The sequence below is a fragment of the Sceloporus occidentalis genome, unplaced genomic scaffold (assembly GCF_023333645.1).
Source record: "Sceloporus occidentalis isolate IW3139 unplaced genomic scaffold, rSceOcc1.0.p SCAF_52, whole genome shotgun sequence".
NCBI classification, from domain to species: Eukaryota; Metazoa; Chordata; class Lepidosauria; order Squamata; family Phrynosomatidae; genus Sceloporus; species Sceloporus occidentalis.
This window is the reverse complement of record NW_028317032.1, coordinates 2,801,844-2,946,022: the sequence shown is the minus strand read 5'-3', so window position 1 is coordinate 2,946,022 and position 144,179 is coordinate 2,801,844. Positions and strand designations below refer to the sequence as shown.

The window sequence follows — 144,179 nt, the reverse complement described above, 5'->3', positions numbered from 1 at the left end:
TTATATATATATATATATATATATATATATATATATATATATATGTGTATGTATAAGACACAGCAACAGCAAAAACTGGTTCTCCACATCAATGCTTCTAATTCAAGTCCTCGAGGGACACTAAAATTTAGAATTTTCCTGTTATGCAATTATTTCCCAAACCCAATTTGTCTATAGCTAAACCCAGTATCATTGATGCTTCTTTAGGAATGACCTGTAAGCCACTGATTTGTGTTCTGTGTAAACTCCAGGTCTATCTTTCTTCAGATGATACAGATCCCATGTGTAGACAATGTATTCATGAAAGTTAGAGTTGTGTTTTCCATAACATCATCATTATTTTACATGTCAAGAAGAACCCATTTAACTAAATTAAAACTCACCATAGGATCCTTTGGTTCACCCTTGAAATAAATTGATGGAAAGTCTACAAGGAGAGCAAAAAAAAAATCAAAGTAAGTCAAATCAGATAGAATTTTGACTGACACCAAGCAGATCTTTTAAAATACATTGTAGATTTCTCACAGAAATAGAGCAAATGATAACACCAGATGTAAGAAGAACTGATAAACCAACATAAATTATCACAGAGCAATACATTATTATTATTAAGTGCAATCTAGTGTTTGGGAGTGTTCATCATATTATGTGAGACAGCAGCCAATTCTGTGGCCAAATAAATCAATAATGAATGCTAGGCCTTTGATAATGGTGCCTCTAAGCCTACCGCCAAACCCAAGGTGGAGTGTAGTCACCCAGCATCTGGGCCTAATGCTGGTACTGGACTCCAGTCTGACCTGAAAACCTTGGGGGACAACACCTCACAGAGATAATTATACTTATTAACCCCCATCCCATGTTATAGGGGATGGATTGGGAATATTTCCCCCTATAGTGTTCATTTTATTTATTAAATCTAATTTCCACTGCATGGGGGGGGGGCAAGGGTGGTCACCATCTCCCCATAATGTAAATTATTAACCCCAATCCACACTGGACTCACCATTCCCCCAATCCCATGTCTGCATACAACACAGAAAAGCAACAAAGAAACAAAAAATAACTAAATCAGTGAGGAAGAACAGTTTTGACAGCTCACGTATGCACAAAATAAATATATCCCCTTCTTATCACTTGTGGCCCAGTATGTGAACGCAGCCAAAGAAAAAACAAAAGTAGAGAATGAGACTTGGGAATAACAAAAAACCACAAAGAAGCAAAAAAGAAAACGAATAAGTAAATGAGAGGTACATTGTTATTATGCATTTGGAGAACAAAACAAGCATGATAATTACAAACTGAATGGCTGCTTATTGGGGAAACCCACTATGGAGAAAGATATAGGAGTAATTGTTTATATTAGACTTTCCAGCTGTCTCAGGCAATTGCCAGAAAAGAAAGTTGTTATCCTGTATTAAAAAGGGAATGGGTGGAACGAAGCATAATATCAACTCTTTATATCAGAAGAGACTTCTAAGGTCACAACAGCTTAGTTAACTTTACATCTTTATCTATGCTGACCCAATAAATGGCATAAACTTTGACTAGACTGTATTATGGTCATACAAGATCCATTTTTTCACTAAGGTCAGGAAAAAGGACATTTCTTGCCCATACCAGGGCATCCAGCCTTTTTATCGTGCAGGAGATCAGGGTGTCTGAAAAGATAAACCGTATAAGGAGCTGTGACATCAAAACTATCCACTGAAAACAGTGCAAAACAATAATAATAAAAAATACAACAAATCGTTTTGAAAAGTGCCCTGAAATGTCATTGCTCTAGTACTACAAATAAAACCTTATATAAAACAATAATACTTAGAAAAAAGTATTCTCTACCACCTTAAACCGGTGGTATTAAAAATAGTACACCATAGGGTAATATGTAAGGATGGATGGGGCCCCTAGAACATAAAAAATGAATTGTGTTATAGTTAGTGTCACCTACTGTGTAGAAGAAATCCAAAGCAAAACAAAAAAATTATTTTAATATATGGTTTTTGCATATTAGCACTGATAATTATTATGTTTTCTGTGTTCCTATGGATTTAAAAATAGGATATGTAATTTGTGTGTCTACATCAGACACAGAAAATGTGACTCTTCATTAAACCAACACATGGTAGAAATGGCAAAAAAAGTCTGGTAATTAGGGCACTAAAAACCCTTTGTAATGAAGGGATACTATGTGAGTACTTTAACTCTTACAGGACCAGAGCATTTTTTGTGTATTTGCTTCAATAGTAATAATTTCCCTCTTTCCTAATTAAAAAAAACCCACACAAATATATTGTTTTGTTTTTTTTACGGAACAAGTAAGTCTTTCTTATGAACCCATATTGATATATTTAGTATATTATTTTTTGTGACTAAAATTTTAAAAAGTAGAAACATGTTTAAAGTATTAGATGTATATAAACTGTTAACAGCTATGTCCTGAGGATTTTCATTTAAATGTAGTTTTTTTCTTTTTTAAGCCCCACTAACTAACCAGCCACTAAACATAAATATCTAAATATATATAAAAAATAACCTCTTAGTTACAAAAGTTCTAAATTTAAAAAATACATTGTTACAGTTCTCTGTCTATCTCTAACTCATTAGCAATGAGTGAAGAAGAGAGAAGCAGAGAATAGAGACAAAATCAATGCTTATCATCAATCATGAGATACTTAATCATCAGTCAGCTCCAGGGCTGGCACGCCAAGCGCTGTGCATGTGTGGAAAGCGCTCCCAATGTCCCAAATTCCTGCTAATGATTGGTTGCTTCAAGCAGCCAATCCATGACACAACTCCTCAATGAAAAAGAATGGTGGCCCATAATCAGCAAAAGTCAACCAGAAAACATGGATTTTTATATTTGATATATATATATATATATATATATATATATATATATATATATATATATATTTATATATTATACAGATCTGCTGGTAAGATCACTGTAGGCATCTGATCGATGAAAACTGATAAATACAGGGATTTTTCCCGCTATGTGATAAAGAGGAAGTCATATATATTTCTGGCCAGTCTGCTCCTTTCAAACTCCATATACCCCAACAGTATTGCTTTTGCAGAAATAGTCCCATAAGTTTGATCGCCCCACTGGAAGGATGTTCTAATTTTGTGGTACTGATTATGCCTCCTCAAACCCACTTTACAGTCACAGTTCTCCACTTTACTCTTATTCTAAGTATTGTGAGTTCACTGTCCGTATTCTCATCGCCTGCGATCTGTACTCCCCTCACACTCACTCTGTACTTATGCTTAGTATTTTCTCTCACATTCACTCTGCGCTGTGTCAGTATTCCTCTCACACTCCACTCTGTGTCAATATTCCCCTCATACTCACTCAGTATTTAGTATTACTATTCTCCTCATACTCTGCACTCACTGTCAGTATTCCCCTCACACTCTGCACTCACTGTCAGTATTCCCCTCACACTCTGCACTCACTGTCAGTATTGCCCTCACACTCACTCAATACTCAGTATCAGTATCCCATTCAAACTGACTCTGTACTCATTGTCAGTCTTTTCCTCACGCTCACTCAGTACGCATGGATCACTATTCAGACTCACTCAGTGCTCAGTGTTCAGAATTTCCCTCACACTCACTCTGTATTAGCTGCCAGTATCACTATTAGACTCGCTCTATACTGATTGTCAGTCTTTCTCATACACTCATTCAGTACTCAGTGTTCAATATTCCCCTCAGACTCACTCTGCACTCACTATCAGTATTCCCCTCACACTCACGCCGTATTCGATGCCAGTATCCCCCTCACACTCACTCCGTGCTCTGTGTTAATATTCTATGATCCCACTAGAACGCCACTGTCACCTCATTCACTGTCACCTCATTTACTGTCAATCATTTTTATCAAACTTTATTGACAAACGCACAGTGCCATCAAATGTGCATTATTATACTGTATGACTTTTCTGTGACATATATTTTAAATTGTGCCTTATTTAGGTAAATGGCTGTTCTCACATGTTTTACTTCATCTGTGTTCTGCCTCTGGCTCCAAAAGAGATATATGCTGAGCATAATGGGAATTGTAGTCCACAAAACTTGTCAGATATATAAAAATGAGCCTAAAAACTAAAATAGCCACCAGCAAATATCAATAATAATCAATGATTTTACAAATTTACTGAGGCTGTGTGACATCATGCTATGTGTCTCTCATCTTATCCTATAACAGTAGATGAGCAATTATTTTCATCAAAGTATACTTTTTTTTCAAAAAGTTTTTCAAAAATCACTTTGCATAAAGGACAGGCAGAAGAAATCCCTAGCAGTAACTGAGAAATATCTTTGGCTTCTTTCAGAGAAAGCAAGTCATTTAAAAACTTTAATTACCGTCGTGAGAAAGTTTCTAAAGCAGGTTAAGATCTTTTAATGAGTGGTTAGTAGATACATTTCCTCAACCTATCTACACGTCCGTGGAGTGAAATAACTGAAGCAATTTGTAAAAAAAAAAAATTGGACCAATTATCGTGAAAAACAGAAACATAGAATTTGATGACAGATAAGAACCATTAGGTCCATCTAGGCTAGCATTTCTCCTGATGTAAAGACTTTAGTCTCATCTCAGAGGGTATGTTTAAATACCCTCACTGTATTAGCCTCTGATGGGTTTAATGGATCTACGACCCTCTAAGTAAAGGAAATCTTCCTTACATTACATCTGAACCTCTGACCCTCTCGTTTTAGATCACGATCTTATCTTATAACATTCCTCCTTTGTAATAAACGTCCCTCGTGTTCCATGTTAAATCCTGTTAAGAATAACTTCAAATGGCTAAACCCATACTGGTATATTAATGCATTTCTAGAACTAGGTCTATAGTCCTTTGTATGGCAGGTATTTGTGTAATGTGTCTTTAACTTTTTTCCCTTAATGGGTTAAAAGGATATATATTTCTGCATTAAAGAATCTGTTCTTTCAAGGTCATTTGGGGAACTGTGAAATACTCCTTTTTATGTGTTTTCCAATCTCATTCCTATGGCTGAAAATCATTTTGGTTAATTGCAATAATAACTTATTGAGAAGGTCACGTTACATATTCATTAAGATTTGGGGTGACCTGGTTGATGTTCTCATTTTAGAATTCGGTCCAATTATTTAGGTCTCTGGTTCCTGTATGCCTCTGGAAATAACCTGTAAACCTTAAGTTACAAGGCAAAGTACTTTGAGCTTAATTGCACATATATTGTCATGGTTAATGTCATTATAAATGTATTTATTGCTTGCCATGAGGGTTGATGGTGAATTTGGAAAATTACACTCTCCACCATCTTCCCTTGCGACCTGGAACACTTCTGTACCACAGGATACTGTCGAAATGACGCGTAGAGGCTGCAAATGGCTTCCAAGGTCCCATACAAAAGCCGCATGTTGCACAAAAGGCAACAAATTTCAATACACAGCTTCTCACATTGGACATCTGACGTCATGAGAAGATCTGACCACCCCGTTTGGTCAGTGGTCTGGCTGGGAGAACTGGCGCTGGAGCCCTGGGAGGCTTGAAGGAATGGAAGCAAGAACCAAGAAGCAAAGACTTCTTTGGAAAACTTCAAGTAAGTTTTTTAACCCATTGCTTCACCCAACACCTACCTACTTACCACACAACACTGAGTAACTACTGATTACACAACTCTACCACCAAAAAAAACTCATGGGAGTGGACTCTTAAACATTCTGTGCGCCAACTGTGTCCTGATAGCTGGTACCCATGGCCAATGTCCAGGTCAGGCCAATCTTTTATTGAGATAGTGATGTGAGATCACAACGTAATTGCATAAGCAGGGAATAACATGATGTCCCAATGAACCAGAACACTACACATTCAACTATCTTAATGTATATGTCTGCATAAAGGATGTTCCATGATTTATTTTAAAAATATGCTCATCAAAAGTGCTACCTTTCTCAAGCATAGATTTTTAAATGTATTTAAAAAACTGACTTTAGACAAACACAATGCTGTGAACTAGCTGAGTTCTGAGAAACCCATATCTGGTAAAGTTGAGGTATCGGGCTATGGTTCATTTGTAAGAAGGCTTAAACAGTGGGTTACACGAACACAAGATCAAAGACTAAGTACGTATTGATTGATACCATGTCTGTCCAACTGATGACCTACAAAATGTCTGCTGGAAAAACTCACATGTTTAAGAGAACAAATGAAGACTTTAAGAGGGCCATCTAATGACAATGCTTACCGCAGGGCAGCATAAACATCTATGGGAATCTAATCCTAACTTCCTAGTCTTGTGACTGACATGATTATTCCTCCCCATAAAGTTGTTTGTTGTTTTTCATTTGTTTGGGGGCCCTCTGTAAAGATTGGTGAAAAGAAGATGAAGTAACTTCAGTACAGGGTATATTTCAGATAATGCTGGCTTTGACCAGAGCCGGCCTTAGGTGTTCTGGCGCCCTGTGCGGACTACTCCTCTGACGCCCCCCCATCCCCCCCCAAAAAAGGAAAAAAATATTGTCACAAAACTCCCCTTTCTCACTATCTATCCCCTCTCCCCCTTTATCACTATCTACCACCTCTGCCCCTTCTCACTGCCTTCCCCCCTCTGCCCCTCCTCACTATCTACCACCTCTGCCCCTTCTCACTATCTACCACCTCTGCCCCTTCTCACTGCCTTCCCCTCCCCCCTCTCCCTATCCTTACTTACCTTGTTGAGTCATGCGGTAGGAGCAGGAGGCGTCCGTCTTCCCGCTCTGCCGCGGTGCACGCTTCACAGCTGAGCGCCGGAATATGACATCATATTTCGGTGCTCAGCATGAAACGCCGGCACCGCGTCTGAGTCACGGAGAGTGAGGGGCGCTAAGCGGTTGCTGAAAACTTTACGAGCGACCGCTCGGCGTCCCGGCCCGTGACTTAAATTAAAACATTGTTTTTTTATGTTGTTTTAACTTTATTTAACATCCTCCATGTTAAATAAAGTTAAAAAAAACTTTATTTAACATGGAGGATGTTAAATAAAGTAAAAAACAAAACAAAACAAAAAAACCCCGATGTTTTTATTTAAGTCCCGGGAAGGCGCCCCTGTTGCCATGGCGCCCTGTGCGGCCGCACAGGTCGCACACCCCTAAGGCCGGCGCTGGCTTTGACACAGGCTGCCTCCAATCTCTATGAGGCAGACTTTTAAAAACAATTTTAAAAAATTAAATAAAAGTTTTTATTTTTACGTATTTAAACTTAAAGTTAAGTACCGAGAAAGTTTGAATAATCACAGTGACCACAGTGCATACATAATGTGTTTTGATATATTAAAAGCACCTTAGAAAACACAATTGGGAATAAGTTTACTATAGTATTCAAAGGCGTTTAAAATGTGGGGGTTACATTTACCAGCGTGAATAAATGAGGTCACGGAAAATATACTTTGTAACAAACACCAAAACGTAATAACATACTATACAATAACAAACTATAAATGCAGACTCCCTGGTGCATTACAAAGCACAGAGATGTTTGCCAATCTGTCTGCTGCTGCCCAGTAAACCCATACCAGCCCAGTGGAGTGTTATTAATTCTAACATTGTACCTGGAATTTAGCACGTAGAGAATGTGAAATTCAATTCTTGGTTCACATGTCCTCGTCCACAAAACATCAATTAGCCCGAAATCAACGACAAGGGTGTAAACCTACCCTGATGCCTTTATAAAAGAAAGATTAAAATATATTATTTATTCAGTGACGCTTAGGGGCTGTGAGATATACCTGAACTGTAGCTGGGTGCTGTATGTCCTTTAACGAAGACCCATAGAGGTTATATTTAAATGTGTTAACTCTTTAGTGGTCAAAGAGTAAAGAGAAGAGCAATTAGAAAAATTCCATTGGCCACTTTGTAGCAGAACTTTTCTTTTACTTGATACAATAATCTTTTTTATATGATATAACATTATAACAAAATTATACTTTCATATATATAAAAAGTATAGAGGGTTGGATTTGCATATGTCCATGTCATTCTATCCATTAGAGGTTACAGCTCCAGTGATCTTGTGCTACAGAAAGAGATTGACTGGCCCTGTATAATGCATAATTAAGTTGGTGAGATTTCTTCAAACCCATTGAATTATGCAATATACAGGGCCTGCACAGACCCTTTTGCTTCAGAAACCTGCTAGTGTTGGCTCTTCATAATGAATAGTGAAATGAAAGAGTTAAAACCAGAACGTCTTTAAACCCGTAATAAACCTTAATTTCCAGTCCTGAATGCATCTCCATTCTTCCCTCCTTCTCTTACAAAGGCTGTGTGGGGACTCTCGTATGGGAGTGCTGGTTAGAACAGACAAGGGTGAGGCAGAAAACGAAGTCAGGACAGTACACAGGGACTGGCTAGGCAGCAAACAAGCAAAACAAGCAACGGGTAAAGAGACATAGGTCAGGGCTGGCAGAGTTCATGCGATAAATGAGTAAACAGCCCATGATCCGGGCAAGGCAGCAGGCAGAAGAGAATTAGGAGCAAGCCGAGGTCAGGGCAAACAGATAATCAGGAATAGTCAGGGAGGCAAGCCAGAGGTCAGAACTGGGGAATCCACACAGCAGAGCTTAACCCCTTGGCTGCTAAGCCATTTCCCACCCTGGTGCTAAACTGGTTTTCGGCATTTTGGTGCATCTCACGTTTAAACACGTTTAGAAGTAAATTTCTTTGGAATAAACTATACAAACCATATATTGTTTTTTTCAGCACACCCAGCAGATTCCAAATATACCATTTTTATATGTGTATGTCTCATTAGGTTTGCAAAATAAAGCCAAAAATGGGGAAAAAGTGTATTTTTTCACTTCCGACTCAATAAAAACTAGTTCGTAATGTTATTTTTCTAAACTCTAATATCAAAACCTGTGTTGCTAAATATTTGTAGTAGGTAACCGGTCTAAAATAAACAGAAATTGAGAACAGTAGACTGTGTTTTTCTAATATTTTATAGCTAAAAGTTAAATTTATTAGACTATCACAAAAGACATCTTTAAATTTAATGCATGGCTGCCGTCAATTAAACAGCTCTAGCTGCCCGGGATGTTAAAATATGCCAACAAAATATATATATATTTTTAGAAACTACACCCCCAGCTGCAGCAAATGAGGTCTTCGTTGTATTTGTATCACAAATCTGACGTGCACGACTAAAAAAAAAAAAAAAATTACATTAAAAGCGACAAGTTCATTTATGTCTTGCACACTCCAGTCTTGTGCTACGAATACATGCAGCCCCTCATTTGATGCGCCAAGGGGTGTAGTTTCTGAAAATATATACTTTATGTCCCATAATTTAACTTTCCAGCTGTCTAGAGCTGTCTAAACGCAGGCATCACCCCTAAATGTTTTAAGACAATTTTTTAACAAGATTCTCCAATCTGCCATATCTGAAGTTAAAGTGGTCTAGACATCTGGGAAGTTAAATTAGGGTACATAAAGTACACGTTTCAAGAAACTACACCCCTTGGAGCTTCAAATGAGGGGTTACATGTATTTCTAGGACAAAAGTTGAGTGCACAAATAATGATGGAATATGTTGTTTTGCGCACTCCAGGTTTGTACTAGAAACACATGCAGCCCCTCATTTGATGCGCCAAGGGGTGTAGTTTTTGCAAATATGTACTTTTTGTGCCATAATTTAACTTCTTACGTGAGCATTCAAACGCCTTTCATATCTCCATTCACTCGCAGAAGCACACACCATACTTTCCCCTTACAATCCAAAAGAAATGATGGTAAAGGGAGAAAAAAAAAATCACTTTTACAGCAAAAATAAGTTTTGCAGTAAAAATGCAAGGCGCTCCAGCGATGAGATGGTTACTCACGTACCACACAGGCTAAATGGCTGATTTTAATAATATTTGCAGTTCATCAGGATTTCAAAAATTGCCTTCCTCTACCATTGGCTAAATTTAACCCCATGATCAAAGGGATCATGGGGTTAAAATTTAGTATCGGCCATTTTTAAAAAGGGAATGTGACTTTTTACAGCTATATGATCACTGTGGTAACATTGGCTACCACAGTGATCATTTAGCGAGAATACTTAAACTTTTTTTTTAAACGAGTTTATGTTTAGATAATTTAATTTGGGGGTCTCTAGGCATATTTGATCTTTATTTATCTGCCTTTAGAGACCCCCCCAATCATTTTTTTTACTTTTTTTGTATATTTTAATTTTTTTTAACGTAATTTTTTTTATTCCCTTTTCACAAGCATTATACCTGAATACCTTTCCAATGGTATATGTTGGGGGTCTGTAGCTGCTTAGATGCCTGAGACATTTTACTCCTACATTATATATTTTTTTCTCTGTTTTATTTTAAATTTTTCATTGAATGGAACATACGAGCGCCCCCTAGTGGACTTTTAGATGCCTGAGACGTCAGGTGCCGTCGTTAGCACCTGACTGGGACTGCTAGTGATGGCACCATGCCGTAGTTAGCAGTCAAGGGGTTAAGCAAGGGAATGGGAACAGAGGAACACACTGGGTGAGAACAATCAAGCACTGAGAGAGGAGGGTTTATATAGTGAGTGCTGACTGGGAGTTACTGAACAACCCCTTAGCCCAACCCCCCTCCTCTCTTGTGATTAGTTGGTGCAGAGGGAACCTCCCTCCTCTTCAGGTGCTTGGGGTACCTTGGCACGCCCTCCTGGCTGTGTTTACATACCACCACGATGGAACTGCCTCGGAAACGGGCTGCACGAATCACACAAGGGATGCAGCCTACTGTGGTCTTAGGCGATGTTCTGGTGGCGAACCGAGGTTCTGGAGGACCGGGTACAAGGCAAGGGACCCCTGTGGTGGTGGCATAGATGGCTAGGGGCCTGACAGGCTGCCTTAACCAATCAGCATTAATCAGCAACTTAACAATAAGGGAGAGACAACTTTATGGGGATGATTCTGTTTTCTTGATAGTAGTGACACTTATATATTCCTCTCGAGGAAGTATACATAAAATAACAATCCAAGATTTAGTATAATTACCATAGTGGGCAAGATAAGGGGGTAATATGGATTAGGGCATTACTACGGCAGGAAAATGAACAGTTACTTGAGTGATTTTTTTAAAACACTATTTTTTTCCCTGTAGTCCGGCAGTCTCTTTTTATAGTCATGCCTCTGGTGCATATAAATATAGAGGGCAGACAGATAATATAGCTGTAAACGTGTTCTGTCCTTCCTAATTATGGAGAAGTGTCTATGGCATCCATCACATTTCAAATGAACACATTTAATGTGAATATGTAAACATCTTTGTTCTTGGGGATAACCACATGTGCATACTAAACATGTTCCAAAGAGTGGATTTTCTACCTATTCAGTCATCCTTCCATTGAATCCTAAGTCCAAATGTTCAATCACTCAGCCTGGCCAGAAAGAAGACCAGAAAGAAGACCTAGAATTATGCCTACCAAGGCTCAGGTTCATATAGCCATGGTTCAATGTCACATTTAACCCAAAAAGCCTCATTATGTGAATTACATTCTCAATTATCAGTGAATTTCCACAGATGTAGAAGGTCGTGTCTGATTAAATCATGTATGCACTAGAATGATGAAAGTATCACAGCGATGAGTTAAAATTTTATGGAAAGCTGAGTTACAGGAGTCTTTATATTACAGGCTGGCGTCAGGGTAGAGGACTGATTTATTGTTCACCTTGCACAAAAACATAAAGTCACTTTCGGTGAGATAGCTCAGTAAATGCGCTGACTGCGGAGCTTGTTCAAAACCTCAGGGGCGCAGGTTCACATCCCGGCAGGGTCAACTCAGTCCTTCATCCTTCCAAGGTTGACAAATGAGTACTTTCTGTGTAATAATAACATCTATTATTCAGCTGCCGCTTTGGCTAGTTCTAGGAGCGTGTGCGAAGGGGATACATAAATACCAGTTGTTGTGTTATTTCTGTCATCTTAGGCATGTACGCCAAGATATACGAAGGTGCAAATTAATATTCAAGACGTTTATAGTGAATTCATTTGCTTTCCTAATTCGATACCAAAATATTTCAATGTCAGACTCTGGCATCTGTAGCTTTTAGCAACTAAGTTCACTTATTTATTCTACCAATAGTTAATGCATTTGGGTTCACATTAGGGAAGCTATGATTTATGGCAAAATGTGGCATGCCTAATAATTTTCTTATCTAGATTTGATCTCCTTTCTCCATGGTCCACAACAGTATCTTCGCATATCAATTAATCTATATTCAGATACCAATCTAACAAGCAATTCTGCGAAGGCAGAGTCACATAAACGCCGTTTGCTTCAACGATACTTAGGTGTTAAACAATTGGTGTCACTTTAACATAGTACCTAACTGAGCAGTTTTTGTGGATTACTCTGAAAATATGGAGTATCTGCGGCCGTTGAAGAAGAAGTTTGGCAAACAGGACTAAAATCATTTTCATGTGTACTAAATTATTTTCATTGACACATACAAAATGAACACTTTGGAGAGCACCGCCTCAGTTGATCCTTAAAAGTACCTTTAATTATATTTAAAACCCCATAAAGAGTCATTACCATGACAAACGGCGGTCGATTCTTCAAAGTGTTTGACTACATTCCAAAGCTTTGTTCAGTTCTTACTTTTTAATATAAGGTTTGAAGCTGAGACCTCTGCAAGGTAGTTCATCATCTCTGGCAGGAAACGCACATTTTTGTGTCTGTGCAGCAGTTTTGACTAAATTCAGCCCCACTTCATAAATCTGTCATAAATCAATACCTACACATACAGTATATCGACAAGGCTTCCTTCTAATAATAATGAAAGCCAATGATTTATGATTAGGACCTGTAATACTATAGAACATTTGGTAGACAAGTGCATTTATGCAATGTCTGGGTTTGTAACCTATAAAGTGTGCATATAAATTATATATATATATATATATATATATATATATATATTTATATATATATATATATATATATATATTATATGTGCTAAGTACATAATCTGCTGATAGATATAGTGTATATACCGTATTTGCTCGGATATAGGCCGCCCCCGTATATAGGCCGCACCCTAAAAGTTTGGTGCTTTGCTGCCACTCTGTCCCCTCCCCGAGATATGCTGCCACTGTCCTCCCCCGCGAGATATGCTGCCACTGTCCTCCCCCCCGAGATATGCTGCCACTGTCCTCCTCCTTCTCCCCCCCGAGATATGCTGCCTCGACTTACCAGAGCAGACTCCCGGGTGTCTTGCGGGGCCAGCGGGGGACATCTACGCAATACGCGTATACAAGTTGTATACGTGTATTGCGTAGATGTCCCCCGCTGGCCCCGCAAGACACCCGGGAGTCTGCTCTAGTAAGTCTTGGGGGCAGAGGTAAAACGCATCGTGCAGACGCTGCCCGGCTGCGGCGATGCACGTAAACAACCTCCGCTGCCGGCACGTCTGCACGATGTGCTTTAACAATCTCAACAATATTGTTAAAGCACATCGTGCAGACGTGCCGGCAGCGGAGGCTGTTTACGCGCATCGCTGCTGCCGGTGAACGTCTGCACGATGCGCTTAGACAATTTCCCGTGCCGGCAGGGGAGGCTGTCTCAGCGTATCAGAGAGTAGGATGCAGGTCCCCTGCACCGCTGCGGGGGATCTGTATCCTAACCCCGCTGCCTGCCCGGCGCCCGGAACTGCATGTCCCGGGCGTCGGGCGCTAGACCCCGAATATAGGCCGCACTTTTTTCCCCCACTTTAAGTCTTTAAAGTGGGGGAAAAAAGTGCGGCCTATATTCGAGCCAATCCGGTATATTATATATAAGCAAAGTCCTTCAACGATATATGTATAAGGTGGTATTCTTAAAGAAAACATTTTATGAAGATGAAATTCAGAGGACACGCACCTTGGGTTCAAGATGAGCCGCTGTATTTCTGAAAAGATACATAACAAGATTGGGCACAGGAAATAAGACAATTAATGAAATGTAATCACACTCCTAGTCCAACAAAGTCTAATTAAAGTCAACATAGAATTAATTCCCCTTGAGAAAAAATGGTTCACATGGAATTTTCAGATACTGTGATAATCTTCTCATTTGCCTAATCTGCCCAGAAATATATGTTAACAATGCAATGAAGATGAACTGCAGAAAAAAAGAAAAAGGCAACTTTATAATATAGGAATAGAAAAACTCATATTTTCTTTTTTTTATTATATAAAGATAGCAAATACAGACATATACATATAACATATATCTTTCAATCTTAGATCATAAAAATAACATTACCAGTGTAACTATAGAACACTCATATAAAAGACAGTAAGTTAATATAAGTATAATTAAAAAAGTACTTAGAATATGGAAGGGGGAAGAGAAGAGAAAGATAATGATAATATTACTGAACATATAAAGATAAAGATATGTTGTTAATAATCCAAGGTTGTATAAGGATTCTGTTATACTAAACCAGTTAAGGAGATCATCTTTTGCCATGGAGACCATATTGCATCATATTTTTTAATATTGTTATGAATTCGATAGAAATTCTTCTCCATATTATATTGGTGATTTATCTGGGAAAGAACCTGGGACCATAATGGAGGTTGTTCCATTTTCCAATTCCGTGCAATACAGATTTTAGTTGCGGCCAGAATATTAATGGCCAAATACCGTTTCGTTTTATTTTCCCAGGGTAAATCAATATGAAAAAGAAAAGTTTGTGGATACAGTATAAGATCAATCTCAAATAAGCTCTTAAATATATTAATAATTTCAGATCTCAAGGTAAGAAGTTTATCACAGTCCCACCAAATATGTATCATAGATTCCAGTTCTGATTTGCATCTCCAGCACTTATTGGAGGTGGAATTATACATTTTATGCATAGATGTTGGAACATAGTACCATCTGTGAAGGAGTTTAAAGTACTGCTCATGTACGTTTATACAGTGTATCGCTTCCCTTAAATTACTCCAGGATTCAGACCATGAGTCAAAAGAATATGAAACTCCCAAATCTCTTTCCCATTTCAATATAGTATCTGGTTTATCTTGGGTAGACTCTTGTTCTAATAAATGTCCTAACCGCATGATTAGATTTTTCTTATAATGTGTATTTATAAAACTGTCTAAATAAGTCAGTAGTTTCAACGAATTGCTTTTAATAAAGTTTCTAATCCTTAAATAAGAAAATAGTTCTTTGCTTGGGAGATTATGTTTAACTTGGAGTTCACTAAATGAAGCCATGTCTGAGGAGGACCAGATATCCGATATTGTGATAATGCCCTGTAAAAAAACAAGATTTTAACTCAATATCTTTTATCATACTTTGTAAGGCTACCAATGGAGTAGATAACGAGCAGGGTTCTATTGCGCCAAATTTTTTCTTAAAGATAATCATATTAATCAGAATATTTGCAATAATAGGATTAGAGATCTCTAGACTATTTATATCTTTTATACTGATCCAATATAGAAAAAATGGATCTAGATTATGACATTTCCACCTCTCGTAATTATACCACGGTAGGTCTAATTCTCGTTTAATGTCCTAAACTAAGAAATGATTAAAAAGACAAATTTGATGGAGATTGCGCAGATTAGGAAAATTCGGCCCAGCTCGCAAAAGGCTTCTAGTAAGTATTGAACGTGAGATTCTAGATTTTTTGCCCAACCATACATATGAGAAGAATAATTTTTCAAATTGATTTCAAATTTTCAATGGAACTGATAAAGGTATAGTTCTAAATAAATAAATCAATTTTGGGAGAATGTATGACTTTAATGTATTCAGTCTGCCCATCCAAGAGATTTCCAAATTCTTCCATTGTGTAAATTGGGTTTTAAAAGAGTCTAAAAGGATCATGTAATTATTAGTTATGGTGTCTGTAAGATTCTGATATATCTTAATACTAGACTTGGGCACCAGGAGGCTCTTCGTCTTCGTCTTCGTCTTCGTGCTTGTCTTCGTCAAAAAAAAATATTCGTATTCCGCGAATATTCGCCCGTTCCTGTCTTCTCTTCGGGCGAATATTCGGTTTTTTTTTCCCGGTTAAGGGGTTAATACGGGGTTAACGCGTACCGCAGCAGCTCTGGCACCAGTAGTTTAAATGTGCATATCAGCAACTCTATTGGTCGCCAGCAGGGGGGCTCCTGCTGACGACCAATGAGCTCACTACCATATATATAGCTAATATATTCTCGAGCAGAATATTATGCTACTCAGTGTAAAACCAACAGAGGGCAGCATTCTGTCCGAAGATATATTAGCCATATGTGGCAGTGTGTTCATTTTCATTTATTAATTATTTAAATAAAATATAGTCCCATGATCTGCTGGTCTCCCCGCTGCAACATCGCGGACATTAATTCTGTCGCGCTTGCAAACTCTTTTTTTCTATTTATTTGGGGGTTTTTTTTGTATTAAACCATTACACGAAAGGATCATGGGAAAATATTTTATTTGAATAAATGCAAATGAGCACACTGCCACATATGGCTAATATATGTTCGGACAGAATGCTGCCCTCTGTTGGTTTTACATTAAGTAGCATTGTTCCATATGCTTGAAAGAAATCCAAAGTTATTATGCAACTTAATGTAAAACCAACAGAGGGCAGCATTCTGTCCGAACATATATTAGCCATATGTGGCAGTGTGCTCATTTGCATTTATTCAAATAAAATACATTCCCATGATGCTTTCGTCTAACAGTTTACTACAAAAAAAACCCCAAAATAAATAGAAAAAAAGAGTTTGCAAGTTCGACAGAATTAATGTCCGCGAGTGCCCTCTGTTGGTTTTACACTGAGTAGCATAATAACTTTGGATTTCAAGCATATGCTACTTAATGTAAAACCAACAGAGGGCAGCATTGTGTCCGAAGTTATAGTAAGTTATTTATGCTAAGTTAAATGTCCGTACTGGCGACTTTGTTGGTCGCTGGCACTAACATTTAACTGACACAGCAGGGAGACCACTGGTGTCCCTGCTGTGTCAGTTAAATGTCCGTACCAGCGACTTTGTTGGTCGCTGGCACGGACTTTTAACTGTTGCAGCAGGGTCCCAGGTTGCTTTATTTTTTTTTCTGCCTAGCAACTAGTGGTAAGGGGCCGTGCGAGTGAGCCTATCGGTCGCTTGCACAGCCCTTTACCCTACGGATTTCTGCTCCCGTTATCCAACGCAGCATCGCAGGGGTTAACGGGAGCGGAAATCAGGAGTTAAAAAGGCCGTGCGAGTGAGCCCTATTGGACCCTGCAGGTGACCAATAGGCTCACTCACACTGCCCTGTAACCCCTGACGACGAACCTGCGGATTTCCACTTCAGTCAACTCCCGCGATGCTGTGAAGATAAGGTAAGTTAGATGGGGAAGGGACCGGGGAGAATAGTAGACGAAGGCAAAGATTCTTCGTGTGTGAGTCTTCGTCTTCGCCTACGTTTTACCAGCACTGTCTTCTCTTCTTCATGTCTTCGGAACGAACACGAAAACGCACTCTTCGTGTTCATTTTCATGTTCGCCCGAAGACGAATGCACAAGTCTACTTAATACCCAAATATTCAATATATTTTTGCCCCCAATATATTGCAGACTTGGTTTTAATATCTTCAAACCGGAAATGTTCCATATTAAAGTGAATAATTTGTGATTTGTCTAAATTTAATTTATAATTAGAATATGATGCATATTTGTTGATACAATCCAAAGTCTCCGGAAGTGAATTTTCAGGAAAAGCTAAAGTAAGGAGAATATCATCAGCATATAAGGAAATTTTATGCTCATATGGGCCAGTTCTTATTCCACTAATTTTATCAGAGCGGCGTATTAACGTCGCAAGAGGTTCGATTGAAAGAACATATAACAAAGGTGCTAAAGGGCATCCTTGTCTTGTTACATTATTAATAAAGAAACTGGCTGAATTTAGATTTAATCCTGAAATCTTCGCTTGCTGATTCTTATATAGCACCATAGTATACATTAAGATTTGTCCTGTCAGACCAAAGGCGGTTAAAGTTTGTTCTAGAAAAGGCCAACTCACACGGTCAAACGCCTTTTCAGCGTCTAAAACTAGAAAGACAGCTGGCGTTCTATTAACATGTAATTCATGAATTAAATTTAGGATCCTACGTGTATTGTCTTCACCACTTCTGCCCAGAAGAAAGCCTGTTTGGTCTGAATGAATTAAATCACAGATAACACAGCTAAATCTATCGGCTAAAATTTTAGAAAATATTTTAATATCTAAGTTTATCAACGATATAGGATGATAGTTTGTGACTTTACTTGGATCTTTTCCACTCTTTGGAATAGGAGTTATTGTAGTCTGTAACATCTCTACTGGAAAGTTATTCCCTAAAGGTATCTCGCTAAACACCCTTAATAATAGGGGAGAAACAATAGGTCCCAAAAGTTGATAAAAAGGAGATGAAAATCCATCTGGACCAGGAGCTTTGTGCGAAGGTAAATTCTTTATGGTAGTATTTATCTCAGAGAGTTGAATCGGTAAGTTTAAACCCTCTAGTTTTATATCGGAGAGTTTAGGTAGATTTAAGGTGTTAAGAAAAGATCTTATCTGTATTTTGTCTTTCCTGACTGCTGGTAAGTTATATAATGTGCTATAATACTCTCTAAAGGCTTCACTAATTAATTTTGGGGTTAAATGAGTTTTGCCCTTAATTCTTAAGAATCTTATTTATTCTGTTTTTAACTTTTTTATTTTTTATTTTATTTGTTAAATTTTTACTAGCTCTATTACTACTGTAATACCAGTCCTGTTTCAAAAATAATAGATTTCTGTTAGTTTTCTCCATTAATCTTTCTTTGATCTTGTGTTGGATTTCTTTTATATCTTCATAAGTCCCGCTTGAGGGTCTTAATTTATTGCCAGCTTCTAGTTGAGCTAGTTTAATATAAAGGTCAGTAAGAGTCGCCCCTTTCAATTTCTTTATATATGCACCTTGTTTAATAAGATATCCCCGCATAGTACATTTGAAGGCGCACCATAAGGTTGCATCTGAGACCAATCCGTTATCGTTTATTTTCATAAAGTTTATAGCTGAGTTTCGAAGCTCTTCTTTAAAGTCCCGAGAAAGCAAAAGAGACTCATTTAACCTCCAATTAGATCTTAGATTAAATTCCTCATTGTTTTTAATTTTTATAAAAATAGGTGCATAGTCAGACCATGTCAGATTACCTATGCTGGGTGACTCACAGGTTTCTATAGATTTGTTATCGGACAAAAACATGTCGATTCTAGAATAGGATTGGTGTACAGCAGAATAGTACGTAAACTCCTTCACAGATGGATTATGCACCCTCCAAATATCAAATAAATTATTACGAGCAAGACAAAGAGAAAAAGATCTAGCTAAAGATTTCAGTTTTAAATTTGGATGTGAACCATAGGGAAAACTCTTATCTAGTTTAACCTCTGAAATACAATTCATATCTCCTCCAATCCAAAAAAAAAACTTTTAAAATAGCTTGAACCCTATCAAAGTTTTTTTCTAAGAATCTTACTGTAGATACATTTGGTGCATAGAGATTAACAATCGTATATGTCACATCGTTCAATTTACAGAGAAGAATAATATATCTACCCTCATGGTCCCATTCCAAATATAGCTGTTCAAATGTAATCTTTTCATTTATCAAGATCGCAACTCCTCTTTTTTTTTTCCCACTTAGGCTAGATTGAATAATAATTGGAAATTTCCTATATTTCCAACAATGGGGAGCTCCCTTCTTCCAATGGGTTTCCTGCACAAAACATATATCTACTTAACATATCATATAAGAAGCCCCTTTTATATGGAGAATTTAATCCTTGGCAATTAATAGACGCAATTTTAAGTATCATATATATTAAATAAAATCCCTTTCTCTTCCTCCCCCCTCGAATCTAATCTACTGTCAAGACATATACAAACAACAAAAAACACTCCATTCATACAAAAACCGCATGAAAACTTTTCATGCGCTCGTTGCCCCATCTAATGAGTCGGGCTACATCGTGCGTAAGTGCCGGCATATGGGAGACGTCACAAATATATATTTATCAAGTATATTCGAAAAGTAAATAAATAAATAAATTGAATGAATGAATAATAAATAATGATAATTAATAATATAATAATAATTTTAGTATGGAAATATGCAAATAAGATGTACTAATATTATATAATTAAGATAATTAATAAGCTGTTCCTCTAAGCTTATCAAAGCTTACGCTTTAATTTTAGGTACTAATAATTTAATAATGTACTACTACTTCTCTAGACTATTAAAAATATTGTTAAATTGTAAGTATTAATACATACAAGAATAAATATAATAAGTTGACAATAATAGTGTGCAAATCGACAAATAAAGAAATACCTATGTGCAAATATTTATGCAATATATGCAAATATATATTAAATCTACTCTAGTTCTGTGTGTCCTCATTAAATATTTTAAAGGGTAAATGTACTTACATAATTAAATATTTATTAAATACACGTCTAAACTAAAATTAAAACTATTAATAAAGTGCAATTTCTATCACCTATAAAGATACAAATGGGCCAATAATAGTATACAAATCTGCAAATATTAATGTACAAGTTCGTGATAAAAAAAAAAATAGCGTAATAGTGATTATGTGCAAATCTGCAAACATTAATGTGCAAATTCGCAAGGATAAAGTGCAAGTGTAGTGGTCTATTTTATGAGACTTTTTAAAAAAAATAAAAAATAAAAAAAAATAAAAAACTCATATTTTCATAGCCCAAGAGAAGTTCTTTAGTTTAAATGTATACCTTTTATTGGGCTAAGATAGAAAAACACGCAAAGCTGCACAAGCCTTCGGGATCTTAGATCTCTTCTTCAGATGGAATCAATATAAAGTTAAGTAACCATTGGGACCACAAAGCTTATATAACTACATATTTTCCTATCTTGGCCCAATAAAAGGTATCTAAACTTCATAAAGGCTTCATAATAGAAAAGCAAAAATGATTGTCAGAATGTGTCACTTACGTTCTACAATAAGATCATTTCCATGCCACTTAACGTCTTTTCCCATATCATGTCTTCCTAGTCACTATGGAGTTACTTGTACATCTATACATCCAAAGAATCCCTCAGTACCAATGTCACCATTGCTCCTGGAAGTGACAGGGGTAGCTTCGACTCTCGGGCCATGTCATCCTAGTTAACCCCCCAATAAAAACACAGACACCAGATGTGGGATGAATAAAGGCCACAGCCGATTTATTAACGTCATTGCCACGCAACCTGTAAACATAAAAAATGTGCATTAACATGGCAATACCCAAATACAATAAAACACCCGTAAGCTTGCCAGGACCAACTGGGGCCGAACCGTAAGCATCACCTTATGGGAGGGCATACCATGATGCCCCTCCCCCACCTGAGGTTCCAGCAACCGCCCAGCCAGGAACCTTGAACACCAGTAGCAATAACCACATAACACCCCCTGGCAACCTGGCAAGCTACCGCCCCCCCGGCTGTGACAAAATCCTGAAACGAAACAAAGAAAATTAGTAAACAAGGTCACACAACCACATGAAACATCACAAAATAAAGGGAGGGAGGGTGGGACAAACACACCGGGTATGCTGGCACAACAAAAAAGCCCAGAACTCTCTTATGTACCCCCCTCACTTCCTCCCCCTCCCCGCTGAACTTTCTTTGACCCCCTGACCTAGCCCTGCTCTGCATCCCTGTCAAGGCCCCCTCCGTTCCATTCAGACTACGTGGGCATCAGTATGGATTAAAATACTGGTACCAAGCTAAGGAGTATCCTTACCCATCTGCTACAGGTGAGAGATCAATGGAGGTTGTATATAAAATGTGACTACTTGATGACCATTACAATCAACAAAATGTTATTGCTGTTTGGGCCATGCTTTTGGTTTCTTTTTTATTAAAATATATATTCTATAAATATTCTACAAAGTGTCAAAAGTCAAACCTTGAGTGGGGCAGCAGGCCATCTCCCTACCTTTTACTCCTCCAGAGGCTCTTGGGCTCACTTATTTTTCAGGGGCAGGGGGAGTTAAGCATCATTAAGCACTGCTTTTTTTTGTATGTTGGCTTAGCCAGGACAACAGATATATCACAAAACAATTGGATACAAAGAATTAAATTGCATAATATTACATTTTATTCATAGAGCCACAGCAGACCTCGTTGCGCTACTACAACAGCAGTGAAATTAAATTAAAATTAATAATAACATTAAATATTAATTTATACAAAATTGGCAATAATATTAAATACAGCATGTTAAGACTTAATAGTACAGAAGGAGAAGAGGATCCCGCTCTTGGGACTTTACACCTCTGACGTCTTCCCTGTTCTTCACCTGTGTAGTCCCTCATTGATGCTTAATCATTAAATATTATTTTAAATGCTCCTGTCTTGTTTGTACCCACCAGCTTTTTAAAATTTGTAATTATTGCACTTAATTTCACTTTTAACACAATGATTAAGCAAACCTTAGTTATGTGAAAAGAAACGCTTGCAAAATTGTTAAAACCACCTTCACTTCATTATCTGCAGCCTCTCGTGGACAGTACCGGAGCCAGTGGTGTCCATAATGGACTGGTTCAACCTTTGTAAGTGCGGAATTAACTGTGCATTTAGACACGGTTCCTATACTGTGGCAGAAAGCACACAGTAGGAAGTAACCTACGATATTGTTGAAGAAGACTTTGGACATAGGGGATATGTTCCAAATACGGTTCTTGAAGTCGAAGGACAAATCCTTTACATCATGGCCTTTTTGAACTGGTCTGGCCTCCCCTCTGATCAAACTGAATGTGACAGCGCTCTAACTGAGCGCATGTACATTCAACTGGAAGTTAAATGCCTGAACAGAAGTTAGGGCATTCAGGCCGTAACATTAACATCGACATCACCAGGGAATCCCCTTCATGTGGTAAGGACTCATGGGTTCTGTAGATGCCTTGGTCTAGTCTTTTGCCACAAAATCTCCCTGCCTGATCATGCAATTAACTACGTTTTAGGGAAAAAAGTTGGTTATTTGAATTGAGGGGCATTTAACACTGCTAAATATTTTTTTTTTCATTTTTCTACAGTCACTTATTTTCTGGGCAAGAAATTAAAAGGCAACATGTCATTGTATGTGTGAAAAAAAAAAATCACATACTTATGGAAGAGATTTACAATGAAATCGCTGCCTAAAAAGTGTCAAAATGATCCCAAAGACATACCCTGGGTCAACATCTTCTAATTTTATGGAATGGTTTTGAGACCTATAACCCCTGAAGTAAAGGTCCCACCGTGCTAAATTTGAAAAAAAAAATGGCTGTACAGTGTATACAAAAACAAAAAAACTTTCTGCACTTCTCACCCTAATAAAGTTGGCAACAAATAAATAAAATGTATATAAATTAGAGGTTTTGGTCATATGAATTGGCCAAATCATAATTAACTTCACCCACCACGTCAAGGTCAGCTTGCTGTCCAGGGGTTGATTGGGAGGAGGTTTAATCGCACCTCCCAACAAATTAATAAGGTTTTGGTAGCCGTATAAACTGCTTTGTGTGCCCACTATGTAGGAGGCTAGAGTAGGTTCTCACCCTACTGAGAGTGTGCGGGTGAGCTTGATATATTTATGATGGCTTTAAAAGAAAGCCCTGCTTATGCTGAAAAAAACAATATATCATTTGTGTAGGTACATTAATGAAGGAAATTACTGTTGGACAGAGACAGTGTCCTGTAGTGTAAACAATCCCTTCTCCTTAAGGGGTTAAAATATATGGGGGGGTTGTAGCTATGATAGAAACTTCCTTAAATATTTAGAAATAAAAGGCGGTATTAACAACTGATGTAACAATTTGTGTTTCAGTTTATAAAGAATCTCCTCTGATATTAACAGATTGTCCCTTGACTCCCTAACCAGATAATGAAATATTAATTCCATTGATGTTGCCGTGATTTCCTTGGTTATTCATTAAAGGATGGATTATTTGATCTTTAACAGATAATCCAAGGAGCCTAATGAACCATTCGAAAATCCCTTAATATAATGGGAGAGGTAATGCTCAACTGAATAAGCTTGAAATATGTTCTACCCAGGAAACAAATGTTCTCGAAAGAATGTTTACACTGTAATCAAATTATTGCACCTAGAAACCAAAGTATCTCTCACACTAGAGATCTCCTGAACCTCTTGTCTATATCCTGAAATGTTCAAATGTTAATTAATTAGAATTGTTACTTTTTGATCAAGGAGTAAAAGATATATATATATATATATATATATATATATATATATATAATTAATATATATATATATTAATATAATCTATTAATATATTAATGTGTGTATATATATATATAATAATTTTATATATTATATATATATATATTAATATAATCTATTAATATATTAATGTGTGTATATATATATATATATAATAATTATAATATTAATATAATATTACTGATGAAAGTCAGTAATGACTGAAACGTTGACTTTGAATAAAATGAAATTGTCTATTTAAAGACCTGGAGTGCTGACCATCTTTTTGAAAGTGTTTTACATGGAAACTGCTGGTTACTAGCACCGGGCTTGGAATATTTGGAATGGTGTGCAATGGACTCTGTGAGTAAGTAAATATATATATATATATATATATATATATATATATATATATATATAATGTAAACATGCATGAGATAGACATAAGGCTATCCGGAACAAAATACAAAGGCAAGGGTTAAATAACATTTGAGGTTGGATCCTGAAAATCTCAAATTTGCAGACAAATTAACCCTCAAATCAAACCAGAGGAAGTTGAGCCAATGATGTAAGGCCATAAAAAGTTAAAAACATTTCAGGAGAATGTAAACATTTGTTTAAACACTTTTAAATACAAATAGCTGCCGCCAGTAATATTTTGAATTTGAAATGTTATCTTTATTGAACATTCATTTCAATTTGAAATTTAAGCCTTCACGAGGTCCATCTGGTTCTTATCTGAGTCAAAATCTATGCTTCTAGGCTTCTGTCATATTAGAGATATTAAGATAAGAGTTAAGGGCCTCCTTAATAAAATAAAATTCTGTGGTAGCTGTGGCAAAAACATTCATAAGAAATTTATTTCCTAGTCCTGAATACTGTCACCTTTTGTCTTTAGCGCACAGTTGTCTGCTGCTACTTCCATTGATATAAGTGGGATCTCAGAAGTGCTCCTGAGTATGTACAGGAAGTGTACTTAAGTATGCTTCCTGCTTACACTTCCTGGTTTCTTGGATCATTATGCAGTAAATTGCAGTAGAATCCATGCAAAATAGACAAATTTTCAAAGCAAATTTGTTAGGGACAATAGAGGCAAAATATTAGACTTGAGAAGCTAACGGTTCTCTGTTTCTTGGTTGTTGTGTCAGCTAATTATGTTTAAAATATATATATATAAAGTGCAGTAAGATGTTGTCTCATTTCTCTTTGTAGCTCTGTAGTCCATCATGGGAAATCTAAAATATTGTACAGCCTGCTCTCATCAAAGTTGACTCGTACAATAAGAGGTAAATGACCTGATATGTTAACTGTATTTAAATGTAGGAATTCATTTTCTGAACACAGAACAAGGTTCTAATTAAACACTTCATAATTAGAGTGAAGTAACTATTTGGATATAAAACTAACAAGTGGCAGAAATTAAGGATAAAGAATGTTTCCCATCGATTTCACACAAATCAAAACAAGGTACTGAGAACAAAATATCCGTTTATTGCAAAGTGCTATCTCTGATCAGTGCCAATAAACTAAGTTACTCGAGAGAAATAATAAATCTAGATTCTAAGATTACAGTTAGTTTCCGTCTGTGGATTTGTTTCTGTCGGTCATAACCTATATATTATATATTGCACAATGGAAACTGTTTGCGAGCTATAAATGCATAATAATAATACTGTTATTTGTAGGGTCATCATTACATTACAGTCATAATTGTTTGGGTACTGATATCTCCTTCAATTTCATTTAGCTTATTATGTGCCAAATATCTTTCAGGCAAAACTAAATAAATTCAATCCGTCTGACTTTGGATACCAGTCACGGTGCCCATGCTGACCCCTGTCCACAGCCGAAAGTGCCTACAATTGGCACGTGAACATAAGAACTGGACCACTGCACAACGGAAGAAGCCTGGTCTGATGAATTTCTTTTACATCACATGGATGGCCAGGTGCGAGTGCATCGCTTACCTGGAGAACATATGGCACTAAGGGAAGAAGTCAAGCCGGCAGAAGTAGTGAGATGCTTTGAGCAATGTTGGGCAAGGGAAACCTTGGGTCCTGCCATTCATGTTGTTGTTACTTTGACACGTACACCTTTGAACACGGTATTCCCTGATGGCATTGGCCTCTTTCAGCAGGATAATGTGCCCTTCCACAAAGCAAAAATGGTTGAGAAATGGTTTAAGGAACACAACAATGAGTTTAAGGGGTTGACTTGGTCTCCAAATTCCCCAGAACTCAATCCAATCAAGTATCTGTGGGATGTGCTGGATCCATAGAGGGCCCACCTCGGAACAGGACTTACACAATATATGGCAGGTGGTCATACTGTTATGGATATATATATATATATATATATATATATATATATATATTAAAGCTATCTTTGAATAGACTACTTTTACTTATTCCATAAAAATCATAAAAAATGAACTAAAAATCATGTACAATCATTAATGTATAGGCAATATAGGGGCAGTGTTTAGTAAGTGACAAGTGGCATCTCCTACGCTCAATGCAATGTGTCATATGACAATACTTCTCACACTGTGTCATTTAAGCTACTTATCAGGCATAGTGCTTTCTATCTTTACATCAGATTGTTATAATTACCATATCTTCCATTTATGTTTTACAACCCTCAGAGTCCTTTGAATATCTTTAATTGCAGCCAGATGTTATGCACTTAATCGGTTCATTTACATTGTCATTTGCATTGGTGTGTATTTAACCTCTCTAGTGCCAATTCTAATTTAACACATTCCTTGGGTTGAATTGGAGCATGTATTATACTGGTGCTCTCAACATTCATCTTCTTTAATTTTGATTGATGTAATAGTTTTAGAATTAAAAGAAAAAAATCTTACCTGCCTGAAGCGTACTTCTTCACACAACTAACCAAATGTAAGGGTGCACTGAACTCATTTTACCTGTGCCCCTATATAGTTCCTTAGGCTGTGGCCACATAAGGCAACTTTGACTACTGCCAATGGTTCTTGGCCAACCATGGCCCTGTGAGTGAACACAGCAGGCATTATAAGGATCAGCATGCAGACTCTGGACCCAATTCTTGGAATTCAATTTGACGGTGCCTTACCTCGCAACATTTTAAGTAGACAAACTGACTTTTTTGTAGCTTGTTTGGAATGGTTGCCAGCAAAAAGCCTCTTATCTCTAAAAAGAACATGGCAGCACAGCAAAGTTGAATCTGAAGAAACCACAAGACTTCTAGAACAAGGTCCTTTGGACAGACGAGACCAAAGTGGAGATGGTTGGCCATAAGGCACAAAGCCACACAGCATATCAGCAAAAACACCTCATACCAACTGTCAAGCACAGTGCTGGAGGGGTGATGATTTGGGCTTCCTTTGCAGCCACAAGACCTGGAAACCTTGCAGTCAACCATGAACTCCTCTGCATACCAAAATATTCTAGAGTCAAATGTGAGGCCATCTGACAGCTGTATATTGGTAGAGCTGACCTTTCTTCTCTAACACATACCAATAAGATAAATACTAGGCAGCCAAATCCAGCAAGAGTTTAGCTAGAACAGGGAAAGAGTCAAAAAGTTGCACAATAACTTGTTGGACTGCAATACTCATAGTTACATAGCTATATAAGCTGAAAAAGACATGCATCTGTTCATTGCTGTTGATCCAAAAGAAGGCAAAAACCCCAGTTTGTGGCTTTTTTCCATATTTGCAACATAGGGGGGAAAAATCCTTCTTGACCCCAGAATGGCAGTCAGATCTCTCCTTGGATCAAGAAGCTGTTTCCCCATAATTTAAAAATTATATCCCTGAATATTATGTTTTTGCGAGTATCCATCCAGTTGCAGTTTAAACGTCTGTACAGACTCCGATAAAACTACCTTTTTGTCCTTACTGTAAAAAACCCTTTCCTCTGCCTTAGACTAAATCTCCTTCCTTCCAGTCTGAACGCATGACCACGCGTCCTGTGCATAGTCCTGTTTATGAACAGATTTCCACACAGTGGTTTGTATTGGCCCCGAAAATATTGATATAATGTTATCATATCCCCTCTGAGGCACCTTTTTTTTAACCTAAGCAGATTTAAACTAGTTAACCTTTCTTCATAACTAAAGTGTTCCGTTCCTTTTGTTGCAAATATGATGTGGGTGATGGGAGTTGCACAAGACCATGAAAACTAGTCGTCTAATCCTACTTCATTGTGCAACATAAACAACTTTACGAATGAAAGCTAAAGTATGTTTAACAAGACCCACAAATTATCTTTCAATTTTGGAATGGATTTTGTGACAATTTTCCCACTTCTACTTCCCATTTCAGCAGTATTGCTCGGTAAAACGATTTAGCAATACCATGGATAATGCAGTATGTGATTGTTAATGTGGAGAATAAATTACACATAATGAACCACTTCAGTGCGTTCCACAGTCTCTATTATGTGTCGATCAGGTTTCATTAAGAGACAAATTCTTGCAAAGTTACAGAACAAGGGCAATGTTAATTGCTTTTGATGTGTGACTCTCTTTAATTGTAGGTTATTGGAGAGCAAAACTATTGGTTCTGGATGGAAATTGGCGCAAAGAGTGAAAACGTAAAAGGCAAATTATTCTACAAACTTTAAAATGAAAAAGATCACGAGTGGATTACCATTAAGTTTTGTCCTAGTGCTCATGGCTAAGTAACATAATGATAGGGTTATTCACACTCACTGGGGCCATGTCTGGGACCAGGGGAGGGCTGGCAGCCTAAGGCCTGGGGGGCAAGTCTAGTCAACTGGCCCATTGCACCATCAAAGCGGCTGCGAGCGACATTGAAAGCGGCCGTCGTGCGGCAGTCACATCACCAGCGCCTAATGAAATTAAAGTGGCCGGCGTGCACGCACCGCATGCCTCAGCTCTTCATCACACCCCTTTTAAGACGTGGGAAGAGGAGCTGAGGCATGGCCGTTGGGTCTGACTGCCGCATGATGCAGGGGCGTACCTAGAGTATTTGGCACCTGTGGCAGACCCTGTATGTGGCACCCCCCCCACACACACACACTTTAAAACTGCATAGTTTCTATGGTTAGGCAAACATTGACAGGGGTACAGCATATTTGTTATCATTATATGCTTAGGGATTATGCAGTACCACCGTCAATGTGTGCCTATACATTGAGCCAGACACTGACAACCCCTATCACTATATACTAAGCCAAACATTGATGTGGTGTAGGCTTACCACTTTAGTGACTGGCATAGTATATAGTAGGGATGCACCGAAATGAAAATTCTGGACTGAAACTAAAAATTCAGCATTCACTTGGCCAAAACTGAAAAAAAAACAAAAAAAACTTTAAAATACTTTATTAAAAGTAACACCAAAATTAGACAAAAAAATCAACAACAATATTAACATATATATATATATATATATATATATATATTAACATATATATATATATATATACACACACACATATATATAACAACAATCACGATCCTATCATGCCCAGGTTATAGCATGTGCTGGCTGACTTAGTATGATAGGAGTGTGATTGCTGTATATTAATACTGTCATTGAATTATTCTGTCCAATAAAAGTGTTAACACACCGAAGTTGGACCAAAAAATAATTTATAACAGCAATCACACTCCTATCATGCCTAGGCAGCTACTACATGCTGGAATCTGGGCATGAAAGGAATGTGATTACGGACTCCCTATGCCAAGCTATCCCCCAACACGTACACATCCATGCTATCTGGAACCCTCATTCACAAACATTCAGCATAACACCCATCACTCTCACACACTTACATTCAGCATAACACCCATCACTCTCACACACTTACTAATCCACTCTCTCCTACCTTTTCTTCTTTCACTCTCACTTTTCCTCCTCCTCCTCTTCTTCTTCTTCTACTTCTTCTTTTTCCTGTCCTTCCGGTGTACTGAGTGCGGCAGACGGTGGGCGTGGCTTCAGTGTTGTGCGCCGGGATTTGACATCAAGTCCCGGCGCACAGCCACAGTTGCCGCGCGCATCGTTTCTGGAGGCGTGCCGGCATGGTGGCACCCCTCAGATGAGCGGCAGCCGGGGCGGACCGCCCACCTCCCCCCCCCCCCGCCAGGTACGCATGACGGCCGCATTCAATCCTGCTCGCGGCCGCTTAGTTTTTAACTTTGCGGCCGCAGCCGCATTGAATGCTAGTCTGCCGGTCGTCCGTCCGGCCCACCGGCCCGGATTTAGGGCGGCCTGGGGGGCAATTGCCCCCCTGCCCCCCGGCCCAGCCCGCCCCTGTCTGGGACTCATGTCAATATGGTAATCCCCAAAATGTCATCCATGTTGAAAAAAGCAGTGATTCCCCAGGGCCCCGTAAATTACAGAAGTACAGCTCTCCCAGGCATCAGAATCCAAAGCAGAGATTTGGGGGAGATACACCAATGTGGCATGGTGGGGCCCCAGGACGCTACAAAAAACTGGGCATACACGGCTGTGCTGGCTGTATCTCCTTGACTGTGTTCCCGGCTCTACTTAGCTTAAGCAACCGTCAATAAATTGGTGCCCTGCAAATCCCCCCCTTTCCTCAAAAAACCTTTGCATGTAGGGTATTTCCATAATCTGGAGATGCAGCGGATAAAGTTTGGGTGGACTTCCCTGACATACTTTTGTTTTGTTAAAACTAAAAACCCAGTAAAACAACAACTTTTTTGAAACTGCAATTATTATATTATTATTGGGGGTATTTTTTTGTTTTTTAATAAATTACTCATGCTAAATTTTAAACTAAACATGTAGATAGAGAATCCAATGAAAGCTCAGTTCCTTAGTTCTAGTAAAGGGTAATGTTAATGCTACGGCATACAAACATTTTTGCGTAGACAATGCTACACTGCCAACATTGGGCGACCAATTTGGAGAAGGCCCTTCTCTCTTCCAACATGACTGCGCCCCAGTGCACAAAGCAAGGCCCATAAAGACATGGTTGGATGAGTTTGGTGTGGAGAAACTCGAGGAAACTCGAGTGGCCGCACAGAGCCCTGACCAGACCAGTGAACTTAACCCCAATGAAGAAATTTGGGATGAACTGGAATTTCAATGGGCACAAATCCAGAGAGAAATTCTCCAAAATCTTGTGGAAAGCCTTCCCAGAAGAGTGGAAGCTGTTATAGGAATGAATGGGGGGGGGTACTCCATATTAATGCCCATAATTTTGGAATGAGATGTCCAACAAGCTCATACAAGCTACAGTAAATGCGAGGTGTTGGGTACTCGCAAATGGGCATTTACACATATATATTGTGATGTTTAAGCCATGAAAGTAAGCTCATTAGCATTGCAGATAAATAGGTAAAAATAACAGGCAGTGTATGTATCCCAATTCATTTACATTATAATGTCATGGAAACTGTTGCAGATCTGATAACCTACACATTTAATTTAGTCCCCACTTCATTATGCCAATTACAAGAATAAAAATAAGGGAAAAAAGTAAAGAATATTTATTATTTTTATTCATTTTATTATCTTTTATTTATATACCGCCAGCATTTACGGAGCGCTTCTTATTATATACTGTAGATAAGGATTCTCTATAAGGAAAACGGATTGCAGTTGTTTGCCGTACACCTCCCACATCACACATACTCAACGTGGGAATATTGCTAACCAGAAACTAAAAAGAGTAGATTCACACATTATGATCTATTATTAATCACAGGTACTGTAACACAGCCGCTAAACTGGCAAATTAAACACCCTTAAATGGAGTCTCATGGAAAAAATATTTTACTCCTTGACCATAAAACCCAGTGCCGTATACAGTAATGTAGGTCGGCATTAACAAAAACCTGGTTTTATCTCATTTTTTTCATATTATGGCAGACCTGGAAGCTGCCATTGTGGTCAATAAAGTGATATACTTGCGTTTTAGAAAAAAAGGCTTGTTTTATATACTAATTTTATTGTAGACTGGTCAACCTGGTGTTCCTCTAAAGTCCAACACCTGGAGGGGTGCTAAAATAGTGGCTGAAATATTTAGGGTGTATTGTGAATAAGACATTTATATTCATATTAATCATTGTAAGGGTTATGAAGACAGGCAATAAAATGCATGGAAGATCAATTGGAGGGGCCAGCATAAACATGGATAATAAATCAGATAAAGCATATTAATACGTAATAGTAAACAATTACAGGGTGCATATGACGGGGATGATCATCACTGTTTGATAATAAGAAGACTTCAAGATTGAAACCATCATGGTCACAGAATTCAAAACCACTTCAAATAAGTTATATATATATATATATATATTTTTAAACTTAATAACCCAATGTATTTACCATTTAGTGGTATTTTGTTTACAAACATGTTGCATTATTGTACTTGGAATTACCAACACCCCTATGGACAGTAATCCCCTACATGCATAGGCATGCCATTTCTTATGGGGTCAAAACAGGAACGTGCAGATTTGACTTTGTTTTCCAAAATGGCTTTACTGCGTCCATGTCTTAACTTAAGATATGTTTTTGGAATTTAGACAAAACAGCATATATGGTTAGGATTATATTGGTATGTTTCATGTAGCTCTTCCTACAGCAATATTTCCTTATGTTGGTTAAACAAAAAGTTAATTCACTTAATGAGTACGGAAAAAACAAAATCTCAATTTGCATTCAGCAACATCTTCTGAACAGGTCTGGGCCATCTGGCACAATCGCCAAGGAGCGCCACGTTCAACCGATCTGCTGCTTCAGTGTGCGGCCAGCGGCATTGAGCCTGAAAATATAGCATGCAGCTGTGCGTATCCATCCGCCATATATTGTACTGATTTATGTGATGCACCAACCACCCCGTTACGTGCTTATAACCCTCAGCCACCCCTTGTTGTATTATTTAATTGTTGCCCCAAGGCAGCCCTTTGAATGTGGGTCCCTTTCCCTCTATCACCCTAAGTAATTTTTTTAAATACTTACTTTTTTGCTGGCTTCCTTCCCCTGCAGACTGCTCTCCTCCGACATGCTCTTCTCCCTATCACGAGGAACTCTTCTGTGTGAGCCCGCCCCCTTGAGCATCACGTCGCATCTTCAAAGGGCACTGGGGGGCATTAAGCGCTCGGCGGAGGCGGCCATACAACTGGCGCAATGGCATCTCTGTGTGCCATCCCACGGACTGGCCGACGGCACCTCGAAGTCAGATGGGCCGCATTTGGCCCGCGGGCCGCACGTTGGACACCCCTGGACTAGAGTGACGTAGAGAAAGCTAATGAATACAGTGTCAGTAAACATCGAGTCTCTAGCACAAGACTGTTTCTGTCTCTGGGCAGCCAGCAAGACCCATCCCCACGTGATCAGCACCCCATACTGACACTGGAGCGGCAGGTCATGTGCTCCAGTGTGCCTCCACCGGCAGGTCATGTGCCCAGCCACACACCATGGGAGCACATATCCAGCCATCGGCAGCGCTTATGTCATCAAGCAGCAACTGGCCTTAAAGTGGCAGGGTCGCCCTGTCGCCGCCTGCATGGCCCTGGAGATCTGAAATGTATACATCACCTGGCATTAAGTTAAAGACAATTATGTTTATGTAATTATGTTTTTTAATAATGTCACTTAGCAAAACCTAGATATGACCTGTGACATAATAGCTATTACAACTGAAGGACAAATAATGTACGGTGTTAGCGCCTCATTAAGTATTTGGAATCGCAATCTGATGCTTTTTCCACTAGGGCCAGGGTTCAGGATTCAATGCTGGCTGCGTCCATCCGGCACATTTATAGGCAACCCTAAGCAGGCCAACTGGCCATCAAGAAGGACCATTATCCATCACATACAGTCATAGACGTAAAAACAAAAATGGCCTAACTATTTGTTTAAACTTCTGTTGGTGACGCAAATTAACTTTGTGTCTAGGGTTAGAACAAATGCATCTGATAGATGTTAAACTAAGCCATTGCATGGCTGATAAAACTAAAAGCCCATCCATTCAGAGCGATGATTCTAATGGACACCCATTCATTAAATATTAACAAATGCATCGTCAGTTATAACTATGATCCATGACTATTTAGGAATTCAGTTAATGGGCTGTTACTAATATATCTTGGATCAGTTACTTTAAGTGTCTGAGCCATAATGAAAAAGGAAACTAGATGTGTATACATAGTTATCAGCTTATGCTTAATGCTATTTAACACTTACACTGCCAGGGTCAAAGTAAGAGTTAGTCACCTTCACATCAACTAATGTATTAAAACTACTGGTACTTGTTTGTTTTATCACCGCCACCACATAGGTTGCCACAGGGGTAGGGTAAATTGGGTACTGCGTGACACCGCAGTAATAGAGAAGCAGCAGCATGTAGCATATGGTGTTTAAATGTGTGTGTATGCTAGTGTTTGATGTTTTGTTTGTGTTAGTATATGGTGTCAGCACGTGTTTGTGGATGTTAGTCTGCGGTGCTAACAATAGTGTGTACCGGCATATAATGTTATAATGTGTGTTAGTGTATAGTATTAGCATATGTGTATATATTAGTATTTGGTATCAGCATGTGTGGGTGTGTTAGTGTATAGTGTTAGTGTGAGTATGTGTCAGTGTATGGTGTTAAAATGTCAGGGGTGAGCCTAGTAGTGCAAAGGAGAAGATGCAGAGTGTGTTGGTGTGTATGATGCTAGAGTGATGTTACAAAGGCTTCCTAAATCAACAAGCAATAAAATTATGAGGGAGATAATTTAGTAGGTTAAATAATCATACACATCCTGAGCCTGCCCCCATGGTATGCGCATACAGAGGGTTTCTAATATATATCTTGCTACATAGGTTTATTAATGATATAGTTCTATCACAAAAAGGGTTAGAGAAAGGTGACAGCTGTATACAGATTATAGCTAGAGGCATGGCAGTTGGTATCTAATTAGTTCTTACTTAATATGTTAAATGGTGTTCAAATAAAATAACCACCGTAAAATTGCAGGTATAATACACATCTGTGTATAATTACCGTATTTGCTCGATTATAAGACGACCACCCAAATTCTAAATATTAATTTTGGAAAAAAACAAAACGCCTGAATATAAGACTACCCTATAGGAAAAAAGTTTTACTAGTAAATATTAATTCATGTAAACTATTTTTTCATATTTAATAAAAGCTATGATTGAGAAAAATATATATTTTTTTATTTCCTTTTATTTGCCAACCTGCCCCCCAGTTATGCACATCTGCCCCCAGGCTTGCCACTCTGCCCCCAGAAATGCCTTATACCCCCCTATTTGCCACTCTGCCCCATGATGTGCCTTTTAACCCTCTATATGCCACTCTGCCTCCAGAAATGTCTTATACCCTCCTATATGCCACTGTGCCCCATGATATGCCTTAGTAGCATATAGGGGGTTAAAAGGCATGTCATGGGGCTGAGTGGCATATAGGGGGTTAAAATTAATTTCTTGAGGTATATATATATATATATATATATAACTGCTAACAGCAATCACACTCCTATCAAGCCAAGGCAGCCAGTACATGCTGAAACCTGGGGATCATAGTAGTGTGATTACAGCCTCCCTATGCCATGCTACCACCACCACCCCCCTTACACATTCATGCTATCACACACTCATTCACAAACATTTAAATACTCATTCATTCACACATACTTGCTCAAAAACCCTCCCCCACCCCCTTACCTGAACTGCAGATCTCTCACTCGCAGACTTCTGCAGGGGCCCGGCTGTGCGAGCAACTTCTCTGGCCCCGCCCCCCAGAGGAAGGAGGGGGAGGTAGAGTTATGTGAGGACTCTACTAGCTTCCTGTTCTCCTGGTGCTTGTAGCAGAGACGCTGCTCGTGACCAAAGCCCGGTAAGCAGCATGGCCCCAGTAGACATTTTTTTGAGGTCTGATTATAAGACGACAAAAAGATTATAAGACGAGGGGTATTTTTCAGAGCATTTGCTCTGGAAAAAACCTTGTCTTATAATCGAGCGAATACGGTACTCCAAATATTTAGGAACAAATACATACATGTGTATATTATGCAACACTTATACATATACACACTTACCGTATTTGCTCGAATATAAGTCAAGGTTTTTTTGAGCGCAACTGCTCTGAAAAATATCCCTCGTCTTATATTCAAGACCTTTTATAATCTGGCCTCAAATAGAGGTCTGAGTATAAAACTAAGATCCAGATCCCCCGCAGCGCTGCAGGGGACCTTGATCTTCCTCTCTGGCAGCTGGTGAACGTCTGCCAGACAACTTCCGCTGCTATCCTGCACTTCTGCTGGGGCTTCTATGACGAAGCGCCGGCGTGACATGAGCTTCCAGAGCTCAGTCATAGAAGCCCCACGGAAGTGCCGGGTAGCAGCAGAGGTTGTCTACGTGCATCGCGCAGATGTTTACCGGCTGCCCCCACTAGACACCAGGGAGTCTGAAGCATGGCCGACAAGTCTGGGGATGCATTGGTAAGTCTAGGGGGGCAGAGTGGCAAATAGGGGGATATAAGGCATATCAGGGGGAAGAGTGGCATATGAGAGGGTATGATTGAACAATAGAAAGAGCAAGCTATAATTTTGATAGATTCTTTAATTGAAGGTGATACCTTTCTTTGGTATACAGTATATAAAAAAAAAAGGAAATGGATATTCACATAGCGTTACCTCCTTATGTCGAATGTAAGTCCAGTATTCGCAGTTTATTTCCTCGTACTAGAAACTAAGCACATTAAAGCACAAATCACATTGAAATTAGAGCCTTCCAAGGCACTTATTGTAGATATCAGGTACGACGCTCCATATAATATATGTTAAAAGATTTTTATTAAATAAATAAATAATGTATGGTCTGCAAGCTGACAGGAACAATGTTTGAGTCTGTCACCGGTCACTCACAAACAGGATATTTTTCGCTTCTAAGTGGCCTTGAGGCAAACGACTCCTCAAAGTTCCAGGTTAGGAGACGTCACCACGCAGCGTCGCACATGACATTGTACTCAACCAATAGCACAACGCGTTTCACCTGACAACGGCTTCCTCAAGGGGCATATATTCGCAGGGGGTCTTCCTCCCTCTTATATACATACTGTCCAAGCCGTGAGGCCACTTAGAAGAGACAAGCTCTTGGAGAGTACTCATGCGTGCTCCCAGCGCCTGTACATGTGCAGCCATCCAGTGCTCCTCAGAGACAAGTTGTCGGCTGGCAGCAACAGAGTGAATAATAGACTTGTGCATGTGGAACAATATTGTTTCAGTCAAATTTTTCATTTACTTGTTGCTACATTTGTTTTAATTTCCTGCCCCTTTGGTTTGGAAGAAATTTAGAGAGTTTCTTTATTTGGAAACAATATTATGAGCAATATTTTCAATGAGGAGGTCCCCATTACCTTCTGGACTCACATTTCAGCACCATCTTAGGGCTTAGGAAGAGACCCAGACTAGATTTGCATTGCAGGACCACTACCAACAACAACACTACACCAATGGATAGACACATCCAGCCATATGCGACTCAGTTTCTCCAAAGATTAGACAGTTCCTATGGATAGATCCTTCGGAGTAAGGAATATGATTGAGCTGCAGCAATGGGCAGGCCCCGGTAGACAGACACAGTCAACATGGTATGGGACTGAATGCCTCAAAAAATTGAGAGAAACTGACCCCTCAAAGTAGAAAAGGTGATCCTCGTCTTCCTCACTTTCTTCTGGATCAAAAATATACCCTCTGTTGTTATCTGACAGGGCCTGTCCATCTTTGTTCTGGGGAGTTGTGGTGGCACTGCTAAATAGTTTTATTCTGTGCTTCATCATAGAACAGTTTACGGGCAATCTTCACCTGGAATCCCACCAAGTCACCAGCACAATCCCACCGAGGCTCGGTGATACTTTAGTAACTAAAATCGTGCATTACTTTAGTAGGTGGGGTGGAGAAGAATTTACCACCACTTGGGCCAGGAACTGCTGCTGCGTGAGGCTGGTTGTATTTCTGACTCAAAGCAGGAACAATATTTCAAGAAATGACATCCTGTATCTGCTCAGTCAAGTGTCCCGGCCTACCTGATTATCCTGGCTGAGGGTGATTAGAATAACAGCTCATTAACAGTCATATAAAAAATATTGATTAAAGTCTATGTGACTGCATGTATTTTTTATCAGAAGAGGTTTATTACAGGTAGGGAGCATCTGTGACATTTACTGATACCTACATATTAGCAGGGATCAAACATCACTATGGTAGCAAGTAGCCATATTTATTTTTATCTGTCACGTAGTGAAGCTGCTTTTAATTGACTTTCTCACGTGTACATTTACAGATAGCAAGTCTTTAATCGGTGGAGGTCAGGAAGGCTGCGCCACTAAACTGAAATACAACCTTTTTTTTTTTATAATAAACTATTTATTGAAAACTTTACATGAGTACGTATATGGGAATGAGTCGGACCTTATGTTACATAACAGAGGTGTGCAGCGTACATTTCACCCAACGCACACTGGACGATTAAAAATATTTATAACAATAACTTAACCCAATAAACATTTAATAAACAATAAACCTGTCTCTGTCTCTTTCCATCCTACGAAAAATACACCTGTTATAGAGATCACCATGTACACCCCACAGTGTATGTAGTTGGTATCATAAGCCCAGCTATGTACACTCATTCTTATTTTAACCCTTTGAACTTTTTTCCTTATAACTCCACTAGGGGCAGATCCGAAGCCTGACCTCACACTAACATACTCAGACGCCCGCTCTACCACACACCCAGATATTCTCACTACCACAACCAGACACTCAGAATAACACACATGAACACATACACTCACACTAACACAGATACCTAGAAACTCACACTAACAAACCCAGACACTCACACTCACACACACAGACACACAATAACATACCCAAACACACACTAACATACCCCACACACACTAAAATACCCTCTTCCTCCTTGAAATTAGGGAGATAAAGAGGGAAGTTAAGGACTCAGGACTGATTTACCTGTTTATCCCTACTCCCAGAGCGTACTGGAATCTTTCTGTGTTTGTGTGTGGGGGGGGGGGTGTTGCCCCCACGGATCTGCCCATCCTGTGCCTCCTTTTGAACCTATTCAACGTGTTTATCCTATGCTGCCCTCAACCATACTTGCCAACTGTCCCATTTTTTCCCAGGACAGTCTCGGGATTTGGGAGCTTGTCCCCGTACTTTCAGTGTCCTGTGAAATCGGAAGCTGCGGATGTTGGCAGGGGCGGCATTAAGTGTGAGTATGAGCTAGTATGTTTGTGTAAGTAAGAAGGTGTATGTGTTGGCATTTGTAAGTGCAGCATACATGTATATGTGTGTATTTTGACAATCAATCCATACTATTACTGTTACGTAATGGCAAATGCATTGTTTTCAATGGGTTTGGGGACCGCCCATTGTCCTTAAGGGGTTAATATTTTTAAATAAAAATAAATCAAGTAATTGATAGCTGTGCTGCAAAGTGTCTCTGGAAATTTTTAGGAATCTTGGCAACTATGCCTTAACCCTTTTTGCCCAGTACAAAGCTGTCATCAGGTTCCTATAAGTATCTTTAACCTTATGTGCCAGAAAGATCTTTGCATCATTGCACATGCTTCTGATACAAAAGTGATTATAGGTGGATCACCAGGAAAGGGAAAACAAACATTGCTTTTTAAGTTGTATAATTACAGACTTTCTTCCTGCAGAAAGAACGCTGGCCATCTAACACATGTTCAATTAATTAATTAAAAAATAGAACAATCACAAATGGTAATCTATTAAGAAAAAGCTAGTAAAATCTAAAACATTTAGGGTGGGATGGAAGCAAAAAAAAAATATTATGCAACAAATTCGATAGAAATGCAAACATTATGCAAAAACAAATACATACATAAAGAAATGCAACAAACAAAGTGGAAGTAACATATATATATGTATAGATAGATAGATAGATAGATAGATAGATAGATAGATAGATAGATAGATAGATAGATAGATAATGAGTGTTATATACCCTGCAGTATGCACAGATAAATGGCACTTTGGGGAGACTATAGAGGGGTAGATGAAGGAGGGAAGAGGTGTGCAAGCAGAGGGGGGGGGCATTTCAGAGACCAACTAGATGTGGAGAGCTGAGGGCAGAGGATGAGGGGTAGATGGAGACAGACAGAGAGGGAGAGGAGGAGTGAGGAGGCAGAGGAGAGGCTGCTGCCACTGCACTCCGCGCCTGCGCCCTGCGGCTCCAGGGAGCCTTGATTTGCTTCGGGATTCCCAATTCCGCAGCACAGAGCAGAGTACTGGCGCCGATCAGGAGGGATTTAAAGCGAAGCAGCACGCCCGCGATCACCCCGAGTCTAACAGATCTACTCCCCGAAACACCGCTCGCACCGTGCCCGGGACAGCCGAGGGTACTCCGCTGTGTTTGCATCAGGTGAAGCCGCATCGCGTTCCATGTAAGTGATGGACATCTCTGCCAGTCATTCTATATGGTGCTGGATGTAATGTATAGAGCAAATTACTGATAGTAAGCTGGGGGAGGGTCAGGGGTGCGGGCATCATTAAGGGTAGTGTCACGTAACAGCCAGGATATGTATATGTATATCTATCTACTATATATATATATATATAATGTCAATCACTTTATTACTTATGCTCTTATGATGACACTTCTATCAGCCTTATTAGTTACTCACATCAAATTTCCTGATGTGCAGAATCTGAAAATGTGGATCGATCCCCCATAAACTATAGAGAAAAGAGCCTAGATAACCCCCACCCCGCAGGCTGGATCAGCAGGAGTATTATTTGAACCAACAGAGCTTGCACTTTATCTGCCAACACATAGTAAAAACATGCAGTGACAGCATGGGTGCATCTCACATATCATATACATGTATCTATATATCTTTATATCTATATATATATACATATATATATATATATATATATATATATATGTATCTTTATATATCCTATCTATCTATATCTATATATATATATCTATATATATATCTATCTATATATATATATATATATATATATATATATATATATATGTGTGTGTGTGTGTATCTATATATATAAATATAAATATTTATATATATCTATATATATATATGTAATTATATGTATCTATATATATGTAAATATATGTATCTATATATATGTAAATATATGTATCATTATATACCGTATATATGTAATTATATGTATCTATATATACGGTATATATATTTTTTTATTTTTCTTGCCTTCTGCTCTGTAATGAGTGATTACACAGGGCTATTGATTGCATTGTAAATACCATCACAGTGTAAAGGACAAGCACCTCAATGCATGTTTGTAATTACCAGTCCTAGGAGTAATAATATGTATCTTAGCGGTAGTCTATGCTCTTGTTCAATTCTGCTCTGTCTGGTAGGTTTAGGAACACATGTGCTGCTAGCCAAGGTCATATGAATGTTAACCCTTCATTTCCAGAAGTGCAGAAATGGGCATACATACACATTGACTTTTTCCTTTACGCGTGCATCTGACATAATACATAATAAATGTGTTTTTTTTGGTTTTTTTTGGTGCTTCCGAAATGAATATTGTTTCTTGCTAATGTGGATTTAGATGTTCACCTCAGTCTCTGGATGATTGTCAGATCTCTGGGAATTTCCAGTCCGGAAAGGTCAGCGGTCAAAGTGTTAAAAGCACCATTTGCGTTCCAGACTGTATACATATAAATAAGCAAATCTCGGCACAGGTCTAACTGCTTAGCTTTAACCGACTTTTATGGACAAACGCCAGTAAGGTCTTCGTATGGAAATATGCCAGTTTTTTTCTTTGGCTCCAATAATGGGTATTCCCCTGGTTCTGCGTTTGTCCTTTTGGATGGATCTTGGCTTCATCCGACACAATCCATAACGTAAAGCACCTTTATGGGCTTAAATAATAAGATTAACCTCTTCTGTGTCCTAATCTAACACGATAGTGCTTCTCTTCTGCTTTGGGGCAAAATCATGGCAAGGAGATGACCTCTGGCCATTCTTGAGGTTATTTGCTCGAAAAACCTTGGTATTTATCAGCGCAGATTGAACTGGAATAAGGAAAGCTGATTGTTCCGACTCAGCGATGCCCTCTTTTTTTATTCTGCATGATGGCTATAGCTGCAGTGTCCCCCACGTTGCAGGCTTTTGTGCCAGCAAGTTGCAGATAGGAAAGGTGCATACGGTAGATAAGACCCCAGTCTCCAGCATTTATGAGTAATCTGTTGTCGCTATCTTGGGTAAGCACAGCTGAGCCCCCCACTAAGTCTTTTACTCTAATGTTTTTTTATTATCTCGCGCTCGCCAATGCATTACGCGTTTGATTCTAAATCAAAAGAGCATTCGGTGGGCTATAGAACCAAGGATTACCCAGAGAAGCGCATTATGCGGACCCCCGGGTGACAAACCGTAACCACGAATCCCGGCAGAATTTCCACGCTGTTATCTTGACTGCGGCTGCCTTTCCAGCAACAATGGAGTTAATTCAGGAATCGTGACACTGAAGCCAAGAAATAGAGTGCAGTATTTGCATTCATGACAAAGGACAATAAACTATGTTAGTGTTTGGCGGCATATAGTATATCGAGAAAGAAGGCGATGAGAAAGAATACCATCGGAAGAGAGAATACATCTGCATGCAATAACCATAATACAAATATAATATCATTTAAAATTAAATATAATAAATATATATATATATATAAATATTAGTAAAGGAATAATATATATTATGTGAAGGTTTAGATATTTAACAAAAAATTTCTTTTTTTGCAATCCAATCTGAACCCTATATTGCAGTAAACAATAGTCAGTTACAGGGGCTTTAAAGAGGATTTTCACAATATATTTTTTCCCGCTGATAAATCACAAAGAGGATCAGCGTTGAAAATGCGGCATTTAGCAGCCGTTTGGCATACGTGACACTATAGTGACCGGATCTCTGCTGTACCGTACCAGACTTATCTCTTAATTCAGATCTGCATTGGGAATCGTGCATTATTGCAACTACAGTTACACTGCGTTACAGCAAAAGCACCGATTCCAAAGCAAAAATACATTTCTGCCAAAACACACATTTTTCTAGGGTTAAAAACATTGTTTCCTTTATGTTATTCATTCTGTCCTAATGTTATTATTAAGTTTTCCTAAAGCTTTGTGATTTAAGCCACGGAATTGATGAAGAATAAATCGGGGTGACTTGGGGTCCCAAGAGTTTTAAAAACCACATACATTAAGCGAATTATTGCTATATTCCATGCCAAGCTCATGCCAGTATTTCGTCTACACATTTGTTCCTTATAACTATGCCATTGTGACATAAGTGCTCTGTATACTATGCTTGGCCACTCGCCTTAAAAGACTGGGCTTGGACTAACATTCCCATCATCCACGGGTGGCCCGACACTAATGTAGAAGAATGAAATACATGGTGACCTATTTGGCGTGTGTCTAAAGGGTGGTTGTGAACGGACTTGCAGGTTCCTCTGATGGTTTGGAGGAAGTCGGTATGAGGAGGACTTGGCCATAAAATGAGTTACTAGTATTACCTGGTTAAAAGATGGCTGCTTGTCGGGGGTAAAGACTCTGGTAGTCTGTCCAGAACTACTAACTAGAAGTCAGCATGTGCACCCTCGATAATATATTCACACATAGAGGGAGCGTCTGAGTATACGTTAGGTACTGTCTGCCCTGTATATATGTATATATATATATATATACAGCATTTTACAATACGGGCCATGTCTGTAAAAGAGCAGTTCTGCTGCAGTATTCTAAATGTGAGCAGTCGCCATGGAAACCAGTGACCCGTTCCCACTGATTACTATACATTTAGCGCAGGCTCCAGGATTGTCCTTTCACAAAAATGCCTTCTCTTATTTTATTTAGCTGATTTAGCAGATGAATGATGTCTTGTAAGTTGTCACACTTTGAATGTGTCTTAGTTCGTATTTTGCTAGCCGCTGATGACACGGTTTAGATCGTCGGTGGGTTTTTTTAGTTATGTAACTGATAGTTTTTTGTAAATCCGGGCTGCGATGTACCTTGATACCATCCTTTTGCGGGATGTGTATTCCTCATATAAAATGTGACAGCTGTGTATTGCAGGCACTGACAGACAGGACAGAAGTGTGTAGCACTGTGTGAAAAAGGTGATTTTTTTCTTAGATTAGTAGCATCGTTGTAATTGTTTTTTGATTATTCATAAGAAGCTAACGTATACTGCAGTTCTAGCTGTTTCTGTACATCCCAATTTGTTATGCAATTTACTACTGGTTATGTCCCGTTTTCCCAGTGTACAGGGCTGCATAATATGACGGCGCTATATAAATCAATAAATATCATTTTTTTTAAATCTGTAACACGCATGCTGATACTTTAAGCCTATCAGCCTATAACTCTGCTTAGTTCTAAGCTTGTTTAACCATACAATTTTACATTTTAACATAGTGATTTAATCCCCTTTGTACAGCGCTGCAGAATCTGATGGTGCTATATAAAACCATAAATAACAGTGATAGTAATAATTTAGGTTGAAGTAAACACATAAATTCATCAAGTTCAACAACAAGCTATAACCAATCCTCCAGCCTATATTTAAAGGCATCCTTTTGAATCTGATAGCACAACATGGGTAGTGAATTCCACATCTTTAGTGTTCTTACTGTGAGGATCCGTTTTCGCTGCTGCTCCCAAAGTGAGAATTCATTTTGTTCAAGTGTGAATGGATGACCTCTTGCTCTTTAAAGAAGTCCTCATGATGAACAGGTCACCAGAAAGCGGCTAGTATTGTCCCCGTATTATTAAATGTATTTATTAAACCTTATCCGGTGGAGATCTGCGGATCAGTCCGATCAGTCTTTAGTTCAGTGACTGTTTTTTTAGTTAGTTATAGGGATTGTTTTCATTGAAGAACTGAACTCAGAAACAAATACTTCCTGTTCAGAACTTACCTCCCTTCAACTCACTTCCCCTTTGAAGAATATCCTTACAGAAGAACAATGTAAGAACAATGTACCGATAGATCTACGCCGGAGGGGAGGAGTAACGGATTGGAGAGAAAGAGTCAAAGGCGCCATGTGACCAGGAGACAAGATGGCTGCTCTTCATAGCACACAAAAAACTTTTCAAAAACATATTCATTGGCTCTTTTACCCTCAAAACCCTATAACAGATTTATAAATGACACTTAAGGTTGCCTGAAAAAAACTAATGTTTGTGTTATTGATTCCATGGGTTTATAATTGGAGATAACCTCCATTTTTACGATCCTACTGATTAAATATCAGATAGATGGAAGACTTAAACACTATATCGGACTTTTATGAAGGTCATCGTCCCTATAGTTAGCTTCCCCCACAATGTAATGGTCCATAGTTGCCGGCTAAGGAAGGAGCGATTAACTTGACTCACATTTTTTTTTCTTGAACAATACGTTGCTGAAAGTTATAGAGTCTTGGCGTTCATTAGAGGTCACGGTTGTTCTCGGATAGTACCAAGTTGTTGGCCTCCACAAGTGTGACCTGGACCCACGAAAACCGGTGTCCTTTCCGTCTTAAAATTCCGCCGTCCAAGGAACAACAACGATGTTTCATCACTTATTCATTTCAAGAATATCTACCGTGAACAAGATTTAACTCTTTCATACTGGTGAAGGAAGTATCAGAATGCCGGACATGAAACAGAGATTATGAAAGTAGATTATGAAACATTTGGCTCATCTTGTTTGTCTATTTTTTGGTTGTCTTGTCTTATTTTAAGAGTAACCTTATAACTATTGCATGTATGTTTAATTTCCCTGGCTGTGTTGACCTCTACCACTTCTGCTTGAAGACTGTCGTATGTATCTACCATGTTGTCACTGAAGTAGCCTCAGTTAGCTGTTGGTTCCTGAAAACTGCATTGCAGCATCTGTCTGCTTACATACTAGTCATGATATTGAGTTCTTTGTGCGTGAGAGGTGACATTCCTAGAGACAAAATGGCTTTATATGTACAAGGATTTAAAAATTAAAGCAATCTGAACTTATCTTCTATTAGACACCCAAGATGCCAAGATGTTATGTCATGTTTCACCCACAGAGTGCCCTATCTATTTTCCATGCATGCATTTGCAATGTCCTGCTTAGGAACTGTTCTAGTTACCAGACCAAAACATAGTTGCCATCAATCCAGTTAAAGTATAAATCTTGAGTATATTTTAACCCTAGAGAGGTGATGACCACAAGGTTCAGGAGGCTAGAGAATGTGCTTTGTAACTTTCTAGGTTATACTTAATGTTCTACATATGTAACCTGTCGTGACATATTTCCTTCTGACCTGATGAGGACATCTATAGGGTATTGTTATGGGCTGTTATGCAGGACATTCTTAATCCTTTGGTATATAGTCTACGTGACTCAGATGCTGGTTAGGACAATGTAACCCTATTAGCTTACGTGTGACTGAAGCCATTGATATACCTTTCCAAGCTGTTTGAATCTATTAATTGGATCAATGTTAGAGGACCAATTTATGGTCATGGTTTACATTCAATGCTGGATATACCACTGGAATAAAATGGATTAACCTTCATTTGTTAAAGTTTGTTTCCTTAGATACTCTCTGGCAACCACAGGACTAGCCCATACTGAAGAATAGAGTCTTACCTGTTTAAGCTTGTATTTAACTAACACCTGGCTTTGTGACACACCTTAGCGTTCTAAACCACATAGCTGCCGCCTGTAATACGTTACATTTCAGCTATTTCAAGAGTAGACAAGATGCACACACGGAGAAACTACCTCCGAATAGCCATGTTTATTATGATTGCAGTGGATCAAACCAAACCAAACATACTTACTTAACATTCATTATTACAGCACCAAGGAACACCTTTTAAATGGTTCAGAACAATAACACAGCTCATTTGTTTTGTGCCTCTAGCTCGGAGAGTGATAATTTCCAGGCATGTAAATGCCCACTTTGATTATTTTCTTGTTTATTTATTTATTTGTCTTCGCATTGTATTGGGAGTGGTGATTTTTGCTATTTGGACTCTTAGAGAGGAATCAGAATCAAGATTTTCAATTGCCTTTGAAGTAGAAATCACCTACTGGAGTCTGTGTGTACATTATTGTATAAAAAAGTGACATTTTAACCTATTTATCACAAAATGGTTTTGGTGTATGTAAATTAAAGGTATGCTTCAGCCATCATATGCACTTTAATGCACATGATAGATGAGTTCTTTGAGTGCATTCATGATCGGTAAGGCTGTTTTTAGCAGTAATTATGCCCCTTTAATTCAGGTTGTAAAGGCATTTGTGGTAACTTTGTTGAAAACCCACCAAAATATCATAATATGAATGTTACATAAAATGCTGAGTAGCAAAATAAATCATGTAGGGTTGTGATTATTTCCTTTAGATCCCTATTCCCCTTGTGTCTCTGATGAAAAAGGCATAGATATGACCCTTTAACCCCCATAACACATTTTGGAAATGTATGACAACTCACTAAATGTAACTGTCAAGAATTAGCCAGACACATCAGAATTGAAATGAATCGCAGGCCCTCCAAGATGCAGGCATTAGAAGAATGTAAAAAGTTTTACATCCAAAAAGATAGCAGGAAGAATTATGTTTTATGTCGTAAACAAGAACAACGAGAATAAACTCACAAATAAATAACATTTGACAACCCAGCAAACATATTATTATGCCTGGTTGCACAAAGCCTTACAAATTCCACCGTCAACTTCAGTTTAGTAGGACCACTGTAGAAGTGAGTTCCAGTCATGTTTATCTGAGCTCTGCAGATGTAACATTGAACTTTACGTAGTCTGATCTTTTAGATTCACTTAATGCATTTATGTGTCAACCAGTGAAATTTGTTGTCACGATATCAAAATTAAAATTTAAGGACTTAGGTCTAATGTGACAGCGTCTGCCTGAAATCAAAGCTGCCATTGACAATCAACTTCACATTGACACCAAGAAAAAACCTTCACGTGATTAAGATTAAAACTCATGATATGTATAAAGCCTAGTCTATATTATCCCGAAAAACAAGTGTGAAGAGCATACCCAATTGTTGGAATACACTATTACAATTTGTGTCTCCAAGAGTAATCAATAGCTATGTATGGCTTGGCCACCCTTAATCCCGCAATTCTTTTTTTGGATCTTGGCTCGGTGGAATCATGGTCAGATACATTGTAATTGCCATTGAGATGTTTCCCATTCCTACTCCAAAATTACTACAAAAAATAACACTGGTAGTTATACTGGATTTTTACAAGACCAATGGTACTAAAGTGTATATTTTTGCAGTACCTTACAAAAGGTTTCCACCTCTAGCAATGACGTTGTTCAGGAGATACTCCTGGTTATGGTTAGTCCTGTCTCTAAAAGGAATTCCAGATACTTTACACAAGAATATCTTAAAATGGTAATAATGCCTTGGCTGTGTTGAGTTCTGTCATTTGATCTTATTTCCATCATTGCAGAAAAGAAGGGTTATTTTCTGTCTTTTAATTATGTGATGCATTACACATTAATGTAAAATAATAATAATAATAATAATAATAATAATATATTGTAAAATGTTAGTATTTGCCTTTATAAAGTTAATTAAAATAGTAATTGTCAAGTACAATGTTTATAAATGAAGATGATGCAACTGAAATAGCCCAAATAAATACAGATCTCATCAATATGATCGAATAAGCTCTGTCCATTCCAATACAGTATTAGTTAATTTAGTTTTCCTAACAACATAAGTATACATATTCCATAGTTTTCAACTTTTGGGCCTTCTTCATTGAGATGCTCGTGACCTCATGGTGTTACCTCACAGAAGTATCTGCAAACTTTTAACCGCTGGTCACCCAGAGGTGTCTCTCTCCTTTGGGGCAGATCTGAGCTAGGGAGACTGGGTAATGTGCATCGGGTAGAGCTAGCCCACAATGGACATGAAAGTTGGACTGGGGTGGACCTGGGTGGAGCAGTAGGGAGAGCCAAGCGCTCTGCTCTGCACCAAATACAGAGTTTTAAGGTATGGTCACAGGACAATGCATCACATAATGCTGCATCCATGCACGGCTCTACATCTCTGCCCCTTTTGTGGGTGCTATTAGGTCTTTGAGAACCCAAAGACTGATCTGGTCACCTGCAACACATGTCTAGTTGTTGTCACTGTCCTGCAGCTGTTGGCGGCTAAATTAATCTAATTCCGTGGCCATGGTTGCCTTTTTTCATGCAGGAAGGAACTAAGCATGGGGTCAGGTGGTGATATTGGGAAAGTGCTTCCTGACCTGCCAACTCTGCCTTTGGATTGTCTTTGATGACATACTTGATGTGAGGCCATTACCTTGTCTGTAAATGATCTAGGCTTGGAGAACAGCAGTAAAAAAGATGTTAAGCCAGTAGTGCAAGCATATCCAGAAGGTATATCTACAGTTCTTCCGCTTTCAATATAGCAAAGGTACACGGGCTGAAAAGTGATGTCATAGAAATAAAACCACAGAAATCTCTCTCGACCTCTTTTATGAGGGCTTGATTCAGGCAGTCAGGATAATGAGAATGGTTGGGGCAATCAACAGCCAGGACTGCTGGTACCTATGTTCTTCAAAGTAAGTTATACAAGAATGGGGATAAGTTGAACCATGAGCAGCCACAGGGCTTTTTATCGGATATTTACCTACATCTTAACTACGAGGAGAATTGGCAGTTGTAAGGTACAAACAATGTCTTTCCAGTGTAAACAAAAATGTGTAAACACACTGACTATTGTTCCAAACTACTAAATCAGTACATGGACAGTAACGGTTATTAGTGGTTACATGACAACAAGAAGCTAAATATTTGCAGTTGGCGCTGGCTGCATGCACAAAAAGCTGGATTCTGGCTCAACAAGAAACTGGATGTGGTAAAGTTGGCTGTAATCTATGGCCACCATTAAAGCTCGTTTGCAGAAGTGTACATAATCTGACCATGGAGATCATAGACAGCTAGTACTCCTTTGGGACTTCCAAATTCTGATCCAGGAAGCCTTTCAGGGCAGCCTTAATATTGCTAGTCTTACATTGGAGCCCAAAGCAACTGCAGTGAGACGTCTACAGTGTAAAGGCCTATAGAGACCCGGCCCAGACGGGCCATTGAGCACGCCAGGCAAAAGCCAGGGGGGCTAGTGCACACAAGTGCCTCCCACTCATTATTATCTCTACTTGGCCGGCCAATCGGATCCTTTAATTTGCAAAAGTATATATATAAGGCTCATATGGAGTATAGTGCCTGGTCACATGTGTTCAGCCCGTGGCCGCACGATTTATTGGCTGCTGGCCATAACGTGCCAGTTTGTGTTCTTATGTTTCTTAAAATTTTAAAATTATCAATTTATTGTTTAACCCAATATCAAATACTGTAATTGTATATATTATATGTTGGGTGTAATATATATATATATATATATATATATATAATATATATATATATTGTTGTTTGTGTATTTTTCGCACTGCTCCAAAACTACAAAACAAATATTTGTTTGAGAAAATTACCAGAAGGTCGCATCTTTATTAAAGAAAAATTCTGTGTGGCCATGGCTGTTGTTATAAGTGCAATTTAAAAATAATTTCTGCAGGACACTTTCTTTGTTGCTAAGCAACAAGGCCTTTGCATTCGAAACAAAAGGCTGGGGTATTTTAGTGTGCTATACGCAGCTTGCTGGATGGAGAAGCCAAGATATTTTCAGCCCATGGGAAGATTTAACCCTTTATTCGTCAGGTGGCCCCAGAGAAAAAAAATTGTTTCTATCAAATGTATTATATATATATATATATATAAATATTGACTGCTGGTCTTGGTCATTCTTGGATTTTTATATATGTGTATATATTAATATGAAAGCACAAGGATAATATGTATCTACGAATTTCGTGCTCTCTCACACTCACGCACTCACTCTCTCATTCACACTTTTTGTCCGCTTTTCGGCATATTATTTTTCTTTGTCCGCTTCTCCGTGAACTAGGTCTCTTGGTGCACTTCTGCAAAAAGGACGGTGCCTCCAAGCACATCCTCTCCCCCGGTTGGGGAGGGAATAATGCAAATAGATTTGCAGAGAAAGAGAGGTGCAGAAATACCTCTCAGTGCACTTCAACAAAAGGGGCGGAGCCATTGGGACAGTCTCTCCTTGTTCCTCCAATCAGACAGAGAGGGTGTGTCCGCCTTCTGTGTAAGTGCACCGGGAGGCCAGGTTCACCGAGAAGTGGATGAAGAAAGAAGACACGGGGAGAAGCGGACGAAGAAAGAAGACAAAATAACAAGATGAATATTCCTACAGCTAAACGTGTAAATAAACATGTAAATGTAAATAAAACTGTGCTAGTTGATGAATATACATGTGACGGGAAGCCACTGGAGACTAAATTTAAGAGACTTGCACAAAATACACCAGAAGCTATACATTTCAGGTTGTTTTGGAGAAATAAAAACATATAAAAGCATTCCTTATTTAGCTCTAAGAAAATGTTTGGGCTGATCGTGAAGGTCTTAACGGCAGGGTTAATAAGAAAGTGACCTAGGAAATAGGAAATTTGACAACAGAGGCTATTAAAGCAGAACAAGCGTTTGAGAATTGATGGGCAACTCAACAAACATTGGCAGAGGTTGATAAGGGAATGACCTTTGGACACATGATCGTATTTCTGTAATTGACTAGTTCCTTCATGCAGTAAGAGAGACTGAAATGTTGGCAATTTTCCTTTCAATACCGGACATGAATTACCGTATAAAAAAAATAAATAGATTTCCTTGTTCATTTTATTTAGGACTGCACTGGATAGATTCTTTAAAGAATATGGAAATGAATCAATAGACCATTATGACTGTAAGTTTGGTTATCATTTTGAACATGTCTTGCAACAGTGCAGTGTCATAGATTTCAGTCCAAATGCTCTTTTAGGCACACAAATTCACACCTCTTATTTCTCTTCCATTCCGTTCTGTATCATTGTGACATACGCAGACAGTCGTCAGTAGGTTGTGTGTTGGGATCGTCTTGAAAAAAGATTTTCTGGCATTTTCTCAAATTTTATATTTTACAGCTCATTACACTTAATAAACCCATATAATGACGTGGAACGGCTTTGATGTCATCTAGTTCTAGTAGTCTTAATGCCTCAGCTGAGGTCCCACGGTACCTCATTTGCAAACAATGTGCTGTTACACAAAACCCCTGCCTTTTACTTATGTCGGCCCCATCCACTTTTCATGGGATAAGAGGAAGATGGATAATTTAAGGTGATTGATCCACCTTGGTCCACCCTTCCAATGCAAGTGGATGGGTTTGACGAACTATGCATATAATGACGTGCCATAATCCAAATCATACCCGCTAGTGCACTGGGCACAGACCCTGGAGCAGAAAAGTTAACACATGGAGAGCTGTGGCAATACGTATTGTCTTTTAAACAAACAACAACAAAAGAAACACCAACTTCAGTCCAATTTTAGCATGGGATGAGTATTCTGAAGTCATATTTATTCTAAAATTAAATGAAGACTAAACAGTGTACATTAGGATGCTAGGTCTGGGGAAGTCCGTGGCCATGGTTCCATGGCTGTAAGTAATGTCAACATACCTCTTATAAAAATCCCCCTCTTTTCCATCCAAATAGTATTGCTTAAAAATATTATTCATAGCAGATGGGTTGCTGTCATCATTATAGATTAGTTGTTCAGTGTGTTCAAGCCCGAGAATGTGTAACACCATGTGTGCTGGTGTCACGATGTCAAATCATGCTCCATCCACATTACATGAATATAGTGATGAAGCCCTAGGAGTCCCTGTAACCTTACTTTTTCCTGCAAGGATGGTGCCTGATTTGGGAACTGTCTGCGCTAAACTGCAGGTAGTCCCAGTCAATGAAACTGGGACAGCCAAAAGCCAGAACATAAATCCAGTTGTCTGCAAATTCAGGACAGTTGGCAGCTATCCAACTCTTATTTTCTCCTCTTGGCAATATAGCAAGATCAAGTTCTTCACTCAATTTCTCTGCCACATCCATCTAAAAACTTGCACTCTTGGAGGGCGCATTGCAAACAGAAATCTGGAGGCCCAGACAAAAAAAATTATCCTAATTGAAATAAAATGCTTTTATTTTTTTATCCTTCCAGCGTAAGCACTCTGCCTTCCTGTTTATCTTAAACTGTGATTCCAAAGACCTCTCTCTGTCTTTTGTGCTATTGTAATAAAACAGAAAATTGTTTTTATAAGCTGTTCCTCTCTTTGTCACCCCCGCTGATATCGGCTACACGCCGACCGTCCTGCCATCGCTTACCAACCGTACGCGGTGATTGCTCATGACAAGCGGTTTGTGTTTTGAGCTTTCAAACTGTGATACATTTTTCCGCTTCTGTCTGTAAGGGTACATTTTGCAAATGATGGATCTGCTGTGCAATGAATGTCAAATCCACTCTTTACAGTCTGCGTGAAAGACTAAAATGTGGCTTCTATTTATAGCAACACAATAATACCCAATGCAGAGAGCCATTATCGATCAGATCCGGTAAATCTATAATTTCTCTTGGCGAGGCCAAGACACTCGCCCACTTCCCATAATTTTCTGAGTCAATAGAAGAGTAGCTCAAGGATTGCTATTAAGATCCCGAACAAAAGAAATAGCCTTAAAACGCAGCTTTTAACCTTCTTTTATTCTAGAAGATTGTAGACCTTGGGACGCGTCCCATTGACGTCACTTAGTGAAAGCTTTGTGACTGTTGTCCTTCTTAATCCTGCCCTCAGGAATCATAACATAAAGTATAATAACATCAGTGTTGCGCTGCATTGTTTTTCCAAGGCGTACGTACGCTTATTCACGTGGTTCAGAGTCTCTTGATGCTTTCTCCGTGTGTACAGTAATTATAAAAGACATAATCTGCTGTCAGGTAGCGCTTGCCTTGGTATTTTTAGTATAGCCCCCGTTTAATTGCTGGGTAAAAAGAAATTGGGACATCTCCTATCTCCTATGCCTGCCGACAAAGGCTTTTTTGTGTCTATTCTGAAAAGATTTTCAGAAGTACATCCCCACTTAAAAACGTAAAAGACAAAGAGATAAACTTGGTTATAGGCAGTATTGGCCCACATGCATATCCCAACTTAAAGGTGCTGTTCCACGAGCATGTTTTTTACTAACTTTCCTAGATTCTTAAATGATTATATACTACTATGGTATACATCCTAAATTACCATATTCCCTTTTTTTAAATAAAAAACAGTTTTGCTTTATTTCCTTCTTGAAATCCTTTATCCTGTCTGTCTGCTCTGACATCACAAAAGGGGCATTACCTTTACAAGTTTAAAGGAACGTCATTCCCTAACACGTATCACACAAAAAACCTCACTCCCTCACACCTATCATACATCACTCCTTTACACCTATCACACAAACACCTCACACCTATCATACATCACTCCTTTACACCTATCACACAAAACACCTTACTCCCTCACACCTATCATACATCACTCCTTTACACCTATCACACAAAACACCTTACTCCCTCACACCTATCATACATCACTCCTTTACACCTATCACACAAAACACCTCACTCCCTCACACCTATCATACATCACTCCTTTACACCTATCACACAAACACCTCACACCTATCATACATCACTCCTTTACACCTATCACACAAAACACCTCACTCCCTCACACCTATCATACATCACTCCTTTACACCTATCACACCTCACACCTCACACCTATCATACATCACTCCTTTACACCTATCACACAAAACACCTCACTCCCTCACACCTATCATACATCACTCTACACCTATCATACAAAACACCTCACCCCCTCACACCTATCATTCCCATCACACCTATCGCACATCATTACTCACTCCCCATCGATAGCCATCACTGTGTATTAGGTTCTGCTTTCTATTTCACATGCATGAGCATGAAATGGCAGGTGAGAGTGGCAGTAAGCGGTAAGATTGCTGTAATGTTATACATAGGGAGGGCTTTGGAGGAATGACAGGTCTCTGTTTCTAGGCAACTACAGTATTTCAATAAACTTGACAGGGGCATTAAGGAGAAAGACAAAGTTATATTTTCTCTTACATCTCTCTATATGGTGCAGCACTTATCTGGAGATATTTTAAGAGGCCCCTAGGTGGAACAGTGTCTTGCCGTTAATATATCAAGGCAAATGACTTAGTTTTTTAGGTTTTTACACATGGTAGATTATATATTCATTATATATAATTAACCAATTAGTGTCAGGAAACACACTTGGGTATATAGAATGGACTAAAATTTTATATGGTTTACAGGATAAGAGTTTTCAAGGAAGACTCGGAGATGTTAAAATGTATAGCTTGGAGAAAAGATGAGAGGGGAGATGTGATAGAAACATTTACATTTAAAGGGAAACTCCGGCCATTCATATGATATGTGCGTGGTCTCTTTTATGGCACTTTTATGCCACTGATTGGCCACTTAAGCTGTCAATCAGAATAGATGGTTAAATTGGCCATCATGGGCAGCTTCTCATGAATTGGAACTGACACCCTAATATTCTATTGTGATTTATTGGTATCTGGGCTTCCCATTTGGTGCTTTGATCACTTGTGGTTTGAAGCTTAAATAGTATTTTATAAAATAATAAAATGGTAAAAAAATGTTTTACTTGAATATAGGTTACTTAATATGATTACTATTTGGTATGTACTTACCACATTTAGTGAATCATTGCAATAAAATGTTCACGCTGGGTTGTTGAAGGGTTATTATTCTTATTAGTTATTATTATTATTATTAGTCTTTTTTATTATTATTATTATTATTATTATTATTATTTTTAGCCTTTACGGTCAGCTCATTTATAGAGAACGTAGGTATGTTCATCACCTACAATATGGCTAGTGTAATAATAAGGGGTAGACACTTAGTACCTGGTTAACCTATTAATTGCTGAAAGAGTTAAATACAAGTGATACTCATCTTGTAGCTTTTTGTTTGACTAAATGGGCCAAAATGTGCATACACAAAAAAAAATTAGGTTTTTATGATCATGCAATGAATGTTTGTTTATAGGAATGTGTTCATGTGAAAATACTTTCTACGTTACAAAGAATGTGAACATATTGTATCAGCCACTATAGATAGACAGAGCCATTATTAGATTTGCACAAGAAACGGGGATTACATGTCATGGAATTGCCATTATGGAGTTGTTTTGTTAATTGAGAGGTGCCGATAAATGGGTTAAGTTGCATTCCACGTCACTTGTGTCGGATCTGACCTTGTGCAGTCCCAGCGCCTCGGGGAGGCAGCTTTGGAAGACGCAGCTCAAAAATTGTTCCATTGTAATTCTGTCGACTTCTACATGCGGTAGATCTAGCTACACGGCTAGATCTACCGCATGTGCACAGTTGGTGCTGCCCACCCAAAGCATTACCCCCCCAGCCGCAGGTTTCAGGATTGACCCCTCTGCAGTCTGTCAGTGCCAATGGTGATTGGAAGAGGAACGAAAAGGCATATAGTAATTGTGATTGAATGCCATTGTCATTTCTCACAAACATTTGGCAGCCAACGATTCAATCAGGTGTCCTTCACCTGCTCCCTGGTAGGAATTCTCCCGCTAAATGTCAGGCTGGCAGCTAGATCAACATTCATCACTTGGTTACTCGACACCTAATTATTCACCAAATTAACAGCACTTCATATAAATAAATCATGCCTAGGTGATGAAAACGCACTCTAGATATTTGTACTGAGAACAGCACAGGTAACGCGGGGTGAAACAGAGAGGAAACGGTATTGTGCAGACGCATATTTGATTCCAAATCATTGGTATGACCAAAACAGATAGAAATAGTAATATTAAGTCATAAAAAAACATTGGCAATTAAATCAATACATGTAAAAAGGTACTTTGTGAATACTTTCATAGGCATTGCTCAAAGAATAAAAATTACTCATTGATGGGTGAAGCTGCAGCTTGCCTTCCTCCTCTTCACCTTGAAGCAGCCAATCAGTGGCAGGAAACGATTCTTTAAAAACAAAGGGATCACTTCCTACACATGTGTACTGGGGGTCTCATTAGACCCCCGCTCTGAGTGTTCACCAATCCAGCGTCAGGGCTGACTGGCAGTAGGTATGCCAGGAGATGTGGGTGATTGAACCCATCTCCTGGACCAAAAAAATAGATGGGGGATGGGCAAAGGAGCAAATGCAGAATCCTCACCTCTATTTGCAAGGAGGACAACACTTACATTAAAAGGGATCTCTCAACTACCATATGCATTAAATGGTTATGATGGATAGAGTGTCTAAAACCTTTTAGGCTCATCTCTTGACACGTTTCACAATCAGTGAAAGAAGGAGAAAATTATTCCAGTAGGTTTATTTTTTCCTTCCATTATACAGTATTCTTACCCTATCTCTTTATCCTGGAATACTTTCCCATGATCCATCTGAATGATTATTTATAGCATACTCCAAAGAGTTATGTTAAATTGGCACATTAATTAAATGGGAGTGATCAATGCGTTTTTTGTTGTTTTTTTCATTTTAATCGGCTGGTGTGAAGAAAAAAAAATAAAAAATAATAATATCTGCTTAGTTATTTTTATTCAAACCACTTTGCAATATGCTACATGTTACAATTATTACACCCTTACAAATGTTTCAGATAAATGAAGTTGCCAGCAGATTACATTTGGATGGAAGGATTTAGAAGCCAGCCTGTGGGGGAAGAACAAAAAAAAGGCAATTTTAGGCTATTCAGAAGCAGTCACGGCTCAATATGCAACAATCACAATAACCTAACCTTCAATTTGCAATCTTAGCTGAGAATTTATTAAACATGCCTCTATTTAAACTGACAGTGTCATACGAGTGAGTTCTTTCCTTTTATCCGTTGCTTTTACAGCTCTAGTCGTGTTTACTTTTATTTTTTTATTTAAAAAAAAAAAAGAGGAAAATGACTAGTAGGAACGGTTATAGAGATAGCTAAATATACATCGAAAATATTACGTTCCTACTGATGAAATGTCCCAAAATTCGGCACGTTGCTCAATATTTAAAACAGCAGTTAGTATTTTCATCAAAAGTGGCCCGATTTGGATATCACTACATTTAACACCAAAAAGGAACCCAAGAGGTCTGTGTATAAGAATGTCTTATTGTAATAGCACAGCATTCAGGGGCAACCCTGCTATATAGGTGACTTCGCTGATTGATTATGGAGCCAATATTGTAGAGAAGGCATATATGCCAATGAGCAAGTGCATGGTGGAGACCAAATGTTGGAACTGCATATCCTTAAATCCTTAATAACAACCAAACCCAGATAATATTAATAGTCATTAGAAGAAAAAAAAAATATTGTGACGCCGAAAGCAGATACATTTTCAGATTTTTAAAAACATTTATTTCTAATAATAATTGAATTTGCCGCTCCAGCCTCACCGTGTCCTGCTCCTTAGCTCCATAGCTTTTCATGATCTAAGATGTTGGCTTGTCTTGACGCAGTCTGATTTACTGTTCCCTGAAAAATATAGCTTCCCCTTTAAAAAAGTGCCTTGTTTTAGTTAAATATTGAATATAAAGACTTTATTGGAGATGAGTAATTAAACTTTTAACAAACAACTAGGTAATACCTTGTATTCTACATAAGCAGAACAGACAAAACTAGATTTTGGGGTCATTTTGTCAGACACGGGGTCAAAATAGGTAAGCTGATAATTGAACACAATTGACAGCTAGGAAAGAGCAAACAGTTACTTCTAATCAGCTAAATGATTGGGATAATTATGATGATTTCTTCTTTGGATGTCTGTCAAGGTGTCATAAATCTTGCTACCGAAGAAGCAGTTGACAATTCAAGCTTTGACAATTAAAGGGAATATACCGTCTCGTTTACAAATGGCTCTTGTTATAACAGTGTCATGTAGTTCAAAGTTTTGAACCCTCTTTTAAAAGAGGGCAAGGAACTAGACCTTCCATCTTGTAAACGCTTTGATTTGCTTGATAGTGTACTTCGAGGCAGTAGTAAAGTGGGTCCTGTTTAGAAAAGAGGAGGTTGAGAGGAATGAGGCAGAAGGTGAGGGACTTCTTGGGCAAGGATGATGTCAGGGCTGGGGGAGAATATATGTTTTTTTTCAGAATGCAGGTTTTTAGATTGTATACTGCTGACCAGGTGACTTTTTAGTGAATGTGTAGGGTTAGAATAGGTAGGGAATGCCAGAGAATAGGTACAGCATGGATAAAATCTTTATGATGCAAGTGAAAAGAAGCGCCGATGATTGAAGAGCAATACAAGTCTTGGACAGAAGAAAGAAGTTGGTCAGCAGAGCTTATGGAGATAAAGGCAGGAGTGTGACGTAGTGTTCAGTGTTTGCTAAATTAGACTCAGAAGTTTAAATGTTATTCTGCAGGGCATAGAGAGAGAATTGAAGGATTGACACAGTGAGGCAGCCGATGAAGAGCAATGGGATGAATATTAGTATGGAAAGGTGTTCAGAATGGATGGGTGAAAAGTGGTAGAAGGGCAGGCCAGTCAGTACAGAGTTTCAATAGATCAGACACAATATCACAAGGGTTTTAATTGGTATTTCGTAGTGTATTCACTACTAAAGCGTTTCAAAATGTTGTTAGTGACTAGATGTGAGGCATGTGTGAGCTTGTAGAGTCTAGTGTAACACCAAGTGTATAAACTTGGGTTGTTATGTAGATGGGAATTTTCAATAGTGATGGAACCAGGGACTGAGGAGACAGGGGAATAATCTCAGTCATAGAGATGTTGAGCATCAGATAGCGAGATTGCATCCATGATGTAATTTCAGAACGAGGGGAGGAGAAAATCATCATGGTCGGCACTTGATGATGAATAATTAAGTTGAGGCCAATTGTTTTTCCAAACAATTAGAAAAAATACACCAATACATTTACGTTGGTGGTGCCATTGGACAACGGCAACAGTTTGGGCCTGCTGAAGCTATCCTTGTTTCCTGGTTTCCATGGTTGCCATGGAAACATCACAGCAGTTCCAAGCAGATGCCTAATAATGATACCTAGGTCAATGGGATTCACAATGCGATTCAAATAGCAAGACCTCCAGAAATGTGTCTGCTTAATGGAAACTCTTTGATGAGGCATGTAATCTGATTGTAACGGCGCTATAGAATCTGATGGTGCTATATAACTAAATGTAATCCCTTAATTGCCACATAGATTCTTCACGTCTCTAACATGCATTTTTTTTTTATTTAATTAAACTCACTAACCATTTAATCGTGTAACGTTTGGGTGATATACTTCCATTAAGTAGCTCAAGCCTTTTGAGAACATTTAAAAAGCCACTAATGAAATAACGCAATTAGGTAAATGTCTTTTTTTCACAGGAATTTTGCGGTTTTTCGGTGGCTGAGTACATTAGAACTGAAAATCCCTCGGTGACAGAGCTATAAAGATCTTTTGATTTATTTGCTTTTAGTCCTGTCTTTGAAAGTATGGGATTTATCCTGCTTAACAAGATGCCTTCTTACACGTGTGAACCTGATTTGACATAAATGTGTCTTTACCAATATGGAGTTTACTGGAACAGAACCAAGGTTTTCCAAACAAATATGTTGTAAACTCCAGGATAAATCTAAGCGAAAGTGATCACCTTCTGTTTGTGGCCGCCTGCCATACATAATGGATAACTCTGCCAATGAAAAACCAAACCATTAACTATACAGAGAGACTAATTACGGAGGTGTTATCATCAGAGTGTTTTATCTGTAAATTGATGACTTTTTCCCATGTTCTGCGTGTAGTAAAGGCATCTACGCTGTTTGGTTGGTGGGATTTGGAGTGACCTTTCATGCGCCTGATGATCCCGTAGATTCTATAAGTGAAATAGCCACATATTATATAAATTCATACGTTTCAAATGATGATACATTAAGTTATATGCAACCCAACTAATAGTATGTGATTGTACAAGTAAAAAAAAAACACAACATATTATTATTTAGATTTTGTCTACATTGGAAGTCTAATTTAAAAACATATATTCATAGCATTTGACGGCAGGTAAGAACCATTCGGCCCATCTAGTCTGCCCATTTTTCCTGATGTAGACTCAGGCCTTAATCAGTCCTTGGTCAAAGGCTGATACGTTGTTGAAATCTAACAGTAAACAGTAAACCACTTGGGGATAAACATAAAAAAAATACATATGAACAGATCATCTGATATCACAGTTAATATACCAACCCTATAATAATGTGCTACAATAATCAACCCACCGTAACATATTACACTCCCACTTTTCATGAACGCCAATGCGTTTGTAGACCTGGTTCAAATCTGGAGCCTCATAGCAAATTGCTGTGTTGGAACCGAATATTGGATCATATTCTTTAAAAACTTGAATTATTTGGGATACAACCCTACTTTATTTGTTTCATCAATAGGATATGTGTAAGGATATCCTGAATGTAAGACAAGACCAAGGGCTGATTAAGGTTTGAGTCTTTACATCAGGAAAAACGGGCAGACTAGATGGGCCAAATGTTTCTTATTTGTCACGAAATTCTATGTTTCTGTTAAAAGAGTGAAATTTTCAGAATTAAAAATTGCTGTAACAATTAAGATGCGCATAAGTTAACCAATTTTACCAAAGGATCAGAAAGCAGTTGCAATAAATCACGTTGTAAAACTCTTCAGTACTCACATTTTGTTCTGGGCGCTCCCACGTTCGCGCTTATCATTTCTGCTGGAGCTCCAACCCAGGAGAGTAAATATATTAAGATGTCTTAGCCTTTAACCCCTTCGCGACCTTTGCCGGTTCAGGACCGTCATAACAAGAAGGTCACTAAATGACCTTTGACGGTCCTGAACCGTCAAAAAATTAAATAAGCTTAGAAAGTGATCAAGGATCACTTTCTTCGCTTAAACAGCCTTGCTGCAATGCCTCGATGTCGAGGCATTCAGCAAGGCCGAGATCGGCATCGGGGGCCATGTCTGGCCCCTCCCCGGGGCGTCAACAGCCGCCATACATTGTATGGCGGCGGACGCCCGTTTTAAAAGCGTTTAGGAGGCGATCAACGATCGCCTCCTAAACTTAAATGGTGTCGCTGGAATGCCTCGATCAGGAGGCATCCAGCGACACCAAACACTTACCTCTGGGTGGGCTGTGGCCGCTCCGGAGAGCGGTCACAGCCGCCGCTGCCGGTGATCTTCGCCATCAAGCAAGATGGCGGCGGCCCGGGAAATAAAACAATAAAGACGAAAAAGTTCGCTAGAGGGTCTCCAGACCCTCTAGAGAACTGGCTCCACTTGCTGGTTGAATACAGGTACTGCATTCAACCATGCAAGTCAATGGAGCCCAGCTTTCTAATCACTATGTGATTAGTAAAATATTAAAAAAAAATAAAAAAAAATAAAAAATGGAAAAAAAAATTAAAAAAAATGTGCTAACATTTAAAAATAATTATGCAGTGATGTCACTAGATGAACCATCCAGTACCAGCAAAATGTGTAAAAAAAAATATAAAAAAAGTATTAAAAAAATAAAATTAAAAAATAAAGTTTATTATTTTGAGCAAGTGCTAAAATTTCTCAAAAATCTCAACAAAGAGTTAAAATAAAAGCACTTCAAATACCCAAGGGGTGTCTAATATATAAAAAAAATGGCTGATGGGGTAAATTGGAGTGGCCTAGCTCAAAGATAGGGCATAGGTACAGACTGACCAAAATGGAGAAAAAAAGCGCACTTCCCAAATGTGGCATTTTAAATCTGAAACAACCCGACAAACCCATGCATGTCGGGTATCACTGCACTCAGGAGATGTTCCTGAACACACATTGGGGTGTTGTTTGACAGTGGCATATACCAGGACCTGTATATCTATAACTAAAGTACAATTTGTGTGAAAAAAAATAAAAAAAATTACTATTACAAAGTTTGACAAAGTGTAGTTCTATAATTGGTGCATGGAAAGGGTTAAAATAACAGCATTTGGAATACCCTGGGGTGTCTAGTTTTCAAAAATATATGGTTTGAATGGGTTAAATTGAGTTAACCGGCTTCAAAGATATTCCAAAGAGGAGAGGGAGGCACAATGACCAAATGACCACCTGAATTATGCATGCCCCAAAAGTAGCCTTTTACCAGCCAAACAATCTGACAAACCCATGCATGTGGGGTATCGCTGTACTCAGGAGATGTTGCTGAACACATATTGGGGTGTTGTTTGACAGTGACATATACCAGCACCTGTATATCTATAACTAAAGTACAATTTGTGTGGAAAAAAAAATAAAAACAATTACTATTACAAAGTTTGACAAAGTGTAGTTGTATAATTGGTGCATGGAAAGGGTTAAAATAACAGCATTTGGAATACCCTGGGGTGTCTAGTTTTCAAAAATATATGGTTTGAATGGGTTAAATTGAGTTAACCGGCTTCAAAGATGTTCCAAAGAGGAGATGGAGGCAGACTGACCAGATTTGTTAAAAAAGATTTGGAAATCATAAAACGCTGCTTGTACTTATTGCCCTATAACTTACAAAAAACAGCAAAAAAACATAAAAACATTGGGTATTTCTAAACTCAGGACAAGTAGTAGAATCTATTTAGCTAGTTTTTTTACTTGCTTTTTTAGGTGAGTAAAAGATTTTTCAAATAAAAGTCATAAAATGTGTTTTTTATTCAATTTTTCACCATGTTTTTTTATTTTTTTTTATAGTAAATAAGATGATACGATCAAAATAATGGTATCTGAAGAAAGCCCATCTTGTCCTGAAAAAAACAATATATAACTTATGTGGGTACACTAAATGGGTGAGGAGAAAATTACAGCTGAACACAAGCACCACAAAAGTGTCAAAACAGCCTCGGTCCCACAGGGTACAAAACGAAAAATGAGCCCGGTCCTTAAGGGGTTAATAGGATATGTGCTAATGTAATATGGCGGAGGTTGCTAGGCTAGTATAGGGACACTGCCTTTGGGCGTATAGATAATAAATTACATACATACAAAAAAACACTATTCTATCTGAATATAAGGAAACCATAGTCCTGATTTAATGTATTTTTACTCTGTTGCCTATAAGGTAGCTTTTATAAAATTAGGAGTACCTGTGACAATACCTTTTGGTGCTAGTTGGTTCTTATTGCTGTTCTTCCACAAGAAAGTAACTACTTTCCCATGTTGCAATTTAGATGACGTCTGGTTAGAGGATCTTCTCAGGGTCAATTTTGGGACATAAAGTTTGGGTTCTGATTCTTCTCACAGTGTTATTGGAAGTTGCTGTGTTTGGCATTTCCCGAAATCCTCCCCAATGGTGTTGTTTTTACCAGTATAAAAAAGCATAGTAATATATCGGACGGTAAATATAACCCTCTCATTGTTTAATTGTTTTTTTTTGGATGTGAGCCCAGAGCCAGAAGTGCAGTGATAATACTGAATATGGAAGAATAACATCGTAGACGCTGTAAGGTTCGTTAGAAGTAAGTCTGGTGAGATAGAGATCTTTATGGGCTACATGAAGTAGTGTGACCTGAATGAAGGATCCTGTTTCAAAAAAATCCTTGAAAGCAGACATGTCCAGATTGGCAACGCTAATAATAGACTATAAAAGGGTAGAAATCAATTGCGGCACAGCTTATGTGTTTTATCTGGGCATCTTGACTGAGAACAGAGAAGAGGTATCTAAACAGAGGCAGATTACAAGCAAGTCTGATCCAGAAGCAGTTATTAAAACTTACTTGCGAAAAAGGTGAAGGACACAGAAAAAATATATTCCAGCCGTTCCGCTTGTTTCAGGTTTAGCATGCAGCGCACATCAAGAAGGTGTATTATGGGGCCATTTAAGCCTTCAGAATAGCTACTACTATTCAAAATTTTATACAGCTTTTGAAGAACACTTATTATATTAGCAACCCCCTTTTGGACTAACTTGGATATCGGGATAATCTTCGGCTTTGCTACCTCCATATTACAGGTAGTCCTGAGGCCCTGGAGATTCTTGAGAGATTGGAGGTCTAATGACGCAGTACCTCCAGTTATCTAAGGCTTACAGATATATTCTCTGCTAAGAACTAATTTTATAAGCAATAATGCAAACACAATATGACCTTTTTAAAGAGGGAATGCTAGAAAACAAATACAATTCTTACTGTAAGGTTGCTCACAAACTGCAATAGCGCCATTAAGATTATAATGTCCACTCCCATTAACCCCATTTAGACAATAATGCCCACTCCACATATACCCTCCCAAAGTGAATTAATTCTGTTTCGGCCAGGGACACCTAATTCTTATGTGAAACATCTTCTCCAGATGTTCCTCTTGTCTATAAGCTCAGCGGCCTACAGCCATAAAACTCCACATATTTTGTTCATAAACAAAGGAAAATGTACAATGTAAAAAGTTGTAATAATATCTCACTTACACCTCACCCCAACATCCCTAAAACAAAAATGTCCCTCATTGTGGGTTTGAAATGTTAGGAGGCTTGGAATGAGGGCTGTACAACACTATCAATTGGAGAGCCTCTCATCAGATCTGCGATATCCAAAAATCATATCCCATAACCGGCCCTTGAGGACTGGAGTTGTACATCCCCAAATGATTTATTCTGCCCCAAACACCTATATTTCCCTTTAATCTAGCACATTATTTTTTCATAGAAAACCAGCTATTTGTCAATGATTTATGTACCCTCTGGCCCACAAAGAGTTTATTATTATACCCCTCTACAGACTCTTGAATTATTTCATCCTAATATTCAGAATACCAGGGAAGATGACCCGAGAAAAATATCCATTATCGTTTTTAGAGGATTCTGTATTCCCACTTTCCCCAATACACGAGAAGTGAGACTGCTCAGCGCTTAGAGAATAACTTCAACTGAATGCAATGACAAGGTCGGGGCAGACAAAAACAAATCACCGGCAGGCAAAGGTCAAAGCAGGACCAAAGTCACAATCTGGAAACTCTAATGAATGATACAGCTTGATTGGTTGCAGAAAGTGGATCTGAAATTTTTCACGATTTGTATGATTATTAATGCCTATTAAGTTATTTCTCTCCTTTTGTTTCATTACCGTCTCTCTTTGGTGTCGGGTAAGAGTGACAGAGAAGAAAGAGAGTAGAGAGAACATATGCTATCTTGGCCACCTCTAATACCAGATTTTGACTTCGGTGAGGTAGTAGGGACACTCCAATGTCCCGGGTAGCCAGGAATGCACAATAATATAATATATTTTCTTTAATATCCACAGAATAAATACCAGTAAATAAAACACTTAACTTTAGGGGAAGCTGCAGCAGAACGTCTCCTCTGTGGTCTACATGGAATCTGTGAATCTGACTTTAAATGCCAAAAGGATCATCCTGTAATAGGGCGTTAGATGTCGCCCAACAACTATAGGACATCAGACTACGCAGTAAATTTCTACGCAGAGTAATTATATTTATTTTTAGATGCAATTGGAAGCAATTCATTCACAACAAGAGCTCTACCAGATATCTGAGAATTGGGTTTTCGAGGCAGTCTCTGGAATTCACTTCCAGGTCAATTCTATGGCAAACATGCAGGGGAAGAAATTACACTGTGATAGCTGAAATTTTATGTTTGCAAAATATATCATTAGGCAACCTTTACAAAGAACACTAATTTTTTTTATGGACAAATGGCTACATTGATCAAAAGACACATTCTTGATAAAGATACTTAAATCTTTGATGACTATAGTAATTTTCAAATTTTTGTGTCCTATAGCTTAACGCATAGATCTTTCTTAAGTGATCACACCTTAATCTAGACTTAGAAGTAATTATTGTCCATTTAGTTTAATTATCTTTCATTTAATTTTAGTGAATTGAACGATAAGCAGACCATCAGACAACTTATCAAACATGTCGGGAGCCTCTAATGCTTTTTTGCTTACAACCCAAGTTCTACCAGGTTTTGATTACTAAAAGTGAATAATACAAGTAAATATGTAATTATTATGGATCCACATTTATTCAGCATTAAGAATTACAAGGCTGAAAGGACCCAGCCGTGTACCATGTTAAATCCGTAGCTTTCCTGTGCCTTTAATTTCAAATGATGCATAATTATTCATGTGCCGGTCTTGAGTTTACCTCGTACCTTCTCACTGAACTTTCTAAGTTGCCAAAACATTCCAGCTTCCATCATCGAGGTGGAGTCATTAAAACAAAAGCAGATCCAGGAGGATGCCCCAAAGATGAGGACCTCGGCTCAGGGGTGACCTGTACACTTCTTGCATGTCCATATATTTTTCCATCTTGTTCCTTATTTCTTGAACCCTTTCTAATCCTTAAAGCTTTTATTTTCTATTCCAATCTATGTTTGTATCAGTTATAAAAAAAAAAACATGTTGTAGCTAAACCATCAATTAAAAGTATGAAGTCTTGATGACTTTGGCACAGTCATCTGTGCCAAAGTTAGTAGTATCAGAAACCAGTGTTTGCTAGAATCCAAACATAACATTTTATTGCAGTTAGGAAATCAGGTGTTTTGAATTCCAGATTTCTCGGGTAATATAAACTAAAAGTGTGGGGTTTTTTTCTCTTTAGAATCAAAATGGGCAAACAAAACAGCAAGCTGGCTCCAGAGGTGATGGAAGATCTGGTCAAGAGCACGGAGTTTAATGAGCATGAGTTGAAACAGTGGTACAAAGGCTTCCTGAAGGACTGCCCAAGTGGACGGTTGAACCTTGACGAGTTCCAACAGCTGTATGTAAAGGTAGGTCAGGTAGTCAATGCATAACGAGACATAGAATTTCCTCCTCAATGCTACAAACCTGTTATTTAATAGTCACGAACCGAAGGGTTTCTGTTTGTTTTTCATGGAAAGTGATACTAATTGGTTTTGGTTCTATTTATGGAACGCTGCAAAAAAATTCAACAAAAGCTGCCTGAAAGATCTAGAGCTTCTCTCCCTTATGTAATCGTGAACATTCGTTTATTCTCATTTGTTAAAAAGCTAATTTTTGTATGCCTATTAAGTTTTCGTTTTGTTTCATGCTGCTTTAACAATTCCAAGATTTCAAATTGTTTGATTTTCCATCCAATTTTCAGTTGTTTCCTTATATTTAGTCAATAAGGCAAATGTGTAACTATAGTTCAGCTGCTAATTAATGCGGTAAAGGTGGGAAAAAAATCATGAATGGTCCATTTACAAAACGAAATCCACAGTTTCTGTCCTGCTGAGAGTCAAATGAACAAAAGCTGGAATGCATGGGGCTTAATTATTCCATGTTAACTCTTACCGTCCATATAACATGAAATATACAAAATTAATTCCTTCTTTGCTAAAGGTACATATGGACACCCCGGCTTCTTTATGACATCATTTCCCAGTGTTCTGCTTCAATAAATTGCGAGATGGTTGGATGGATAAGATATGGGTTCTGGCCCCACTTATAACCACAATCCCCCCATTGAAGGAGTCTTACTTTGGGTACCTGAATTGTTAGGGGGTATTTACTTGCGTTAGGCATGGCTCTATAGGAGTTTGCAACATACTATTCTCTATAGGCCCTTATGGCTCTATTAGCCTACTTTGGCATAATTATTCTGAATGGAGCCAGTGAAAATCTGGAGTAGATGGGGATTACAGAAGATAGATGGGCCAAAGGATGGGTTGGATAAAATAGAAAGAGTGATTTTGGAATGACGGGTGTGATTAAGTGGGGATAAAGGTGTGAGGTAAACTATAATTAATGGTTGGGAAGATATGGGATAGGTGAAAGTGGAGAGAATGATTGGTGAAGATGTAGGATGATATGGTATAAAAAGAGTAAATAAAAGGAAGGAATTGGGTGTACAGTAGAGAATGGATAAAATGCTGGGAGAGGTCAGGAAGGAAATTGAGAGAGAGGAGGTGAAATAAAATCTAAGATATATATATATATATATATATATATATATATATATATATATATATATATATATATATATTGTATTTGGAATGTAGGTGAAGTAGTTTCTCTCCTTATTCTTCAAACACACATTAAGGGCCAACCCTAATTAACTTGAGTACAAGGACCATGTTTTGTCTTCATTTTAAATAACGTTATGGGATTTAGATTACAGATTATACAGAACTTTCTCTTGCCTATTACAGAAATGCTGAGCTCAGCTCTTTTTAAATTGGACATAATACGATGGCATTAAGAAAACCCGCTGGAAATCTGCAGATTTGAAAATGTTTTTAAAAATACAAAACACATGTTAAAAACACATCTGTCAATAGGCACCAATTTCCAAGAAATAACTAATGGTAGATGATCAAAACGATTAATGATTATTCTACATTGAATCACTATCAATTATTTTTACTTTCTTGTAACGATGGGGTTATTTCACTGTATTTACTGTATTTTTTGTCGAAATCCTTTCAGTGATGTATATTTTCCATATGTTTATATACTGTGTATTTCATGGAAGACGTCATGTCAGGGTCATGTCGAATTTCTGCTGGCATAACTTCAATAGTCTGGTTCCTAACTGGCCACCACTGAGTAAGATAAAGCTTAAAGTTGAAGGACAATATCTGTTGCAGAGTGATACATCGTTATGAGACATTTAAATTAGCTAGACCGCACTCCGAATGTCATTTTAAGGCGGTCTACGCTCCCCTTATCCAACAAAAAACATACCTAGTTTAATATAAACAGAAGTTACAATGTACTTTGACTCATCACAAGATCTGGAGCCCATCTTGGCCAAGTTCATGTCGGCTATAAACTTATTCTGGATGAATTTTAAGAGATCTTGAGTACACACAGTAAATTCCGCTTGGTAAACTTTGTTCAACATCCCGTTTTATATATAAATTAAGATTTACGTTAGTGACACCAGTGGCTAAATTAGGACAGTCTAAGCCACCAACTGCTCATTTTGTCTTTTACAGTCTTAAGCTGCGGACAACGAAATTTACGTTGTTAAGGAATATAAAAAATCTACAGAGTTCACCAAACTGTTCTCGGTATATTTCTGTATCATTCTCTAAGGGAACAATTAAAGCTTTGCAATCAGTTTGGGAAATGTTCAAGAGTTTCCATGAGCATTTCATTAGTGCGGAGACGTTCAAAGCCCAAATCACATTTGGATATGGTTTACTGCAATGAAGAAGAAAATGAGCAGAATTAAATTCTTCTCACAGTGCATATGTCTGCGGGAAAAAAAGAAAAGTCTGTGTTTGACACTGCGCATTACAGAGATTATGCTGAAGAATGTGCAGCTGGATCTGATATACATACCTGTCAGTTTAATAGCAACAAGATCTGTTTTTACCACTTAGAACTGACCCCACAAGAGATACAAAGATTAGCGTTTGATGGGGAGCGGTTTTGCCAGCCTGTCAAACAGTTACAAACAATAAACAGTAATACCAGGGATTTACTTTAAAAACTAATAATAATAATCCTCTGGGCGACCGAGATTGGGTAGCACGAAGTGTTGGTCTCATAGGAGATGGATTGACGTGTGGACTTCTGGTGGGTGGCCGCACATTGGCGTACTAAACTTGCCTCTACTGTAAACAGAGTAATTTATGTTTGATATGTAATATTTAATTCTTGTGATGCAATATATTCTCTTTCCATGTAACAAGCACAAAAACTTTTGCAAGCTAGTTGAGTATATTCGCAACTATGGAGTTATGTCTGTCTACCAACTATATATCATCTCTCCAAGATTTGTAAAATAGTAAATGAATGATGGCCTTTTCCTTTAATTCTACTCCTCTATCCGTACCTGTTTTTGATCTCATCTGCTGACTCAAAGTTTGTGCCTCAATTTGTACCACCTCCATGTGAATATTGAGATTGAGTTTAATAAAATTCCATTTGGAAAAAAAATTAATACCTTTTTTAAAATCCTTTTTAAGGGTATTTATAGGGTTAAAGTATTGTTGCCAGCTTATTGATTTAGAAAGGTTATTACTAAGTAGTCTCCTATTACACTTGAGTTATTAAATACTTAATTGTATTCCAAAGAATAGTCTTGAAAAACCATAGCCGGCCCTGCTTTCTAGATTTTGGCTCGAGGAAAAACCCTTTACTCAAGTGAAGAGTTCTAGCTATGGAACTCTAGGTATTGCAAGTATAATATTATGTGATGGTGGGTTCTGGATTGTTTATGTTGCAGTGGAGAGGTTTAAATGTTACAAAACCATCTCATCATTCTATCACAACCCTAGGATATTTCTATGAGATACACTGGAGTTGCCTATGCTTAAGAAGTGACCCTAATGCTCAATGGTCTTTTACTATACTTACCGGTTTAATAGTAAAATCAGCACAAACATTCCCTTGGTTCAGGCATGTCCAAACGAAGAGTGCCAGATTTGATGAAGTGAATGTGTGCGAGGACCGACCATTTTGCCTGACATTCTTTGAACCATTACAATTAAATGCAAATTAACTATTTTATGCAGAGTTTATTGAAAACGGCATACTTTTCATTTTGTGACTTGGATGACAAATCTAAACAGGTGTTAAATCACTCTGCCTTTAATATCAAAAAAACAGATCTATATTTGGGCAACTTATCTGTGGGGCCTTATCAGTCCAGAACGCGGGCCACAATTGGCCCTCGGGCCAGACTTTGGACATGCCTGCCTTAGTTGCTCTGTCCATGTTTTAAAATCACTTTTTTATACATAACCCTCTCTGTGCTTTGAGCCTAAGCCCCATATTGGTCCTGATGTCCTAGCCTGACCAACAGTAACTAATCCCCGAGTTAGTCCTACAATGGCAGGGAGTAGGAGGGTAAGTGGGCGGGGAGTGGGTGTAGTCAAGTACAACCCCCCCGCCTAGAAAAATGATAAACAGACCATGAGATGCGAGGAAGCAGCACTTCATCCAGAGACTCCGAGTCGACCTGGAATGTGGAAAGATGACACAGATCCACACAGTCCTGAGTTATAGAGAAGTTAAGCCTGGTATCCTTTTCTCAGTGGGGTAGGTTGTGTTTAAAAAGCCACCACTGTCTCCAACCTTACATTTAGAGAAACAGTCGAGACATCATATGCACTTTAAAGCCCGTTGGACACCCATGTGGCACACTAGCTTACTTTCTGAAGTTATGTACTTTTCATATACATGCCATGAATGCAGCTCTTAGAAGATTCCTAATAATTTACTCTTAACATGTATACAGTACAGACTTTGATGACGCTCATTTTGTATTTCTGTATAATGAAATTCATCACACGAACAAGTCAATAAGTGTTCGAGTTCAGACTATGAACCGCAATAGGTTCCGTAACGCATGTTGTCGTCTTTTACATATTGCACACCTTCTCATTTCTCATGAGGCATCGTCATGCTGCGTGGTGCCTCAGCAGGTGTGAATGTCAAGCGCTAAAAATGAAAGCGTTACGTCTTGGCTATGGCTCATGCAATGAAAATCGCAGAAATTGTACCTAAACCATTTTTCCTATCGTTTTTTTCACCACCGAAATTTGGTTTGGGCAATTTTACTGGTTTAGGAATAAATGTCATCAGCAATTAAACAAACCTAAATGTAATTTCTGTGCTACTGATACATATACTGATACATATACTTCTCATGCAGTTTAAAGCTATAGTAATGTTTTTTATAGTTAATGAAGGTTTTTGACACGTAGAACCTATATTGTGCTTCTATTTCCAGCATTGTTGTGGCTACATTAGGCGAAGCTCGTTTCTGGCAGAAAACACCATATAAAGATGCATTATGCCTCATTGGCGCTGAAAGGTCATGTCTGTGTGTTTTCGGTGGTTTATTTCCTACCTGAAGTTACAAAATAGAACAAGTTAAACTTTCTGGACTCCATGAAACAAGATATAGAACCACAAAAGTTCTTAAAGATGCTAATCTACACTGGTAAAAAAAAAGTATAATTGCCTTATTAAAGAACTATTCATGTTTCATATTTTAGAGGCTTGTTTTTTTTTAGTTTAAACTAAATACCATAAACATTTAAAAGAGCCAAAGCTGCTATTTATTTTACCTTGAAAATGTACTACTATTTCTTAATAAATTGGAACATTTTGTTTAATGCACAGGACAAAAATGGCCCATTGTGGCTATTACATGAAGAGTATAAATACTCTTTAGTAAGTGTAGTAGAAGCCTAAAGGGTTAATGGGGATACCTGTATGGCTGATCTTCATCCGTACTGTGTTATCATGTGTCATGACGTGTGTTGACTTCTTTTAAATGTCTTCAGAGTTTGGCCTGTACATGAGTGACTTGTATGACGGTGTTATGATACTCTGAACTTGAATATGGGCTAAAATTAAAGTCATGTTTTATTATCACTTATGGTTAATCAGTCTATTTACAAGTCATTCTGACCCCTTTATGATATAAGATCGTATCTACAGGTTTATGTACACCTCCATTCGTAGAAATCTCCACAAATGAGCACAGCTGAGAGCTTTGTGGGTTTCTCTCGGTTTGTGATGATGTCCACTTCTTGCTCACTTCTTACCCTTTGGCAGTCTAGCTCTGCCACACACCTGAGGAGATGGAAAGCTTTGGGCAGCCAACCCTGGTAGTTTCTCAGGTTCATGTAAATTAATATTTACCCCCACAAAAAAAGACTATCCCAGAGATTGTTACCAGGAAATTGCACATACCAGATCTTGCAGCTAAAAAGCCTTCGGTTCCCTCAAATCAGAAAGGCGGCATGGCGAAGACAGCCTGCTCTGAACACGATATTGATGATATCAAAGAATTGGTTCTCTCTGTAAAACACAACCTAATAGACCACATTAACAGTCGACTAAGAGAACTAAAACGGGACATAGCCAATGGTAACATATACCGACATCTTGGAATGAGCACAATCGGCCTCCCAAAAAGAAGAATGCAAGATGGCAGCCAACATACAGGCCCTACAAAGAGAAAACTGATCACACTTCAAGATGCCCAGGAGGACCTGGAGAACAGATAACGTCGAGCCAACTTAATATTCCGAGGAATCCCAGTATCCTACAACAATGTACTGGGTCTCATCATCACTATATATTCTGGCTCATACCTTAACTTCCAGCTAATTTGCCTAGGGCACTTGACATGGTATCTCAATTACCCTAGGCCCCATTTTTCCTACTTAAGCTGTGAGCTCTTCTGGTATGAATTCAATGCATGTACAGCGTACTTTGGTATTCTGTACTAAGGAATATTAGTCTGACGCATAGTACATTCTTCATACAATGTTTTCTAGATGCTAAATCTTTTTTTTATTGAGATGTTATCTAACATCTATTATCCACTGCATCTTGAGAAACAAATACAATATGAGTGACGTGCACTTTCCTCATTATATACAGCGGCTTTAATAAGAAATCCGGCATTTCTTACAGAATCTAACTCTGATTAATTCAAGCTTGGCTGGCAGCAAGCATTCACTGCTCTGCCTCCATCAACACATAACTCCATCATAAAAATTCAATGACGTCTTTTATAGCATGCCTCAACTCCTACGTACCTTAATTTAATTTTGGAATTGTAATGAGGGGCTGAGCCTGTCGTGTGGCTATATTTTTCTTAATATTTATTCTTTATTACTTACCCTAATATTTTGAGTTTAAACATTCAGATATGATGACTCACAGAAATTTGGGCAAAGAAATATTTTATTCCCTGATGGTATCATAATGCCATTGGATACTGATTTTTTTTTTTTTTTTTTATAGTTTTTCGAAATAACCAGGTGAGGATTTTAGGATCAAAGTATTTTTGTGTGTTTATGTATATACATATAGTTTATATTATTTAGAGGGCTTACATGAGATGTTTACAGGAAACGACCAAGTAGGGAGCTTGTCTGAGAAAGTGCACCTGTTTTAAGTAGTTTTGCAGGTATCTTCAAATTGGAAATGAATAAAATGTCTCTAGTCAATTCAAGACTAAAAACAACATTTCTAACTTCCTAGGGTAGGTTACCCGGAGCTCTGCTTCTTCTGGCCAGAGACCATTGTCGGGATGTCCACCTGTCAGCCATGAGCCAGATGAGGCTCCCCTGCTCTTTGCTCTGCTTTATTATATCTTCATAAACGCAAAGTAACAGACAACACTTTTGTTTAAGATCGTGGGTGTTCTGTGTATACATAGACCAGTTATGCAATGTTCCCTTTCTGTGACCCTTATGATTAAGTCTTCTTTTGGATATATAAAAGGGTTGGCAGGATTAGTGGCCTTGGGGAAAAACCAGACAGGAAACTGCTGGTAATTTGCAAGGATGGATAATAATAATAATAATAATAATAATAATATACTACCCTATCTTTAAAGAATTTCAGAGGTTCTAAGCTGTCTTCATCTTGGCAATTATTGTCGGTCAATAACCACCAATTTTAATTAATTCATATCAAGAACTCTTGTTCTTATCAACAAAAAGCTCACTGACGATGCTCACTGTAAGATAACACCATTCCTTTCGTGGGACTGGCAATTCTGGTTAACACTGCTAAATCTGGAAATATTCCAAAAAATCCAATGTGTTGTTTCTGTCATTTGTGTAAGAACATATGCAGAATTACATGCCTTGTGGTCATCAAACATAGCCCCGAGTTTAGTGTGCTGTAACTAAGACATAACTCCTACAAGCTTGTACCAATTGGTTTTGAATGGCTGAATTTATAATAGGCATCATTAACTTTTTGGTGTAACTTGAAGTAGTCAAGAAAAGTTCTTATGTGTTGAACTATAACCTGAATATAATCACAGACTCAGCTCAGGAAAGACTATTCTTATTATACTTGGCATATTTACCTAATATCATGAAAGATGTTTGGAATTGTTTCCACCTACTGTCCCTACACAAGTTAATTCTCCTGTAAAATATTCCATACCCAGTCATCTGCAACAGATTATTGACTAATTGATGCAGCTATACTATACGTCTGAAACATCTGGTTATTCTAGACCCTTGCATTATTCCCCTATGCATGTCTTTGCGACTGTGATGCTCATAAATATATACAGTATATGAGATGCTCAGGTCATCTACAATTTTACAAATTTTTGGTAAATTAAATAAATATTTTTGTGTAGGTTTTACAGAGGAATCCTGCTTAAGAACCATTCCATTCTGGAACCATTGAGTGGTGGACATAGTAGGAAATATGTGTTGACAAGCTGACAGTGTTCCTTATCTTATATATTACATAAGCACATGATATTCCTACTATGATGTTTACACCACTGATTAAGATGATCCATCAGGTATGTTCACAGGTAATCAGTCTGTTTGCTGGTCCTGGATTATTACTTCTCTATGGATCATTTCTGCATTACAGCTTTCAACGTACCTGTGCAGTATCAAACGTTCGTGTATACTGAGCTGCTGAAATATAGTGAATTACGCAGTCTGTGTTTCTTGGGCTCTTTTGTTTAGCTAACACTTAAACAAACAAGGCCTAATTGACAAGTAACGACATTGTATTGTGCGGTCATCATCACGGCAGTAAAGTTATGTTTGTCCACATGACTAACCAACCACTATGGCGGAGCTTTTGGCCTCTCGTTTTCAGTTGGAATTTATTGACACAGCTGTGCCACAAGCCAAAGTGTCGGAACATGCCTTGGCTCTCATGGCAACTAGAAAAAATACTTGCAAAGCATAGACAAAGTGTAGCCACCAGGAAGCTTACCAGGAGTTGTTGAACTTCAAGTCCTAGACATAGGATGGAGCTTTTGGTTCAGGTGTATTAGTAATAAGATATTTTTGGCATTCACTAAACATCCACACTGTCCCTATAGTGAATAAACCCATTTAAGATGTTGGAGACCCCAATAGTAAATATCATCATGTGCTGGTCGATCTACATTGGCTAAGATGTCTTATGACATATACTTATGTACCATCCGGGCAAATATGGACAAAAAGTTTAACTTTTGGGACTGCTCCAGACTTTTGATTAGTAACGGTATTTTCTCTCTTTAAAAATGTGAAAATAATAATCTAATCCTATAATGGTAATTCTGAATTTTATAAAAAAGGGCAGGAACATTCATCTTCTCTCATTGTAACAATTAGATGAATCTAGAATTGCAGATTTAATTGAACACGCTCCTGTTAAATATGCAAGTCTGTCTAGTGGTTATTGAATTAAAAGATGACCGTGACTCTTTTGCCTGTTTGAGTTAAAGTCCATTAGTAGAGTGTCTTTTGGGCTTTACCTTATTTTTCTCCATTATTTTATTTATAGAATGCTAGCTTTCAGAACTTCTTTGTTGTCCTTATGCTTTATACCTAATATAAAAACTCAAATTTCTCTATTGGATATACTAAAAAATACATATTATAATTTCTTAAAAAAAAACTTTTTTCTGTTCATGTTTTAATAATAGAAATAAAGCTAGCTGAGAGTGCTTTATGTTTCGCTTTATGTTAACTCGTTTTTTTAACAATAGAAGTAACAAAGCACGACATCCATCGACTTTACTTTTTCAATATGTTTTTGAGTATGTTTTCTGCTTTTATATAGGCAAATCAGGCATTGTTGCCCGGAGGCCCCTCATTCTCAATTGAAGAGCTGGAAAAGAAGCTATAGGGCAAGTCTATCCTTAAGTAGTCACGGAAGAGACATGTGGAGAGAACTAAGGGTCTGCAGGGTCAAAGGTTTAAGGACGCCTTGGGGATGAGTTATTCTGTGATTTTTGGAGCCTCCAGGACACATAATTCGAAGTTATAACGCATTGTTACTGGAAATTGTTGGGAAAATATATATATTTTCATTAAATAAAAAAAAAATATATATTTTTGTCTGTATGCAAATCTGAACCAATTGGCGTAGGTCTGTATGTCAGGACCTTCCCTCAAACATTGGATTTATGGCAGCTATTACTGGGGCCTCATTATAATCTGGTAGAGCAGCATTCACACATGTGAACAAATGGCCAAATATTGCCATACCTAGCAGGAATTCTGATGGCCAAAGAGGGACAATGGGACATGGTTAGATACTAAGGGGTTACGAAGAGGGATGCTAGAGAGTCATTCGGTACATTAATGCTAGGATAACACATATGGTTCAGCGTATATTGATGCTTGACAGCTAGCTTTACAATTGTTTTAAGAATGGCTCAAGTAATCCCAATAATTATACCTCTGAGTCACAGGACTGGCCCGGAATAAAGTGGATACGTGGCCGCACTATGATGAATAATGTAATTATGTCTAGCGGATGTTATGTGCGCACACGCTTGTCATTGTTGCCTTGTACACTGCATTACGGTAGCACGGCTCTCACGTAGCTCGTTCGCTATTTGAATGACATGGCCTTTTATATCATAATATAAGCAATATTATTTAATGGTATGAGTAAAACTGCCTCAGCTCTAATCGAGTTCCACTTACTTTGTCAATTGGGAGCACTTTCCTGCCGCTACTTGGAAGGTTTCTTCTTCCCTTTCTTCCTTCTCAGGGTCCCTTAGTACCAGTTGTACTTTAACCCCCTCGGAATGATGAATGTACGAGTACGTCACCGGATTCCAGCAGTTGGTGCCTGAATCCGTGGCCTCAAGCTCAGCTATATAATATGAGAGTGCTTAAAATGAGGGGATTTAAATATTTTGGGAATCCGGTGATGATCTCTGTACCACCAGGAATAACCCTATAAAAATACTGCCCCTCAGTACAAAACATTTTTTTTTAATGTGGACATTCTAATTTAGCCAAGTAGGGCATCGATGTACCCGGAAAACGCTGCAGAACACAAATTGGTGTTTGTTCCTGCTGGTAGACATACGCCGGGCAAACAAGTCAAAGCGGCATTACTAAGTTTGTTGGAAAAATAGAATCTTTTTTGGATACGGTTGCAATACCTTCCTCCTCTTAAACTTCTTGGGGAGTTCTTTGGAGAAACACTTTCACTCCAGGCCCCATGACATCACTTTACATGCCTGTGGTAACTTTCTTTCTGGAGGTAATAGAACATTTTACGTTTAAAAAAGATGAAGTGCCCCAAGAAATATTAAAGTGAAATATTATAGAACGATTTTAAATAGTTGTTTTTGTAAATTTTAGAAAATTAGATCCAAAATTAGATGTCTATCCAACTCAAATGCTGTACTGTACTGAAATCGCTATTCTTAAAGTCAAGTAGAATCCCAATGTTTCCCTTTTGGTTAAGAATGTTTTTTGGTAAATGTATGGCGTTTCCATTTTTACTGCTTAACTGGTAGTCAATTTAGTGGATTCACTTATTATTCTAAGTCTGCGTGTTGTTTTTCTCTTTGTAATTTGTGTGATGAATAGCACACCATAATATGGTGTCCAGAGAGATGTTCCCTGTTTACCAATTGTTTTGCTTACTTTCTTACAGCCAGATGTACTCCGAATACCGCCATATTAGGACAGCTGTTCATGCTATTGTTACCGCTGATTAACGAGGGCTCTGTAGATTTCTTAATATATTTAACAGTAAACTTATGCTCCAAACATTGGCAAAAAAAGAATGTTTCCAGAAGGTGATGGCTGTGTTAAATATTTTCTTTTAATTTGCGCTGTAAGTAAATTGTTGACGTTCTTCTTCCTAGCTTTTGAGAAGCTACTTTGGTCAAAATTTTATTTCAAGGAGCCCTGATGCCAAAATGATGGGAGCGCCCATACATAAGAAGCTTTCTTTAGCGGGAACTGAGCAGAGTTGGTGACAAAATAAAAAATGAAATGATGAAGGGGGCATTTTTAAGGCTAGGTTTCCACTTGGTTTTTTTTTGCTAAAAACGCCCATAAAAACGCCAATTCAGCCACATGGCGTTTTTTTCGTGAAAAAACGCTGCAGCCAGATGTTAGCTGTTCTTCAATAGGAAATCGCAGAATGCCATATCCACTTGGCGTTTTTTTGTTTGGCGTTTTTTCAGTCCTCTTTGGCGTTTTTTTGCTTTTTTGGGCTCTGTGGCAGTTTTTCAAAATCGCAGCATGTTGACACTCTGGCGTTTTTTGCAAGGAAATCTTGGCATTTTTCTCCAATAGAAGTCAATGGGAGAGAAAAAACGCCATGAAAAAGCCATGTGGGTTTATTGCCTTGGCGTTTTTTATGGCGTTTTTTTCCACAGTTACAATGCAGAGGATGGACCCAGTATCTGTGTGTCCTACGAGAAATAGGCTGGAAACAAACAGTTTCACACAAAACAAAGTTCATATTGAATTTTACACCATTGGGACCAAACATGCCATTACAAACAAACCAACGGGATCCTGCCTGCCAAAAGCAACAGCAAACAATTTGCACCATCATTTGGGGCCAATCTTCCTAGAGGAGCAGACATTCGGAATAAAGCGTGCCTTACAAACCACAGAAAAGAGACAAAAGGGTCCGCCGCGGTGTGTTTAAGTAGAACTCTACCAAGTAAAGGACATCAGGAGGGGGCAGATACTTGCCATTTATCCTAATCCCTTTTAGCTGGGTGAAACTTCTAACTTGTAAAGGCTGGAAAAACTGCCTAAGGTCAAAAAAAGCAATTTCCACAGAAAGGCTAAAACGCCAGAAAAAACTCCAGAAAAAACGCCAAAACGCTGGAGAATGCAGTGGCAGTTTTCTTGGCGTTTTTCCTGGCGTTTTTCATCAAGAAAAAAACGCAGGACAAAAACCCAAGTGGAAACCTAGCCTAATACTGTATTGGTTTGATTCCTACAAGTTCTAGAGAAATGAGCAGAAAGGATGAAACACAAATATATCCATAATATGTGCATAATCATATGTAACATTCAGTGATTTCAATGGGATTGCTTTCCTGCAAGAGATTGGCTGCTTCATGCAACCAATCAGTAGCAAGAATAGTTGGACCATGGAAGAAGGAGAGTAAATGCCGAAGCAGGGCTGCAGCTTCTGTGTCAGGCAAGTGCTTTATTTTTTGTTTAACTCCAGAGCTGCAACTTCTTAAGGTAACTGCTTTATTTTACTTTTTCTAACAGGAGGAAGAAAGCTTATTAAAGTCCTTACAATTACTTCATTATGTTGTTTTGGGGCTGCATGGGACACTCGAGTGCCCTCTCAAGTTGTCCAAAGAAGTTTGTGATACCTTCTTGTGGACCAGTGTTCACAGAGTTAAGATGTAAAGTCAGTTAAGCTTTCAACCACCTCAAAGGTCTCTTCTCCGCTGGTTAAGTTCCATATCTTTTGTATAGCTCCAGTGTGATGCAGGATCTTACGATCTCATATCACAACAGGGAATAAGAGACACCGTAATGTACAGTATATGTAAGAACTTCATGAAGTGGGTTAATAAAATCATCACAACAAAATTAAAATAGGGACTTTTGATGGGCCATATTTAGTAAAATTGTCCCTTTCAACACACTGCCACCTGCAACTAAAATTTCACTAAAATGTTACAGTTTGCAGCAAACAGCAATAGTTGAGGACGGGACATGATGAACAAAATGTCACCCCCCCCCCCCAAGAAAACTAGAAATGCCTACAGGACTTCAAAAACTAAACTCAACTTTACCAAACTCTCTTTTAATTTAAATAGGTAGCCTATAGAAGTATTGCTTTAAAAAATATAAGCAACTGTTATGCAGGGAAAAGAAAAAATGTCGGTGTGCTAAGCTAGTCTCAGGCTCAAATAATACAAATGTATAATATGAGGCCTACCAAACAGTGTGAGCATGCTGCAAATACAGTGTGTTGGCTGTACAATGTATACAAAAAACAAAATACTGTTATGCAGGCCTAGGCACCACAGGATAACGGACCCACTAAGCAGGAGTGGCGGCCTACACGCAGATGCCGTGAGTGTGTCGCGGCGGATCGGTGATAATCCCCTGATCGCTGCAGACACGCCGCGGCATCTCGACCCGAGCCATCCCTGTGCGGTAGGCATGCCCTGTCGCCGCGCACGCCACAGTGCACTGAGAGGATGCGCGAGCGGCACCTCGAGAGAGCCGCTTACCCGAGTCGGGACGACGCGGGATCCCGGCGGGACAGGTAGGCGTAACAGCGACCCAGTCTGTCTTTCGTAGTAAAATGAAATAGTATATGTCCCGGTGCAATCATTTCATAACAAGTTTAACGAACTACCAGCTAGGATTCATTTAATATGGAAAAATTAAACAAAAAATCCTAAACATCGAGAAATAAATTTGTAAGGGTTCATGTTTTTATTAAATTGGTGTAAAAATGCTTAGCTATGGGCATGGTTGGGATTAGAGCTCTTGGTTTTGTTTTAGTACAAAGTCATATTTTTGTCAATTCTTCATTTTCCATCAACAGTAGCGGCTTATTTAACTTGGCACCTGGTCTATGTAAACTAATACAAGAATGAAGTTTTTTTGTGTTTTTCAGAACAGTAGATCATTTAATGTTTTTTTAAACAAAACAAAAAAACAAATATCTTTCTTTTTTCTTTTTCTTTCTTTTTTCCACAGTGAGTCAAATGTGAGGTCCTATTTGTCATGCCAAAACTAGGTCACTTGTGGAGACAATGGGCTTTGTTCTATTATTTAAGAATCCTTTGTAGAGAACTGTGGAATATTGAAGGATCGTTTTGACCCAGAAATGTCTCTGTTTTATCCCTGATTAATAAGCCCTATAGAGAAATATTAGAAACGCGGTGGTAGCTACAAAACCTACATAAAAAGATACATACAAAGAGAACAGGGCAAAAATGCCCTAAAGGGACAGTCTAATGTCCCTCACACTCTCTAATGAAGAATACATGTTAAAGTACTATGAGCCAATCTGTGGGAGGAAAGGACTCTCATTGAAATCAGTGTGAGGTTCCGCCGCGCATGCTCACAGGGGGTCTGAATAGACTCCGGCTCACAGCATTCAGGATAAGTGGAGATGTGTTTTGCTGAAACCACCTCCTGCACTACAGATAGCTAGGGGACGGGTAAGGGGCAAATGCATATGGGGATGTTTAGCAGAAACACCCAAGCATTTGCAAAATGGATATTACGAAAGCTGATAAAAAAAATGTTTTACTAGTAAATACTAATTCACATGTAAACTATTTTTTTATATTTAATAAAAACTAAGATTGAGAAAAATGCATTTTTTGTTTTTATTTCCTTTTATTTGCCAACCTGCCCCCCAGTTATGCACATCTGGCCCACGGCTTGCTACTGTGCTCCCCCAGAAATGCCTTATACCGCCTATATGCGCGCCAACCTCCGTTGCTGCCTGCCGGCACTTCCCCAGGGGCTTCTATGATGGAAGGTCATGTGAAGTGTCGACAGCAGCGAAAGTTGTCTGTTCACATCGCACAGACATCCACCGGCTGCCAGACAGGAGTATCCAGGTCACCTGCAGCGCTGCGGAGGATCTGGATCTTAGTCTTTTGGTCAGACCTCTATTTGCTCTGAAAAAAAACCTTGTCTTATAATCGAACAAATACGGTAATTTGCATTGTTCATAAAGGACCAGCTCTTGACTAAAAACAAGAAGAAACATAACAGCTTTCATTTGAAATCTGTATTTTATATTTTTTTTTCTTGGATTTTCTTTAAAATGCAGAAATTCTTCCAGAAAAATAGTCAAAACTAGTTAAGTCCTCTTATGAATTTTTACATCCCGCCACTGGCCCATTTCTCTTTGAAAATGAGCACCTTTGAGATATATGTTACGTTTTCAGCTATGATTTCCTATCTCTTTCACTACAAGCCTTGTTACTAGTGATCTTAGATTATATATTTTTTCCTTAAGTGGGAATCATGGGAGAAAAGCTGTCTGGTCATGATGGGAATTATTGTGCTCTGGAGTGATAAGAGCCTGCTGGTCTATGTTTATAACTAACTCTCTACGATCTGTTTTTCAAACCCTGCAGCTTTTCATCGTAACAGGAACAGGAGTCATTTTTCTGTTTCTATTTAAAGCTCTGTTCTTCTCTGGTGTAACTAAATATATAATTCAATAGAATTGGGATTTGAGTCCCAACTCTGATAAGCTGCTGAGCCACCGTTGCTTAGCACCAGGCCCCTCATGTGCCGGCTTAAAAGGAAATTAACACACGAGCTTGGAAAAAAATGGAAACTTAAAGACTGCAAAAGAAGCCAAGGTTTAGAAAATAAAATATGCTAAACTATATACATGCTGTTTTTCTTAACAGTATGTTTTCTAATGCTGTATTGTACCAATAAACCATCAGGCCCTCTAGTCCCGTTGCATTTTTTTAGTGGTTTATGACAAGGTTGTTCTGTTATATGTTGGAAAGAAAGTAGAAGAAGTTGTGTTTGTTTAAAGTGACATGCCAGCCATCATTTGCATACCTGGGAACTCTCCGTGTTTTACCTGGTTGTCACGAACGCACTCTACTCCAAGCGTGCGCGTGACTTGGTTCTGGTGGTAAAAGGGTTAAAATTCACTATCTGTCTGCCCTAGACCGAAAATAGTGATAAAAATACAAATATCCACCCTTAATACCACCCGCAATTAACTATAATGATATAACAAATATCAAAATAACGCTGCCACCACCAAGACAATTTAGAAATGGGGTGCCTTGGTACCCCAAACGAATCAGACTAAAAACCCACACAATATATTTTAACACAAAAATTACGTGATTTAAAATTACCAATAAAATGGTCTAATCAGGTAACGTGAGCCTTTACCAAAGGCAGAACTTAATAAAGGAATATTTATTATGAACAAAAAATCACAGTGCATACACAAAAAGGTGATAACAGATTATTTACACCAACAGATAAAAATAAAAAGGAGAAAATTACAGAAAACCTAACTACTCACTGAATGGTCAAGTAACAGTTTTTCTGTCCGTAGGGCTCCGGCAAGGAAAGATGGCGACTTACTCAAAATTAGATCTTGGGCTCTAGTAAGCACAATGACCAACCTTCTCTCGTAAATTTTATACTCTTTCCCAGTTCATCTCGAGTTTCCAAGCCGGCCAAGAGGTGGTATAAGCGGAGGGAAGGTGTACCATAAGTGGTGGAAACATATCAGTCCAAATAAGTTATTTTCATTTTATCGTCCCTCTTGTGCTCGCCACAACCATAATTCATGCGTTTATGAATTTCCTGTAAATTGTGAAGTCCATAGATATGTCACACTTGCTACTTATGACTAAACATCATAGACTTCACAATTCCTTCCAAACTGGTTAAGTGGCGCCGCCATGTTTGTACTCTTTTTGTAGGGTGCGCTTTCCCCGTTCTAGGTATGCACACAAGGAGGTATGATAATGAATATATGAGTTATTATTGATATGTGTTGGATATGACCTGGATATGAAATGGTTTTCCTGACTGCTAGTGGTCACTTAGCATATCAAAGAATCCATTATATATGAGGGGATCCAGGCATATGGTGAATGACTCGGCTAGAAGACTTAAAGTCACTGCCTCCCCGTGAAATTTCACACCTTGCAGAGGGCCTTGGTTGGAGTCCCAGCTTCAAAAGACCAATTTATCTAAAAAGACCTTTTGGCCCCATATGCCTATACAATCGAATTAACCCCTCTCATACTGAAATTGGCCATACCATCTCTACCATGTAGCAAGTCCATGTATGCACTACACAAGTTGGTGTGACACTGGTGTCTAGGGGTACAGTCCTGCTTTCCTGGGTCTCTTGGTCACTGTCCTCGTTCCTCAGGGGCAGGGACATGCCATTTTGTCATGCACACTCCCTGCCCAGTTCTCCTCACACTCCCACTACATGTAATAGTATGTGGCGCTGATCATGCACTTTAATTCAGATGATACCTGAGTGGTCTCTTTTTTTATCTCGCCCCCCATCTCCTTGGTATGCATGAGATGCATGAGATATATTTGGCCAAACATGTCTTCTGCTTACACTGTGCCCACGTGGCCCACTGCCAGTCAGCTCCAGCCTGTGAGTTCTTGGGAGTCTAATGAGACGCCCACATGTATTTGTAGAAAGTGCCCTCATTGAGTTTAATGGTATTTCTTTCCTCTCACTAAGGGGGTAAGTGGGACCATGGAGGGGGTGGTATGTTGTAGCTCCGCAGCTGCAACATCGCCTTGGCTTGGACATCTCATGTACACGATGAGTAGCACAAAGAAGTCTCTAGCTGGGTTGCAGACACAGATATTGATGTATGTAAAGTGCAACCCTTGCCAGGGTAGACCATTGGATTGTCCATGGATAGATTGCCAACCAGAAATAAATGCTAAATATCAGAAATGCTTATTTAGGCAAAACTGGAGCAGTCCTGGGGCAATTGGTAGAAAAATGATATTGATTTTGATCTGTGACACTCTAGTGTAATCTTTGATCTACAATTACTACAATGTTTGCCTTTTTTTTTGGCTTACAATGTTGTTTTATTTTCTTTTTCTTTTTTTTTGGTTTCCATTGTATGGGTTTTTTTTAACCCACATCATGAAATTCTTACATATATTATATTACATATGTTTCTTATTCCTTGTTGTGATATGAGATCCTAAAATCAGACAGGAGTATAAAAGTTAACCAGTAAAGAAGAGAGCTTTCTAAATTTTAAATACAAACAGGACCAATTTGTACAGCCCTGTGTATGATATTAAGTTATTTTATTGTTCTATACCAATAAAATTGAGAATTGCCAACACCAACAAAAAACACAATAATATTAAAATAACCACCAGGTTTCTATATGTTCACAATTTTATTTGTAGCTAAATAAAAGTTTTCAATTCATCGTTAAGGGGAATAATTCAGTACAAATTAGATTTTTTGGATTTACTGCAACAAAGAATAATAAACTACCCATTGATTTTGTTGGTATTGACAATTTATTGATGTGGATAAATTGAAGTAAAAAATTTTAATATATTGTAAAAAGAACTAATTCGGTAAAAACTGTAGAGAAGTATATCTGTGGTACAAAAGCTATCTGGATGTGTTTTTGATCTTTATATACATTTGTAGTAATACTGGAGAGGAGTTGATTACAGTATTAATGAGTTAATGAATGGGCAGACTAGATGGGCCGACTGGTTCTTATCTGCCGTTAGATTCTGTGTTTTTATTTTGCATGTTGTTTTGGGGAGGCTGCTGGGGAAGTGGCAGGAGTGCAATGCATTCCTCATTCCTTCCAACATCTCACTAATGGAAATATTTTAGTGCTTATACAAGCAAGGTGACTCATATTAGATCAGGGTGACTCACACTGGGGCATGTGGTTCAGTTCCGTTTTCTCATTGTGTAATTCGTGTGTGTTCTGCAAAATTCCCAAGCCCATGTTTAAATGTGGACAGTTTTATGTTTAAATGATGTGTGTGAATGAGGTCGTAAACACCCTACGTATAGCATTCTTTGTAATATAAATGTATATAAATTGTATATTATGCCACATGTAGTTTTGATTAACAAATTAATAACAGGGGGTATGAGCTTCCAAAATAAGCCCCCATAACTAAATATTTTTGTGTGCCTGACATAGGCTGGAACTGCCGGGTGTTTGGACAAACCTGGGTGTAGAATGATAAATCCGGCAGATCCAGTTGAATGGAGCATGGAGGAAATGTGTTCATAAAAAATACATGATTCTTCCTCTAAATACATAAATAGCTACAAATAGGTTACAGAGTCACATGAAAAGTCGTGTTAAAGCTCTGTCCACGGACAAACTCTCTTAGATCAAAAGTACCATCTAAGAACCTTTGAGATGTTGGGGGATGTGCATCACCATGATTTGCTTGTACTGTAGTATGCTGCCTACCTTCGCTACTTGAACAGCAAAAAGTGTCTACGCTGGATCATGACAACCACATCATTTGCAAAATGGAAAACACAGTCATTGTATTTGGCAACAGCACAGGGACCTGATTCTCTTCATTTAATTAACATTAAGTTTTGTTTGGCAGGTCTTCCACTCAGCATTCATGCTCCAAGATCATTCTGTTTCCTTCTAAGTTTGATATTTATGGTTCTTAGAAATGCATTTACACTTGGTAAATAATGTGGAAAACTAACGCTAGCCTCAAGGGCCATTAACCTGCCAGAATGTTAGGACTGAATTAACTAATTAACTTGGAGTATCACAAAGCAGTATGTAAAGTGTTACCTTGAGAACCTCGATCTCCAAAGAACAGTTCCTGATGGATACCAGGCCAGAAATGTCAATCATCAGCTTATTAACTGGCAGAGCGTAACCCACCCTTTGCTTTTAATTAATTCCGTAATCTTGTTTTTTTTCCCTTTAGTTCCAGCAGAATTCTAAGCATTATTTATTTTGAGTTGCATTTAAATACAATACGAAATATATGCTGTGTAACATTATTTAGTATGGAAATTTATTTTTTAATGAATTTGAATGCTGGTTTACATACACCTGTCGGCAGGTTTCTCATCATATGTAGTGGTACAGAGAAACTTTATATGGAACTGGGAAGTGCTACCTCCACCTTATCACGCTGACCCATGTGTAAATACTGATCTACTGAGACTAGCTAGCTGGTTTGATGATAAAATGTCTGGCAGGTTGGTGAAGAAAAGCCTGCTACCATCCAGGGATCAGGGATTACTATGCTGCTACTATGCCGCCACTATGCCTCCAGTGACCCCATTCCCATCTAATAAGAAATATGTATAATAAAAAATGAAGATGATGCACCAGAGTTCTAAAAAGGTTGGCATACTTGTGAACATGTGTATTTCCTACTTAGAATTTTAACATATGTGCCTAGACCAGGGGTGTCCAAGTTTTTTCTGCAGTGGGCCACTTCATCAGAATTGTATACGTGCGAGGGCCGCGCTCATTTTTCACTGAGAAAATATGGCCTTTAATAAGATATGCAGATTAAAATAAAGTAAATGACACAAAACCTTTACTTTTCCTCTCACTGATTTCTGGGCCTAGAAAGGTTTGTGACTACAAATTCAGGATTCTGGATAAGTAAAAATGAAATAGTTCTATTTATTTTAGGGATGCACTAAAATGAAAATTCTGGACCAAAACTGAAAATTCAGGGTTCACTTAGCCAAAACTAAAGGTGACCCCCCCCCCACACACTTTTAATAAAAGTAAGTTACACACCAAAATTGTACAAAAAAATTATATATTATGGCATACCCAGATTCCAGCATGTACTGGTTGGCTGGGCATTGTATTTTTTGTCCAATTTTAGTGTGTAACCACACTTTTATTAAAAGTAACACACCACAATTGGACAAAAAAAATTCAACAATATGACTTGGCATGATAGGAGTGTGATTGCTAACAGCAAACACACTCTTTTTATACCCAGGCAACCAGTAAATGCTGGAACCAAGGCATGATGGGACTGTGATTGCTGTTAGCAGATTGCTGTTAGCTGTTAGCAATCAAACTTCTATCATCCCAAGTCAGCCAGTACATGCTGGTACAGGGTGGCTGTAAGTGCAGACCCCATACTGCTGGCAGAATCAATACACAAGGGGGCAACTACCCAGGTTTCAGCATGTACTGGCTGACTTGGCATGATAGGAGTGTGATTGCTAACAGCAAACACACTCTTTTTATACCCAGGCAACCAGTAAATACTGGAACCTTGGCATGATGGGACTGTGATTGCTGTTAGCAGATTGCTGTTAGCTGTTAGCAATCAAACTTCTATCATCCCAAGTCAGCCAGTATATGCTGGTACAGGGTGGCTGTAAGTGCAGACCCCATACTGCTGGCAGCATCAATACACAAGGGGGGCAGCTAGCCATGTTTCAGCATGTACTGGCTGACTTGGCATGATAGGAGTGTGATTGCTAACAGCAATCACAGTCCCATCATGCCTAGGTACCAGCATTTACACATCCATGCTATCACACACACAAATTCATTCATTCACAGATTCATTCCCTCAATCAGACATACTCATTCAAACACCCTCCCCCACCCCCTTACCTTCACTACAGCTCTCGATGCAGCTCACAGACTTCAGCAGGGGGCGCGGCCTCCCTCGTTCTCCCCACAGAGGAGGCGGGACTGAAGCAGAGAATAGACCCTCCCACAAGTAAGCAGAAGGGGTCTTATGATCCTGGCTGCCGATCTCACACGGGCCGCACCTCGAGGTTCACATGTTGGAGCCCCTGGCCTAGACTGTTATATTGTATACTGTATCCTACACGGTCTACATGTGCAATCTACATGTATGTACAACCACATCTGTTGGATGAATTTGTTGCCGGTTAAGGGCCATGGAGCACTACTCTCCATGTCAACACAAATAAAACATAATTAACCATTCCTGATGTCACTGTTAGATATTTGTTTCGTGTAAATATCTAAACTTTTCCGTGACCAAAGAACAATCAAGACCACAGCTTCTCAGTCTTCTTATTTATTATACAAACCATATATACAATCATACAATACCCATGACAGGTTACCTTAATGATGTACTTGAGTACTGTAGGTTCTTCTTCTTGGGAATGACAGAGGAGAGTGCAAGTTGTCGTAGAGGTAGATGTCCCTCCTTTCAATGTCCTCTAATGAGTTTTTATATCCTTATTCTAAAATAGTCTATATGAAGGGTTTACCTTTCATGGCAGTGTCTTAACTTATAGACTTTACCGTTACCTCATACCAGTCATCCATCAAGCCCCTTTAGTTCACATAGTTCCTGTCACTCATGTTTCATTTTTACCTAATGTGAATATATATATAGAATACAGAATTCAAGGCATTCTTGCAGTCACACACCATGTTCACATCAAAGGGGCACACCAGCCATCATATGTACTTTAATGTATATGATAATATGCACAATCCCTCCATATGCATTTCTTCCTTTCCTCACCCCCCCCACGTGGTCTGAATAATTGTCAGACCAAAGAGAAGGAGGGCAGCTGCAAGGCTGCAGCTTCTACCTCATGTAAGTGTTTTTTTGTACTTTAATATGCATTCTACTTTAGTAATGGTATAATAGACACTAAGCTGCCCCTTTAAGCGTTGGCATCATAATGTGTCTCACCTAACCTAATGTCCGTGACATTGGCCAGGACTGTGGCATACAGCACGATCATTAATATTTCTTACTCTTATTTCTATTTTATCTTATTATTTTAAGTCAGTTAGCCTTCTTACAAAACTCAAATTTGATCTCTCAACAATCAATCACGATTGATAAATTTCCACAATTATCAGAAAATCAATAGAGCAACTTCCCTTTAACCACTGCTGATTGCAAGAATTTGTGCACAATGTGTGAAAATGAACATTAACGACGTCACTATTGAATTAATTAAACTGGATTTGACTTAGAATCCATTTATATGAATATTCCACGCAGAAAGGGTAATTAATTAGTTTTGCGCACAGTATATTGCAGTTGATTAACATTCATTTTTGTTGAATAATTAATAATTGAGTAATTTTTATTGAATTGATTTATTCACTTTTTTTCATTTCTATTTCACATTTTAGGGAACATTTTTTGTAATATTTATTTAAACCCTAAGAGAGTCAAATGTTATGATTGTACCGCTATTACGCAAAACAGAAACCTTTTATTTCTTTTGTAATAAGTCCCGTTAAAATACCAATATTTGTTGGAGCCATGAATAGAAAATACATTTGATGTTGAAAATATTTTTTTATCAAAATAGTAACCTTTCATTTAATAAATTTAATGGGGAAAAAACAAATTATCCTTCATAATTTCCAACTTACAAGCTTTTTAAAGGCTTTTTACCTTCTCATTAGGAGAACTCAGAGACGGTCACTGGCTCCATGCGGGCTCTCAGCTGTAATGTGGACTATTAAAATACTCATTACTTTGTTATAATTTTAAGTTTTTTTGCAGAAATTCATCTTTTAAAATGATCTTGGCTCTATGTTATGCCGGGGGGGGAACTAAAGCTAGAAAATTATACTTAAGTAGAATCAAAATGCCCTCGCCAACGTCTCTTAAGATGCCTATAAAGTATAAACTTGAAATTATATTTTATATTTTTTTGTATTCTCGGGGTACTAGTAACTAGATTAATACACCGTTTTTGTTAAAAAAAAAATTCAACTTATAGAACATGCCTATGAATATTTAGATACTATTTACAGTGTTTGCTTTCATAAAAAAATATACATTTAAATAAACATTGAAATAAAATATGTTAAAGTAACTAAAATAAAATATAAATATTACATAAATAATTACCAGCAAATTTAGCATACAGACTTATATATCGAATGTATATTATAAAATGGCCTTGTGTTCTGGAAGGTTGCTGTGTTTTAAAGGGAAAAGGTTTTAAAAAAAAGAAAATCTAAGACTAGTTGTTTTATTCCCGCATGTTGCGTGTTGTATAGTTATTGTGCGCCAGCAGATTTCATAGCACGTAGTGAAAGTTAACAAAAAAATTACCAAAAACATTAAAACTGAAAAAGTAATTAACACACATTAAGAAAAACTAACTAAGAGGCACTGCTCTTGCAAGCTTACAATCTATTTGGGGGTTGAGGTTGCGGAAGCGCAATGGGAAGCCAAGTTAATGGAGCTGATACAGAGGACATAGAAGAAAGACAGAAGAAGAAGAGGAAAGAGAAGAAGCGTAGAGACAGGTGGAGATGGGGAAAGAGGTCGGCGGAGAACGTAGGAAAACATTAAGAGAGAGAGTGAGGAGCGATATTAGGAGGATAGATTGTATGCTACTTTTAATAGGTGGGTTTTCAGAGAGTGTTTAAAGTAAGATTAAGTAGGGAAATCCAGAAAAAGGCAGAGCATGGATAAAATCCTGGATATGCTAGTGGAAGGAGAGATGCGGTTTGTGAGCGTGAGTGATGTATAGGGGCAGAGAGCCGTTAAATCTCTGTAAATCTCTGTAGGTAATGGTCAGGACTTTAAATTTTATTTTTTAGGGTATGATGTGTGGATGCAGAACTAGCACATTGGGGCAGCAGGCAAAGAATGAAAAGATAAAAAAAATAGCTCAGCAGAGGTGTTCGGAATGGATTGCGTTGGTGAAAGGTGGGAGAGGGGATGCCCAGTAAGCAGAGAGTTGCAGTAACCCAGATGGGAAATCACAGGGGAAAAGGTTAGTAATTAGGTAGTCTCTTGTGTGAGGAAAGCCCAGATATGAGAGATATATAGGCCGACCCATTAATAAAATCTGTATAATATAATCTTGCATGATTAATTATTCCTGTGATTTACACAGCCCATAATATCTTTTGCATTAAAAAAACATGGAAAAGATTTTGTGGCTTTCAAAGTCCATCGCATGGCAACTTTTCCCATAGAAAACGAATGGATGATTGGGAATTACAGATTAAGTGTACTATTTTTTTTCTACAGTTTGGTTTCAGGGATAGAATTATACATGCAACTGTCATCAACTATGTACTTTAATACTATTTTTTTTAAAATAAACATAAATCTGTTATTTTCCTTGCAATCGGGTATATGTGTGAGACTTAGGTAAAAGCTTTGTTGTTATCTAAACCTAAACCTCTTTATTTCAGAAATTCTATTGTTAAAAAGCTTGCGAAGAACAGAAAAGAATGCATTCCGTTGAAGTGTTTTTCCAGACGTATATTGTGTTCACTGAAATGCATTATTCATGTGATAAATATTTATGATGCTTACAAATTCTACTTTTTGTGATGAACTGTGTAACATGCCATTAGATCTGTAACAGAGAATTGATTTTACGGCTCTAGTTGCGTGCAATACACTTGGTGAGTCCATCTTATATTAAGATCTCCTAAAGCGATATTAATGTTTAGAAGCTATAATGCTGAGCTGATGGATTTCTGCATTGAAAACCCTACTTATGGCTTTCCCTTTGGCTACGGTGATTCTCTCTCCTTGACCGCATGGAATTTCAGGAGTTTCTGGCTACTTTTAGAGTCTTGTAGTAAAGATGGGGCTGGCAAAGAATGAAAAAAAAAGAAAAAGTAGACCTACATTGTACAGATTATATTGAAAGAGTATAATCCGGCACCTCCATGTTCAAGCTACCCTAGAGATGATTACTTTTGACTCAGGAGTAAATATGGAGACCATTTCAATGCAATTTACATGACCAGCAATCAAGGTTTCCTCAGGGGAGGCTCTAATCCCCCAAATGAAAACGGGCAGATCTTTACAAATCTTTACAGAATACCAGAAAAGGGTTTGTTCCCTAAATCACAAGTTGCAGAAGATATTTTGGGTGAGGGCGGCTGAGCTGTCACAATGCGTATTAAGTCTGTGAGATAAAATGATTCATCTGACCTCGGCGTGACTTCATGGCGTGGAGACCCCAAGATGGTCAACGTATATTAATTTATTATTTAATGGTGCTACATGGGCCATCTCTGCTCTTACTCAGCGAAGTTTCATGGACTCCACATGTACTAGGATTTACCTGACTACAGGTCTCCAGAGAATATCTGGGAGAGGGAAAGAACATGTAAAGTGCAAAAGGTGGAATAGATAGAAATACACATTTTAATGACACTATAAAAGCATATGATCACGCATTCTGACATCCAAGGTACAGCGTCAATAACACATACGGTATTATAAACAAGCAGTTCATTTCAAACAGTTAAAATTCTACCATTATAAAAAAACTGATTTTTTTCCCCCATTTTGTTAACTATTTATTCTGTGTGTCTACCTGTAAAATACAGAGAAAGCTGCATAATCTCCGTTCCCATCGGCAGATAGTCTGTGTGAAGATACATGATACAAAGTAAACAAGATAGTAAAGCCTGTTGTAATTAAAGGGAGGCTTAGTGATTTACTTTATAGCAAATCAACATGGGAAAAAAAACCATTACAACATCAAAAGAATTAAACAAGAACAAATCAATATAACTTTCACTTTGATACACTTTGATAAGAGTTTCATACTAACCAAGACAATCTCATTGCAGATAAACAGAGCAGATCAGTTTTCATTACATTGATGGTTACGTTATAAAACGTATCTCAAACTCCAAAAGAAATATGGAGGATGGGGATGGTTTGCTTTATTTTGAAAAGTAGTGATCAGATTATTTAAAATTGAACAAAATCCCACCACATGCCCTCATAAATATTTATATATATATATATAATGTACATTCACCTACCAACAGCAGGTTGGATCAAAGCCATGCGTCTATTCTAGAGCCTCGGACATACAGTGCAGAAGGTGATAACATTAGTACAATGTTGGGGGTCTCCAGTGAGAGACCCCCAACTTTTCAGTGGTGTACACCTTTTTCAAGGCTAATGATTCCATATGGAATTTTACGATAGGGAGCGTGAAGATTATCAATTGCATTACAATTGACAATATATGGCATTGACCATAAAATTGGTGCTGATTGCGCAATGTGTTAGGAGGGAATGAGACAGAAATTGTGGTGACTTAGTATACACGCAATATAATGAATTTACTACTGGTTTAGGAAATCAGATTTTGTATGCATGCTTGTTGTGTTGACTTTTTGTGTGTCCTCTTCTTCTTACACCTATTCTTACCTGCAGTATTTTACACCATGATAACAAACACACAGGTGTCATCTGTTGCTGAGTCTTTGTTCATGTCCTCTTCTGAAGCGAGACCTTTACTAATCAATTGGTCATGCACGCCATGCAAATAATAAATATGAACATTTGTAGGCAGGGCCGGGCTGTCAATCATGAGGCGACCCTGGCACTTTGCCAGAGAAGCGGCAAAGCGGCTGAGTATAGGGCTCATGTGGCCAGTGGCCCCCCAGGAATGTTCCCGATGTGTTAGAAGGCCAGTCCAGACCTGTTTTTGGGGTCAAATAGTACAGACTTGACTGTTTGGCTGATGTGATGTATAAACTATCTGTCTTGTGAGTCAGCTATATGGATTCTATATAATTTCTGGTTTCATGATGGACCATAGATTCCATATAAGCAAAGACAGAGTAAATAAAGTTTTGAAGGTTTTTTTGGACTTGGATCATACGCCCAGATTTTCTGCACATGTTAATCATCGGATTCTCTTATGTTCTTCAACATAAATATTTGCTGAAACATAATAGAAATATGGGGCATTATGTAAATATGGAATTTCTCCATGGTAACCAAAAAAAAAGCTTTTTCAGAATTCCTCTGTACAGCTATTTCCTTTCTGTTTTCTTTGTGTTGTGATGTGATATATCGTATTTAACAATAGTCGTTGTCTTCATAAAATATTGATTTATAATCCACGGGTCTTTTGTGAGCATGGTGGCCTATCATAAATTGGAGAGTCACATGGTCAACACTTATTAGAGGGTTGATATTTATTATAATATCAGGGTTGGTTGTCCTCATTGATACTCTTTTGGTATAAATCCTCGTCGGGTTTATACTCCACGGTGTTATCGTCTAAAGACTAGTCTTGCAAACACTAAAAGCAATGTAATCGGGGAGAAAGCCACAGCCAACACACTTAATAACCCTCCGGTCCCTTAATATAGCCGTCAGATATTACTTTGTTGCTTAGCAAATGACCCTTGAGTTTGCTCGCGATCTCTTTTTTTTATCCTCTTTGCACTTACACTTTTAAATCCTTGAAAACTGAATTTTGTAGTAGTAGCAGTCCATATCTTGTAAATTGTTGGATTAAGGCTCAGAAAGCCCTCAGCTGTTCCAGAGGCAGTAGGTTTATATATTCACTCCGCTTGATATTAGGTCTAAGAGGTCGCAGCCCATAAACTGTTTGTGCTCTGTGTTTAAAACAACTGGGTGTTATATACCGTATTTGCTCGATTATAAGACGAATCCTCAAATCTGAATATTAATTTAGGAAAAAAAAGAAAAAGCCTGAATATAAGACGACCCTATAGGAAAAAAGTTTTACCAGTAAATGTAAATTCATCTAAACTATTTTTTTCAATAAAAGCTATGATTGCCCCCCCAGTTATGCACATCTGCCCCAGAAATGCCTTATACCCCCTATATGCCACTGTGCCCCATGATATGCCTTTTAACCCTATATGCCACTGTGCCCCATGATATGCCTTTTGATCCCCTATGTGCCACTCTGCCTCCAGAAATGCCTTATACCCCTATATGCCACTCTGGCATTAAGGGGGTTAAAAGGCATATTATGGGGCAGAGTGGCAAATAGGGAGGTTTAAGGCATTTCAGGAGGCAGAGTGGCGTATAGAGCGTTAAAAAGGCATTTCTGGAGGCAGAGTGGCATTCAGGGGGTTAAAAGGCATTTCATAGAACACTCTGCCTACAGAAATGCCTTATGCCCCCATTTAACACTCCCCTGCCCCCCCCAAACTTACCGGTGCTTCTGACTCCCCTGTCATGCAGCCGGGGCAGCGTGTAGATGTCTAGGGCTCCAAATGAGAGGGCTCCAATTGGGAGCTAGGTTTTCTTTTTATGATTTGGTTTTTGGGGTTTAAGCGGTTAAAATAAAGTGCTGTTTTGTGCAAAGCTGCTGTTCCTGACTCTGATTGTCCTAGAGGACTGTGCTTAGGACCCCTAAAAGTGACATGTATGGCCCTCATGCTATAGGGTTTGTCACAATATATATATATACGCAGTGTCTGACTCATACAGGTTTCCTAAACAAGGGTAGCACCACCAGCCATCAAGCAAACATCCCTATACAAGGACATGTGGCACCGGGCAGAAGTATAATCCATAGTGTTAATCGGCCAATTGGAGAAATCTCTAGATTGTAAGCTCCTTTGAGCAGGACCCTTGTTAAATTGTTATGTTATATACTACTTATATCCTGTCTACCTGCTGTACAGTGCTACGGAAGTTGATGGCACTATATAAAACAATAAATAATAGTAATAATTAGCGATCCCCTTTTTAACCAGCCCATTGAGCTAAACCTGATCCTGATCATGTAAAAAAGGCAGAGTGGCCCATGTCATCTAAACCAGAATACACCACTGTACCAAAGTTCTAATGGTCCCACTAAACAAAATGTTTGTTGGGACACCAGACAGTGGGGAATATGCCTAGCATATGCAGTGTCCTTGAAATATGGAACTCTATGTATACGTACTACTCTTTACAATATTGGTATTAAGTTTCAATGTATTGAGCCGAGAACATTACTGTGTGCCCTGATTAATTTAATTCTATATATATATATATATATATATGTATATATATATATATATATAAATATATGTAAAAACATATATTTATATCATATATATAGTTTTTTTATATGTGTACATAAGTTTCCGGGTGAAATTGTAAAAGAAAGGTAATTTTGCCTGATACTGCATTATATTCAGATCATCAGCTTTCACAGAGCAGCTCAATAAATGCAAATGTACAGAAAGTGTTTCTTTCAGGTAAACTGTGGGGAGCGAGACCTTAGCAAGCAGTAAATTAATTGATTTTCAATTGCAGCTGTTCTTTAATTAGATCAGAGCGAGGCTCATCCAGCGATGGTCAACCTACTTCTTCGGTATGAGCTACACTTGCCAATCAATATCTCACGGCTACTCGGTGGAAATGATTAATACCAAATATTACAGAGAGTTGCTGATGCTGAGATTTTTTTATGTGCCTATTTTATTTTATTTTTTAATTTTTGTCAAAAAAGTATTATCCAAATAGCTATTTGTGCAACCAAAGTATGTTCTTCTCTTTTTTCTTAGAGAATTGGTATTGCGGAGACTAGTGTCATTCGCCGTTCTTAATCTTTACACAGACCAGATGGAAATGCAGATATTTTTTCCTTCTCTAGTCTTGTGGGTCATTTGTGGACCTTTGAGATTCTTCTGACCCCTTTCTGACATCTGGCGGTGTGATTAAAGCTGTACCGAGGAGCAAGCCTTATTTTCTCGGGTTAAGTCGGCATGGAAGGAGCAGCATAACAACCTCTGACGCATCACAAAACAGAGAACATATGGCATGAGCAAATTAAACGAGAAACGCCGTCACATCTAGCCGGGAGAGAACGTATCGGGAACTTTTTGGGCTGCTGTAAATTTTCATGGCTGAGGATGATGTGGGCTTTAGTCCAACATAGTGTGCTGCCTCATCCGATGCGTCGCTTAAAGGAATATGCACCTTATGTTCAGCTTCCCTATATACGTTAGAAGGAGTTAGAGCTGAGAGATTTTTCCAATTTCCAAGTCAATAAACCTAAGTAATGGTGTTTACTGATTTAAATAACACTATTAGCCCACCTTATATGTATAGCATTCTTCTTCTATTTGTGAAGAGATGCTCCAGGCATGTTATGCACTTTAATGTGTGTGGTCCCTTTAAATTTGTATGGCGATGCCTTGCAAATGCATTGCTGGTCCTACAGAACCCCCCATATGAATTTGCCCCTTTCTCATCCACCATCCCATTTTCCATGCAGCAAGTATGTTCGGCCAAACTATACCATATAGCAGGGGTGTCCAACATGCGGCCCTGCTACTTACCAGTGGGAGGGTCTTTTGTACTGCAAAGAGGAAGCGGAACCCAGCAGAGTTCATGTGACATCACATGACTCTGCTCCAGTCCTGCTTCCTCTGTGCAGTACCAGAGAACGCAGAGGGAGGCTGCGCCCCCTGCTGAAGTCTGTGAGCGGAGGAGCTGCAGTGCAGGTAACGGGGTGGGAGAGGGTGTTTGAATGAGTATGCGTGATTGAGGGAATGAATCTGAATGAATGAGTATATGAATGAATGAGTGTGTGTGTGATAAAAGATGAGAGTTGGTACCGTGTTAGCCGTAGAATTACAGGAGACAAGTGGAGTTTGAATGATACCTTTATTGGCTAACTGAGTAAATATAGATTGCAAGCTTTCAAGACCTCTCAGGTCCCTTCATCAGGCATGTTATACAATAATGTGAAAAACCTCTCTTTAAGTATCAGTCAAACAGTATGGTTACAATTGGGTAACATCAAATGTCTAAGACAAGGTTCTTTGATCAGTCAATAGTGTTAAAATCAGAGGTGGATTGGAGTCATAAAAGGAGGTGTCAGGAGGTATTCACAACTCTAATGGGGTCAGGTTGTGTGCATGTCTGGTTTGTTATCTACAAAGTGATAATGGGATACAAATTCCCTATCCCGGTTGAGGCCAGCATTTAAAGAGTTAAATTTAAGTATTAATTTAACCTCCCATATTTTTCTCTCCCTCTGAGTTTTGAACAGTCCCATTAATACAGCCAGTCTAATGTCACTGATGCTATGTCCATTTGTTAGCAATCACACTCCTATCATGCCAAGTCAGCCAGTACATGCTGAAACCTAGCTAGCTGCCCCCCTTGTGTATTGATGCTGCCAGCAGTTTGGGGTCTGCACATCACTTACAGCCACCCTGTGCCAGCATGTACTGGTTGACTTGGCATGATAGGAGTGTGATTGCTAACAGCAATCACAGTCCCATCATGCCTAGGTTCCAGCATTTACTGGTTGGATATGTAAGTGCTGCTAACAGCAATCACAGCAAGCACAGATCCATCATGCCTAGGTACCAGCATTTACTCGTTGCCTGTCATGCCAAGCATTTTTTTTGTCCAATTGTGGTGTGTTACCTACTTTTATTAAAAATGTGAGTTTTTATTATTATTTTTAAAGGTGGGGGTCATTTTCGGTTTTGGCTAAGTGAATGTTTTGGTGCAGAAGTTTCATTTTGGTGCATCCCTAGAATAAATAGAACTATTTAATTTTTAATTATCCAGAATCCTGAATTTGTAGTCACAAAACTTTCTACGCCCAGAAATCAGTGAGAGGAAGAGTAAAGGTTTTGTGTCGTTTTCTTTATTTTAATCTGCATATTTCATTAAAGGCCATATTTTCTCACAGTGAATGAGTGCGGCCCGCGCACGTATACAATTCTGATGAAGTGGCCCACTGCAGAAAAACACCCCTGCCATATAGCATTATTATTTTTAACTTTCCCTTAAAAATCAGAACTGTTTTATTCTGTACAGCCTTGAAGAATATGTAAATTAAATAATAATAATAATACAAATAATAATTTGGGATATTTAGTGCCCTTTTGTCCACATTCTTTAAATCATCCTTCTAATATAAAACACAATTATTAAAATGGAAGTTTTACCTTAAAAGGAACCCTTAATGGTGGGATTTAAAAAGATTGCTTTAAGAATTCTAACTGGCAGAGCAACTTAACAGAAATCAGATAAAATCACGGGCATGAGAAGCGAATTTGTTGACGAGATGAGCCTGATATACAGTGACAGTTTCAGGTAGTGAGCGGGGAGATGAAAGCAACATCTGCGGACAGAATAAGTTATAAATAGAGAGAGCAGAGGACTAGAAATCCGAATATTACAAATTAGACATGTTGTGCTTCCCGTGCAAGTTTTGCTGGGGATGTTTTTCTGACGGATTTCAATACAACAGATGCTGAAATGCCAACATTATTAACACAGATGGCTGTGCAATGCAAATTGTATTAACGTGTGTGTCCTTTTTACTTATATAATGTACCATGATCCGTTGGAACAGGAAGGATTGAGGAACCCGAAACCATGTCCCGTAACCCCCAAACACTGAGAACCTCCCGGCGGTCCGGAGGAATTCACCCGAAAGATTCTGCTTGACAGATGCCTTTGCAAAGTGATCAAATAAGATTTAAGGTTATTTTGGTGATTAAAGGGAATGTGAGGACAGCTGAGGCATATAATGGCTAGGAACTATGGGTTGAGGGCATAAAAAGTGAAAATATGATATATATATATCTAATATATATATATATATATATATATCTATATATATGTCGAGGAACTTCAGAATTCTAAAAATGCACCCATTCCAGTAGGATTTGTGAATTCCTCTGCAAGCTTTTTTTTTTTGGTGTGGGCAGGTAATGGTTAAAAGTCTTGCATTAAAAAATTAAAATAAAACAAAAATCTGGGATTTGAGCAGTTGGTTAAAGGCAAACTTTGGTAGCATTTGCTACATTGTTATTCTCACAGCGTTCGCTAAACAAGTGAAAGAAGTAACCGTCAGTGCTTAAGGCCCGCTAGGCAGACATAGCATCTTCCCGCGCTGCTCCTTACAGCCCCGTCGGCTGGAGATGAAAGCAAGCGGAAAGCTTAGAAGTGGTTGCTATGTGATTTAAACCTGAACCTGCTACCAGCATGGCACATTTATAGCAAAATCTTCTGCTACGTGAAAAAGACACAGAAGCAACTGAAAAAGACTTCGGGGTTTTTTTCACCATAATGAGAGAAAACACTGTTCTTAGACCTTTTTAACACGGCAAATCCGGCATTCAAGACGCACAACGCCAACACACAGCAGTGGCTTTAAGAGAAGTATTTATTCTGACCGTGTTCTCTTGTATTTTGCCAGGAGTATTTTCCTAAAATTTACTGAAATAGTTAAACAATAGCCTGGTTTTAAACCAGCTATTTTAGGGGTACAATCTAGTCGCCAAAATTGTATTTTATTTTTTTTATGTATGGTGCTACTGCTCGGTTCTCATTGAATACACATTTTCTTCCTTAAAACACTTCTATTTTTTGCATAATACTTTGTGTGTGTTTTTTCAGCCCAATGTACTAGACAAACACCTTATCATACTGTCTGTGGTTAACAATACCGTGAATTATTTGTAATAACTCAGATGCAGTGCCGACCAAGGCCGCTCCCTCTGAAATGACGTCCTATTCGGGTGGTGACAGGGGCAGAATATTTCAAATGGTGACCCTGATGTAGGCCATATTACTACCGTATACGTTGGTACCACTAATGGGCTCTGGAATACTCCATAAACTGAAAAAGCATTTGATTTTTATAAGAGGCCTGAGATGGCAAAGGCAGGCTGCTTCAGGGGCAGAGGTGGCACAAGCAGGCTGCTAAAGGGGCAGAGGTGGCGGAAGCAGGCCGCTTTAAGGGGAGAGGTGGCACGGGCAGGCTGTTTTAGGGGCAGCAGTAACACAGGCAGGCTGTTTTAGGGGCAGAGGCCTACCATCTCAATGTCTGGCTTAGTGTATAGTGATGGGAGTTATGCTGCACTACCGTCACCGTCTGGCCTGGTGTATAGTTGTGGGAGCTACACTGTTCCACCATCAGTGTGTGGCTCAGTATATAGTTATGCTGTACCATATCTTTTCAGTAAAATATTATTTATTTAAACTATTTTAAGTTAATAATTTACTTTTTCAGATTTCTAGTTTTTTTTAAGTTGACAAATTTGTGAAATCAATATTCTTGCCAACATTAATTGTGTGTGGGGGGGTGCCACATACAGGTTCCACCCCGGGTGCCAAATACTCTAGGTACGCTCCTGCCCTCAATCAGATGCAGAAAGTCTAGTCAGGTAAGAAACAGCCGATACCTGTTCTTACTCAACTTTCAGTGTTTATTTATGAAAAAAAAATGAAACAAAGACATTTATAATTGTTATCCAAGCTGTTTATCCAATTAAATGTTATCAGGTATGGCTTTTATATTAGAAAATATTTACAGCTTTAATGCTTCATTAAATAATACAAAGGAGTATAATTATAATTTTACATGGGACTTCACACACGTTGGAACACACAAAGGAAGATAATGAGAGGACATGTTTCTGTTCGTTCAAGTGAAGCAGAAAGGCTTGGCATGTATTTAATCTCAATTGAAGTATATTAATACCCTCATTGAATCATGACATACTTCTGGAGCTTAGAGATTGGCATGAATACAAATGCAGAATTGGAAACTGGCAAATTAAACAAGAATTACATAATCAGATTTAAGTATTTAGTTATTTATGCAACAAAGTCTATTAGGGTTATGTGTAAAAAGACGTACCTGGGAACTTCTCGAGTTTGACTTGGAGTCTCTGGGTCATTTTTCTCTTTCCCTGGACAGAGGAATGGTGTTTGTCCACTCCCTGTCCAAACTCTACACCTGAAATGTCCCAAATAGTACCCAGTAGGCATGTACAAATGAGCCAAAAACGATTCAGAGTTTTTTTTTCAGTTCGTTTTGGGCCCATTTATTTTCGGGCAACAAATGATGTTCCCTGCCTGTTCAGTTTGGCCACAAATTAGGAGGGCATTTTTAATTTGGGATCGAAATTCATTGCCTGGTGCTCTCTCACTCTCACTCTCTCACAATCTCCAAATGTTTCCCTACCTTGTGTGCCGACCACTTCCGCTTCTGCATCATCCTCCACTTCTTCAGCTTCTTTATCTTCTATCTTCTCGCTTCTTTATTCCATCTTCAATCGTTCGCATCTCCGCTGACATAACGAGGCAACTTCTGTGAAAATGGCGGCACTGTAGTGAAATCGTGAAAGACGACGTCACTGAAAGCGCCAGCTGAGGGCAATATGGTGGCGCTTAAGGTGACATCTGCTCATGAACTGGGGGCAATATGGAAGCACTTGCAATGACTTTCCCCTGAATGGAAGATCTGGGAGGACGACACTGCATTGCCGCCATTTTGGCAGAAGTTGCTGGGTTATGTCCGCAGAGATGCAGATGAAGAAAGAAGATACCAGATTAAGAATTGAAGATCAAGATAGAATAGAGAAGAGGTAGAAGATACAAGTTTAAGAAGATGCAGAAGAAGATGTGGAAGTGGAAGTAGTCGGCAGAAGCAGAAGTGGTTGGCAGAGAAACATTTAGAGAGTGTGAGAGAGAGTGAACGAGAATAAGAGTGTGAGTGAATGCGGACCAATGCTTTCAGCTTCGTTCTGTGCAATTCTTGAGGGGTCTGGCCTTGTTTTCAGGGCTTTGTATAAAAATTCGGTAACTTTGCAATTCGTATGAATCTCAATGCACAAGTCTGGTAGCTCATAATATTAATATGAGTCAATATTTTTGCAGTTTACTTTACTTCTGGGAACGGCAGCAAATTTTGCTGCACATTGTTTTGTGTGGTATCCTGCCATTTATATCACTCTACTGGGCATCCACTGAGTAATATTAAGAAAAAAGTAATTATTATAAAGTAATTATTTTGCATTCGGTTGTCCGGTTTCCTTATTATTTATGATTAGAAAGGAGATTCTAGCGCAAAAAGTAATTTTATCACCAATGTTGTTGGTTGCTATGGTGATAACACCACTTTTCAAACGCCACTAGAATCACTCCTTATACGCACTTCCAGTATGTGTGATCCACCGACTGGCTGTTGTGTATTCAGGGAGTGTTTCTTCCTTACAGCAAATTTACTTAACCTATTTTTTTGTTTTAAGGATCGGCTCAAATACTGATATTTCCCACTTGCCATTATGCAGTCATTGAATAACATTGTTTTATATCATATACATTTTTAAGGAAAATTGCTTTTGTGAGAACAAAATTACATTTACCGTATTGAAGAATCCAGCTAGAATGATTGAGTGCAAAGGCTGTTTGTAAAAATGGCTATTATTTATGCCAAATGTAATCCCTCATGTTATCATGCAGGCCCACAATTGCTACTCTGTCCTGATTTATTTTACTGAACTTTTAGTTTCAGGTGGACTGGAGCAAATAGTCTAACATTACTATATTTTTCCTTCTAAAAACTGTAAATCCAGCCCCCTCTGCAGAAACTATTCTATTTTATCCAGAGTTGACTTGAACACAAGGGCAAAAAAAGGATTCCGACAAATTCATTGTCACTCAACCTCACTCGGTCTGTCACACTCTCTCGCAGTCTCTCACACTCTCTTTCAACGTCTTCTTACCTTCTCCACCAACCGCTTCCATGTCCACGTCTCTTTTTCCTCAAAACTTCTTCTTTTCTTGCCTCTTCTTGTTCTTCTGCCTTCTTTCTTCTATCTTCTTTCTTGGTCCCCTTCTCCCCACTATGTGCTCCAGTAACCTGGCCTCCCAGGAGCACTTCTGCAAAAGCAACCTCCACACACCCTTTCCTTCTATTGGAAGAAGGAGGACAGGCTGTCCCCATGGGCCGCACAGTGACTCCGCTCTTTTGCAGAAGTACTTCAAGAGGCCAGAATAATGCAGATGGGTCTACAGAGAAAGAGAACTGTTTCAGCATCTGTCACTAGAGTCTGACTGGCATTGGAAACACTCACTTCGGAAAAATCTTTCCCTTTCAGCTTGGTCCTACAATGTTACAAATGGTAGAAATCATAGTGTTTCTTGGAACCACAGTTTTAGGGAAAGAAAAGAAATAAAAAAGAAAGAGAGAAAGAGAAAGAAAGAAGGAAACAAAGAGAAACAACGAAACTAACTTTCTAGTAGCATGCATTATTATTGATCACCATTTAATTATCTTTCACTTTCTGCCCATGCGCATGTGGGTCTCATTAGACCTCCTGGAACTGTCATTCAGATTGAGCTGGCAATCAGTAGAAGTGCTTGGCCAAAAACCTCACCTGCAAGCCAATTAGCTGGGGGCAAGGAAAAGATGGCAAATGCGTAGCAGAGGATTGTGTCCCTCGATGCATTTACAAGGGGGGAAAGTGTATATGATAGTTGGAAGGTAAATTTAATATTTAAATAAACTAAATATCTCAAAAATAATTGTACTCAATTAATAAATTGGTTATGACAGTTCTCCAATCAAGAACTGGAAATATAGAAAATAATTAGAGTGTTAAATAAGGAATATTGAATGAGCACGGCATGTGATACAGCATATGTTTCGATACGTACTGAACTTTGTTTTTTAGCATCTCAATGTTAATTCTCCTAAAGGATTTGATACAAAGAGCTGTAGGTTACCTCAGATACAGACCGGGCACCAGAATTTTTACCATCTGTCATGTGGACTGTGATAACTTTATGTGGGTCTTCGCTTTTTGTAGCTCACGTTCCAAAATCCTGGAGGGAAAATGTCACTGCAGTCAAGATTTTGGCCCGTATCGTTTATTTTTCCATTCTTTTTCCCAAAACGTGCCCGCTACCAGGTTGTAAATATTTCATGCTTATTTGTAACTTGAATCGACATATGAGGCACAAATTATTGGTGATTGTTTACACCTAAAAATAAATTGTGTAATATTTTTGGTTTTGTTATTAACATATAATTATTGCAACCGGAAATATAATGGCAATTATTTCCATTTTATGGGGTTTTCTGCTTCAAGGAAAATAAAAACCACCAAAAATAACGAGTACATTTAAACTTAAACCATATAAAAGAAACAATTCATGTTTAACCAGAATATAGCATTGTTCATTTCATACGTTCTCCAGTAGTACATTCAATATATCATTTAGAGTCTTGAGTCCTATTTACAAACATCCAAACCTATTTTACAGGCTCTCTTTCCTCAACTGCTCAGGACCCACACAAGGACCGTGACCGATTTATCCTTCGTGACTGGCTTGTTTTATTTCATTTCTGATTTGCCAAAATGCATTTTGATTTTTTTGTGTACCATATGATTTTATCAAATCGGTGGTTTTTTATTCCTCCTTCATTTATAGTGCTGGCTGTTCTCATAGAGAAAGAAGAAAATACTTCCGAGCCATTCACCCAATCCTACCTGCCCATTTTTTCTGACGTTATTTGTTTCTTAGCCTCATCTGTATTGTAAGATTTTTTTAGTTTGCTGAAAAGGTGATCCATAAGTGGAACTGCTTTCCGGCAGAAGTGATGAGGGAATTTAAACATGCGTGAGATCCAGAATCTTTCCTATTTGAGTTCCTCTAGTATTAACCTCAACCACTCCTAAGGATACTCAGTTTTATACACTACCATCAAACGTCTGCATTCGTCTTAGCCTTTCTAATACTTCTGTCCTGTTAACCCTTTGTGTATTTACATTTTCCTATCCACATCCCTTCTCTCTTGTATTCTGCCAAGCTATTGACAGTAAGACTTTTTTTAGCCTTTGCTCATAATTGAATCCTGTAAGCCATGTCCCATTTTAGTTGTCCTATTATGTATATTGTAATGAAGCAATATCATTTGATCAGAGAAATTGGCGGATCAATGCTTATTAGAGAAATCTTAAAAAACGTATACAAATTTTTGGAGATGCTGTTTACCAGATCAGTTCATTTGTTTCCATAATATGATATCAATGTCCTTCCCAAAATTGTATTTTTCGGCACAAAACTCATAACTAATGGGAATTATAAAAATTTCCATTGACGTACTTTGGCTTTTATACATATTATTAAAACTGAATTCTGTATTTTTTTTTCTCCAGTTCTTCCCGTATGGAGATGCATCAAAGTTTGCCCAGCACGCCTTTAGAACCTTTGATAAAAACGGGGACGGAACAATTGATTTTAGAGAGTTTATCTGCGCTCTGTCTATTACCTCAAGGGGAAGCTTTGAACAGAAACTTAACTGGGCCTTCAATATGTACGACTTGGATGGCGATGGTAAAATTACACGAGTGGAAATGTTGGAGATCATAGAGGTAGGTGACGCAAATGACTTTTTTTAAATAAAAATGAGTAAAAGTAGTTTACTGGGATTTACTAATTTGTTGAAATTTAATTTTATCAGAAAGGAGTTTCCTTTTGTTATGATAATGAAAATTCCATCTGATGAAATGCTAATATTGCATTTTTGCCCCATGTTGTGTTTTTATTTTGATTGAATCTCTTTAATTTGCTCCGTTAACAATATAGACATTTTCTGTTTATTGACCTTTTCCAAAATTGCTATGGCTAGGTCTATATTGAGGTCTTACAAGTCTTTTATTTCTTTTATATTGGCTCCCAATTTAATTAGGTTGTCTCTTTGAAGGGACACCTTAAAGTCCCATTAGAGACTAAAACTTCAAACTATCATCTATCATCAAAAATTCTTCTGCCTGTTTATTCTTTTTACTTCTTGGGAGTAGGAGAGTTTGTTTTGTATTAGAATCTTGCTTTTTTATCCCTTGGCCACTTTGAATCTATTTGATCGTCAGCAACCAAATTCATGTCCCCTGAAATCAGGAGAATACCTTTTTTAACCCCTTAAGGACAATGGGCGGTCCTTAAACCCATTGAAAATAATGCCTTTTGAGCCCGTACATGTACGGGCTTTGTCATTAAGGCGTTAATCGTATCATCGAGAAACTTTGAGGAAGCGTCTATATTTGCCAACGTATACAACATAGAATATATCTTACAGCCAACTACCAGGAATGTCCACATTTTATCTCTACAATTCATTTTACAATGAGTTTATCCCTATCGGAGGATAATATAGCCACCTCTTGGCTTTTTTGTCCGTTAAACGTTCGAGGCTACCGGATAGTTTAAGAATTACTTCTAATTGTAATCGGAGCCAGCTATTTTCCAATGCATCTCTAGCGCAAAGCAAAACATAATTGCATAGACTAGCATATGATAAAAGAACCCTCCTTTTTGTGGGCTGTTGCCATGTTCAAGTTTCAACGTTTCAAACATAAAGTCTTCTGAAGCTTAATTTTGCAAAGGTTTTGTAAGAGACAACGGAAGCCAATATTAAAAAAAAAATGAAGGGAAATACTTGTCTGACCTCTATATAGGTCTAGCAATTCTGGGAAAAGGCAATAAACAGAAAACTTTTCTATTATTAACGGAGCAAATTAGAGAGATTCAATCGAAAATAAAAAATGAAACTTGAGGATAAGGTCACAAATGTAATATTAGTGGGATTATTTAAAGATCTAGTCTTAAGCCTATATCTCCCCAAGCAAAAATAGCTGGCAGTGGCCTAGATTCCGATTTGGTTTGAGATAAACAACGGGACAAGACAATTTATTATATATTCTTTCTATGGAGCTCTTGGCAGCCTATATTCTCCAAACAGGACTCCTGTTGGCAGATCAGAAGCTCATGAAGTCAGATAAAGAAATCTTTTACTTGGGCATAAAATTAAACTTTGAATGGAATCAGTTAGTTAAGTAGCATTATAGTTTCTTTTTACAAGATCTGAAACAATTAACTATAAAATGGAAACATTTACATATCTCCTACTTCTTGGGAAGAATAAACATAATTAGATCTTAATTGTCGCCTACAATCGAATCTCTATTTAAAATGATTCCCTTCAGAGTTCCAAGGAAAATCTATTCCAAAAACCTTTTATATCTTATGTATGGGGTTCTAAAAGACCCCATATTGCTGTATTGATCTTCAACTCCCATTGATGTGCTTGGTGCTTATATTGAAACCTAGTTTTTTGGAGATTTTTTATTATTTAAATCGTTTCCTCAACTACAAGAAAGTAAGAATCTCTCAATTAGGAGAAATCCTCATATTTAAGAACAACTATAGAACTGATGAACGATAGTCCATTAGATACATTTCGCTAGAGTGATTGCAATCAGAGGACGTTAGCTAGAGCCAGAAGAGTTCTCAACACACACAAGAATAAAGGAAAAATGAGATCAGCGATTAGATGGGAGGATGACATTAATACATCATTTCCGGAAGAGTCCTGCTCAAATTGATATGTTTTATTAAGTAAATCTGTCTATTGTATCAACATACAAGAATCCCTTCTTATAACATTGCATAGGTGATATATGGTACCAGCTAAAGTCGATAAAAATCCCATGGCAAAACTTCGGAATTATGCTGGCGTTGTTTTACTGAAATTGGCACATCTGGTGGGATTGTCAAACAAATTCTACCCCTGAAAATAAGATAAATGAAGTATTGGGATTAACTTGCAAGCTTGATGTGAATCTTACCATTCGATCATTCTTATTCCATTTGGATCTATCCCAACTGAAAAACAAAAACCCTCTAAATACCTAATTAAAAATATCCTCATGGGTTCAATGCGTTGCTTAGCTAGACTCTGGAAAACTCTGGTGTAACCTAGCTGGGATGAAATAAACAGACAAGTTGATCACAAATACTTCATAAACTCTATAAGCACCATAAATAGTATAAATATCTAAAGTCACTGTGAGTTAATTTTTTTATCTTTTTATAACTGTGAAAATACTAATCATACAGATTGCTTGTGAGCGTGAATGCATGTTTAGCTTGTTTGCTCAGACTGTATATTTGTTCCTGCATCTGACCCATTGTTAAGAGTCATATGTACTGCAAATATATATTTGTTGATCTATGTTTTATATTTGCTTTTGTACATTCTTTTGAACATCGTAATAAAAATAAAAAAGTATGTGGACACCTGACCATCACACCTACTGTATATGAGCTTCTTGGACATCCCATTCCAATACCTTGGGAATACCCCCCCCACACACACACACACTTTGCACCAATAACAGTCTCCACTCCTCTGGGAAGGCTTTCCACAAATGTTTTTCTGTGGGAATTTGTGCCCATTCAGCCAAAAGAGCCTTTGTGAGGTCAGGCACTGATGTTGAACGAGAAGGCCTGGCTCCCAACTGGCCTTCCAATTCATCACAACGGTGATGGGGTTGAGGTCAGGGCTCTATGCAGACACTTGAGTACCTCCACACCAAATATCAAACCATCTCTATGTATACCTTGCTTTGTGCCCTGCTGGAACAGGACTTCTCCAAACAGGTGGCACAAAGTTGGATGCATAAAACCGGCCATCTGGCAGACCAATAGGCTGGTTACAATCAGACAATCTTTGTGTATCCAGCATGTGGCAGAACATGCAGCATTTATTGGCTGTTGGCCTTAAAGTGTCAGGACTGGTCCAAATCCCCAGTTCAGCCCTTGTTTTAGAGGTCCCACCCAAGCCACTAAAGCAGATATGGCCTAGTTTTAATTGGACCTGATTTCTTTATCCGTTCTACACATGTTTGTTGTCTTCTTGTAATAAGAAAAAGAATATAGCGTGAGGAAAATTGCCAAACACCATACGTAATTAAACATCATGTCCATGAAATCTGCCAACATAAAATCGTACTAATGGAAATTATTCATGGATTTCCTTAAGCACTAAGTGGATTTAAATGACGTTTGTGAGCTTAGGGCGAACCGTTCAACACCATGAAACCTACAGACTTTCAGCTGTTATTAAACTCAAAAGCCCATCATGCCTTGCTAGCCTTTAACTTTTACATCAGGTGAAATAAGCAAACTACATGGATGGAATGGTTCTTATGTTCTGTCAAATTCTATGTTGTTTTTGTTTAATGGGTTCTCCTTAGATGTGTTACACAGACCCCTGCAGACCATGTAGTGGAGGAAGACACCATGTCTATGGGCCCAAGACTGGTGTCTACTGATGTTGGTGCGACTGCCACTTGAATTAATTATATATTTATTTATCATCATGTATGCGGACGTGCCAACATTTTGACCTTTGCTCTCGGAACACAATACGACTGCCCCATTATTGAGGGATGGAGCGTTACTTAGCGTTCCACATTTTGTAAGCATAGTTTTAGGAAAATTACAAGCATGTGAATATATTTCCATGCAAAATTAATGTATAGTAATTAAGAGGAGTTAAATGTGACAAAAAGTAATCCTAAATAATGCCAGATGACAACTGCTGCCCTTCAGGTGCTATTTAGAAAGATTGTCTTTGTCACACCGTGCTGCAGTAAATGCATCATTCATGTGGTTAGACTGGATTCACGTGGCGGTGGGCGCTTTCACATGGAGAAGCCATGTGTGAAAAACTAAGTACACCCTTACTGTTTTCAAAGACAGGTGCTGCTAGTAAGATGTGCTTTATTAATTGATTATCAGCAAGTTTGACCACCTCTATAAAAGCTGAAGTTTTAGCAGTTTGCTGGTCTGGAGCATTCAGGTGTTAACACAACGCCAAGGAAGAAAGATATTCCAAAGAGAAACACCAATGGTATCACAGCTAAAGAGCTAACACACAGATATTGGGGATTTACAGCTGTAGCTGTACACAAAATCCATGTGCAAATAGCGCAATAGATATTAATAACCGGATGTCCCGTGTTCTAAATCATCCAAAATAAATTCTTCCTCGTGCCACACACGTCCTCTTTGTGCAGAAAGAGAGCCGACAAAATACCGACCTCTGAGGAGTAATCTCTCCATTCAACTAAGCCCCATGGGGGGGGGGGCTGATCACTCAATAGGGCAGTTTGCCCCAGGTATAGAGGGACAGGGGCTCCACCACCTCCTTCCCCTACCTGCCACCCAAAAGCCTATGCCAGCATAGATTCTCTTAAATAAGAATTACTATAATAGGCTCTACAGGTTGGATAACCCCTCTGTCAGAATAAAACCATTCCTGTATATAATATTTAAGTAATTTATGCAAAATCATTTTCACTTCAACAAGTTTCAGTGCATTGTTTCTTGCTGGGTTTTTGTAGATCAACTAAATCATGAATAAGGTATTTAGCATGACCCAGTTTGATGCTCTCCAAGTTCCTCAGGGCAGATCTGCCTCCCGTAGTCTCTAAATGAATGCATAGTCTATCAGTGCCTCGCAATCTCAAATTAGGATTTCCTTTAAGGGGAATACCTTTGTAAGGAAAACATCTTGGTTCACAGAAAACATCCAGTATGATCTTTAGTGCCTTCTTAGTAATAGTTTTTCTATATAAAATTTAAAATGAGACCATATAACGCATTCATTTTCAGGTAAATGGTTTACTTGCAAAGTTTTGGTAAATTAGGGATTGTAGTGAATTGTAATTGTAAATTGGCTATTCCGATTTTCATGGTCCCAGCTCCGCAGTATTTGGCCAGAACATGTTTTTTTACTTTTTTAGAGCAAAAAATATTGTCAACTATTTATACAAGAGATGCATCACTTTTTGTGGAGCACTTTTTCATTCACATATCATTTCTTGGCATAATTGTTGGAATCTGTTTAATAATTTCTGGTAACAATGGAACGATTAGACAGGACATTCCAATAGTTATTATGGTGATCGCTCAACATTTTCAACTTTACACCAGAATTTCTTATTATTCATGATCCCCACTATATAAATAGGCAAACATTGATCTGGAGATGCACTAAAACTCATTATTCATCATATCCCTAAATTTATCATCTGAGCCTATAACCTTCACTACATTATTATTTATCCACTAAAGCAGGTGGCACCAGTATGCTTATGAAGGATCGATCCGAGACTTCTTGCAGGAGAAACATGGCGGGACTTCCCCCACTTGCATGCATAATGAAGCTGGTGAATTAAATTCCCAGTTTAGCGAGTAAATCCTTTTATGCACATATTATTATTTGTCCTATTCTAAAGTTACAGTTTTACTTCTTTTAATATTTTAATAACTGTATAGATCGTCGCCAGCCCTTGGCTTGTTGACCATACTGGTGTGTGTGTGTGTGGGGGGGGGTACGAGAGGCAGTAGCCAGGGTGCCGAATGTTTCCTAACCCACAAAATATGAGATTGAATGTGTCATCAAAATAACACAATGCGTTTTATGAAATGGCGTGAATAACTTTGATTGCAAGTATCAGGAGGAGGCAGCCTCTAGATTAAATTCGCTGCAGTTGATGCCTTTCTGGCAGTGAGCCCGGCACGGCAGCGCTAAGAGTTTAATAGCAATCCTTAAATCCATGTTGCAGACTTGACTGCTGGCTTTCATGTGTGTTTGATGTGCGTCTTTCTGTTGAAATGCTTCTAGAGAGCTTTGTGTGAGCTGTGAGATTGTTCCAGTATCAATTTCATCCATAAAGTTTTTTGTTTTTTTTCTGTAAGCGTTTTCACAATTTCAATGATAATTGGGAGTGTAATGGAGAGTTAATAATCGTTGATGAGGAGAGGAATATGTGTGGAGATGAGAGACAGGAATGTAGTTAAGTAGCGAAGTATCCCAAGTGTATGCCAAAACGGTGACCAGAGAATCTAGAATCCAGATGAGAACACTGTGGGCAGAGAAGGGCTGGCACCATTACGCCCAAGGGGCACGTCTAGTCAAGTGGCCCAGCAATAGAGAAGCAAAGAATACATCTGGTGGGCAGCACTTGTTGTGCACTATTCAGTTCTAAAGCAACAGTAAGATGCTGCAATGGAACCCCAAAAATGGGGCACGGAAAGGATCTAGGCATGATATAAATGGTGACTAACGTCATTTCATATGTTGTGTGTGTTTAGGTGTTTAGGTGTATTATCAACCAGGGGAAATTAACAATGAGCCAAGTCCTGCCATGGAGCCTAGTAGTAAAACATCCCAAAACACAAAACCAGACATGTCCAATGCTCACTGTTCAGAAAAAGAATGTATATAAAACAGATACAAGGAGCATCATGTAAATCCTTGTTGCTCTAGATGTCCTGGTGGATGTACATGGAATTGCAAGCAAAATACACAAAAAGATTTCAGGCAGTGGCCCAAGATCTTTAAATAAAGGCATCCAAGGGGAGGATCATTCCCTGGGATACCATGTTTCCAAGCAGATATAGACAAATAAGATCGATGCCAAATGTGGACTGAGGATGTATGACATCATAGCTTCATCATTCTGGCCCAACGCAACAAAATCAGATGTTGACAGAGCCAATTAGCCCAGTTTGTCAAAACTCCCAAAACAACCCTACACATCATAGTAATACACAACGGAATATATATTCATTGATCTCTGTTTTTTTTTGTCTTCCCAAGGCTATTTATAAAATGGTGGGCACCGTCATAATGATGAAAATGAACGAGGACGGCCTCACGCCCGAGCAGAGGGTAGACAAGATATTTAGCAAGATGGATAAGAACAAAGACGACCAAATCACGCTGGACGAATTCAAAGAAGCCGCAAAGAGCGACCCTTCCATTGTATTACTGCTGCAGTGTGACATTCAGAAATGAGCTCATCTGGAAACGTTCAGGACTGCACCGAAATCTTAATGTTCCATTCAGTTTGCAGCTATTTCCACGACTAAATTAAAAAAACGAAAACAAAAAAAATGACGACAAAAAAAAACAACAAAAAAAAAAAATTTCGCTTGGACTACCTATAAATGGACTTGCTTCTTGTGTTTGAAACACTTGTGTGCATGAGAATGTCATTTGCTAAAGAATTTTAAAAGTATATAATATATATATATATAAAAAAATGACTGCCACAATGTGAAGTTTGCAATGTGATTTCATAAAGTCCTATTTCTGGAAGCCTGTGCATCAGTAATGTACCGCTTAATGAAGATATTATTTATTGTCCTACTGATGCTAGCTCTGTGTCTCCTATACGGTTCGTGGTCGTAACACTGTTCTTCCTGCTCATCCCACCCGCTGTATAGTTAGACGGGGCAGGCGGAGAGGTCCCCGTCCCTCGGCTCACGTCTCGGCCCACGCACACACACACGTGCTTGTGATGTCAGTGAATATAAATGTAACTCATTTGCATGCCTGTTAGGTTTGCCTTAATTCTTACCTCATTGAAGACCCTTCCGGCATGGAAAGAAGAACCATGTCCGAGAAATAATAATAATTATTATTATTTATTGTTTTATATAGCGCCATCAAATTCCGTAGCGCTGTACAATGAGAAATCCAAAACCTACAAAGACCCTCCTGGAAATCATAACACAAATCAAGCTATCCATAGATTCTTCTCCCTGTCTTCGCATATAAAAAATGTATATATATATATATATATATATATATATATATATATATATATATATATATATATATATATATATATAAAAATATATACACATAAAGCTATACATATTTAATAAGAATTATATATATATGTTGTATTATGCTAAGACAGGATTTGTATATTTGCACACATAGAAAAAATATGTCGATGCGTATATATAAGTATATATATATTTATATATGCATATAGGTACATACATTATTATGCAATATATATATATACAGGTAATCACTTGTTTCTTTTGGTGTTGGGTGTAAAAACAGTATTTGTTTTATTGGAACTGTATTATTGATTTCTGCTTGAATTTTGAAAAGAGGTTTCACCATTCGCCCCCTAATAAATAATTTATAACATTTGACTCTTTCCCACCCATACCTACACTGTGTTGCCTAATCTAGGGGTGACCGCGGTGCGCACAAGGGTTCTTTTTCCGTGGAATAGTTTATGATAAGAATGTATAGCGCTGCTAAAAGGACTTCAGGTGCCATCTCGGCATCTGCTGGTCAAAGCAGAACCTGTGGCGGTTTAGTATATAATGCATGGGACGTAAATATCGTTAAGCTAAACGTATGAATGCAGAGCCAATGCATGTTTAAGGACCATTATGAGTGGTCCTGCTTATTGAAAGGTACTCCATTTAATTGAATGCTAATGTTTGAAAATAATAATACTTTTTTTGGAAAGAAATGCTCTTGAGGAGGCTGGGTATGTTTGCATGGCATGGCAAGGAGATGCTTACAGCCTTTCCCACCCAAAACTCCTAAAGGCAGACGTAGAGAACCCCTGAAATATGGGGGTGACATCAGTCTATCCTCCCCTTGATCTGTGATATGATTGTTGAATCTGCTGACGCTCTATAAATACATCTCTTTGGTCCACCCGGAGGCCAAAAAATCCCCAAAAACCCCCTGGGCTGCTACTCCTTCTCAAACCTTTGACCGCTTCCTTCTGCTGTATCTTCAAAACATGGAACATCTCAGCGTAGTGGTGGAACTAGTACCATTTTCCGATATCATGTAAAAACATAGCATTCATCGACAAAGTAGAAGAGAAGAGGCCACAAGTTGTGCAAGAAATGTACAGTAGTTTTTTTTTTTTAATTATCAGCGATTTATGTAGGTAAAATCTGGTAACCTAGAACGATATGCTAGAAACATGAAGCCTTCTGAGATAACGAGGACTGTATTATTAGCTGTAAATGAGCAAAATGCAGAATGAATATGGAGCTGGAAACCTCGATTCTGGAATAAACTCATTCTTAATACAATGTGGAGCTTATCTGTAGGGATGGGACCGAGATATAATGCAGGCGTTGAGGCAAATAGTGATATTGCCTTAAACTGTCTGACCACCCAGTTGGGTCAACGTGGTAAACGTTCGGATCTGAGTTGTTTGGAATCATTTGTGTCTACGTATGGCAGGGATATACTTAAATCTTGAACTTTCATCTAAAGAATCATGAGGAAAACAGACTATGGAGCTGCTGGACCATATGTCCCCTCACCAAGGTCTACCAACCTTTGACTCACTGGGAGCACCTTGACGTGGAGTACTGTCAGCTCCGCAGCTTTTCATATTCTTCATTTCTTAAAACTAACCATAGGTATTGGTTTTTTTTTTTCCGGTTTATGAAATAGATTTGGCTGAACGTGTAAGGGACTGGTGGAGCAGTAACATAGAAGGAATAACCTGTTTATGATAAGTTACGCTCATCATGAAAAACCTGAGAACAGGAAGTCAAAATGGCTGTTCCCATGGTTTTCTATACATCCATTCTTTAAAAAAAAATATATATAGTCTCAAAAAAATCTATATAGTCTGTTACTTGTTTCATGTTTGCAAAAAGTAGGACAAGAGGGAGGGCCTCTAATGTCTTCTGCCTGCTAGTGAAAGATTGTTCTGGCAGCGACAGCTCAATGAATAGAAGGCAGGGTAAATAGTTAGGCAGGATTCACCACATGTCATGGTCTGTTAAGATAAAAAAAGAATATTTACTACTAGAGGAGTCTGCAGGATTGTTCTGGAGTGTTTCAATTCCTCGTTTTCACTATGTATAAAATAGGACCAGCCCCTGAGGAGCACTGTGTATCTTCAACTGTCAGTCGTAGACTCCAGGTTTAGTGAATATGCTTTCAATTATTAGTTAACTAAAAACTTAATGTTTTTCTCATAAATACCCAGTCTGTCAGAACCGTCTTTCAGGATCTCCTCGCATTTACATAAATTACACTGCAAAAATGAGAGATAGATTTTGGTTGACTTGGTTGACTTGAGTTCCTGACAGACCTTTTTTCTTTTTTGTTGATGGAGTCCTACGTAAAACTTATGCATTATGCCAGGGGGGTTGTGAGTACATACAGACCAGAATTTAAGTATAACCCTGCGTAAACACAGGTGGTTCAAGAAAAACATTCTGGGCAGTCAAGATATCGGGAAATATTAACTCTCTGATTCCCAAATGGGTGTGCAATATTTTGCATGAGACTTTGGCAATAAACGTAGAAAACAAGGCAATATGTAGCACTCTGGCTTATCCGGGCTACAACTCCCATCATGCTAGTCAGCCCATGCCTGGACGAGATGAGAATTATAGTCCAGAAAAATAAACTGTGGCACAGGAAGTATTGAAAACCTAGAAACCGTTTGCTCGGGAGACGTATTGAATCCCTTTAGTGTAAAAATAAAAGACATTTCACACATTCCAAACCTGCAATAATTCATGGAAAATAATGTGCCAAATGGAATGTTTCATAAACTGTTCACATTTATCAAGTCAAATAAACAAAACATGGAAAATTTTCTGGTATTTCATAATTTTGTACATGCCCCCAAGTACATTTTTTTTTTTTAAACATAAAGGTAGATCATCTATTATCAAAAAAATGAATTTATGTTATTACAAACAGTAATTTAGGATTATAAAGTGTGAGCTGTGAGTCACAGCAACAGAAAACTGTAAGGAGATTTTATTTTACCAAGAGGCTGGTAAACGGAACAGCCTCCCAGCAGAAGTGGTAAAGGGTTTATGTCTTCACAATGGGGAAAAATGGGCGACTGGATGAGCCAAATGGTTCTTATCTAAAGCCCACTTCTATGTTTCTGTGTTTCAGGGCATTAGAGAGCAGCGCCCCCCTCCAGGTAGTTACAAATACTATAAAGACTTGTGAAAATGGCAGCGAATGCGAAGCCGTAACCTGTAAGAAACGTCCATGCCTAATCTCTAGACCTTTTAGGAAGGATCACATGTTTCCCCCAATAATAAATTTGAATACTTTGCTCATGTACATGAGGAACAGGCAGGCCCATTTCTTTAATTATTTTTTTAATGCAGGTCATAGTCAAAACTTGCACCACTTCTGCTGGGAGCTGTCCCACGTATCTACCACCCTCTGAGTAAGACGCTGGTATACAATATACTTAACCCTCAGACATCAAAAAAGAGCACTAGGAAGGGACCTGAGCCAAAAGTATGTGCCTTCCAGTCTCTCGGTGCAAATTATATGGAATGGTTTGGTCCTCTGGAACTCATCCTTTGTTGCGATAACAAATTAATTTTGATGCCATAGTTTCTACTTAATATCTGCAAGATGTTCCCTTTATGAAATTTCTCTTGGAGATAGAAAGGTAAATAAGTGCTAAAGCTCGTCTAGATTCCATACATATCCAGTATCCAGAAGATAAAACTATTTTGTTACTTGAAGTACAGGTTGAGTGTCCCTTATCCGAAATGTTTGGGATCAGAGTTATATCGGATAATGGATAATTACAGATAACAGATCTGTCCTCTCTCCTTTGTCTGCTCCGCTCTTCAGGCTTCTCCTCGCGGTCCCAGAGCGATTCCGGTCCATTGTCCAGGATTTCTAAGATTCCAGTCCCGAAAAAAGAGACAGAAGCGCTCTGGGGAAAGCTGAACAACGGACCAGAAGAGCTCTGGGACCGCGGGGAGAACCCTGAAGAACGGAGCAACAGCTGGGGGAAGCCTGAAAGGAGGTGGGGAAAGGATCTACTGAATACAGGAGAGATCAGACACGTCTCTCCTGTCCCCCCTCAGTTGTGAGTAAAAGAATTCTGTCTTTCGGATGATTTTGGATGAGGGATACCAGTTTATACTCTGTGATACAGCTTGCAAACGCTCCTATGAATAATAGCTGTATATGTTTTCTGTGATATACAGGCTTTTACTCTCCCTATAAGTTTTACGTCTGCAGGAACCCTCTGGCCGAGGTTCAGCCATTTCATTAGTGGTTGATAAACGAGGATTCAGTTACCCTGCTGCTGAACTCTAAACCAGCTGGCTTCTGGCTGTCAGGATGGTAACGTTTTTACGCTCTTCTGTGTTTTACCGCACCTTTGGGTTTTCTGCATAATCCGGATATCTATCAGCGGAGGAAATTACTGCAATTTTACCTGCTTTCTGTTTGTTTTCAGCAACTTAGTAAGATGAGAGGCCCAACTATAGATGCTTACCCTGGATCCCATTAATATTAAAGATGGTCCTGATAAGGTAGAGTGCTTTGCCATCTTTGCCACCAAAAAAGAAGAGTAAAAGAGAAAATTCTGGTGGTGGTTGGGGGAGGAGACCATTTGTTCTGTAAGGGACCCCATAATATCTGATGGTGGCCCTGGCTGTACAGTCAAGGCTTTCATAATGACGGACACTGGGTGATACAGAATGTAGAATAACAATGTAACACATCATTGGACAAAGAACCTTCATCAGGCAAGACAATAGATATTGCGGGACCTGATAAAAAGACTTGTGAATGGTCCAAAATATGACCCACACAAATGACCTACCCAGTTGGCAATTTGATGTTGACTTCAAACAGCTACTGATACTTCAAAATTTCATTACATACCATGGCTTTGTGATATTATGTCTTAGTGTCCCCTGTAACAAATGCATGACGTCAACTTAGAGGAGTTCATAAGAGTTCTGCACCATTAAATACAAGGATCGTCTTGCTTTCGCGCACCACTCAACCTGGGACTGGCCTGGTTCTTCATTTGTAATGGCAGCACTGGGGGGGGGGGCACAACTGTACAAATGTGAAAGAAGGGGGGGTAGTAAATAGGGGTACTGCCTTCATGTAGTTTTTCTTTTGCTAAACGTCCAAAAATACAGGAAAAATATGTGTTTGTCAAAGTTTAGGGAAGCAATTTAAAAGCTAATCCTTATTAAATCATCTACATCAGATAAAACTGCAGGGGATTTAAGGGACAAAAAAGCAATCAACGTCTATGTTATGTGAAGTGAAAACATATGGCTCACTGAAAGAGATAAGAGCACAGGAGTCAATAAAATCAAAGCTGGACAGGAAAGCCTAGATCCTTGAGTATTGATGGAGCTAGAGGTTAAAATCCTCAAAGCGCCACTTCAAGCACTTAGCCTGAGGCCATTTTGAAGGGAAGAGCATAAGGTGTGTGGTGATATTTCTACTTTATCCATAACAGAAAGTATGAGGGAGATTCTGGCAGAAAAAAACTATGTTACACAATAGGAAGCCATACAGGCAGTGACATATTCTTGCCTAGGTAGTCGAGGAATAGGGCGGCAGGTCTGCTCAATGCGCAACCACTGATGTCCCCAACAGGTCCATTAAAGCTATGGATGACTATGCCATGCATGCTTAAAAGGCCAAGAATTAAGATCTGGTGTCATATCCCTGCGCTCAACAGTAGGGACAGCAGCAGAGGAGGGTGGTGCTGCCCAGGCCTAGGCAAGTTTTAACCCCTTAACGACAATTCACGTACATTGTTAGGGATATTAATGAGACAAAATAGGCAAAACCAATATTTTGTCACACACACAAAATAACGACGCTACCAAATATTGTAGTACCACATCCACAATATGAATTTAAGGAGATACCCTATATTTTATCTCCGATCCTAAATTCTTTCAGATCACCGAAAATTATAATTCAAATCAGATATATATCACCAAAATAATCAATCAAAAAATATTTATTGTAAATACAATTTATAAAATCTATATATGGGTCACACAGTGCATAATATAAAACACAAAGTTCTTAAAACATGTCAAAAATGAATCAATTCAAATACAATATATTATCGATAGTTATCAATATGAATTAGTACTATATGAGTCTAACACACAATTAATTTCCAGTCCACTCAGCAACCCAAAATTGATAATAATCAGGGCAGTAATAAAGATATCACTATCTCTCTTATATTAGTTTAACTAATATGACAAATTAAAAAGTAATTTAATAATGTCTACGAGTATTAGTGAAGTTCCTAATAGATGCAAATGATGTCAAACTTCATCTACAGGTAAAAATACCTTTTCATTATTGTTATTACCACGGGTTATAAGCTGCAGTCTCACAAGCCGTCATATACAATAATGCAATATACCATTTCCCAGAAACAGGGAATTCTATATGAAGAAGACACAATTCATCTCTATTCAGAATAATAAAACAATTATATTTACCACCACTTGTTGCTGTTGTCCAACTGGTCCTTGTAGAAGTTAATCCAGGTTCATTGGCAAGAAATTAAGTGGGAAAGAATATAACTTTCTAAAAGTTATATAGGTTAGAACTCAAAGTAACTCCAAGAGTGAAATATGGTGCCAGGATCTTTAGATTCCAATACTCTGGGGTAAATTTGGTGAATCAGTCCGTCCTTTTCCTTTTTCTTTTTCTTTTTTTTTTAATCCAAGACATAAGCTTAAAAACAGAGCTTATTATCATAGCCTCCACCTCTTGATTGGAATTTTCCAATCATAACGGTGGGTTTTACCCATTAAAATTAGGATTTCTACTCATATTTACACCGTTGTAATTTCTTAATTTACCTGTGAGAGACGCTCTGGTCTAAGAATTAATTTAAAACCATTACATATGTGTTTGGAATTTATCCTTGGTCACCCTAATCGCCAGGTGTTACTTCCTAGATAGTAACTCAGGCCTTGGTAGTCTTACCATGTATCCCCCATTCCAAGTTACATTTCTAAAGATATGCAGCGTCTACTCCTTAACTTTCTCATGGAAGATAACATTAATTGTATCATATATACACTGAAACATCATTATACATGAATACTCCTTTGTTCTCAATTATAGAGGGAACAAGGACAAAAAGAAATCATCACTACATAATTAAATAAAATAAAATGGATCTGACTCCATTTTGTGTTCATGTAAAATACAGAATATGTGGAATACATGTTTTCTATCATAAAATATCTGACAACATGTACGGGGTTGCCGTGCAACAAGATAACGACAATGCCCGTACATGTACGGGCTGCCGTTAAATAGCTGCATCGCGGCTTTGCAGCATCCACGGAAGCCTCACAAGTGAGGCTGACCGTGGATCCGGGGAGGAAAGCCCTCCCCGGAAGAAAAATGGCCGCTGCCGCACCGATCATCAAAGATCGCGGCGGCGCCTGGCTAGAACAGCTTAGGAAGCGATCGGAATCGCTTCCTAAGCATAAACTGTGTTGCTGACATGCCTCGATATCAAGGCACGTCAGTAACACTACCCCCCTACCCCAATCACCTTGTGATTGCTCCGAGGAGCAACCACAAGTGCCATCCTGTAAATGACGGTGCCGTCATTCACAGGATGGCATCAACAATAGATCTGAGTTCACAGAGGGTCTATCCAGACCCTCTTGAGAACTCTCAAGCTCCTCCTGCAGGTTGAATGGAGGTACTGTATTTAAAAAATTTTTTAGAAATACCCAATGTTTTTATGTTTTTTTGCTTTTTTCTGCACGTTATGGAGCATTAAGTACAGGTAGAGTTTTGCTATTTCAAAACCATTTTTTCCAAATCTGGTAATTCTTCCCCCATGTGCCATTTCGGGTATCTTTGAAGCCGGCCAACGCAATTTACCCCATCAAGTCATATATTTTTGAAAACTAGACACCCCAAGGTATTTCAAATACTAGAATTTTAACTCTTTCCATGCACTAATTCTACCACCAGTCTTTGTCAAACTTTGTGGTAGTAATTTATTTTGTGTTTTTTATCGCTAAAATTGCTCTTCAGGTATGGATTTACAGCTCTTGGTATACAACACTTTCAAACAACACCCCAATATGTGTTCAGCCACATCTCCCGAGTACAGTCATACCCCCCATGCATGAGTTTGTCGGGTTGTTTGGGAGGTAAAACGCCACATTTAGGAAGTGCACATTTTTTAACTTGGAACTTTTACATCTGGTCATTCTGCCCCCATGTCCTAATAGGACCATCTTTGAAGCCGGCTAATTCAATTTACCCCATCATACCATATATTTTTGAAAACTAGACACCCCAAGGTTTTTCAAATGCTAGTATTTTAACCCTTTCCATGCATGAGATTCTACCACCAGCCTTTGCCACACTTTGTGGTAGTATTTTTTTGGTATTTTTTTTTACACAAGTTGTACTTTGGGTATAAATTTATATCTCCAGGTATACGTCACTATCAAACAACACCCTAATATGTTTTCAACAACATCTCTCGAGTACAGTGATACTACCCATGCATGGGTTTGACTGCTGTTTGGGGTTAAAAGGCCACATTTGGGAAGTGTGCTTTTTTCCCCCTATTTTGGTCAGTCTGTGCCTATGCCCTATCTTTGATCCCGGCCACTACAATTTACCCCATCAAACCATATATTTTTGAAAACTAGACACCCCAAGGTACTTAAAATGGTAGTATTTAACCCTTTCCATGCATCCGATTCCACCACCAACCTTTGCCACACTTTGTGGTAGTATTTTTTTTTGGTATTTTTTTCACACAAATTGTACTTTAGGTATAAATTTATAGCTCCAGGTATACATCACTATCAAACAACACCCCAATGTGTGTTCAGGAACATCTCCCGAGTGCAGTCATACCCCACATGTATGGGTTTGTCTGGTGTTTGGGGTTAAAATGCCACATTTTGTAAGTGTGCTTTTTTTTCCCCATTTCGGTCAGTCTGTGCCTATGCCCTATCTTTGAGCCCGGCCACTCCAATTTACCCCATCAAACCATTAATTTTTTTTTAATTAGACACCCCTTGGGTATTTGAAATGCTTTTATTTAAATTCTTCCATGTCAGGATTTTTGGGAAGATACAGCGCTAATTTTAGCATTTGCTCATAATAATAAACTTTATTTTTTTATTTTATTTTATTCTTTTTGGACTTTTTTTTTTTTTTTTACATTTTGCTGGAACTGGATAGTTCCTCTGATGCATAATAATTTTTAAATGTTACCATGGTTTTTTTTAAGCTTTTTTTTTTCCATTATTTTTTTTTTATATTTTACTAATCACATAATGATTAGAAAGCTGGGCTCCATTGACTTGTATGGTTGAATGCAGTACCTGTATTCAACCTGCAAGTGGAGCCAGAGTTCTCTAGAGGGTCTGGAGACCATCTAGCAAACGTTTTCAACTTTATTATTTTTTTTCCCGGGCGGCCGCCATCTTGCGGATGGCGAAGATCACCAGCAGTAGCGGCTGTGACCGCCTCGATGGGTCAGGCAGACAGGGAGACCACACACAGTCCAAAGTGAACCCAGTTCCAGATCAGGCCTGACAGTTTTGGAATTTACTCCCTGGCACCCAAAGAGGGCTTAAGGGCCCCGCTCTATTAATATATAAAGAAAAACATTTTTTGAACCTAATTCCAACTTGTATTTGAAACTTGAAAGCAACTTGTGGGATAATGAATCCATCACCTTTTCCGAATTACAGAAGTTCTACTCTCCTGGACTCAAGTTTTTTTGGGAGTTGAGAGTGAGTATGAGTATGAGATGGTTTTAATTAATTGGCTGGGTACTATTTTGTCACACTGCAAACACACATTTGTAATCCATTGATATGCCTTTGTAGGTTGTTTTTTTAATAGACCTCCAAGTCTTTGACTTGCTCAACTAAAGCAAAAAAAAGTAAATGCACATAAAATGTAATGGCCATTTTCATTAGACTTGCATATGAGGCCCAGTCATTTGGACAACGATATCTTTTGCTGTATGTAACCTCTTGCGCCCTGTCCTTGATTGTTTCCTGGGGGGTTTGCTAACACTTAATCAGCAGCAATTGTTAGATTTATTGGACTCTGAATGCTTAACACCTCTGCACCCATGTTGAACCTTAACCACATTTTCTGGGAATGCTGCCAAAAATGCTAATAACTTTTTTAAGACTGCCTGACCCCAGAAAAGTAACATCTTGTAATTACTGGCAACTATCCCAGAAAATATGTGAGAGCGAGAGATGACTCCGCTACAGTAGGCAAATGTAAGGATGTTTCACAGTTTTGCCATTCATTTTTGTTAGGGTCCATCATGTTATCCGAGATTCGTATGAATGCAGGAAACAGGCAATTTGTGTTAAAAAAAAAAAAAAAAAAGTGTGCACGAATGCGAATGGACAAGTCTAATTTACATGTATTTACATTCCAGTATAGCAATGCATGTCATTGGTGGATGGAGCTCTAACCGACTCATGTACCCTTGGTCTTGCCTAATTTGCCATGCATAAATGCCATTGCCACTGGAATGCCAAACAATGGGAAAGAAGTCCTGCTGTCAAGACTATCTAGATCAGACCTGGGCAAAGCACGGCCCGCGGGCCACATCCGGCCCGCTGAATAGCTCGGACCGGCCCGCAAAGAGTGTCCTGGTGACTCACCAATGAGTCCGGTGTCCCCCCCCGCCCCGGTCACTTACCTTAAACTCCTGTGTTGGAAGCGTTTGTCTCGGGTGCCGGCGCTTTACACTGGGCGCCGGCATATGACGTCAGACGCCGGCGATCAGCAGTGAAGCGCCGGCACCCGAGACAAACGCCTCACGCTTCCAACACAGGAGTTTAAGGTAAGTGACCGGGGCGGGGGGGGAGATCCTGAGAAGGGGGGTTAGGGAGTTAGAGGGGAGATACTGAGAAGGGGGGGTTAGGGAGTTAGAGGGGAGATACTGAGAAGGGGGGTTAGGGAGGGAGGTCTTACTGTGTGTGTGTGTCTTACTGTGTTTGTGTGTGTGTGTCTTACTGTGTGTGTGTGTATCTTACTGTGTCTGTGTGTGTCTCACTGTGTCTGTGTGTGTCTTACTGTGTCTGTGTGTGTCTTACTGTGTCTGTGTGTGTCTCACTGTGTCTGTGTGTGTCTCACTGTGTCTGTGTGTGTCTTACTGTGTCTGTGTGTGTCTCACTGTGTCTGTGTGTCTTACTGTGTCTGTGTGTGTCTTACTGTGTCTGTGTGTGTCTTACTGTGTCTGTGTGTGTCTCACTGTGTCTGTGTGTGTCTTACTGTGTCTGTGTGTGTCTCACTGTGTCTGTGTGTGTCTCACTGTGTCTGTGTGTGTCTTACTGTGTCTGTGTGTGTCTCACTGTGTCTGTGTGTGTCTTTCTGTGTGTCTCACTGTGTCTGTGTGTGTCTTACTGTGTCTGTGTGTGTCTTACTGCGTGTGTCTTACTGTGTTCATAGCTTATTCAGTTATTGTAATAAATATTTTAGCCCATTTTTTAGCTCAAAATATTTTTTCCTTTTTTTTCTCCTCTAAAATCTAGGTGCGTCTTATCAGCAGGTGCGTCTTATAGAGCGAAAAATACGGTATGCACTCCGAAGCCTTGTTCATTTTGTTCACTTCTGTGCTGTGCTAATAGTTATTCAGGCCTTACTTATTCAAGCACCTCTACCAATGACGTAGGCTTGAATAACTTTATTAAACAGCACATAAGTTAACAAAATGGACAAGGCTTCGGAGTTTGTAGTTTGTAGAGGTCTGGCCCTCTAAAACCATTCCAATTTCTCATGTGGCCCCATGGGAAAATTAATTGCCCACCCCTGATCTAGATGATATTAGGGCACGTGGCAGCTATATTAAACAAACTACTACATCTTTTTATACAACAAATCCACTTTCAGCAACACACTTTTGTTTAGAGGATGTGATTCTATTCGTTTTTTTTATTTGAATTATCGTGGAAATGTGCAAAAATTAACAGAGGGTAGGCAACCAATCACATTCCAGCTGTTACTGAAGCCGACCTGTACATCAAACACATCATTTAGCAAAGAATGATAAGTAACCGCATTGAAAACTTGCAGAAGGTTCAGGTGTTCTGGTAATTTATTAATCAAAGTTTAGTTCCTAAGCCTGTTGCACAGCAGCATCAGTCGCCATATGTCTAACAGCAGGAAACAATTTCATCAACAGCTCCGTCCCCGAGAACAAAAGGTGTTAAATTATTTCGAAAACAGCACACTCAACAATGCCCAACACTGAACAGGATTCCCTTGGATATCTATCTTTATTTAGATTTAGTTTCTTTGTATCCAAGGGAAAATGTGTAGAGCATTATAAATCAGAAAGAAAATCCCAGCCTAATTAACAGAGCCAGCTCCCTGTCTGATTAGGACTAGCGATGAAAGGTGTGTCAGAGTCACATATACAACACATTGTTAACGTTCCTATACCTAGAGCTTGGTAATTAGTGTGATCCTCAGTGTTACCCTCTTACGTTATCCGCTGAGCCCTCGCTATTTTCACTGTTAGGTTATTTATTTGCTAGTCGGTTCTGAGACACCAAAACATGTTTAAAAAATGAGCCCCGCACCCAGGCAATTAAAGCCCGAAAAAGGACCTGCAGCAAGAAGCCCACCATGTGGATGAGAAAAAGGAAATCCTGATACCCCTCCTGATATGTGCAAGAAATATGAAAAGATAGAAGAAAAAATGTAATCTCCACCTCTACCGTGTCTCAAACGAGATCTGTCAAAATTCCATGTTTGAAAACCATAATGCGCCATTTCCGGGAAGTTGTGGGCTCCGGCTACCCAGAGCATGCCCTTGCGGGACGCGGCCACAACCACCCACTGACGTCACAGGAAACACCGCCATTTAAAGGGAAATGGGGGAGGAGTGGGTCAAGCCAGGACCCCGCGGCCCGGAGACCAAACGCGATTTAACGAATTTTTTTTTCTTTTTTTCTGGCAGCTAATTGGGCCCAGCTCCCAGGATACCACATTAAAAAAAAAAAAAAAAAAAATCTTGTTTAGAAACCACTTTGCAGGTGATTCATATTTAACCCTGTAAGTGCCAAAATAAACTATAGTACCAGGCGAATGAGATGTCTCCAAACTCAGTACAAACACCTAGTTTTTTTCTATTTGTTTTTTCTATATATATAGTTTTTATAGGTAAAACCATGGAAAATGTGGCTTTTTTTTCTCCTAATTTCCCCCACATTTTTAGATATTTTTCATACTAAGTGACATTTTATATATAAATAGAGCTATAAACAGAGATATATACATATAATTATTTGTGGGGGGCTAAATGCTTCTCCATCATTTTTAATGCAGAGAAGCGGTATTTCATGTTAGGTTGTGCTGTTATTCAGAGCTCATGTTTCATTTATTTCAGTACTAGGACTCAGAGGTAGGTCTTTTTAGATAACAATAAATCTGCAGCGCCATGTGCCAAAGATCACTGGTTTCTTGTCATCTCTGTAACACAGACATCTGTAATATGACATTACCGGAGTACAATTTCCTTTATCTACAAAACATAGAACACCTTCGATGTGTCGCTAAAGCTGTAGTTCACTCTGTTTATGATTTTAGCGTATCTGCCTAAGAACTGGAAAGCACCTACAAAAACATTTATTTAACTAATTCAAGCTTATTTACAATATCTTCCCTTGGCATTTACAATTTTATATGAAGAATTATTATATTATATTATCATAAAAGAAAACCAAGCTAAAACGCAATACAACTAAACTCATCTACAACAATTCAGAAATGAAATGGAAAGCATAACCTTTAAAAAAAAAAGTTATTTAAGTGGGAATAAAAATATTATTATTATTAAAAAATTGTTAGTCAATGGGAAGCTCTATCGTGAGATGTTCAGTCGTACCAAGTTACTTTATTATAATAAAGTTTAGTTTTCAATATCATTTTTTATTTAAAAATGACCATACCTGGAAAGATCTACCACCCAGAACTCTCTCTTGTAAAAGAACGGTTCCTCAAACGGCTAGATGCACATAGTGTCCAGGATAGTTCTAGACCGGTTTTTGTGTGTGTGTGTGTGTGTGTGTGTGTGTGTGTGTGTGTGTGTGTGTGTGTGTGTGTGTGTGTGTGTGTGTGTGTGTGTGTGTGGGGGGGGGGGGGGGGGGGGGGGGGGGCATGGTCAAATGCTGTTCTCACCTGGCACAGAACAAAGAAACTGACCCTGAGACTCTGTGTCAAACAGAGAGGTCCTAGGCATGACAATTATTTCCAAAATGTATTGTCAAATGGAAGAATTTTGTTATGGAGTATTAAAATACTTAACATTATTTTGCATTGAGTGCCGCATGCACTGAAGGGTTAAATTACCCCAAAATGACAGGCACTGGACAGCGTCATGAACACATAAAGCACGTGCCCAAAAACTCCCTAGTGTTGCTTCTCTGTCGCTAGGACCATGGGCATTTTCCTAGTTTCCTCGTTCTTTCCTAGGATTGCTTTTGTGCTGCCTGCCATAAGGACGGGCAGCATCCTTGTCTGGAAGGACAGTCCTTTTCGGTTGCTTTGCCCACAGCTGGGTGCAATAAGGCAGCATCTTCCTCATTAAAGAGCTTCCTAGCTCTCTTGGACGTACTCAGCTTCCCCTCTAGATGCTTCCCACTTTTGCTTCTGGCTTGGGCCCTGATAACGTCCAGGCTGCATGGACTTGCCCACTTTTAGCATCAGAAAGCATGAGGAGGCATCTTAGTGCGGTTCAAAAGAAGGAAAAATCAATCTGTCGAGCATGAGATTTAGGTCCCAGGTCAGAAGCTGTGTGGAAACAGCCAGGAGGAAACGTTTTACCCATCGGTGTACCACCAGTCTAGTATCTCAAGAGATGCTAAAGAAAGGAAAAAAAAAACCCCTGCACCCTGAAGGCACCTGGTATTACGCCCGTCTGGAAACTTTGCTGAAGAAACTCCAATATGCAAGCCAGGGGACACAAAATAGGTAGGAAGCCATAAGACATGCACCAAGAGGTCACTTTCCTCCTACCATGTAGAATAACACAAAGAGATTGAGCCTGAACAATACAAACTTAGACCCAGTCAGCTGCCTGGTGCTGAGGCCTAGCCTAGAAAGTACCCATAGACCCCCGCAGGAAGAAGACCACTCGTCGAGAAGTCTGAGGGCAAGCCAGGTGTTACCCTGGTGTTATTATATTGGCCTCGGGCTGCAGGGAATTAATAAAATGGGAGTATTCTAAGTTATAGCTGCCAGGGATGGCAAAAGAAGGGTCATTCCTAACAGAGAAAAGAAAAAAAATGCATAAGTACTATGGGTGAAAGGCATTCACCAAGACATCATTCATTTGAAAGGCTACAATTAAAATTTTCCTCATTCGGTCGCAATGCTGTTTTTGTATGGTTTTACCCAGGAGCGCTTTAGTCCATACGGTGAGCTGCAGCTTTAAGAGATTACTTGGGGTTTAGTAATGCCTGCATTGCACCACAAGAAGAATCAGGACTGCACGTACATGGCGTGACTTACTGTGCGATTCATTAAGGCCGTGCACGGTACATTGAGTGGCATACCGCAAAAAAAACAAAACCCCTTAACTCAACCCTCGAGGACAAGGGATATAGACAGGATGCAGTGTCTAAGTATTTACGCCTGAAATTCATTCTTTACCTTACGAGCAAAGGATTTTGTACAAAAGAACCCCCATTAGACCCCTGATGCCAAAATATACCTGTAAATGCATTAAAAAAAGCAAAATTAATTTGCAGTGTGACCTTCCAGCTCATCGTGTGAATGATCGATAGTCAGGTGGCAGGAATAGGTCTGTTCGTCACCAGCCATTGATAAGAAATACACAATATAATTCAACCAGAAGGTAGAAACACACATCATAAGAGTGTGAAAAACCAATGGTGCGCGTTTACAAATGACTTATTACCAAGACTTTGCATGCCAATATCGATAAGCTACTTAGAATGCAAAATGTCTGGTTTTGTACGGATGACATCACACTTGCTTTGTTAATTAGTATTTACTATTACAATATTACCTTTTGCCCGTTTCCATACAGGACTGCTCACTTTGGTAGGAACTCTGATACTTGGGGAGTCCTCTTTCTATTAACCTTCAGGGTAACAAATGACCCAAACGCCACACATTTTAATCCCTCAAAAATGCATCAATGGTGCACAAAAAAATTCTAAAAAAACAAACCACTAGCAAGATGGTGTTTCTCAAATTGAGATGTTTTTTCAAGATAAGGTCACGATTATCTATTTACTGAAAAATAAATGAGTGAATTCCAAAAGTTAAGCATTAATAAAATTGTAAGACCATTTATAAAACGCTGTGTCACTAGTATGGATGTGCCTAGATTATTAGATCGAATACGTTTACAAGTATTTGAGGCTGAAAGGGAAGCGTTTCTCATTATTCCGGGAGCCAAATACTTAACGCACTTTGAGGAAGAAAAAAAAAAAAAAAAAATTACACAGACAAAAAGTTTGTTTTTATATAAATGTTAGCAACTGTTAAAGCTTTAAAGCATTCAACAACTGTAAACGGTATCCGGATGGTGAAGGTACAAATGTTAAGGACAGAACGGTATAGAAAACCCACAAAAGTAGAGGTTAAAAATTCAGCATTACTGAAAATATAATTTAAACTTTCATCTAGAAATAGATTTACACAAAAGACACAAAAAAAACCAAAACATTTCTACACTGTACAAGCGAACAATAGGTTTGGGAATATACAGAAATGTTTGCTTCGCCTGCTATAGCATAATTATAATGCAATCATCAGAAGCAGAGTTTTAAGCTTTCCCTATTTAATAATAAACATGGCTTCCGTCCTAATAGGAGCCGCTGGGTCAGCTCAGTCCTCATCTTCCTCCTCCTGATTTATCGGAAGAAAAGGCAGGGTTGTCTGTCCCCGTTCTGGGTCTTGCATTCTGAGAATTCGGATCAGACTGCTGGACGGAAGGGAGCTGCAGAGATAGAAGTGGCGTTACCGTCTCTATAAGGGTCCGACATTTAAACAGTATTTAAAACAAAAAAGATTCCCATTTTATTGCAATTTCATGTATTCTCAGTTGTTCATCATTAGAATTGTGATCTAAAAGTGTATGGTTCAGTATAATCTTTGACCAAAAAAACTACAAAAATGTTCCTAACTGAAACAATGGAGTGGCCCATTATATCCACAAACGATGAGGTCATTTTAATCACAAACATGAGTAATTAACTTCCCTAGAGAGGTAGGGTCCAAAGTACTTACTGGTGTATAATTAAACTTTAAATCTTTTACATATTTCACCAAGTACCTAAATCTGAGGCTGTAAAATATGCAATAGCCGTAACATTATGGTGTATATATATCACTGTATGGTTGGAAGAGATGGAGTCCACAGGAGACCTCTATTAGAATGGTATACATCTATGAAAGAGAAGACACAAAGGACACCCGTAATGCTATACTATAACTGGTAGATTTGCCCTTAAAAAGATAACAGCCAATAAAAATGTCCTGCAAAAAAATGGAAACCGCTACAGGTTCTCGCATAAACGCCCCAATATGCTAACATTTATGTCCACAGTCTGGAAGAGGAAGTTCTCAATACACAGAACATGCTTCATAAACAACATTTTCCTCATCAGGAGGACAGAGATCTCAAGAAGATATCCACAAGCGGCATCTATGATGATTACAAAATTGCTGCAACAATATATGGGAAACTACTACAGCATAGAAGAAATCGGTTATATACACTCAGGCCAACTGATAGCATCAAGAGATCCGAGACAAACACCTATCATCCAGGAAGGCAATTTGAGAGCGCGTTTGAATGGGTCTCGGTGATCTACAGAAGTGATCTTTTCCACCTCGGTTCCTCACTAGAGTCACTCAAGGATATACTTAAAGACTTGCAACCAAACTTTTAGAGGTATTTTTTTTTTTTTAGAACCACTGGTTGCATCAAACGGCCGGTAAATCTCCGTAATCTTCTGCTACTGAACCATCTCTCCACAGGGGCCTCGAGCTGCAAACACAGTGACCCCAATGCGACTATACGTTTTTATACACCCGAGAAGGGTATCGCCTGCGACTCCAGGTTGAGAGAACAATGTAGTACAATGGGGGGGGGGGGGGATGGTAACTAAAAGGTATTTTAGTGTTGAGATTTCATTAAGTTGGTCTGGAGACCGGACATATTTAATGACCTGTACTTGTTTTTAGATGTATTAAATAGACATCAGTAATTTTGGATTAAACCTTTACGTGGCACCAACATTCAACTCACAGTATGAACGCAAATATTTTAGCCGATATAAAAGACACTCTTGTAACTGGAGAGTAGTTTGGGAATTCCTAACTAAGAATAAGTAGAGCAAACTGGAAGATTAAAGCATCCTTCACGCCGATACTTCCACCATTACCGCCCTGCAGGCTCGTGAAAACGAACGCGGCTTCTTTTCCAGGTTCATTCCTTATTAAAACGAACCCCCAAAGCGCAAGAATCTATGAAATCCTGGCATCCGGTGATGTGTTCTGCATTTTGGACACGTTGATAACAACCGCATTTGCTGGTTTAAATCACAGATTAACAGAGGATTACATATAGATTTTTCTTTTAACATTTTTTTTTCTTCAATGTATTTCCTATGGTACAAAAACAGTCAAACTAGCAAGCCAAAAAAGGCTTCCAACTGGTTAACATACACAGTAATAAAGGGGGGATAGAGAAAAGTAAGGTTCATAAAATACAATATAGGGTGTTGGATAATATATATTATTTCTTGGCGTTCGTACACTTCACGTCAACAAAAGCTGTAACTTGTTAGCAAGCTTTGCTGGGCGGCCCAGCACTTCAGTCCTTTACCCTATTCGGCTGGATTTTGAATAGACTTAAAAACTAATTCAGAAGAGACAAATTACCTCATATTTTGCGGGGTTAACAAAATAAACTGCCGGAATCTCTGGGAATCTGCCATAGTCAGCATCATGTCCATTGATATTCTTCTGTTCACCATGTCCTGCAACAGATCAGAAGATTACATGTCGTCGGTTTGTCTTAGTCTGACAGTTCTAGTCTTGTCATAGCCCTTGAATATATGTATTATATGAAGCGCTGCGTAAACTGTTGGCGCTATATAAATAAAAGATATTATTATCATTATTAACGGTGTGTGTGTGCGTGCGTCTCAAGCATTAACGCATAAATGTTATAGCAGAAGCACAGACATCATAAAATCTGATTACCTTTTATATTTTTTTCCACTTACTATAAGGGGGCGCAAGCACTATTTTGGTTTTGTTTAGACAAATGTGAAGTTTGTCTTTGGTATTTTTCACTGCACCTTATATATATATATATATATATATATATATATATATATATATATATATATATATATATATATATATATATATATTAGTGTTCAGATTGATCACCTACTTTTGTATTTTTGTAAATAAATTGTTTAAGTATTTCTGTGATGTGTCTGTATTACCAAAAACATAATACACATTCATCAAAAACTGGCCTATTCACTAATGTAGTATTAATCTGTTTTTAATATCAGATGACATCATCCAGATGTGGATATTTTAACACTATTATGCGCAAGTAATCAAAAGAACAAATAAATTGAGCAAAAATAATTTTTTTAGCATGAAATTAGAACTTTTTTTTTTTTTTAAAAAAAGGTCCTTTTGCTCCATGCAGAAAGCATTTACCATCAAATGTTATCATCCCAAGTCAAACAAGGCAATAACAAAGGCTATTTGTGTCAATAAGACATATACTTGTGCGTCTCACACCTTCTGATTAACAAATGAGCGATATTTCCATGTTAATCTCAGACAAGAAACACAAACATTACCATGTAGACATCAAATTCATCCAAGCATCTGAAGGGAGACTCGGCAATGGACCACAGGGAGAGGACGAAGCACACGGTGGAAAATGAACGTTCGCCCCCAGACAGCGATCTCATATCAGACAACGCCGCCTTGTTTCCCTCTCCGGGCTGAACCTACAATTGAGTAAAGATGCGAGACTTCATCACAAAGCCTTACAGCAATGAGAGAAAAACTAAACACGTTTCGCTAGCTCGCCAATTTCATACGATTAGCAGCTTCAGAGGTTTAACCACTTTACCTACTAATTTAGCCATTAATCGGGTGTCAGGGCTGGCTATTGATCTTTCAATTATATTAACTGCACTCTCATCAGCTCAGTACAAAGGGATATTATTACCGGTAAACTCTTTACTCGTAGGTCCGTAGTCAACGTAGTACGAGGTTATACCGCGAGTCAACCCTGAAGGAAGCTTTCACCCAGTGATGATGATTTTGGCCTCCCTGATGTCGACTTCCCACTTAATCTTCAGAGGCCCATCATCGGGGCAAGACCACCCTCTCATTATACTTGTTTATTAAGATAATGGACTTTGGCTTGGCCATGTGGGAATTCAGCTGTCAGCATGTTGTCGTAGTATGGGGGGGGGGTTGTAAGGGATACCCCGGGGGGGGGGGGGGGAACGTTATCCTAGGGATTTCTAGGTTTTGCCTGCAGAGGTGACCCAGGATAAAACCTCATCCATCCTGCACAGAGAAGGGACATTGGAGAATCTGCAACCTCAGTGACACTAATTAATGTCTGTACGCTGAACCAATCATTCATCTACTGATTTACTTGGAGAGAGAGGAAAAACAAAAAGGAAAAGCAATTGAGCCTGGAACTAATCAACAAATGTTTTGATAGCCTTCAAATCCCAGTGATCATAACACAGATTAGCTGTTTTGCTGCCAAGCCGTTTTAATCAGAAGTGTTCTTGTTGTTTCGCAGAAAAGGAAAACAAGCCGTAGTGCGGTCTCCGGGATCTCGAGCACCGAGGACACCGTGTGGTGGAAGAGTCAGCAAGACTTGTGTTCTGACTAGCAGGAGAACATTGTTATAATATTTAAATACTCATTGGGGAAGAAGATTTATAACATGAAAGATAACCCTAAAGCGTGAAAGGCATCTCAAACAAACGGCTGCTTAGAGAATGAGCCACGTTTCGGCTGGCTCTGGACCCTCTTTACTAGTGGTGGAGTTAAAGGGAGATTCCTGTTTTCTTTGTAAGCACACCGAGTCCTTATCATACCGGGGAGCATCCCAGGGACAGCCACCCAGAGCCCTCCCCTCTTCTGAGAGAGTGCTTCCAGCTGAGGTGGGGCTAGACACACAAAGGGGGTGATTAACTGTGTGATGGGTGGGGCAAGGTGGTACGACAGGGGGGAGGGGATAGGGGGGGGAGTGGCTATACACGCTCTCCTGCCCCAGAGACACGGGGAAGCAGTGCTTCACCCATAGAGTCCAGGTAAACCCCAATTACTCATGTGGTAAGCTACTGAATGCCTTAGTCTTAATCACAGAAAGGACACTCTGGCTAATGAAGACCTATAGGAAAGGGATAATAAACAAGAATACGTCATTGCCTCTCCCATAAACAGCTCAGAACGATGATTAAGTAAGGAATGCCACTCAAATATCGTATGGCTACATGCGTGCCCTCTAGATAAAAAGAAATTAATTACGCCATAAAAAAACAACATTTCTAAAATGCTACGTCTCCGACAAAAGTATTAATTTTGACACTTCTTGTCTTACTTACGGTTATCGAGAGAGTTTCATTCTTATGATCAAAACATATTTTTCCAGAGTACGCTCTCTGGGATAGCAAGGAATCAAAGTAAAATTTGCATCGTAAAGTAAGGCACCTAGGGAACAACGGGAGAGAAACGTTCAAGCACATAATACTAAACACACCAGGGTATCTGGTCAGTGAACCTCTGCGACTACGTTTGCAAACAATATACTTCCAGGCAAAGCGGAAGGCTACCCTTGTGTTTGGGGCGCTGGATTATCGGATTTCACCGTTAATACGAGACAATATTAATGAAATCAGGTTATTAAGAAATGCCCTACCTACCAACTGTAGAGGTTACGTTACACATATACTTTACATGGATTTTCCCGGTCCTCTCTAAACCTGGTTAGAGTTCCAAAATGTTTCTACCTCTTGAGAAAGCAGCACGTTTAGGTTCTGTAGATTGACATTTTACGCTAAATTGAATTACTGGTTATTTTTCAGAAATCGAGAGATTCTTGGAACGCATCTCATCAGGATAAAGCCACTGCTATCAGTACCACATAATGCCTCATCGACATTACAATAAGCCGGATTGATTTATTGAGAAGATCTGAAGGAATAAATCATTTAACGAAGAATAAAAAAGCAAAATGCACAACACTTCAGACAGACAACTAAATGAATTAGACTGCATACAGCTGCTGCTGATATTAAAGAGGTACAACCTCTAGAGCTTTTTTTTTTTTTGAAGATTTTAAAACTAAAGAACCATTTCATTCGACCAAATCATTTCTAATGGACTTACTGAACGCGTACAATTATAAATAAATAAATATATATACACTCAGCACCATTGCATAGTGTCAAATGTAGGTTTTGGGGAAGGTGACAGGTGTGCTTTAAGAGTCCCTTTGAATTGATGCGAAATCAAGCTTACCCTGCTGAAGTCCTGGGCAGTCAGGGCAGCACCAAGATGGGTGGCAGCAGGGAGCGGAGGAAACAGAAGGGCGCCCCTCTCTCTCCTCCCACACACCCCAAAGGCCAGCAGCCCTGTCAATCAGCAACCTGGCCCTGTGCCACAACTAAAGGCTTTGTGTGTCCGTTGTGGCACTAGTGCCACAGGTTCACCATCGCTGCCAGAGATGTTCTAAGTGCAAGGGGGGCATTGTATGTGAGATTTTACAGTAACACTGACAATGTATATCTGCTGCCCATTTAAGCTTTGTAGTCCAGGCAAAAACAATCTCCGTTATGAGCTCAATATTAATAGAATGTTAGAATAGGCGTTTTTTTATACTTTTTTTTATAATTCAGAAAGCTTTGTTTTACATTTTGGAATCAAATGCAACTTTTTCCCTTACTAAAAAACAATTGACATATTTGGACACCGTGTGTTTTAATTTAAGAATGCAACCTGTGACGGCATCTCAGAAGGATCTGAAGTGCAGGTGTGTGACAAAAGGAACGCAGAAAGTGCAGCCTTACCTTCGAAACAGCTGATAAGTCTTATATCTTTGGGCCATGATGTCATCTAACAACTTAACAAATTTTTTGAGATTCCTCACTTTACTTTCCACATCTTGGTAATTTTCTTTGGCAGCATGGTATTGCCTTTTAACGGGAAAAGGAAAAAAGATCTGACGTCAGCTTCTAGAGGAAAGCTATGTGTGCTTTTTTTTTTGTACATTTAAAATAAACTTTCAAAATGCTCTTCTTACAGACTTCCTATGAGTTACGTGTATAAAACATCAATTAAAGGTTGAAAATGAAAAATAAATAAATAAAGCTAAAGGACAGTACAATTTTTATTTTTTTTTATTTGAGCAGCAAATGCCTGAGTTTTTACATAATGTGCCTCAATCGCCGTTAAGCAATTGATCTATACCGGATCATAATTTAAAGTGGATGAGCCCACCGTTATGCAGTACAGGCATACCTGGAAGTACCAAAAAGCAAGGAGCCAGATGGTACTTTCCATTTCTTTGCCAATAAGTAACAAAGGAGCTGGGGGGGGGGAACTTTCCCTACTCAGGTTTTTGGCACAATGCCTGCTCGCCTAGTATATTTGTTGATGGAGAAGGAAAATGCACTTACCTTATTATTTCATCCCTATCTCCCTGCAGCTGACATTGAGAATTGATTTTATCTCTCAGCCGAATGATTTCTGCATCAAGGGTCCTAGCGCTTCTAGTGACTTCTAACCTCTCTGGAAAGATTTGTTGGGCCTGAGAAATTTTCTCCTAAAAAGAAAATTGAGAAAAGGAATATCCAATGAGGTTAACACACATACACATACGCACGCACATACGCACGCACGCACCTACCTAAGCGTATTAAGGGTTTTTACTCTGGAGTGATTGTTAGCTGGAGCCAAGCAAAATAAAGATTGGGCTCTTGCTGAGGGTAAAAAACATGGGCAAGAAAATAAAAAAATTGGCCAAATAGCTGCCATCATATAACGGTTACGATTCTATGCATTAAATCCAGAAAGTGTTTGCAAAAGACAAGAAAGCTCATCTTATCGTGGTCAAATAGTGATCTAGAGCAGAAGATTAGGTAGTGACTGGTTTGTTATATATATTATATATAATATAAACACTGCAGATTATTCCTTGTAAAAGGAAAGAAGAAAAAAACCCAGCAAAACCCTCCATGATACCTCAAGATCCTTTTCTTGGGAAAGTAATTCCCCCTTGCGTTTTTTGATTCCCTCCAAGTGCTCTCTAAGTTTCTCTTCATAGTGCTTTTTATGGCGTTTACAGTTTTCCACTTCCTTATCCGCCTGGTGAAGATCTTCCTGTAAGATGATATGAAACAGGTTAACGCCATTCTCTCCTGCGTGGAAACCCTCTATTTTTAGCGTAAGACAACATGGCTAATCACGAGGAGATTGGCGGTGTATTACCCCAGGCAGGGTATAATGCTTTACCCATCGTGTATCATCGTACCCGTCGTGTGAGAGTGTCTATGCGATTGCCATGCCAAGTTTGGGAGCGGGCAGACTGAACCACCGCTGCCCACAGCCGGGTATAGATGAACAATCTCCAGGCCAGACATGCAGGGTTCCCGGGTAGGCTGTTCCGTAAACCCCGACCACCAACCTACCTTTATAGGGTCTGCGATTTCAGACACAGAATTGATTTTGGTTTTGATCTCATCATACTGACGCTCGGCTGCTTGGAGCGAAGATTTCAGCTCCTTAAGTTTATCCAACGCCTGCTCCATTTCGTTTTTAACATATTCTATTTTATTCTGGTTTTCTTGGGCTTCGCCTTCCTGGAAAAATCCATTAAAATAATATCTTTTAGGAATTTTTACTAAAAAAAACCCAAAAAACAAAAACTCTACTTTCTGCCAACAAATGGAAATAAAAGCTTAACGAGGAAGCCCAGAATACTAGTCGCTCATCAGGAGAGGATATTTTAATGTTACCCTAAACCGTCCTGCTAATAAATTCTTGAAAGCCATGATTAAAAATTGAAACTGACGGCAATGTAATTTAATGCGGTTTTGAATGAATGCCGGGTACAGACGGCAGCCTTGGCTTCACTGGTGTTTTTTATTTGTGGGTTAAAGCCGCCTTTGGAGGCCGGTGCTTGCAGCAAATAGAATAATAACACTTCTACAGAAGAGTGAAAAGATATGTGAAGAACAGCTTAGAGGCACGCCGAGTCTCAGCTGCTCGGTGCAGTAATAGCTTGTAAGAACACTAACTGAAGCAGAAAGACTCTCCAGGACATTAATGGAAGTTTGCAGACAGCGACTCCTGGGAGAAAGCAGATTTTTAACGTTCAGACGCTCAGCAGTTGGCAAAGGAAAACAATTAGATAATCCAATTATACGCCACAACTCCCCAATTTAAATCTCTAAATTGGGGTGCAACCTGCAATCGGGGTTTAGATATTTAGGATGGTAAGCAGTACGGATTTACCTCTCCCGTGCCGTCACTGCTTCCGCGTCTCCGTCTATTTTCCGGCAGCTGCGCTGCTTCTTGTTTTTTTACTTTCTTCTTCCGCTTCTCTCTGGTATCAGCTCCTTTAACCAGGCGTCCCGGAGTGCTTCCTCAAAAGGGCCGAGTCTCTGCTTCTCCGGGTTGGAAGAAAACGCGGGAGAGACTACACCTGCGCCGCAGTACCAACCTTCAGACAAAAAAAGAGGAGCGGAGACTCTGCCCTTTTGTGGAATGCTCTGGGGGTCCTGATCAATGGAGTCGATACCGAGGAGAAGTGGAAGAAGAAAGAAGAACTGGAGGCAACGAAAGAAGGGAGAATTCAGAGCATACCATTAAAAAAAAACCACCTAAGGCATGAATTTAAGGATTCCATCACACTACACGGCCATATATTACTTACCCCATTGATGTCAAAGTACCCCAACGTTTGGCAAGTACTATCTAGTTTTTCAGGGCTATATTGCTTCGCGAGGAGCTCAATCAGTGGGACTGCACCGCATTGTTACCCAAAGGGACGCTCAAGCAATTTACGCACTGAAATATAGCCATGAAAAGTTAGATAGGACTCAAAAAAACTGGAGCACTTTGACACAATGGTGGGGTAAGCAGCATACGGCCATATAGTGTGACGGAATCCCCAGTGTTTTTTGTTCTAAGTTAATCCTGAATGCGTATGGCTTTTTATGCTTTCGAGGTTGTGCGGAGACAGTGTATGTATGTGTATATATATATATTATATTATATACACACACACTGGAGACAGGGACACTAAAAGAGTCTCATTGAGAGACCATGAGTAAGAGTGAGCGAGAAAATACTGTTACCTTTCTACTAATTTGCATTTTTTTCTTACCATAGATTTTGTTTAAAATGGCACCAAACTATAAGGGTGCAGCCTATAACCAGGACAATATAGTAATACGTTTTTACATTATAAGCATTTTTGTTTCAGCATCAGAAAAAAACCAGAATAAATTTCTCGGGGTGATTGTCAGAGTCATAAGCATCATAACGGTTAACAATAAAATCAAATTGCTTATTTTAAGTAGCGTCTTCTACCTCTCCCTCAACGTATGCAGAATATTATTCCCAAGTCCTGCATGAAGGATGGTGCCTAGCCAAAATGTATCTTTCCAAAGCATGACGTCTAGGTCATTTATATACTGATAAACTTATAGCTTAAGCCTTACAGTCAGAGAGAGAATGAGGAACGTAGGTATGAAAATAACAGGGGAAAAAAAAATAAAAAAAAAAATACGTTTATTACCAAGGTTGCAATGTCTATGGACGGCTGCTCTTCCACATTCTCCAACTCCGTAATACGTGTGGAAAGTGCCCGCGCTTCCATCTGAAAATCATTCACGATATGAAACGTAAGAGAGGGTTATCCACAAGCCCAAAACACCACCAAAGAAACGTAAATGTCTATTAAAGTACCAAATTAATATGTAAAAGGGGTGTAGCTGTCCCGTAATCTATTTCTCACAATCCCATAAGTAGTGTCTATAGCATTGGGATGCGGTGAGCAGGGCACCGAAGGGGCAGGCGGATGATCGATGGGATAGAAGCAGCGTTCAACGACAGCAGTCAGAACATTTGGCAATGGGGAACACAGAGGACATACAGGACGGCCCGACATGCGGTGCCTAATATTATGTGCACTCCTTTTTAGAGCAAAACGCCTTTAACAAGGAAATTAAACAGTCTGCAACACAACTTCAGCCATCATATATACTTTAAAGTATATGATGTGCAAGTGTCTCCATTAAAATAACACTTTCCCCTTTTTAAATAAATGGGGGGGGGCAGAACATTTGCTGTCGATCCACCAAAGCACCACTGCAGCATATACGATCAAAACAATTGTTTTGCATACATTGTACTTTTTTTCCTGGTTTCATCTCCAATTTGTGTAAAAAGGACAAGTATGAAAGCCTGATTTATAGAGCAAAATCCCTGAGAATAAATCCATGCTGTTAACAAAACCCAGATAGTTGTAAAGTAAAAAAAGTTAAGTTTGAAGAAATACCCTAGATCTATGGCTGGACTAGCTTCAGAGAGAATGCCTTTGAGCCAGAACTGGCCAAAAAGGGGCTGTGGGACATTTCCAATGACAAGGACAATTAGTACAATATC

The 144,179-nt window shown here is 38.7% G+C and overlaps 2 protein-coding genes across 3 annotated transcripts in view; one reads left to right on the top strand and one right to left on the bottom strand.

The window, feature by feature from the left end:
* The first annotated feature begins 67,879 nt into the window (after window positions 1–67,879).
* On the top strand, window positions 67,880–115,667 carry LOC149288340 (visinin-like protein 1). 2 transcript variants are annotated; one of them, XM_089491830.1, is made up of 3 exons: window positions 67,880–68,041; window positions 108,175–108,390; window positions 115,470–115,667. In XM_089491830.1, the coding sequence occupies exons 1-3, from the start codon at window positions 67,880–67,882 to the stop codon at window positions 115,665–115,667; spliced, it is 576 nt and encodes a 191-aa protein (XP_089347956.1). The 2 variants fall into 2 exon arrangements, with proteins under 2 accessions (XP_089347956.1, XP_089347957.1); XM_089491831.1 differs by lacking the exon at window positions 108,175–108,390.
* A 17,658-nt stretch (window positions 115,668–133,325) lies between these two features.
* The window catches only part of LOC149288339 (structural maintenance of chromosomes protein 6-like), a 24,002-nt gene continuing 13,148 nt past the window's right edge, over window positions 133,326–144,179 (bottom strand). Inside the window, exons 18-26 of the mRNA XM_089491910.1 lie at window positions 143,311–143,391; window positions 141,197–141,367; window positions 140,751–140,888; window positions 140,186–140,331; window positions 139,577–139,702; window positions 138,113–138,218; window positions 136,334–136,486; window positions 135,387–135,484; window positions 133,326–133,437 (exon numbers count right to left, since the gene is read on the bottom strand). Of these exons, the coding sequence (XP_089348036.1) occupies window positions 133,326–133,437; window positions 135,387–135,484; window positions 136,334–136,486; window positions 138,113–138,218; window positions 139,577–139,702; window positions 140,186–140,331; window positions 140,751–140,888; window positions 141,197–141,367; window positions 143,311–143,391 (1,131 nt within the window). The remainder of the gene's footprint in view (window positions 133,438–135,386; window positions 135,485–136,333; window positions 136,487–138,112; window positions 138,219–139,576; window positions 139,703–140,185; window positions 140,332–140,750; window positions 140,889–141,196; window positions 141,368–143,310; window positions 143,392–144,179) is intronic.

What these genes read in the sequence shown, in the direction of transcription:
- LOC149288340 (XM_089491830.1), top strand. Translation starts at nt 67,880, where the DNA reads ATGGGCAAACAAAACAGCAAGCTGGCTCCAGAGGTGATGGAAGATCTG. An exon ending in TCCAACAGCTGTATGTAAAG is followed by an intron (nt 68,042 to 108,174) that starts GTAGGTCAGGTA and finishes TTTTTTCTCCAG; the next exon opens with TTCTTCCCGTATGGAGATGC. An exon ending in AAATGTTGGAGATCATAGAG is followed by an intron (nt 108,391 to 115,469) that starts GTAGGTGACGCA and finishes TGTCTTCCCAAG; the next exon opens with GCTATTTATAAAATGGTGGG.